The 144179-nt window shown below is 38.7% G+C and overlaps 1 protein-coding gene across 1 annotated transcript; it reads right to left on the bottom strand.

The window, feature by feature from the left end:
• Positions 1–41492: 41492 nt before the first annotated feature.
• Positions 41493–109733, bottom strand: LOC128659800 (gastrula zinc finger protein XlCGF26.1-like). Its single transcript, XM_053713372.1, has 3 exons — positions 109632–109733; positions 108091–109086; positions 41493–43210 (listed from the first exon to the last, which is right to left on the bottom strand). The coding sequence occupies exons 1-3, from the start codon at positions 109648–109650 to the stop codon at positions 42600–42602; spliced, it is 1626 nt and encodes a 541-aa protein (XP_053569347.1). The 5' UTR covers positions 109651–109733; the 3' UTR covers positions 41493–42599.
• Between the last annotated feature and the right edge of the window lie 34446 nt (positions 109734–144179).

The raw sequence follows: 144179 nt of genomic DNA, 5'->3' as shown, positions 1-144179 counted from the left end.
TCCTCATTACATCATCAAGCATTTTTAAGCTTCCACTTCCTAATCGTATAGCAGGAGCAGCAATGCACTACTGGGAGCTAGCTGCAAAAAAAACACTTTGACTTCTGACTTCAGCTCAGTGTTTAAGCTGCTGCCCTCAGAGCTCTGCGAGTTGCACTGACTACTGCCCATGCTGCAAACACACTGCTATCCCACTCACTGACTACACATGCAGTCACAAGCCGATTAAGTAGACTACACGTGCAGTCAGGAGCCAATGTGCCACCAAAGCATCCAATAAGAATAGCTTTAGTTCCCACTGAGCTGTGCCAATAGGTTAAGATGATCTGTGACCCACTAGGTATCAATCACGAGTCAACCATGTGACTTGTAGCAAGCAGATGGAAAGTTGGAAAACCTAAAAAAAAAATTAAAATGTAAAAAAAATTTGAGCTGAAGCAGGGACACACCTACAAACTGCTGCCGACACACTAATGTGTCACGACACACAGTTTGGAAAGCACTGCCCTAGAGACTGAAATAGGGATTTATTATAGGCTAGTCTTACATGTTTTCCAAGTAAAATACAAAAAAATAAGTATATGATCTATCTGAAATGTGCATAGTACAATACCTATCACAGTAAATAATAGTAACACTTTTCAGCCTTTAACATACAGCTTATCTTTCCAGAAGTAATATGTTCAGAAAGAGGCCCCTTTCTGGCAGTTTTTTAGTATTTTATGCCACTATTAATCAGGGGTAACAATACTAACCTAGTAAGGCTTCAATTTAACAGATTTAGAGAACACAGATACATGTTACCTGGATGGTATTCTCAAAAATTCTTACAACCTATGCCTCTTAATCTGTCTGCAGTATGCATGTCACAATACTTATCACAGTAAATACTAATAACACTTTTCAGCATTTAACATACAACCTTTTTCCACTTTTTATCACAGTATCAGCCAGACAATGTCAACAATAATAAACTGCTTTTTTTTCTTTTTTCCTTTTTCCCCTTTTTCCTCTGTGACCACTTTATCTGTTATTTACTGCCTTCATGGGGACCAGTAGAAACCTCAGGGGAAAGTTTACTGAGCTAATTGTCATGTCCTTCTGTCCAGAAGTAGTATATTCAAGGCAAAAAGACCCCCCTTTTTTTTCTTTCTAGCAGTTTTTTAGTGTTTTATGCCACCATTAGTAAGGGGTATTAATGTTAACCAAATAAGGCTTCAATTCAGCAGTTTTAAAAGTATAAAGATAAATGTTACCTGGGTGGTATTCTCAGGTTCCTTACCAACTGTGCTTCTTTGTAAAATGAAGTGTAGCCTTTTCCCCAGCCTCAATTTCGCTGTCTTGCGTCTGGGCCCTTGGGGTGTTCTATGCTGTCTGGTGAGGAAATCCTTCCCTGATGTAGTGCTGAAGGCAGCCGCTCTCTAATTGCAAAGGCTTTGGTCTCCTTATAAACTGCAATATTCTGGAGAGCAGCACTCCTCCTTAACAGCACCTCTATTTATGCATAACGTTCCCGGCTTGATGAAGGATTATAGGTTGATTACCTCCACTTTCCACGCCAAGCAGTGCTGGTACGTGTGATCCCTGCAGCCGACCTCTCACTCAGGCCTGCAACGTTACCTCCTTCCTGCTTGCCGGTCTTTAACCGTTTGCGGTATTACCCGCTTAGCTCACTCGCTTTGAACCTGTGAGGCATTCCCCTCTCCTTGTCCGTAGAGGCACGGTGATCTCTGGATCCTTGACCCGGTCTCCTGACTGAGTCCTAGGGTCACGTTAGGAGGGCTGGAACTGGCGTCTCTCCACACGAGGCAGACCCGCTCTGGAGCTGCGCGTAGCTGCTCCTCCCCCAACCGGCGTGTCGAGTTCTTTCATTCTTAATGTTGATAACTATTACCTACTATGATAATGAAGTACTATTCAGCGTTGCTTAACATTGTTCATGTTGTTATTAATGTTGATTTGACATAGTAATACAGTTTCCAATTGTGCTCTCAAACACGTTTGTAGTCCTCACAATGTTTAAATGTCAGGATTCTGAGGTTTTTGTATTTTATTTATCTTTTGTCTCATGCTATGCCATTCATTCGAGTATAAATACCCTTGTCCCCCTTTTTTCAATATACTTGAACCAGGTCACTAAACTTCCTTGGTGTACTATAACCTGTTTCCCCACCCAACTTTGTTACCATGCAATAATTCATATCCACCGGTGGTGGGTTTCAACATACCGTATCTAGCCCCCTTCTCTCCAGTCTTTCTCCTCACCTTCTTTAACTTTATTTTTTTTTTTTTTTTAAATTCTTTTTTATTGAGGACACAAGAAAAAGGACAAATATGGTTACAGTTTTACATCAAAGACGGCATAATCATGAGTAGATGAACATTTGTACAGTTAAGTAAAGGTGGGTACAGTATCAGATAATGCCATGGAGCATTCTCTCATGTCCCATTTTTTTGGTTTTCAGTTACAAAGGAAAAGGAACAGATGTGTTTACAGTTTTTACATCAAAACAGCATTATCCTGAGTAAGTGAACAATTGTACAGTTAAGTATAGGTAGGTACAGTAGCAGATAATACCATATAGCAATCTCTCATGTCCAATTTCTTGATTTACAGTTATTCTTTCTTATCCTTTAATTGTAATAACTTGCTTTAACTTTCCCTCTCCTATCCCCCCCCACTCCCCCCTCCCAGAATTCAAACATCACCTAACTACATTTAAACTCAATAACCATATGATGCCAAATCCATCATCTTATAATATTAAAACTGCTCTAGATCATACTTTTTGGTATATAGAGAAAGGAGGAGAAGAAAAAAAAAAAATAAAAAAAAAAATCTCTCCAACTCCCTAGATAGAGATGTTCTCTCTCTCCTCCCCCCCCACCCCCTCTTATTTGTTGCAGGAATCTCCATTCTCCTCTCAGAGAGGCTGTCAGCATGTATTCAGTATGGGCAAAGGGGAGCAATAACTGTTTTTGTGAGTCCATAGTTAGGGTTTCAATATATTTCCGCCATTTAGTTATAAAGTGTCTAAGTCGTCTGTCGGTGTCCATCTTAGTGTCTAGCTGTTCGGTAATCAGTTGTTTGTGGTATGCTGTGTTTAAATGCACTAAAGGTAGGAGCAGCATTCTCGGTCCAGACCCCAAGAATAGTCTTTCTGGCTATTAAAATTATGGTAGTTAGTATTGAGATGTGCCTAGCGTCTTGTTCCTCCCAATCCAAGAAGCAAATTTGCTCCACTTCTAACTTAACCCTGATTTTGATGACGTTTGTGATCCAGTAAGCTATCCTACCCCAGAACTGTCTAACTCGTGGGCAGGCATAGAAGTAATGAAGAAAATCTGGGTCGTTAATCCCGCACTTACTGCACTTATTTACCACCCCAAGCTTCCATTTAGCTAGCCTTCGTGGGATAATGTAGTCTTTATGCAGCATTCTGATCTGGGATTCTCTCAGTGTCAAGGATAGTGTTGGCCCTTTTAAACGTTCTCTATACTGTGTTGGATTAGTTCTAACATATTTTCCCTATCTAATTGTCCCCTCCATTTGTTTTCTAATAGTGTTAAATGCTTAGATTCAACCTGGTTCAGCAGTGTTTTATATATCCCCGAAATAGAAAAGTTTCCAAGCTTGAAAGAGGAGACCGACGCGCTAAATACGTGCGGTTCCCAGAATTGTGGTTCTTCCCTAATTAGTTGACCGATATAATGCCTCAACTGGAGATAGGCATAAAAGTGGGTCCGAGGTAGCCCATATTGAGTCTGCAGCTCCTCAAAAGACCTGACACATTTTCTAGGGATGTCTAAAGCATCCCCCACCGAACATAAACCCTTAGCTTCCCAAATGGTAAACGGGGAGGTATCCATTCCGGGGGGAAACAAGTGTTATTTTTCAACGGGGTTAGTCTGGGGGACACGTGCCATCGGCCAGTGTGACCCAGGGCTAGACGCCATGCTCTCAATACATCCCCATAGAGAAGGCTATCTCTGACCTCCATAGGGATGTCATTAAGTGGGGCCTATGGCAGGAATGAGGGATCAAATCCCCCCAAAGCATTTCTCTCTAGTTCATACGTATAAAAGTGTTCTGTTTTTAGTTGCCAGTCCAGCATGAGACGGCTTAGTGCTGCCCAGTTGTATAGCTTCAGGTCGGGAAGACCCAGTCCACCAGAGGAGGGTCGTGCATATAATTTCATTAGAGCTATCCTAGGTCTGCCTCCCTTCCATAGAAACTTAGATAGAGCCTTTGTGTATGTCGCCAGAATCTTTTTTGTAATCAAAAAAGGTAGCATCAAGAGGGGATACAGGATCCGTGGTAAGATAACCATTTTTACCAAGTTGATTCGTCCTGTGAGGGAGATCGGTAGGTTTTCTCCACCCTTCCAAGGTTTGGGCCAGTTCATGACACACCTGTGTAACATTATTATGGTATAAGACTTGTCTGTTGGTGGACAATTGAATGCCCAAGTAAGTCAAAGTGTCTTTAGCTTCCTGAAACGGATAGGAGCCTGTCTGTGCCTTACGCTTCCGAAGCCACAGGATTTCCGATTTTGTTTTATTTATCCTGTATCCTGAAAAGGACCCAAAGGTCTCAATTGTCGCCAGGATTTTTGGGATGTGCTTTGCTGGGTGCTCCACAAAGAGGAGCATGTCATCCGCATATAATGCTAGATGCATTTTCTCATTTCCCAGCCTCATACCTGGATATACCTTGCGTAGTTTAACAGCCAACGGTTCTAAGGCCAGGTTAAAAAGGAGGGGGGGATAAGGGACACCCTTGACGGGTGCCCCTTTGTAAGGTAATACGCGGTGAAAACAAGCCATTAGCCATGATGGAGATCCATGGGGCCCTGTAAATGTTGTTGACATATTGGAGAAAGGGTCCCGAGAAGCCAAAGCGTCGCATTACATCCAGCAAGTGGCTCCACTCCACCCTATCGAAGGCCTTCTCCGCATCCAGGGATAGCAGGAAGGCCTCCGGCTTATCTAGTGCTGTGGGAAGTTCCGAGTCCCTTTCATAATGCGCTATGGCATGCAACACCCTTCGCACATTAGTCACGGACGTTCTGCGGCACATAAATCCGGTCTGGTCCGAGTGAATAATGTCGGTCAAGATTACTTTCAGCCTGTCAGCCAGGATCTTCATCAGTATCTTGTAATCCGAATTGAGTAGGGAGATGGGACGATAGGACTCAGGGAGCCCCGGGTCCTTCCAGGCTTCGGAATCAATGACACATGCGCCATTGTAAATGTCTGAGAAGGAGGCGTCAGCTCTGTATAGTATAGATTGTACAAAGTAGTCAAGGTAGGTGTAATCTGGGTCTTCAGCATTTTGAAGAACTCAGCAGGGAGGCCGTCGGGGCCTGCTGCCTTCCCGTTGGACATGGAGGCTATAGATTTTAAAATTTCCTCAGGAGAGATAGGTGAGTTGAGGGTCGTCACCTGTTCTTCCTTGAGTTGTGGGAGATCAAGATCTCTCCAAAAGGATGTTACAAACCTCCTGGGGAGGCTTCGTTTGGCTAGCATATAGGGTGGTATAGTAGTCCGCCAAGGCCGCCACTATAGACTCTGGGGTCTTATGTGTCTTGTTGTGGTGGATGATCGCCGCAATAGGCCTACGAGCAGTCCGCTTTTTAATCAGTGAGGCCAATAGCCTACCCGATCTGTCTCCCTCTCTATAATACTTCGCCTGGGTTCTGAGGAGTTGTGTAACCGCTTGGTGACCCAAAAACACATCTAGCTCTCCCTTGCTCTCAAGGTACTTGTCCCTCAGGACTTGACATGGGTTGCCACAGTAGGCCTGGTAAGCTTCCGTTAAGGCCTCTTGTAGTTTTTGCAACTTGGTTTGGGTTTTTCTCCGTAGGGCGGCTACATAAGAGATAATGTCACCCGTTAACACCGCTTTCGCCGTATTCCAAAACAATTCTGGATTGTCTCGGTGAGCTTGGTTGTCTGTATAGAAGTCGTTCCATGCATGTGTTAGATGCTTGGAAAAAGCGTCAGAGGTGTAAAGGAAGCTTGGGAATCTAAGCGTCTGCTTATTTGCAATCATGGTACCGACCGCGAGGATAAGTTCAACTGGGGCATGGTCAGAGACCACCACGTTGTGGATTTTGGTTTTAGTAATCCTTGGAATCATGCTAGAGGATGTCATAAATAAATCTATGCGCGACAGTGTTGGGGTAGCTCTAGAGATACATGTGAAATCTCTACTTTCCGCATTCCTTAACCTCCAAACATCCACTAGCTGTAAGGAGTTAGAGATTCTAGAGAAGATTTTGCGTTCAAAAGTGCCATTGCACCCCGACCGACGCCCCTCCGCTATACGTTCCGGATCTCTCATTCTATCGCAGACGGGGTTTGGAGCTAAATTAAAGTCGCCTCCGAGGATAATCTCGGAGCCCGTGAAAGGCATAAGTGTTTGTATAAGTTGTGTCCAGAAGGCTGTAGATTTACAGTTTGGGGCGTATATGTTGCATATTACTAGCACCTTCTGATTTATTCTAACCTTAACTACTAGAATTCTGCCCTCCTTGTCCTTAAGTGTGTGCAAGATTTCAAAGTTCCCTCTCTTCCCAAACAGTATAGCGATGCCCCTACTCGAATTAGTGTAAGAGATATGTTTCACTTCCCCCACCCAATCCCTCTTCAGTTTCTCATGTTCTGCCTCAGATAGGTGTGTCTCCTGTAGTAGTGCAATGTCAGTTCCTAAGCGTCTTAAATGTGTCAGTATAGTACTTCTCTTAGCGGGAGAATTAATCCCCCCTACATTCCATGATATAAATCTTACCGCCATCTATGTGATGTCATGTGAGTTCGAATCGCACCAGTGCCCTGTGAGGGAGGAGGAGAGAGAAAAAAAAAACAAAAAAAAAAAACAAAAAAAAAAAAAAACTTCTCACCTTCCTACTTGTATCCACAATTGGTTCACACACATTGTGTAGTATCCTAGACCTAAGCACGCCTGTCATCTGCAGCTCTGAAAGGAAACCTGACAGATTACAAAGCATTCTAGAATGGAGTTTGCTTTCTACATCTTCTTTGTAACGAACATTTAAACTAATGCATACTGGATACGCCACATCCAGATATAGAGCCAGTGATCCATTCCTGAGAGAAAGTATTAATATTTTGGCTGCAGCATTTAAAAAGAGCAGCATATACAAATAGGTCCTACAAACAACAGTGAGCATACAAGGTGTGTGAGAGTGCTTACTTAAACTAAGTATCATGTTGCATATAGCCAGTGCAACATAGGAAAGTATAACATAACGAGTCAAACTGTTTTCCCTATTAAACATAGATATTAAACACATTGATATAACAATAAAATATAGCGGTTAGGGATAAAGTTAACCTTTACCCCTGGTATAAAATACACATTTACCATCCTCCCTCCCCCCCACCTCTCACCCTGGGTCAGAGCGGGATGATCTGGGTGAGTCTGTACCTTCCCTGTCTCCCACACTATTTAGATACACATTGGCTTCTTGTGGGGTATCAAAAAATTTAGGGCCGGCGGGGGTCAGAAGCTTCAGTCTAGCGGGGTAAAGGAGGTACACTTTTCTCCCTTTTCTATTTAATTCAGAACATATTGGGGAGAACTCTTTACGCTTTCTCATTAACTCAGAAGAAAAGTCTTGAAAGATTAATAGCTTAGAGCCGTCAAACAAAACAGGGGAAGCTTTCCTAAAGGCTCGCAGCATCTCCACTTTAAGCTGAAAGTGTAGCAACCTGATCATAACCTGTCTGGGTTGAGTATTACCCCTATCAGTTTGTCTCTCTGGGCCTATTCTGTGCGCCCTTTCTACGCTGCCTTTGAACACAGCTGGTGTTATTTTTAAGAGCCTAGGTAGGGTCTCCTCTATGAAGCAGATAAGATCTTTGGGTTTCACACTCTCAGGGATACCTAGTATGCGCAAGTTATTGCGGCGAGACCTGTTTTCCAGGTCTTCTAACCTTTGGTGCAGATTAATGTTTTGCTTCAGTAGGGCATCTAGCTGTGTGTCGTGTGTTACTGAGGTATCCTCTAGCCCTGACACCCTGTCCTCTATTTCGGTGAATCTGACAGAGAACTGCTTCATCTCTCCAGTCAGATGGTCCAGACCCCTCTGGAGGTTTTCCATTTTTGGGAGAAAGATAGAGGAGAGCTGCTGAACCACTGCATGGGTGTCTATGGAATTTGCAGCAATTTCCTGCCCTCCAGGGGTTGTTTCCTGCAGGTGGTCAGCAGCTCCCCTGTTCTTGTTTCCACCTTTATTTTTGCCTGACATTTTTCCCCCAGACAGGAATCTATCCATGTACCAATGCAGTGTGATCTAATGGCTTTTCAGTGAGCAAATAGCAAAAACAAAGCATACACATGAAAAAAAAAATAAAAAGAGAAAAACACTGTGTAGATAGACAAAACCATAAAGAAACAAAACATATAAACCCCTCTCAGCGTCCTGAAAAGTATAGGTTTCAGTGCGTTCTGATCTTCCAGGAGAGCCCAAAATCAGAAGTTATTCTCCTATGTGTTAAGTCCAAAGTCACAGCCTGATTAATTAAGGCTAGCAAAGTGGTTACCCAAGGTTGTGAAGAAGGTGGCTATTTTTCAGTCCCGGTGTATGGGTTTCACTTAAAGTTGTAGAGGGTAAGCTTTTCCCTCACATCCAGACTGTGGCCCTGTCTATCAGAGGCAATCCAAGAGTCTAGCCCCCACACCACTCGCTATCTGAATGATATTCCCCTCTATCAGATATGAGAAAGAACAGTGTATCTGGCCCGGTGTTGTACAGGCAGGGGCAGTTTAAACAAAATGGTGAGTCCTCCAGCTAAGGGGATGTAATGCTTCTAGTGATGGGGTGTTCTAGCCCTTGACAGAGACGTGCCTTAGGGAGATATGTAGCGGGCCTATGCTGGGGTGCATGTAAAGTACTTTACCCTGTCGTCGTTCCGTCTCAGGTGGTGAGCTGCTTCTCTTTATTCCAAATGCTGTCCGGAGGCAAGTAGGGGATCAGCCAGTTGTGCAGCAGTGAATGGATGTCTGTTCCTGTCCGCAGTGTGAGAACTGAAGCAGTCGGCTATGCGTGGGGTTAAGATGGCGCCTGGGGCTTTTCGCGCCAAATGAGGGTCGCTGCTGCAGAAAGAGTGAGCCTGCTCCTGTAATGCGATAGCCTCTCCCTCCACTTCTCTGCCCCTCTCAGGTCCCCACCGGCAGGTGGGTGCAGACGTTTTCTCACCCGGGTTCCGTCTCTCCTCCGCCTTTCAGTTAACCCCTGTATGGAGCATAGGTATGCGTGGGGTAGGGGGCCGGTCCCGTCACCGCTGTGATACCGGGTTGTTGCTCAGGGGGAAAAGGCGCTGCCCAGCTCTCTAGCTCTCTTCGGGTTATAGCAGGCTCCTTATCCAGATACTACCTTTGTGCCAAAGTGCGGTATTGCTGCGTATCTATTTACAAATGCACTTTATGTGCTGTTTGACTTGCGGCGGGGGTCTGTGGTGTTAGACCAGTGCTGAAGGTGCCGGATACCCCACGTATCAAGGCCAAAGTGCACCTGGGCTCCTAGGAGGGTATTATTCTGCTAGGGCAGATAGAAATGCCACGGGCAGGTTAGTTAGAATTGGTATTTTTGCTGAACAGCTCCGGAGCTCACACTCAGAGCTGCTTACTCCTTGGCCCGCCCACCGGAAGTCTCTCCTTTAACTTTATTTTAACACTTCTTCCCCTTACCCCTCCCTTCCCTTTAGCCAACTTCAATCTTTATCTGGTACATACTACACTTCTGTCTTGATAGAACCACACATATTAAGGTTTTGCTCTCTGGTCATATCTGATCCCCATAGTAATACCTCCCACACACGCAAATAAATGAGTAAACACGTAACACTTAAAACTTTTACAATAGCAACGCAAAATGTCAAAGGGTTCTTATTCCCAGAAAAGAGGTCAATTGCCTTCCATGACTTCTATAAAAGCTAATTGACCTCCTTTTAACCCAAGAAACACACTTTAGAAAAACCAATGAACCCAAACTGTCTACATATTATTATGACCAGCACTTTCTTAGCTCAGGCCCAAATAAAAAATAATGGTGTGGGTATCTTCATCAGAAAAGGCACCTCCTTTGAACTACTAAATAAATATTCTGACACTGACGGTAGAGTTCTAATAATCGTGGGCTTACTATATAGCTAATATATACGCCCCCAACCAACCCACACCCACCTTTTTTCGTACGGCACTTAACCAACTAATAGATAATGCTAAAGGCCCGACTATTATAGGAGGAGAATTTAACTTTCCACTCAACCCAGCAATAGATACATCCACAGGGAAATCTTATATGGGAAATATACGAACAAAGACTAAATGGCATGCTCTCCAAACCCTTCCACTATATGACACCTGGCAGATTACGCATCCCACTTCTTGGGACTACACATCCACAAAACTCATACTCCTGCCTTGACTACATACTTTGCGACCAAACCACACTATCTAACTTAAAAGATTCTAAGATAACACATACGGTATGGACAGCCCACAGCACAGTGATTAACACTTTCCCTTGGTCCTCTATACCACTTAGCCGTCCAAGCTGGAGGCTCAATGATCTTATATTTTCATACTCACTCATCCTTACTGACATCAAGGAGAGAACAGTTACATTTTTTTTTTTTATAATCCCCTAGACTTTTCTAACTCCAAATGGGAAGCATACAAATGCTATATATGGGGGGAACTCATCAAACACGCGAAGAGACAACGTCAACAAAGAACTGCACAATATAATACTCTTACCTCTAAACTTATGCAATCCAAACTGGCACATAAACTTAATCTGACTTCCCCTCCACAGCGGGCCATACTACAGAACTTTACTAAATACAACACATCAATATACAATTTAGAATCGTGCGATCCCAATTCTAAAACAAATCTGATTACAGATTATCTAGCCCATATTAACCTCCCATCCCTTACAGCAGAAGACTTCTCCACCTTGGACCAACCATTCCATATACAAGAAATTCGAATGGCTATAAAATCCCTCCCACCCGGGAAAGCCCCAGGCCCAGATGGCTTCACCCCCAAATTCTACTATCTACTTAAAACAGAATTAAGCCCACAACACTTTACTCTATTCCAATTGATAGACCAGACTGGTATTCTCTCCCAACACCTCTTGGAGGCCACCATATCGGTGATCCAAAAACCAGGCAAATGCCCGCTCAAGTAGGTAACTATAGACCAATATCCCTATTGAACATAGATATAAAACTATTTGCTAAGATTCTAGCCACTCGTATAAATAAAGTCCTACCATGCCTCATCCATACTGACCAGGTGGGCTTTATCCAGAGCAGAGAAGTCAAAGACAATTCCATTTGTGTACTTCAAACTCTACATTACTCCAATAATAGGAAAACTTAATTATTTTGCTCTCTACGGATGCTGAGAAGGCGTTTGACAGGGTGGACTGGGAGTTCATGTGGTCCATCTTGTTGAAATTCGGGTTCTCTACCAAATTAATTACAAGAATAAAGGCCCTATACACTAACCCTACTCCTGTAATCTGCTCTAATGACTAAACTTCGGATGAATTTTCCATTAAAAACGGTACCCGACAGCATTGCCCCCTATCACCCCTCCTATTTGCCCTTACAGTTGAGACTTTTGCTACACATATCTGATGTAATCAAAACATCAAAGGACTGAAATTTGTCCCCATAGAACAAAAATGCCTACTGTATGGAGATGAAAACTTCACCATAGGCTCCCCAAGCACATCCATCCCCACTCTCCTAAAAGAACTTGATACATATAAAGTGATCTCTAACTTTTCCATCAACATGGACAAATCATCCCTCCTACCCATTAACCTGACGACAGACAAAACCACATATATAACTTCAAACACCCTATTCTCAATCTCCAACTCCTATACGCTATCTAGGCATCAATATTACACCGGAGCTATTCAATTTAAATTATCTTCCATTACAAACTGATACCCAGAAGTCATGTAAATGCTGTAAAAATGACAATCCTCCCAATATACCTTTATCTATTTCAAGTACTCCCACTTGATCTACAGTCTCACTATTTGACAACACAACAGAAAAAAATAGAAACATTTATATGGTCATACCACCAACCAAGAGTAGCAAAACAGACCTTATACCTAAACAGGGAAGATGGCGGCCTAGGAATTCCCAACATGACTACTTTAGGGCTACCCATCTAGCACGTATTGCTGCATGGAATCATAACAACCCTTTTAAGTCATGGGTCCAACTAGAAGTAGTGCTCCCCAATGTTCCTTCTTTGGGGCGAGATGTGTTTTATCCCTAAAAGATACAGACCAACAACATGCACCACCGACTACTATGTAGCAAGCACACTCAAAACATGGGACAAAACCATCCAATTAAATCACGCAATCTCAAGCCAAATATCCCCTCTCACCCCACTCTAGGAACACCCATTGTTCCTCCAGCTTGAATTGACACAAACAATCTTTATAACTGATTAATTACAACAACTACCAATATCTTCACAGTTCAAAGACGGACATTTCAGAATGCAAAATGACTTACAACATATAGGAACACCTTTTCACAAATGGTTTGTATATCTTCAAATTTGTCACGCAATCCAAATAAATCCACATAAGCTAAATTTCGTGAGACCTAACACACCATTTGAATCCTTATGTATTAATTTTTAGTATGCTTAGAGGCTGCTTCCCAACACATAAACCCCTATATATAACTAAGTGGGAAAATGAACTGCAAGAAACATTTACGGAAGAGCAATGAAGCAAAGTCTTTAAATTGACTAAGAAAACATCCATCTCCCCAATCATTGTTGAACTTAACTGCAAAATTCTATCAAGATGGTACCTCACACCCCACCGACTCCACAGTATCTTCACTGGTGCCTCCTCACTGTGTTGGAGACATTGCAGTGAAATAGTCACTCTCCCATATCTGGTTGCATTACCCTCAGATAAAAACATTTTGGGAAAACATCCCCGTACACATTAACTCAATATTAGGCACAACACTCGAACTTCGCCCATCCATAATACTCCTCAATGACCTCCCCCAAATCCCCTGCCTGTATCATAGGAAATTGTTACAATGTATGATAAATTGCGGCAAGAGATTTAATATCTAGATTTTGGAAAAAAGCGACAACACCCACCTTACAAATGTGGCTAAAGGAAGTGATCATGTTCTCTCTTTGGAAAAACTCCACTACTGCTTTCAAGGTAAAGCTGATTTTATCTTAGACCTCATATTTATATGGGACCAGAAAACAACAATATAACCTAAAGTACCTGTGACACAAAACCTTCTTCTCATCTCCCCCACCTCCCCCTCCTCCCTTTCATTAACTTATTTCCTCTGCTACTTTTCCCCCTCTTTAGAAATATCCTTCATTTCTTTACGGTCACACGGCTACGCTGATTATAGTGCCTCTAATTTATGTTATCAACAGTGACTGTAATTTGTATTTATATTTTACTTTGACTACATTCCACAAATGTTATGTGGCAATGTTATTCATGTTGTGTTCATTTTTTGTAAAATTAAATAAAAAACAATTTTAATAAAAAAACCGTTTGCTGTTTAATTTATTTCCATTATTAAATTGTACACAGCCTTTTAAATGACCTGAGGTACCGGCTCCTACTTAGCATATGCAGGAGATCACATTATATAAAAATATGAGTCTGTTATTGGCTGATAGCTGTAACTGGAGTGAATAAGGGAACCTTCTTCCTGATCACAGACATTGGAGCCTGTTATCAGCATGAACTCATATGTGTTAGGTGAGTAAAATAGATATTATGCTGACTTTAATTACTTGGAAATTAGATCACGCATTAAACAAATATAAACTATTATATTTATATCTGCATCTTTAAGTACATTTGTGTCAGTGACGCTATAAAGATGGGCTGAGGAGGAGGGTAAAAAATACTACTCCCCCCTCTGTCCTTTTAGACAGACCATGTCCAACAACTGCCTAACCTCACCCCCTGACCTGGTTCATTACTCAATACACCGACAACTCCACCTTCCCCTGCCCTGACCTCGCTCATGGAACATCCATAACTGCACTTATGCCTACCTTATTCCCATGTGTGTAACACCCACAACTCAGTCATTTAGGTTACTATGATGTAGTAATGTTTACATTCTATGTCATCCTTTTTAATTAATAATACAAATGGTTGGCATTTTTGAGTATAAAAAATGTTTTTTTTTTATTGAGATGGATTATATTATAATGAATAAACAGTCTTATTTTTCTTTATTCCATTTCTTTTTATGTAGACAAACACGTGAATAGTTCATATGCATCCTTCACTACAGAAAGCATCAGAATGATACAACAAACTCCAAAAATCTTAGACACCAATGACTATACACAAACATTGGGGATATTACCGCAGATATTAACAGACAATGGTGAATTGGCAGGAACTTGGCAGCAATCATTATGTACAGAGAGTAATTTAGTCATCAAACAAGAGGACAACATTTATGCCTTATCTAGTGAAATTATTATCCCAGAGGATAAACCACAAACATTTACTGAGTTTTTAAAACATATTAAAGAAGGGAAAAGTCTTAAGTCTAACCAAATGATTCATACAAAGGAGAAACCTTTCAAATCTACAGAATGTGAGAAAAGCTTTAGATGGAAGTTTCCTCTACTAGAACACCACAAAATACACACAGGTGAGAAACCACTCACATCTACTGAGTGCGGCAAATGTTTTACACGAAAGAGTGAGCTGAAAACTCATGAAAGGATTCATACAGGGGAAAAGCCTTTCACATGTACAGAGTGTGGAAAATGTTTTACAGCACAGAGTCATCTGAAAAAGCATGAAAGGATTCACATAGGAGAAAATCCTTTCACATGTACAGAGTGTGGGAAATGTTTTACACAAATAAGTAGTCTGAAAACTCATGAAAGGATTCACACAGGAGAAAAGCCGTTCACATGTACAGAGTGTGGGAAATGTTTTACAGTAAAGAGTCATCTGAAAACTCATGAAAGGATTCACACAGGAGAAAAGCCGTTCACATGTACAGAGTGTGGGAAATGTTTTACACAAAAGAGTGAGCTGAAAACTCATGAAAGGAGTCACACAGGGGAAAAGCCTTTCACATGTACAGAGTGTGGGAAATGTTTTACACATAAGAGTGAGCTGAAAAAGCATGAATGGATTCACACAGGAGAAAATCCTTTCACATGTACAGAGTGTGGGAAATGTTTTACACAAATAAGTAGTCTGAAAACTCATGAAAGGAGTCACACAGGGGAAAAGCCTTTCACATGTACAGAGTGTGGGAAATGTTTTAAACAAAAGAGTGAGCTGAAAACTCATGAAAGGATTCACACAGGAGAAAAGCCGTTCACATGTACAGAGTGTGGGAAATGTTTTACACAAATGGATAATCTGAAAAAGCATGAATGGATTCACACAGGAGAAAAGCTGTTCACATGTACAGAGTGTGGAAAATGTTTTACAAAAATAAATAATCTGAAAAAGCATGAATGGATTCACACAGGAGAAAATCCTTTCACATGTACAGAGTGTGGGAAATGTTTTACACAAATAAGTAGTCTGAAAACTCATGAAAGGATTCACACAGGAGAAAAGCCATTCACATGTACAGAGTGTGGGAAATGTTTTACAGTAAAGAGTAGTCTGAATACTCATGAAAGGAGTCACACAGGAGAAAAGCCTTTCACATGTACAGAGTGTGGGAAATGTTTTACACAAAAGAGTGAGCTGAAAACTCATGAAAGGAGTCACACAGGAGAAAATCTTTTCACATGTACAGAGTGTGGGAAATGTTTTACACAAATAAGTAGTCTGAAAACTCATGAAAGGATTCACACAGGAGAAAAGCCATTCACATGTACAGAGTGTGGGAAATGTTTTACAGTAAAGGGTCATCTGAAAAGGCATGAAATGATTCACACAGGGGAAAAGCCTTTCACATGTAAAGAGTGTGGAAAATGTTTTACACATAAGAGTAATCTGAGAAAACATGAAAGGATTTACAAGGGAAGAAACCATTCTCATGTTTAGAAATTGGAAAAAAGGATTTTATTGAAATCAGGTATCACAAAACGCCAAATATTTACACACAAATAAACTTTATATACAGTGTGTACAAACCTTTTTTACAATTATCCTAAAGAGGACAAACTCTCTAAATAGAAGCATCAAAAAGGATCCTATTGTAAATAATACCTTCTAATCCCAGTTATAAAAGCCCCAGATTGGAAGAGCTTTCCTGCTGTCCTTTGTTCCTCTATATATGTGCACCTCAGTTTCTCTCATATCAATGAGATAGAATCCAAACACCACACAGGAATATACAGATCTGTCCTCATACTGACCAGTTTACACAACCATTCAACACCAAAGCACCCCCAGTTTTGTTTAATAATATGCTAGTGTTAGGAGTTGTAAGTTTGTTTTACATAGGGGAGAAAATGATTAGATTTACAGAATAAAGAGTCTTTATATGAATAGAGTGTTAGATAATTATATAAACAATAACATCAGTCTCATATGATTGACATCTGGGAGATATATTTAATGTGCACATCATGTGGATAAACCTTTTCTTATAGCAATAGATGCTTAGCATTGTACATGTTATATACCAGAGGAATTACTGAGGGGAAAATTATTTTATTTCATGAGACACAATATCAGTAACCGGTACATATGTGAACATAATCAGTTTAATTTAAATGGCTACTATAACCTACATATATACTGGGTATGTAATATGTGTGTCATGTTCTGTAACTTGATATTATGTCTGTTAGATGTTTTCATGTTAGTTAGAAGCCACAAGAACTGATAATAGCACATACTGTATATATAAAGGGAACATTATATGTCTGATAAATCCCTTTGTATCAAGAGCACAAGTGTTAGGTATATTTATACCATTGTGTGCATATATCATGTAATGCTGCTGTTTACTATATAATGATATACAATGTTTTTTCATGAAAATAAAAAGTGATTGGAATCCAGACCAGTATTTTGTGTTTTTTGTATAATTAAAAACACATTATCACATAATAATTTGAAAAACATCATCAAATACAGAAGAAAAATCTGACATTGAAAATTAAACGCCGATAATTCAGATAGAGCAGCAATTTCACCTAACTTTGCAATTCCCTTCTATTATCTGATTTGTTTTGTTCTTTTGGTATCCTTTGTTAAAGAGTAAACATAGGAGGCTGATATTATATGAGCTTAGGGGCGTAGAGTAGCTTTCATGCTATTGGCTGATTTAAATTGGAAGAATCAAATCAGCCAATAGGAATTCAAGGGACGCCATCTTTAATCGCGTACCTTGAATTCACTATTCAGTGTACGGCGGAGATCGAACGAAGAGGATCCTCCACGTTCCATGGCTCCGCGGTCGCCGGTCTTCAGTTCCAGGGTCACCGGTCTTCAGCTCCGAGCTCTTTAGCCATTTTGCGGTTTAGGAGTTAATACTAAATACTCGTGTAGGATTTTTTTTGTTATATTTCGTGCGGGCAGTGTTTTTTTTTTTAATTCTTGATGCGGGCGGTTCATTTTTTTTTTTTTTTTAATACTTGATGCGGGCAGTTAGTTTTTGTTTGTTTTTTTAAATACTTGGTGCAGGTTTTTTTTTTTTTTAAATACTTTAATATGGGTGATTAGGTGTTGCTTTCGTAATGCTCCGCTTGCCTTCCCTGCATCCCAGTGGATTCTGAAAATGGTAGGGTGGTGGATTCTTTCACCACCCTGCCATTTTCAGAATTCACCTTTTGTCCTCGCGCTGCCAACATTCCATTGAGGATGCGTGCGCAACTGCCGACGGCGACGGATATTACAAACGTAATTATAGTATAGATGTTTTATCTATGAAGGACATATTTAATGTGTAATTCTTCTTCGAAATAGTATATTTTAGTCTAATCATGATTTTATAACTCCACAACTTGTACTGTTCATGTGTAGACCATGTTAACCTGATGCTAATTTGCTTTATCGCCTGGGTAGCAAATTAAGTTATTTAATTTAAATCGTTTTCTTTATACAGCTAAGTTCATAATGAAACTTGCATTGCTCAGGTGAAGACCACGTTAATATGAAGTTAATTTGATTTATCCGCCCTGTGTGGCAAATTAATTTATTTAATGTGATTATCTTACTTATATCTGTATATTATCTATCTTTTTGTTGATATTGAAAATAAGAAAAGAGTAAAAAGAAAAACCAAGCGCCTGCATCAGATCAAAAGCTGCACATAAAAACAGGCAATCCCAAGGCCTGTAGGTTAAAATAATACAGTACAAAAAATAGAGGGTATATGTGAGCGCCAAAATAATGTTATAAAACACCAACAGGCAAATTGATCTTTTAAATGGCTTTTAAGGTATATTATTAGATTGTTTCATTTGTAATCACGTATTCTACAAACACATGGTCCAAGGGTATAATAATATGAGCAAATACAAAGAATGTGAAATTCTGACATATGCTTTTTATTAATTCAACAAAATAAGTTTAAAATAAATCTAAAACATACGCATAGATAGTATATACTAAAATAATATATATATTCCTAATTGGTACCAATATTAAAAACCTATCATAATTGTAAAGGAAGAAGTGACGTATTCTTTAAAAAGTAAAAAAGGAGAGAAAAAGATGAATAAAGGTAAAACTACTATTCACATATATAGCTGTATTTATCAAAAGCGGATATATATAATAATCCTATCTCGATTTATTTTAAAAAACACACTATAAAAATCTCATAAGCAATGTGATTTACACAATTCTTTAGGTGCACTATTGCAAAGTGTACCGCACAAATTTGCCACAGATATTTGAAAAAACTGTTTGCTGTCTTTAGTCTCCTTGTCCAGTTAAACAGTATAATTAGATACCAAATGTGTGTCTTTCAATTATCCGCTTTGCATGCAAAGTTAGAGAAAGATTACCTTTAAGATCCGGTAGGACTAAATATTTCAATAGTAAAATTCTTCCTCTGCTCCGTAATTCACTCTTTAGCCTGAGGCCCTTTATGCTGCTTTTCCGGCTTTTAGAAGTGAAAGATTTGAAAGATTTGTTTATTTTAAAAGTGCCACAAAAGCAAGTGTACAGCACCGTCCTGTGCTTTGTTGGACGCCAAACACTCCCATGTCCAAGACACGCCCACGTATGCGGGGGGTGACGTCAGAGGTTAAACTTCCCGGTCTGTTCAAACAGACATCCAGGTATCTCCGTGTATCGGCAACGCATTTCAGCTCTCCAGAGCCTTTGTCAAGCCATACCGGATGATACAATTAAGGCCCCTTATATACTTTTAATTGGCGCATATTATTGTGAATACATTTTTTTGTAAAAACGGCATATTCGTGCATACTTATAATGTTGACACAGAGGTAGTTTTTTCAAAATAGAAACTTCCTTGTTGCAATCGAAGTGTATAGTTTGTATTTTTTAAAAGAAACAATTATACATATTTGAGGCTTTCTATTTTACCCATAATTCAGTGTGACTAGTAAATAGAGAATAAACGATAAGGATAATTTAATACATAGAGGAAAGGGGCAAAATGACCATAATGTATAGATAAATAATATATGACTATATAGACACTTCTTTTTTTATTTATTTTGTTGAGCCAATAAGTTAGAAAATAAAGATATAAATATTTCTGAAACCATTCTTTTAGATGCACATATTTGTATATCAATCCTATGGACCCAATATACCTATTTTTCATTTGTCTAATACACTGACCGCAAATTAGTTGTGGGGTTTTTTTTAAAAAAGGGGGGGTATTAGTTATGTATTTTCTAGGACAATGTTTTAGAAATTATATAGTGGACCTAATAAAATACTAAGATATCTACGGTGCACTTTATATGTTGGTACAGTATGCTCTGTTATACTTTAAAATCATCCCTTTTTAACAATAGTGTACTGCCAAAATATTTTACTAAATTTATAATATATTTTTTAGATCTGACTCAGTTTAGTACCATGATGATATACATATACATGTATAATAATAATTATTCCATTTAATGCAGGTTTTAAAGTATAACAGAGCATACTTATTATTATTGGCTCAACAAAATAAATAAAAAAGAAGTGTCTATATAGTCATATATTATTTATCTATACATTGTCATTTTCACCTTTCCTCTATGTATTAACTTATCCATATCGTTTATTCTCTATTTACTAGTCACACTGAATTATGGGTAAAATAGAAAGCCTCAAATATGTATAATTGTTTCTTTTAAAAAATACAAACTATACACTTCGATTGCAACAAGGAAGTTTCTATTTTGAAAAAACTACCTCTGTGTCAACATTAAGTATGCATGAATATGCCGTTTTTACAAAAAAAATATATTCACAATAATATGCGGCAATTAAAAGTATATAAGGGACCTTAATTGTATCATCCGGTATGGCTTCACAAAGGCTCTGGAGAGCTGAAACGCGTTGCCGATACACGGAGATACCTGGATGTCTGAACAGACCGGGAAGTTTAACCTTTGACGTCACCCCCCGCATACGTGGGCGTGTCTTGGAAACAGACACGGGAGTGTTTGGCGTCCAACAATGCACAGGACGGTGCTGTACACTTGCTTTTGTGGCACTTTTAAAATAAACAAATCTTTCAAATCTTTCACTTCTAATAGCCGGAAAAGCAGCATAAAGGGCCTCAGCTAAAGAGTGAATTACGGAGCAGAGGAAGAATTTTACTATTGAAATATTTAGTCCTACCGGATCTTAAAGGTAATCTTTCTCTAACTTTGCATGCAAAGCGGATAATTGAAAGACACACATTTGGCATCTAATTATACTGTTTAACTGGACAAGGAGACTAAAGACAGCAAACAGTTTTTTCAAATATCTGTGGCAAATTTGTGCGGTACACTCTGCAATAATGCACCTAAAGAATTGTGTAAATCACATTGCTTATGAGATTTTTATAGTGTGTTTTTTAAAATAAATCGAGATAGGATTATTATATATATCCGCTTTTGATAAATACAGCTATATATGTGAATAGTAGTTTTACCTTTATTCATCTTTTTCTCTCCTTTTTTACTTTTTAAAGAATACGTCACTTATTCCTTCCTTTACAATTGATAGGTTTTTAATATTGGTACCAATTAGTATATACTAAAATAATATATATATTCCTATCTATGTGTATGATTTAGATTTATTTTAAACTTATTTTGTTGAATTAATAAAAAGCATATATCAGAATTTCACATTCTTTGTATTTGCTCATATTATTATACCCTTGGACCATGTGTTTGTAGAATACGTGATTACAAATGAAACAATCTAATAATATACCTTAAAAGCCATTTAAAAGATCAATTTGCCTGTTGGTGTTTTATAACATTATTTTGGCGCTCATGTATGATATTGAAAATAAACAATTTTTAAAAGAAGATGCGCATCTTAAAGTCACCTATAGTTTCATATTCAGGTGTCTTTCTATTAGTTTTTTAAGTATTTTCAGTATTTTGTCACAGCCTAGCCACCTTTTTATTTGTGAGAAAAACAGTGAGAGCTGAAGGGGTCGGAAATGTTTAGATAAATACGTTGGGATTTGAGAGACAATGTCATACACGCTCATGGAACGCCCATGTTCAGGTTATTTTACAAGAAAACACCACATCAATTACGTGTTGTATTTTGTATTTATAAGTACAATTTTTTTTTTTTTTATAAATAATTTTTATTGAGGTTTAATACATAGTAAGACAATCAAGTGATAATACAGAATGCAAATTCAAGAGAAAAACAAAAATCTCCGGCTGAAGACATGTCAAAATAGGAATACAAACATTGTCAAAGAATGCATGCAGAAGAAAAAAGCAAAGAAAAAAGGAAAAATTAACCTCATGTTTTCTATGAAGGTGTGTCCCCTTAAAATATGATAAAATAAAACATAAAGTGATCACCCCCGGACATATATAGGGCCTCTCTTGGACCCCCTGAAATAGCTTCATAACACGGTGGGGGTCTTTGGGGGGGAGGGTAGAAAAATAATAAAATGGGCCACTCTTGGGCCCGAGATAATCAACAGCAAGCTATGGTGTAAAATGACTTTAAAATGCATTTAGCCCCAGCTAGTAATTTGAAGTAGTACATATGGCAAGCTAGAAAATGGGGGATATGAAAACAGCCTCAATTCCAGCCCATTAACCTATGGTATTGAACAATCCTCTAGGGTTACCCAAATATTGTATAGCACCATTACATCTTTGGTAAAAACTTATTGAGTAATGGGGGTGCATTTACTTACATTGCTATGTCGCGGAGCTAGGATCAGTTATATAGCAATCTATGTGATAGAGGGCAGCCCCATTGTGAGTAGGCAGTATAAGAAAGACTAGAGGCAGGGAGGTAACTCTCTATACTACAGTTAGCATATTTGTGGACCCCTCATAGTATCATGCACAGGCAGTATTATATAACACCATGGACGAGGTCCCCCAGTATATTCGGGATATTTACATAATAGTAGAGAGTGAACTCACAACTGAACAAACATAATTATCTCCACAATTCACATTACTAACATATAGGAGTCACTGACCATATTATAGGTTCTGATAGAAAGGGAAGTTATAGCAGAATTGAAAAATAAAATGTACAACGGGATGGACATATAAACTTGGGCAATTATCTCAGTGTGGGACATAAGTGTCTCTCCAATTCAGAAGCAATCATCATAAGGAGAACATAGTAAGAGTCAATAATCAAGACCCAGAGCGTTCGTTAGTCTGGCACACGCTACCCCACTCCTGTCCTCAGAACAAGAGGAGCAATACACTTGAATGTTGACTGTACCGGGTCCCCGGTGGTTGCTGTGATCGCCAGTCCGGTCGCATGGCCCAACGAGTAGCCGGTTGTTGCCTCAAGACACTCAGGAGCGTAGCAGATGGAGCTCTTCTTAAGGGTGTAGAGGTAAAGAGCTGCAGAGATAACAATATCCGTAGACGCTAGTGGAGAGCTGTCATAATTCCCCCAAGCTTGTACTACAGACCGGAGCTTCACTACTTCTGGGCCTGGGGAGTATGTGGAGGCCAGTTGGGTGTAAGCGACTCCGGATTTTCCCCTTATAGCAGGTATCGGGTTATTGGGTGGATCCTCACTTTTATGGCTTACAATGCTGGGACTGGTTTGGAGTGATATAGGGGATAATCTGCTTGTATCTTCAGAACCATCGCAAACACTCCGCCGGACTGGCTTGATCAGAGATTGCTCCTCCCATGCTGCAGAAACCAGACTAGCTGGTCCGTTGGAAGGTATGAGGAGTGTACGCTGAGGATCTGTATCGGCTTTTCTCTTATTCACCGCGGCACCAGACTGAGGTAGGCTGGATGCCAGAGCAACAGGGCCGACATTTGTGCCCAGCGTGTCAGATATGATGTCCTCAAATGTCACAAGATAGTCAGAGAGTAGGCAGCGTAGTTCCTCAAGGAAGCCCCTATTAACAGACGGTGCCATGTTGAGAGGGTTAGGGGTTGAGGTATTGAGCAGCCGACAATGGGGGCTGCGCGACAGCGATTGCCCTTAGGAAAGTCACTGGGGGGGTTTTGAGAAGGCCTCAGCCTTTGAAAAGCTCCGGTAACCTTAAGCGCCACACAATCCTAGAGAGGGGGGCATCAAATGGGAGCTGAACCTATGATAATCCGGAATCCAGCAGTTTGAAGCCACAGAGATGACTTTTTCTGGCGATATTTAGTTATCACAGCAGGAAGGTGTGAGCAGCCGACAGTTTTGCGTCCAAAGATGGCCGCCGCCCGGAAGTCCCCCCTATAAGTACAAATTTTGATGCGTTTTTTTTGGCAGACCCCTCAGGTCTTTTGACAAACTTGCATTTAAGGCAATTAGTGCTGACCCTTAAAAAAAACTCCACATGCATGAGCACAATGTTATTTATATGAAACACATGAATTAACACCCTCTAGCTGTGAAAAACTGTCAAACACATTCAGATAAGAGGCAGCCTTTAAGGACTTATAAATTAGCATATGAGCCTCCCCAGGTTTACCTTTCAACCAAGAATACCAAGAGAACAAAGCACATTTGTTGATAAAAGTAAATTAGAAAGTTGTTTAAAACTACCTGCCCTATCTGAATCATGAAAGTTTAATTTGTTTTTTACAATCTCTTTAAATAATCTTGCCATCCCAGAGACCTTTAGATATTCGGCACCATAATGTCCATCCTCAGAGTGTTTGTTTATTTTACAATGACTTTGTTTTTGTCAGGGTGCCAGGAATCAGACTGAGACGAGAAGTGCAAAAATAATTACACCTTTATTAATAGCAAAAAATAATAAAAAGTCCATAAGTCAAATAACAAGCCAGGAGTCAAAACTAGAGCTGGTAGTCAGACAATCCGAGTCAGGAGCCAAAGCGAGTAGTCAGACAAGCCGGAATCAGGAACAAGGAGAACAGCAGAGTCAGGAACAAGCCAGGGATCAGGAACCAGGAGGGACGTCAGACAGCCAGGTAATACACATGAACTCTCACAAACAGGTCTGAGACAACGCAAGGGCAAAGCATACTGAACAAAGGCCCTTAAATAGTAAGTGATGACATCACAATTCTGAGACTGCATCCTGTCTCACATGGATGATGTAAACCAGTCTGGCCATAAAAGGAAGTGCAGGAAGTTAGCAGCATCTCCCAGAATGCACCAAAGTCAGCAAGAGAGGTGAGTAAAATGGCTGCCAGCAGCACATGGCAAACAAGTCAGGAAAAAACCCTGACAGTACCCTCCCCTCAACGACCCCTCCGCCGCGGAAGGACAAAAGGCTTATTGGGGAAACGGGCATGGAAGGCATGGAGGAGGGCGGGAGCATGAACATCAGAGGAGGGAACCCATGAACGCTCCTCTGGACCGTAGCCCCTCCAATTAACCAAATACTGTACGCGGCCCCTGGACATACGAGAGTCAATAATGCTGCTGACCTCATACTCCTCATGGTTGTCAACCAAAATAGGACGGGGACGAGGCAACACAGTGGTAAACCGATTACAAACCAATGGTTTCAAGAGGGAGACATGAAAAAAATTGGAGATGCGCATTGCAGGAGGAAGGTCAAGAGCGTAGGCCACAGGATTGACCCGTCTGAGTATTCGAAAAGGTCCAACATAACGGGGAGCCAGTTTATTGGAAGGCACAAGAAGGTTCAAGTTGCGGGAGGACAGCCAAACTCTCTCACCAACCTGGTAGGAAGGTGCAGGCAGACACCTACGATCAGCCTGGAACTTTTAGCGCTGCATAGAACGATGAAGGCAATCCTGAATCTGCACCCACGTGGAACGGAGTTGCCGGAAATGCTCCTCCAAAGCCGGAATACCCTGAGACATGAATGAATCGGGCAACAAGGATGGTTGAAACCCATAATTCGCCATGAACGGGGATAACTTGGAGGAAGCATTAATAGCACTATTACGAGCAAACTCTGCCCAAGGTAACAGTTCAGACCAATTATTGTGGTGATCTGAGACATAGCAATGGAGGAACTGTTCCAGAGCTTAATTAGACCGTTCCGCAGCCCCATTGGATTGAGGGTGATATGCCGAGGAGAAGGAGAGCTGGATCCCCATTTGAGCACAAAAGGAATGCCAAAATCTGGAGACAAACTGGCTACACCGGTCCAACACTATCTCCTTGGGTAACCCATGTAAACGGAAGACCTCACAGGCAAAAATTGAAGCAAGCTCCTGAGCGGTAGGCAACTTCTTCAAGGGAATGCAATGTGACATTTTAGAAAAACGGTCAACCACCATAAGGATAACAGTATTGCCATTGGAAACAGGGAGCTCGACAATGAAGTCCTTGGAAAGATTTGTCCAAGGACACTCACCATTAGCAATAGGTTGAAGAAGACCCACAGGAAGACGTCGAGGAGTCTTATTCTGTGCACAAACTGAGCAGGAGGCAACATACGCAGCAACATCAGAACAAAGACCTGGCCACCAGAATTGTCGAGTGACAGACCAAATCATTTGGTTCTTGCCTGGGTGACCTGCGGCTTTAGGATAGTGGTAAGTGTGCAAAAGTTTAGTTTGAAGATTCTCAGGAACAAAACACTTACCACTAGGTTTCTCAGGAGGTGCATCGGTTTATGCAGCCAGGATCTCCTCCCCCAAGGGAGAAGTCAAATTAGTATGTATGGTAGCCAAAATATGATCAGGAGGTATAACTGGAGTAGGTACAGACTCCTCCTTGGACAGAGGTGAAAATTGTCGAGAGAGGGCATCAGCCCTAACATTCTTACTACCAGGCAGGTAGGAGACCACATAATTAAACCGAGACAAAAATAGCGCCCATCTGGCCTGTCGGGGCGACAAACGTTTTGCTTCAGATAGATAAGCTAAATTGTGGTCAGTAAGAATGAGCACTGGCACACTAGTACCCTCGAGAAGATGCCTCCATTCCTTGAGTGCCAAAATTATGGCCAGTAATTCCCTGTCGCCAATTTCATAATTGCACTCCGCTGGAGACAATTTCTTAGAGAAGAAACCACACGGATGCAAGGAACCGTCAGGTGTAGGACGTTGAGACAAGAGAGCACCTACTCCAGTCTCAGACGCATCGACCTCAAGAATGAAAGGCAGGACAGGGTTAGGATGAGCCAGAACTGGAGCAGCAGCAAAGGCAGTCTTACGACTATCAAAGGCCTTAATGGCAGTAGGTAACCAATGGAGTGGATCATTCTCTTTACGGGTCATGTCTGTGATAGGTTTGACCAAGGAAGAAAAGTTTTTAATGAATTTTCTATAGTAATTGGCGAACCCCAAAAAACATTGAATAGACCGAAGACCAACTTGGCGAGGCCACTGCAGAACTGCAGATAACTTGTCAGGATCCATGGAGAACCCTGCAACGGAGATAACATAACCTAGGAAGGTTACTTGAGTCTGATGGAACTCACATTTCTCAAGTTTACAATACAGGCCGTTCTCACGTAGTCTCTGAAGAACCCGTGTAACATCAGAACGATGAGCCTCAAGTGTGGGTGAGTGTATGAGGATGTCGTCTAAGTACACCACAACACACTGTTGCAACATATCTCGTAGGACATCATTAATAAATTCCTGGACAACAGCAGGAGCATTACATAGGCTAAAGGGCATTACAAGATACTCATAATACCCGCTCCTGGTGTTAAATGCTGTTTTCCATTCATGGCCCTCCTTGTTCCTAACGAGATTGTACGCTCCTCTCAAATCAAGCTTAGTAAAGACCGTAGCTCCCTTGAGGCGGTCAAAGAGTTCCATAATGAGCGGAATAGGGTAAGTATTCTTAATGGTAAGACGATTAAGACCCCTATAATCGATGCATGGTCTTAACTCGTCACCCTTTTTCTTCACAAAGAAGAAGACAGCCCCTGCAGGAGAGCAGGATTTGCAGATGATCCCCCGCGACAGAGCATCGGAAACATACTCCTCCATAGCACAATTCTCTGCAAAAGACAGAGGGTAAACCCGGCCCCGAGGAGGAATGGCTCCGGGTTGCAGGTCTATGGCACAATCATAAGACCGGTGAGGAGGCAACGTACCGGCACGCACTTTGTCAAAAACGTCTAGGAACTCTCGGTACTCCTCTGGCAATTGAGATATTGAAGAAGTGCACAAGACTTTAACTACTTTCTGAAGACAAGTGGAAATACATTGCGGAGACCACAACAAAATTTAGGACCTGCACCAGTTCAGACTGGGATTGTGCTTTTGGAGCCAGGAATAACCCAGAACAACCGGAAAATGCGGAGAGTTTATCACCTGGAACTGGAGGGTTTCAAAATGGAGAGCCCCAACAGCCATGGACAATGAAGCGGTTTCGTGAGTAATGAGTGCGGGCTGAAGGGGCCTGCCATCAATGGCCTCAATAGCAAGCGGAACGGACCGAGGCAAAACAGGAATGGAGTGCTTCAATACAAAAGCACTGTCAATGAAATAGCCCGCAGACCGGAGTCAACAAGAGCCTGAGTGACTATGGAGGAGTCCACCGAGGAAAGGACAGCCGTGACCAAAGGTTTCTCCTTTAGCGGTTCCGGTGACAAGGATAAACCACCTAAGGTCTGCCCCCGACAGGACCTTAGGTGTGAGCGTTTCCCGGCCGTGTAGGACAAGACTTCAAAAGGTGGCCCTGTAACCCACAATAGAGGCAGAGCCCCTCCCTCCTCCTAAAGGCCCTCTCCGACGCAGAGAGATGTGTGACTCCCAACTGCATCGGCTCAGCAGTACCTGGTGACTCGGGACCAGGAGGCATGGGAGGAGAGGGAGGCATGGATAGAAACAAACACGTAGGAGACAACGGTACAGGAGGCTTCCGCAAGCGCTCCTTGAAAGAAGGACTCTCACTTAGTCTGATGTCAATTAGGATCAAAAAAGACACCAATGCCTCGAGATCTTCTGGTAAATCTCTGGCAGCAACTTCGTCTTTAATCGCATCAGAGAGCCTATGAAAGAAGGCGGCAACAAGGGCTTCATTGTTCCAGCCTACCTCTGCTGCAAGCGTACGGAACTCAATGGCATACTGAGCAACAGATCTTGTACCTTGCTGAATGGACATGAGTCGTTTAGCAGCAGAGGAGGAGCGAGCTGGAACATCAAATACCCTTCGAAAGGAGGCCACAAATTCAGGGTAATTTGAAATCACAAGTTCATTAGTCTCCCACAAGGGTTTAGCCCAGGCAAGAGCTGTGTCAGAGAGTAACGAGATGAGAAATCTCACCTTAGCTCTGTCAGAGAGAAACACCTGAGGTAACATCTCAAAGTAAATGACCACCTGGTTCAAAAACCCTCTGCACTGATTAGGATCGCCTCCATATCACTGAGGTAGAGGTGCAGAACCGGACAAGCTCCTGGTAGGACTAGGTGCATCAGTGGAAACTGGAGCAGCCATAACTTGCGGGACACTTTGGTCCAAATGTGCAGTGCGAGTCAGCAGGGTTTGCAGGGCTAGTGCAAATTGATCCAAGCGGTGATCCTGTTCATCCATCCTGGAAATTATGGCAGGTAAAGGTGGATTATTAGCACCATCAGGATTCATGGCCCTTGCGTAATGTCAGGGTGCCAGGAATCAGACTGAGACGAGAAGTGCAAAAATAATCACACCTTTATTAATAGCAAAAAATAATAAAAAGTCCATAAGTCAAATAACAAGCCAGGAGTCAAAACTAGAGCTGGTAGTCAGACAAGCCGAGTCAGGAGCCAAAGCGAATAGTCAGACGAGCCGGAATCAGGAACAAGGAGAACAGTAGTCAGGAACAAGCAAGGGATCAGGAACCAGGAGAGACGTCAGACAGCCAGGTAATACACAGGAGCTCTCACAAACAAAGCATACTGAACAAAGGCCCTTTAAATAATAAGTGATGATATCACAATTCTGAGACTGCATCCTGTCTCACATGGATGATGTAAACCAGTCTGGCCATAAAAGGAAGTGCAAGAAGTGAGCAGCATCTCCCAGAATGCACCAAAGTCAGCAAGAGAGGTGAGTAAAATGGCTGCTAGTGGCTGTACCACTGAAGCGTTGGCGTGCAGCTGCCGGAGGAAACCTTAAGCTACACAGGAAACTCGCCATGACCGGAAGTGACCAGTAGCACAAGCGAGTGGGACGCTCTTTCTCCATATGGGCCAATAATTCAGTGAGTGAAGTTATCTCTATGTGTTTATTGCATTATTAGTCACTGTTCGTTTGTGACACACAGATAATATCTGGCACACAGCTGATATAACAATACTATGAGACATTAACCTCTTAAGGACATATGACGGAATTTTTCCGTCATAAAACAATTGAGCAAATTGAAAGCTGTGTCCTTAAAGGGTTAAATAGTGAGTGAGTGAAGTTATTTCTATGTGTTTATTGCATTATTAGTCACTGTACGTCTGTGACACACAGATAATATCCCGGCACACAGCTGATATAACAATACTATTAGACATTAAATAATGAGTGAGTGAAGTTATTTCTATGTGTTTATTGCATTATTAGTCACTGTACGTCTGTGACACACAGATAATATCCCGGCACACAGCTGATATAACAATACTATTAGACATTAAATAGTGAGTCAGTGAAGTTACCTCTATGTGTTTATTGCATTATTAGTCACTGTACGTCTGTGACACACAGATAATATCCCGGCACACAGCTGATATAACAATACTATTAGACATTAAATAGTGAGTCAGTGAAGTTATTTCTATGTGTTTATTGCATTATTAGTCACTGTACGTTTGTGACACACAAATAATATCCTGGCACACAGATGATATAACAATACTATTAGACATTAAATAGTGAGTCAGTGAAGTTACCTCTATGTGTTTATTGCATTATTAGTCACTGTACGTCTGTGACACACAGATAATATCCTGGCACACAGCTGATATAACAATACTATTAGACATTAAATAGTGAGTCAGTGAAGTTACCTCTATGTGTTTATTGCATTATTAGTCACTGTACGTTTGTGACACACAGATAATATCCCGGCACACAGCTGATATAACAATACTATTAGACATTAAATAGTGAGTCAGTGACGTTACCTCTATGTGTTTATTGCATTATTAGTCACTGTATGTCTGTGACACACAGATAATATCCCGGCACACAGCTGATATAACAATACTATTAGACATTAAATAGTGAGTGAGTGAAGTTATTTCTATGTGTTTATTGCATTATTAGTCACTGTACGTCTGTGACACACAGATAATATCCCGGCACACAGCTGATATAACAATACTATTAGACAATGAAAGTATACGGTAAAGTTGTTTTCCTAGGAATAATTAGTCCGTTTATATTACAGTCTCAAGCTGTTTACTGTTCCTTTAGTCAGATCTAGCTTTGTGCTATCTTGTGAATCCTTGTTTAATGAAGATAAGATTGCGACAAATTTACAAAGATATTGATTATCAAGAATATAATTTGTAGGTGTGGGTTCGTAGGGGGCGCCTAAGGCAATCAGGTAGTGGAAAATTAATTGAATTGATGAATAAAAATAAATGATTAACTTAAATATGTATAAATATAATAGTGCAATAATTACTTTAATAAGAAATACTTGATCAACTACTCAATTAATGTGAAAATGGAAAAATGAAAAAATCAGATGTGCACTGATCAGTGTAAATACTTCCCAAAACTCTCATATATATCTCCTATACTTGAAAATTAAGATATTTGTCAAAAAAAATTATTATAAAAATTAATTAATATAAGTGATTGCAAATAACTAGTGAAATGAAAAATAAGTGATTCAAATTATTAAAACATATATGTGTATGTAAGTGAAGAAAAAAAAAAATACAAATAGTCGTGAGTGTAAAAAATAAATAAAACAATCGTTAGTATATAAAAAGGCCAATCTAGGTCAGTACGGTGTATGGTCCTATAAGTAAAAAACGTAATCCTATCGGCTAAAATATCTTTTAAATCCTAAGCAGATACTCAGTATATTATCCAATAAATGTATATTTAGAATTAAGACTACTTCAAAATGCAGGTCAAGAAATTTAATTATATTGAATTCAATAGGATGATAAAGAACACATCTTTTAAAAAGAATAATGACACCGGTGTCTACAATTAAGAGATACTACACATTAGTTATTAACAATCAATTCTAAAACAATTCATTCAATGTACCACTCATACAAAAAGAAACTATATAAAAATAAGCACTCTAAAAGCTTGGCAATGGATATCATCTGTGTTGTGTCTATTAGATCAGTCTCTGACCAAAAGTTCAACAATCTGGAAGGATGCTGACATTTTTTAAAAAAGCACAGACTTCGATGTGTGAGACTATTTCTGAGTCTATTGCCCCAATGAGCTCAATTATAGGGACAATAGTTGCCTTCTCAGTGGTTGAAACAATTAAGTTGGTGGGCTTTAATGTTATAATTTATCCGTTGTTAAGGCAATTATGTTCACTTCACCTTAGAATGTTTCTTTCGGCAATAGAGTTAGTTTTGCAGCCATTACTTTGTTTCCAAACTGGACGTTAGATCACATGGGTCCAAGTGACCAATTAGCGACATCCAAAATCTCTGTAGGTGCGCCTACTTCTTGAATAAGACTCTGACAGTTTATTTATCACTCCTCTCTTTCATACACCAAAGTCCCTCCGTAAATGCTGTATATTACGGCAGGTGTTATGGTGATAACAGTCCTGGGAGCTGACTTAGACTTTCTTTAGATATAGTAATCTTCTTTTGGGTTGGACTATAAGACAGTATCCACGCATATCGGCTCTTGCAAGTCTTTTTCAAGATATAATTTGTATAAATTATTTCTGTGTAATTAAAGGGATATAAAGGTGCAATAATGTTTGCTATGTTAGATCAGTTTATTATTGTACCACTGATTGTATATAACTATGTATTTATCACAAACATAGCAAGAGAGTGGATTCCCCAAATTGAGGGGTTTCCAAAAGTCTAGGCTTAATCAGCACAACCGTTAGTAATAACAACTCAAGAGACATAAGTGTCAAAAATATAAAAATATCCTTTAATAAATCACACAATTCACAGACATACCACATTCATGCATGGGATCCCAGTAATAAAAAGTCAAAAGACTGAGAGCAAACTTCTGGTGCACCAGGGTGAACTGGATACGTATATATATTTTAACCAGTGGTATTAGATATTTGTAATCCCCAAAAGAGAGAGTTCCATATCTTTAGAGTCCCCAAAGTGCCGCTCTTCTGAACTAGCCAGACCAAACCCTTGACCCAAAAATAGTGATCGAATCACCTTTCAAAGCATACTTTTTCAAGCCGTGTGTGTTATTCACAGGTGCATCAATTGGTATTTCCTTCTTGACCACATTTGGTAAATAGTACTACCTGTGTTTGTAGTGCCAACGGCAGGATCTTCAATGCTTACATGGAGCGCGGTCTTACAGGGCAGGTCGGGGCTAGTCGGGATCCAATGCTGTGGAAACAAAAAAGAGAGGCTGCAAAGCACCGACGAGTCTGGACGCTCGTTTCACTCCTTCACATAGTGCAGCGTGGAGCTTCTTCCGGGTGCTGACGTCACCTAAATTAGAGTGTCCTTTTATTGGTGCATGGTATTTACCGGTCATTGATTGATTCGTTGCTCTTCTTGTCAATCATGCTTTAGTTATTTACAAAGTAGCAAGACTCATCCGATAAATGTAGCACTTCAAAACGTAATGTTTGTTGCAAATATTTTTTGTCCAATTTCTTACGTGAAGTATAGCCAGCTTAATACCATAAAGGAAAAGCAAAAAAGCCAAACATTCATACAGCCATTCACAATACACACGAACAACCATAATTAAAAACAAAACATTAATCTTTATTTATTTCATAAGTGTTTCTCTTAATTCTTTCAAATCTTGCTTTATTTCTTACATATAGTATAACTTTGTGCGTGTATATATACGATTTTTTAATCATGAAAAAAGAGCTATCCTCGATTTACTTTAGCGCTTGTGCTGCTTTTTCAAAAAGGATATATATAAAAGCTACATTCAAATAGATTCCAAATTATTTAACTGGTCGATGTACAAACAGAGGGGGTTTCAGACCAAAAAGGAAGCAAATTCCAGCTTCTCATTAAGTCCATTTGGTGATAATGTATTCAATCTATACATCCATCTTGTCTCTTTTTGTAATAAAATTGTGTCAATATCACCTCCACGGTTACTTAACTTAACAGACTCTATGCCAATAAATTGGAGACCATCAGTTTTAGATCCATGAAATTGTGCAAAATGCCTTGCAACTGGGCTGTCTATATCACAATGCTTAATGTCGTCTCTATGTTCAGTAATGCGAGATCGTAGCTCTCTAAAAGTTTTTCCTACATAAAACTTTTTACACGAACAAAAGAGAAGATATATTACTCCTTTAGTAGAGCAATTGATAAAGGAATTGATCTTATACGTAATCCCTGTATTAGTACAGAATGTCTTGGTTCTACACATAAATTGGCAACATACACAGTGGCTACAAGGTGAACTTCCAACCATTTTATGGGCAGCTTGTTCTAGCCAATTGCCTGTAGGGACTTTATTAAATTGACTCTTAACAAGAATGTCTTTTAAGTTATTAGGCCTTCTCGCAGTCATAAGTGGGTAATCACCCACATATTCATGGAGTGTGTTATCATTAGTCAAAAGGTGCCAGTTTTTCCCTAGGATAGATCTTACCTTACCCCAGTGTGTGTTATACTTAGTGATAAATCTGATCTTATTCTCTTCTTTTTTATTTTGTTTGTTTTGGTAAAGACGATCTTTTCTATTCTGCTGTGATGCTCTGAATAGTGCTCTTTTTACACACCTCTTTGAGTATCCTCTTTCGAGGAAACGAGTCATCTCTTTCGCCTGTTTTCTGAAAACATGATCCTCAGAGCAAATTTGGAAACCCCTCAATTTGGGGAATCCACTCTCTTGCTATGTTTGTGAAAAATATTATTTTCTAGGCAGCACCTGTTTCTTTTATAATAAGTATTTGAGTGCAGCTACTCTGTTTTGTTTTGTTTTGTATACTATTTTTAGCCAGCTCCGAATAAGAGTTTTTACTACCTTGGAGTTTCTAAGCTAGCACCTTACTGAAATAAAAAATATATTTAAATACTCTGATTGTTTATGTATTTAATTAAAAATTGTTACTCATTTTTCGAATACATTTGTGTCTATTAGATTCCATTTTGTTTGTTGTTCATAAAAATGGCATTTAAATTATCAGATGAACGCTGGTCTACTGATATTAATGAAGCGTTTACATTGACGGGGGATGTACAAATAGAGGGGGAAGATGATTTTATACATGATGTTGTCTCTGCTTTTAAATTGTACAAAAAAAGACTTACTAAATATGTAAAAATTAAATGGGAACATCAGAGTCTCACCAATTATCTTAAAATGGAGATAATTCCAAGAGGCCTAAGAATCCGTTTGGACCCTGGCATTAATCTCCGAGGTGTTGACGCAGACAATGATTTTGTGGTTAAATGGAACGAAATATTATCAAAATGTTCGCTTGACTTAATTGCATTAATCATTGAGGAAGATGGGAAAAAGTTGGAGAACTGTAAAAAAGATGTTGATGATATATATGTCTACAGAAATTTGAAAGTGACTCTTCTTTTGAAAAACTCAATAAAGAGACACAAAAACTTATAGAAAAGTTACAGAGCGAGTTAAAATCACGAAAAAGGAGAAAACTGATAAGGGATCAGGAAGATTACAGGAAAAAGAAAGTATACATATATAGGAATAGGATCAATACTAGGAATTTTTACGATTCAGGTACTGACAATTCTGACATAGATTCAGATGGTGAAAATAAGAACGGTAATGATAATTCACAGATGCACCCTTTAGGCGTAGGACCAGACGAGGTGGGAGGAGGAGACACGGGTGGACAAACTCAAAACAGGAGAGGAGGGAGAGGGAGGGAGAACAGACGCAATCAAGGTCAATATATGATGACCAGAAACAGGATGAGATTCAACTAAATGGAATGACTAGTTCACTCCTCGCCCCCCCCCCCCTTCCCCACAAAAAATGGGTATTGTCAACCTTTCCTCGTTCCCTTTGAATAATGCACATGTTAAGGTATTGGAAAAAGGCCTAAGTTTCTGTCCATCTAATAATTTAGATTTGTTTGAAGTAACCAAAGATCTTCACTTGTTTGCGAGAAAATTAGCCTTGAAAAAGATCATGACACCGAAAGTTCAAATTAATCTAACATGTAATAAAGAAAGAGATGCTCTTGATAGTTTAGAAACTCTGCTTTATGAGCAGAGTACACAAAATATCGATATCCTTCCAAAAACTGACTTAAAGAAAAAATCAACCTACATGCCCTCTTTTTCCTCCATTCCCAATATTTCAATCTTTGTACAAAATGTATCTCGAGAGCTAGCACAAATTAAGAACACAAAGGTTGTGAATGACAACCTTACTAGGGCTGAACGCAAGGCTTTAAAAGAACTGACCAATCATCAGGAACTGGTCATAAAGCCTGCGGATAAGGGCGGCAACGTCGTTATCCTAAGCCAAGAGTATTATATTAAGGAAGCAAGACGACAATTATTAGACACAACTCAGTATGAAAAATCTTCAATTGAAGATTTTCATAAATCACATAATGAATTACTATTTATGTTGAATGATGCTCGAAGGAATAACCTGATTACAGGTCAGGAATTCACTTTTCTTTTCAACCATAAACTAAAAGTACCAGTATATTACTGGATTCCAAAGTTACATAAGTCGATCCAAAAACCTCCAGGCCGCCCAATCATCTCTGGGATTGGGGGCCCCACAGAGGGTATTAGTAATTATGTTGATACATTTTTGCAACCATTTGTGAAAGATTTGCGCACATTTGTGCAAGACTCAACTGATGTAATAAAAAAATTGGATGGGATTAATGTTACTGATGAGACCTTGCTGGTGTCTTTGGACGTCGAATCCTCTATTCCCCACTCTATTGGACTTGAGACATGTGAACATTTCCTGAGTACAAGAGGAATGGGGTACAAAAAACACACTGATTTTGTAATACAATTATTGAAATTTATTCTGGAAAACAATAGATTTTTGTTTGATGGAAAATGTTACAGACAAAAACGAGGAACAGCCATGGGGGCTACATGTGCACCAACTTACGCATGCCTACATCTTGGTGGATGGGAAGATCAGACTGTCTTTAGTGAACATGCTGAGATAGTTGGTGCACATGTAGCCCTGTGGATAAGATATGTGGACGATATCCTCCTATTATGGGATGGTAGTGAATCTGACTTGCTTCAGTTTGTCACTCTGCTTAACTCAAACGACAAAAATATTTTTCTTACATGTAATTATAATTACAATTCAATTGATTTTTTAGATTTGAAAATAAGTAAAAAGGAAGGGATATTGGTAACTGAAGTTTTTCGTAAGCCAACTGCAACTAACAATTTACTTTTAGGAACGAGCCATCATCCTGAAAATTTGAAGCGAGGTATACCCTATGGGCAATTTCTGCGCTTGCGCCGAATTTGCTCTGAGGATCATGTTTTCAGAAAACAGGCGAAAGAGATGATGACTCGTTTCCTCGAAAGAGGATACTCAAAGAGGTGTGTAAAAAGAGCACTATTCAGAGCATCACAGCAGAATAGAAAAGATCTTCTTTACCAAAACAAACAAAATAAAAAAGAAGAGAATAAGATCAGATTTATCACTAAGTATAACACACACTGGGGTAAGGTAAGATCTATCCTAGGGAAAAACTGGCACCTTTTGACTAATGATAACACACTCCATGAATATGTGGGTGATTACCAACTTATGACTGCGAGAAGGCCTAATAACTTAAAAGACATTCTTGTTAAGAGTGAATTTAATAAAGTCCCTACAGGCAATTGGCTAGAACAAGCTGCCCATAAAATGGTTGGAAGTTCACCTTGTAGCCACTGTGTATGTTGCCAATTTATGTGTAGAACCAAGACATTCTGTACTAATACAGGGATTACGTATAAGATCAATTCCTTTATCAATTGCTCTACTAAAGGAGTAATAAATCTTCTCTTTTGTTCATGTAAAAAGTTTTATGTAGGAAAAACTTTTAGAGAGCTACGATCTCGCATTACTGAACATAGAGACGACATTAAGCATTGTGATATAGACAGCCCAGTTGCAAGGCATTTTGCACAATTTCATGGATCTAAAACTGATGGTCTCCAATTTATTGGCATAGAGTCTGTTAAGTTAAGTAACCGTGGAGGTGATATTGACACAATTTTATTACAAAAAGAGACAAGATGGATGTATAGATTGAATACATTATCACCAAATGGACTTAATGAGAAGCTGGAATTTGCTTCCTTTTTGGTCTGAAACCCCCTCTGTTTGTACATCGACCAGTTAAATAATTTGGAATCTATTTGAATGTAGCTTTTATATATATCCTTTTTAAAAAAGCAGCACAAGCGCTAAAGTAAATCGAGGATAGCTCTTTTTTCATGATTAAAAAATCGTATATATACACGCACAAAGTTATACTATATGTAAGAAATAAAGCAAGATTTGAAAGAATTAAGAGAAACACTTATGAAATAAATAAAGATTAATGTTTTGTTTTTAATTATGGTTGTTTGTGTGTATTGTGAATGGCTGTATGAATGTTTGGCTTTTTTGCTTTTCCTTTATGGTATTAAGCTGGCTATACTTCACGTAAGAAATTGGACAAAAAATATTTGCAACAAACATTACGTTTTGAAGTGCTACATTTATCGGATGAGTCTTGCTACTTTGTAAATAACTAAAGCATGATTGACAAGAAGAGCAACGAATCAATCAACGACCGGTAAATACCATGCACCAATAAAAGGACACTCTAATTTAGGTGACGTCAGCACCCGGAAGAAGCTCCACGCTGCACTATGTGAAGGAGTGAAACGAGCGTCCAGACTCGTCGGTGCTTTGCAGCCTCTCTTTTTTGTTTCCACAGCATTGGATCCCGACTAGCCCCGACCTGCCCTGTAAGACCGCGCTCCATGTAAGCATTGAAGATCCTGCCGTTGGCACTACAAACACAGGTAGTACTATTTACCAAATGTGGTCAAGAAGGAAATACCAATTGATGCACCTGTGAATAACACACACGGCTTGAAAAAGTATGCTTTGAAAGGTGATTCGATCACTGTTTTTGGGTCAAGGGTTTGGTCTGGCTAGTTCAGCAGAGCGGCACTTTGGGGACTCTAAAGATATGGAACTATCTCTTTTGGGGATTACAAATATCTAATACCACTGGTTAAAATATATATACGTATCCAGTTCACCCTGGTGCACCAGAAGTTTGCTCTCAGTCTTTTGACTTTTTATTACTGGGATCCCATGCATGAATGTGGTATGTCTGTGAATTGTGTGATTTATTAAAGGATATTTTTATATTTTTGACACTTATGTCTCTTGAGTTGTTATTACTAACGGTTGTGCTGATTAAGCCTAGACTTTTGGAAACCCCTCAATTTGGGGAATCCACTCTCTTGCTATGTTTGTGAAAAATATTATTTTCTAGGCAGCACCTGTTTCTTTTATAATAAGTATTTGAGTGCAGCTACTCTGTTTTGTTTTGTTTTGTAACTATGTATTTACCTTAGATTAAGCTGCAAATAGACTCCTGCACCTTTTCTATATCATGCAGCAGGAACAGTAAAAACATTATTGTTTCTGGTCACTTTGAAATGTCTGCCAAGCTCAGCCCACTGATGACATCATGATCTGGGCTGCATATGGCATCCAATCACAAAAGGCTCACTAGTTGGATTCAACAGACTGTCATTGCTATTCTAGGAAGAAGGAGACACAGAGGCGCCAATATGGCCTAGTAACGTCTGCACAATAATAAAAAAATGTGAAGTAAAATAATATTTACAAAAATAGAGCACCCAAATGAATTATGTATATGTGTATTGATTGTTAAATACTCATGTGGGTTGTAGACAAATCTTATGTATAATCTATGTAAAATCTTTTTGCTATGAGATCATTATGTAGGAAGGTTTGTTTACATTGGTTACCATCCCAACTAATTACCTACTAATGGCACACACAGGTGTTTGTTATCAATGTATCATTTAGTAGAGTTTTTTTTATCCCTTTATATAGCAAGTGTATTTCATTTAATTTTTGTATAGCCTGTGGAAACAGCCCTTTGAGCACTGAGAAACGCGTTGCTTTGTTTTTAATAAATATATGCTTTTTGATACACTTGCTGCTTCTATTTTGGAGTTTTCTTTATATCATCTGTTGGACCTATACCATGTGGCTGGTGAACGGACGCTTTCTTTACCTGAGTACTGTCTACTGGGCGACTGAGAGGTTCCAGCTTGCCTTGATTGCACCTGGAGGGGCGCTGTTTTTTCTAAGTCTGACCAGTAATCGTGAATTCTGTATATCAAAACTGTACTGGGCTATGGATATTGTCTTATGTCACTCACAGGAATAGGAATTCTGGTTGCTGCTTGCTGATTTCTATCTGAGTGTTTCCCCTTTCGGCATACAGTGAGCTGGACCACTGCTAATTGATTCAGCCTGCGTCATTTGCACCTTTGGGTGCTCTATTTTTGTGAGTATTATTTTACTTCACATTGTTTTTTTATTGTGCAGACGTTACTAGGCCATTTTGGTGCCTCTGTGTCTCCTTCTTCCTAGATTCATCATCACCAGGGACTGACCATCCTTTTGACAGAGTGCTGCCTTCCATTGGATGATGGTTAATAAGGATTTCTTATCTTATTTTATTTTGTTTGTCTTATCTATTTTGAGTTCCTGCTGTAGCTTGCATTAATGTGTTATATGTATTATAGCTAATATATGGGTTCTAGTTATTTTTAAGATTTGGGTTTCAGGAAGTGCCCCCTATGGGATTAGTGCTATCTGTATGTCCCATTTTTATATTGTCATTGCTATTCAGCAGAGTGCCTAGATGCAGCCCAGATCACGATGTCATCAGTGGGTGGAGCTTGGCAGCCATTTCAAAGTGGCCAGAGACAATATTAATTTTAAAATAACCGTTTTACTGTTCCTGCTGCATGATATAGAAAAGGTGCAGGAGGCTGTTTGCAGCTTAATCTAAGGTAAGACTTTAAGATGACTAAGGTGTAGACTGTCCCTTTAACTCCTGCAAAGTCAGCTATGGAGCAGCAATGTACTACTGGGAGCTAGCTGAGCATATCTGGTGAACCAATGACAAAAGACACGTGTGTAGTCACCAGTCAGCTCTCAGTTGTATATAAGTTTGATAACAGAAGTGAAATTAAGTGTCATAAAATGACACATTCTATCTGAATCATGAAAGTGTAGTTTCCTATCCCTTTAAGTATGATTTAAGTAACAGAAAATGTCTGTGTCTAAAGTCTTGCTGGTGATTAATAATCTGGGTTGGTGTAGGTCAGGGGGTTAATTTGATATTGTTTTATGTACTGTTAAAGGGACAGAAAAGGCAAAAATACACTTAAAGGATTGGACAGAACATGACATTTCAAACAACTTTCCAATTTTCTTATATTATCCATTGTGCTTAGTTCTCTGAGTATTCTTTGTTAAAGAGTAATCCTAGGTGATCTCAGGAGCGTGCACGTATCTTCAGACAGCAGAGGTTGCAAGAACATTTATAGCAATGTTATACATAGTTACAAACACTGCTGCACAGAGTGGTAAATACACGTGCACGCCACTAAGCTCATATAATAGCAGCCTCCTAGGTTTACTCTAAAAAAAAAAAAAAAAGAATAAAGCAAATTGCTGCTATATCTAAAATCAGCGTTTAACTTTTAATGATGTTTTCCTAATTATTCTGTGATATTGTGTTTTTAATTATACAAAAAACACAAAATACTGGTCTGGATTACAATCACTTTTTATTTGCATGAAAAAACATTGTATATCATTATATAGTAAAAAGCAGCATTACATGATATATGCATCATGCACACAATGGTATAAATATACCTAACACTTGTGCTCTTGATACAAAGGGATTTATCAGACATATAATGTTCCCTTTATATATACAGTATGTGCTATTATCAGTTCTTGTGGCTTCTAACTAACATGAAAACAGACATAATATCAAGTTACAGAACATGACACACATATTACATACCCAGTATACATGTAGGTTATAGTAGCCATTTAAATTAAACTGATTATGATCACGTGACACACATATTACCTACCCAGTATACATGTAGGTTATAGTAGCCATTTAAATTATACTGATTATGATCACATGACACACATATTACCTACCCAGTATACATGTAGGTTATAGTAGCCATTTAAATTAAACTGATTATGATCACGTATGTACCGGTTACTGATATTGTGTCTCATGAAATAAAATCAGTTTCCCCTCAGTAATTCCTCTGGTATATAACATGTACAATGCTAAGCTTCTATTGCTATAAGAAAAGGTTTATCCACATGATGTGCACAATAAATATATCTCCCAGATGTCAATCATTTGAGACTAATGTTCTTGTTTATATAATTCTCTAACACTCTATTCATATAAAGACTCTTTATTCTGTAAATATAATTATTTACTCCCCTATGTAAAACAAACGTACAACTCCTAACACTGGCATATTAATAAACAACACCGGGGTGCTTTGGTGGTGAATGGTTGTGTAAACTGGTCAGTATAAGGACAGATCTGTATATTCCTGTGTGGTGTTTGTATTCTATCACTTTGATATGAGAGAAACTGAGGTGCACATATATAGAAGAACAAAGGACAGCAGGAGAGCACTTCCAATCTGGGTCTTTTATAACTGGGATTTAAAAAGTATTATTTACAATAACATCTCTTTTTATGCTTCTATTTAGAGAGTTTATCCTATTTAGGATAATTGTAAAAAGGTTTGTACACTGTGTATATAAAGTTTGTGTGTAAATATTTGGTGTTTTGTTATACCCAATTTCAATAAAAACCTTTGTATCTACTTTCTAAACATGTGAAAGGTTTTTTCCTTTGTGACTCTTTTCATGAGTTTTCAGATTACTGATATGCGTAAAACGTTTTCCACACTCTGTACATGTGAAAGGCTTTTCTCCTGTGTGAATCCTTTCATGAGTTTCCAGATGACTCTTTTCTGTAAAACTTTTTCCACACTCTGTACATGTGAAAGGCTTTTCCCCTGTGTGAATCCGTTCATGAATTTTCAGATTACTCTTATGTGTAAAACCTTTTCCACACTCTGTACATGTGAATGGCTTTTTTCCTGAGTGAGTCCTTTCATGAGTTTTCAGATGATCCATTCGTGCAAAAAGTTTTCCACACTCTGTACATGTGAAAGGCTTTCTTCCTGTGTGAATCCTTTCATGACTTTTCAGATTACTCTTATGTGTAAAACCTTTTTCACACTCTGTACATGAGAAAGGCTTTTTTCCAGAGTGAATCCTTTCATGATTTTTCAGACATTCCATACGTGTAAAACCTTTTCCACACTCTGTACACGTGAAAGGCTTTTCTCCTGTGTGAATCCTTTCATGACTTTTCAGATTATTCTTTTGTGTAAAACGTTTTCCACACGCTGTACATGTGAACGGCTTTTCTCCTGTGTGAATCCTTTCATGATTTTTCAGCTCAATCTTTTGTGTAAAACTTTTTCCACACTCTGTACATGTGAACGGCTTTTCTCCTGAGTGAATCTTTTTATGAGTTTTCAGACGATCCATTTGTGTAAAACTTTTGCCGCACTCAGTACATGTGTGTGGTTTCTCACCTGTGTGAATTTTGTGGTGTTCTAGTAGACGAGACTTCCATCTAAAGCTTTTCTCACATTCTGTACACTGGAAAGGTTTCTCCTTTGTTTGAATCATTTGGCTAGACTTAAGACATTTCCCTTCTTTAATATGTTTTGAAAACTCAGTAAATGTGTGTGGTTTATCCTCTGGGATAATAATTTCACTAGATAAGGCATAAATGTTTTCCTCTTGTTTGATGACTAAATTACTCTCTGTACTTAATGATTGCTGCCCAGTTCCTGCCAATTCACCATATTTTTTAAATATCTGCTGTGATATCCCCAATGTTTGTGAATAGTCATTGGTGTCTAAGACTTTTGGAGTTTGCGGTATCATTCTGATGCTTTCTGTAGTGAAGGATGGATCTGAACTATTCACGTGTTTGTCTACATAAAAAGAAATGGAATAAAGAAAAATAATAATGTTTATTCATTTATAATATAATCCATCTCAATCAAAAAACATTTTTTATACTCAAAAAGCAAATTATGCTTACCTGATAATTTCATTTCCATCTGTGGGAGGAGAGTCCACTGCTTCATCCATTACTTGTGGGAATTAAGAACCTGGCCACCAGGAGGATGCAAAGACACCCCAGCCAAAAACTTAAATACCTCCCCCACTCCACTCATCCCCCAGTCATTCTGCCGAGGGAACAAGGAACAGTAGGAGAAATATCAGGGTATAAATGGTGCCAGAAGAATAAAAGTAAATTTAGCTCCGCCCACCAGAGAAATGGGCGGGGGCAGTGGACTCTCCTCCCACAAATGGAAATTAAATTTTCAGGTAAGCATAATTTATGTTTTCAATCTTAATGGGAGGAGAGTCCACTGCTTCATGCATTACTTGTGGGAACAAATACCCAAGATCTAGAGGACACTGAATGAAAAAAATGGGACGGCAAAAGGAGGCAGACCCTAAACTGAGGGCACCACAGCCTGCAGAACCTTTCTCCAAAAAACTGCTTACAGGAGCTGCCTTACAAATCTGCTCCATAGAGGCCTAATTTTTAAGGCCCAAGAAGAGGCCACAGCTCTAGTTGAGTGGGCCGTAATCCTCTAAGGAGGCTTGTATCCCACTGTCTCATATGCCAGACGGATCACACTCCTCAACCAAAAGGATAGAGAAGTAGCAGAGGCCCTTTGCCCCCTGCATTTCCCTGAATACACATCCAATAGAGACTAAGTCTGTCTGAACTCTTTTGGGGGCCTGAATATAAAACTTCAAAGCCTGAACCACGTCCAAATTATGAAGTAACCTCTTCTTTGAGGAGGAAGGGCTATGACACAAAGAAGAAACTACTATTTCCTGATTGATGTTATGACTCGACACCACCTTGGGAAGGAATCCCAAACCAGTGTGAAAAACAGCCTTATCAGCATGAAAAACTAAGTAGGGAGGCTCACATTGCAAGGCCGCCAACTCAGAGACTCTGCATGCCGATGCAATAGTCAGTAGGAATAGAACCTTCCTTGAAAGAATCTTAATGTCAAGTGCATGCATAGGCTCAAACGGAGCCCTCTGCAAAACCTTAAGAACCAAGTTTAAGCTCCAAGGAGGAGCCGAATTCCTAAAGACAGGCCTGATCCTAACCAGAGCCTGAACAAAAGGACTGAATGTCAGGAAGCTCCGCAAGCTTCTTATGCAACAGTACAGATAAAGCCGAGATCTGTCCCCTAAGGAAACTAGCGGCAAGACCCTTATCCAGGCCATCCTGGAGAAAAGTCAAAATCCTGGGTAGCCTCATTCCTCACAGCAGGACAAGTAGGTCTTCCACACCTTGTGGTAGATGCGTCGAGTAACTGACTACCTGGCCTGAACAAGAGTGTCAATCACTCTTTCTGAAAATCCTCTCTTGGCTAAGACTAGACATTCAATCTCCACGTAGTCAGCCTCAGAGAATCGAGATTTTGATGTAGAAAAAGGACCTTGAACTAGCAGATCCCTGCAGCAAGGTAACCTCCATGGCGGAGATGACGACATCCCCACCAGATCCGCAAACCACATCCTCCGCGGCCACAACGGAGCAATCAGAATTGCGGAAGCTTGCTCCTGCTTGAGGTGGGCCACTACATGAGGTAGAAGAGGCAACAGTGGAAATATGTAAATTAGGTTGAAATTCCAGGGCACCGCCAAGGCATCTATCAGTGCCACCTGGGGATCCCTGGATTGTGACCCATATATGGGTAGCTTGTAATTGAGTCTGGATGCCATGAGATCTATCTTCAGCGTCCCCCAGCAGTTGCAGATCTCCTCAAACACTTTGGGGTGGAGGAACTATTTTCCTGGATGAAACGTTTGTCTACTCAGAAAATCCGCTTCTCAGTTGTCCACACCCGGAATGTGGATCGCTGAGAGCAAACAACTGTGAGTCTCTGCCCACTCCAGAATCTGAGAAAATTCCCTCACAGCTAGGGAACTTCTCGTCCCCCCCCCCTCAATGGTTTATGTAAGCCACCGAGGCAATGTTGTCTGACTGGAATCTGATGAATCGGGATGAATGCACAAGAGGCCAAGCCCTCAGAGTGTTGAATATTGCTCGAAGTTCCAGAATATTTATAGGTAGACTTGATTCCTCTCAAGTCCATCTGCCCTGTGCCTTTCTAGCACCCCAAACAGCTCCCCATCCTGATAGACTTGCATCCATAATTACAATCTCCCAGGATGGTCTCAAGAAGGATTTCCCCTGTGACAGCTGACCCGGTTGGGCCCACCAAGATAGGGACTCCCTCACCTGTCTGTCAAAGAGATATCTGTTGGGACAGATCTAAATGATCGCCGTTCCATTGTCTCAACATGCACAGCTGAAGAGGTCTGAGATGGAACCTGGCGAATGGAATGACATCTATGCTGGATACCATAAGCCCAATCCCCTCCATCCACCTGGGCACAGATGTCCTGGAGGATTACTGAAGAGCTAGACAGTTGGTCGCAAGTTTGCAATGCCTCTGGCCTGTCAAGAATATCTTCATGACTGAAGAATCTATTATCATACCTAGGAATTCCACCCTGTTGCTGGGGACCAAGTAACTCTTTCCTTTGTTTATCTTCCACCTGTGGGACCGAAGGAAAAGAGCTCTTGAGTGCTCCTCCGCAAGACTGTAGGATGGAGTCTGGACCAGGATATTGTCCAGATAAGGAGCCACTGCAATCCCTCTGGCTCTCACTACCGCAAGTAGAGCTCCCAAAACCTTTGTGAAGACTCTTGGGGCAGTCACCAAATGGAAGGGCAACAAACAAAGTGCTGGTCCAGGAAAGCGAATCTTAGATACTTGAAGTGGTCCCTGTGGATTGGAATGTGAAGGTAAGCATCCTTCAGGTCAGTCGTTATGAATTGCCCCTCTTGAACCAGAGGCAAAATTGACCTAATCGTCTCTATCTTGAACAATGGGACTGACAAAAACATGTTTAGGGCCTTTAGGTCCAGAATTGGACTAAACATGCCCTCCTTTTTTGGAAACACAAAAAGTTTTTAATAATACCCCAGACCTCTTTCTGCTGCAGGGACTGGGCCGATTACTAAGAGAGATGAGAAATCCCTCACACACCCCAGATAGGGGTCTCTCTTCTCTGGGCTTGAAGATATGTTTGACAGGAGGAACCTGCCTCTGGGCTGATATGACTTGAAATCTATCCTGTAACCCTGAGCTATGACCTCCAGACTGCTCAGAATTTGCAGCTGGCTGCTGGCACTGAGACTTGTCCACACGAAAGGGACGAAAAGTAGACCCCTTAGGTTTAGCCTTCGTATCCGGAGGCAAGAAAGCACCCTTGCCACCCGTGACCGTAAATATGAAGGAATTCAGACCCGGGCCAAACAAAACTTTTCCCTTAAAAAGGAAAGCAAGCAAGACTTTGAAGTCATATCTGCAGACCACGACTTTAACCACAGAGCCCTGTGGGCTCAAACAGAAAAACCTGATGTCTTAGCATTCAGGAAAATAATCTGCATGTTAGCATCACAAATGAACGAATGCACTACCCTTAAGTCTTTAAATCATTCTTTAATCCAGTGCTTGACAAATCTGTTTAAAAATTAGGAGCCAGTGAGAATATTTAGGAGCCAGACATACTTTTAGGAGGTAAACAGTAGTATTTGTATATAGATATATATTGAAAATAATCCAAAAAGTTTGGAGCCAGAGGTAGAATTCTAGGAGCCAGTGACTCCCTGGCTTCTGGGTTTGTCGAGCCCTGCTTTAATATCTTCATAGGGAGCCTCAACCTCGACCATTGTTGATTGAGCGTCACACCAGCCAAACCAGCCACCGCCACTTGAAAAATGAACCCTGTAAGTTGAAACATCTTCCGCAACATGGTTTCCATCTTTCTATCCATGGGTTCCTTGAAAGAGGAGCTATCCAGTAGCGGAATAGTTGTTCTCTTAGCGAGCGTGGAGATAGCACCATCCACCTTAGGGACGTTTCCCAACAGTTCAAGCTGCGTGTCCGGCATGGGGAATAGCTTTTTAAAAGAAGTAGAGGGAGAAAAGGACGAGCCAAGTTTCTTCCATTCATTCTTAATAATGTTAGCAATCTTGATGGGAAATGGGAAGGCCTGGGGCACTACCCTGTCCTCATAAACCCTTTCAAATTAAGGTTTTGAAGGTTCCTCCGGTAGTTTCGGTTCCGGAACCTCCAATGTAGCCAGCCCTTCATTCAGCAGAAAGCGCAAATGCTCCATTTTAAATTTAAAGTCTGGTTTCTCCGCAGATGGAGGCCTAGAAGTAACCGATACCGACCCAGAAGTGACATCCTCCGATAAATCGTAGTTGTCCTTCTCAGCGAATAACATAAATTTCCTCTAGGGGGCGCTCTTCGCAAATATACAATGTCAAAAATAAAAGGAAAAAATATATATATAAAAACAACAAAAATTCACCAAACTAGCCAAAATATGCTACCAATAGAAGACACACTACCACCAGCTCTGCTTCCTCTAACGCCTCACCATAATGAACTTCATATTCCTCACTTTCTGTGCTGTAACAATAGGACTTGATTACTGAGCGATGTCTTCTCTTTGAGATGGGCAAGTAACTTTAGCGTTTATATAAACCTTGTCATAGTATATCTCACAAACCCATGTTACCCCCAGGTATGGAGGCCCGCATACCATATTATACCTCCCTACATTTCACACCACCTTTCCCTCCCTTAACATATACTCACCATTCCCCTCCCTTCCTCATCCTCTCCCTCCCTACCCCCCCCCCAATTCCCCCCTCCCTCCCAGGAGCCAGATCAGGATTCACAATTACGTAAAATTAATACATTTCTAGTATTCATAGGTCGTATTGTGGTTACTCCCCTGAAATATATGCCCTATAATAAGAAGAGACACTTTTTGTTTTATTTTAATGTATTCACGTTTGTTACTGTTTATAATGTTATAATGTTAGTTAAGATTCAACTACTGTTTTGTTGCTATGTGTTTGTCTTTTTGCAGATATGTACCCATTTTGTGCTTCCATATTCTAAGCAGTACCAGAAGGTATATACTATGCCTAATCTCATACCAACACCATCCACACTGTCATGCACCCCCATAAAGTGACTTCCCCCAAGCAATTGATCTTGCTCACACAGAATGCGAAAGGCTTGAACTCCCCCCATAAAAGGTCCAAAGCACTTGCAGACCTAGCAAAGAGACAAATAGATATAATTTTCTTACAAGAAACACACTTTAAATGAAATAAAGAACCAAAATACTTAGGGAAAACTTACACCGCACACTACCACAGTTCAGGCCTAGAAAAGAAAAACGGGGTGAGCATACTGTTTAAAAAATCTCTCCTTTTTACCTTGATACAACTTTCCAGAGATGGAAAGGGGCGTTTTTTAGGTTTGATGGGCCTTCTGTACGGCAGACCCATCACCTTAATTAATTTTAATGCTCCGCACACAAATCAAACCACTTTCTTTAAAAACATATTCAAGAGAACACTGGATATCACTAAAGGCCCATTGTATCTAGCTGGAGACTTAAACACCCTACTGCAACCCCTAAAAGATAGTTCCAACCCTAACATACAAATATCCAAAAAAGTCACCACCACTTTGTGGAACAGTCTGAAGGACCTTAACCTATATGACACATGGAGATTCATTCACCATGATAAAAGAGACTACAGCTTTTTCTCGAATCCAAATAAATCTTATAGTAGACTGGATTATGTACTTACAAACCAAAAAGGCCTAACACACTTACATTGCAGTGATATCTCACCCACATCGTGGTCAGACCACTCAGCTGTTAAAATAAAATTTTCCTGGCCCGAAACACCTTCAGAACCATATTCCTGGAAACTAGACGAGTCTCTCCTAAATAATCCTGACAAACTAACCACGTTATCCAAAACCATCTCTGAATACTTTACAAACAACTCCAACTCTATCACTGACAATTTAAAAATTTGGGAAGCACACAAATGTGTGTTAAAGGGAGAATTAATTAAAATGAAGGCTCAAAATCCACGAGCAAATCATACACAATAAAAAGAACTAACAGATACCTTTTTTAAACTAGACTTAGCGCTAAAAAAAAAAGATCCCACTAATTCTAATATAGAGAAAGATCTACAGGCCACTAGAACAGCCCTAGACAATTTTCTAGACATTGAGTACCAAACTCTACGAACCAAAACTAATAGCATGTTCTATTACGAAAGTAATAGAGCTGGTAAACTGCTAGCTCGTGCCTTAAAAAAAAAAAAAAAAAAAAAAAAAAAAAAGATTTAAATCCTATATCTATGAAATCACTATTCCACAAAAAAAGTCACTTAAGACTACGCCGGAAATCTTACTGGCCTTTCAAGAATATTATACAAAACTCTACAATATACATGAAGACCCCCCCACACCTGAACATCTCCGCGACCTCTCAACATACATAGCGAATTGTCCACTACCTTCAATCACTGATGAACAAAAATCACATTTAAATAGGCCAATAACCATCCAAGAAACCATATCTGCCATAACTACCCTTAAACATGGAAAAAGTCCAGGCCCAGATGGCTTCTCCTCCAAATATTACCAAGCATTTTCTTCTATCTTAGCCCCACATCTTACATTAATTTTCAACGAGGCCACTGACGAACACCCCTTTCCACCTTCTATGCTAGAGGCCCACGTAACAGTAATACCTATGCAAACAAGCCACCTACAAATCCAGCAAATTTTCACCCTCTTTACTGATTACGCACTAACTGAAACTTTGTTTCAGTAATTTACAGCACCCATTTACCTATATCATGATATTTCCCTGTCGTAACACCCCACGGAATAGATTGTCTCGCATTAGTACCAACTAGCTGTTCACTAAATGTTTCAATAAAGCTCTTTTGAAAAAAAAATTCACCAAACCATTAAAAAACAAGTATTTATAACAAAGTCCAAAAAGTGCTCCAAGGGGAGTCAGGGCAGCTCTCTGTCATAGGAAGGTCAAGGTCCTGGTTATGCAAGCGATCTAAAAAGAGAAGAAAACACAGAGGCGCCCAATGGCCTAGTACCATCAACACAATCAGGATATGTATGAGAATAAGGGCTACTCACAAAGAATAGCACCAGATCGGTGCAAGCAGGCAGACTGGAACCTCAGTTATCCAGCTAACTGTATTGGAACAACAAGGTATCAGCAGTGGAGTCCCAGCAAAAGACATCAGTGTGTTTCTAGATGAATACAAAACAAAACCAACATGGTCCAGCACAGTATGGTGCAAAGGGGCAAGTAATGTGAAAAAAACTCACTCACTTATTCCAAAGCACCCCCAGGTGCAATACAAGTAGACTGCAGCTTCTCAGTCGCCCAGCTGACTGGTCCCAGGTGGTAAGCAGGTTACACAGCAATAACAGGATGTAAATTATAAAGTGCAATCCAAACAGCAGCAAGTGTATAGTATAAAATAAACACAAATAAAAGCAACGCATTTCTCAGCCACATGAGGGCTGTTTCTTCAGGCTATTGTACAAAAAATAAAAATACACTTGCTATTTAAAACACATTGTGAGCTATGATTGGAGGTGTGGTGATTTGATACCAGGTGTATGGAATCCTTATTAGCTTGGTTCCCATAGAGACCATAGCATATACAAATAATAAAAGCTGTTGATGTTTAACACAGCACAATGTATAGATTTTAATATATATATATATATATATATATATATATATATATATATATATATATATATATATATATATACACACTGTATATACACACATATTAATTATGCTGAGTATAGATCCAGCACACATCACCTTTATTTTTTCCTGTTGTTGTCTTTCACTGGGTCACATGATTCTCCTATAAAATACCACATACATTCATATTTTTTAACCATCTCATTAGTTATTGCTATATTAATGTTATTTATTCAATCAATTTTAACTTTGTAGTCTATTTCCCACAATTTTTGGACCACACTTTATTATTTTATGATCGTGTGGGTATAAATAATATGGCCAATCTTAATATGCGTATTGTTATAGCGGGCATGTACGCGATCCATATTGTTCAATCTGAAGGACCCTTTTGATAATACCATATCATTACGCTGGTAATAGGACATACTTGCTTTGTGGTTTGTAGGCTCCGTATCCACAGAATAGCCTGTGAGTCATATGACACTAGCGCTATCTTGCGCCGTGATTGATTGACCTAGATGACATGCTTCATGGGCGGTCCGACAACGTCTGAGTTTGTGGGTTATGGCAGTGTTTTGGACCGGAACTGATATTACAAATTCAACATAGGTTTATTCATTAATTTTTGCATCTCACATTCATCTATCTAAAGATTTGTTTTTCTCATATAGACGGCCAATAGGTAAAATAACAATTGTGTGAATTAGAACAGCAATAACAAATAAGAGATTTCCTAAATATCTATTGTGTAGTTAACGATTTTGTTTCTATACATAGGCGGCCAACAGGTAACATTAGTAACTATGCTCTTTTTCCATGCTTAGGGAGGTATTGATTAATTACATTATCTCAATAGGAATCCCTAAAATATATATATATATATATATATTAATTATTGGGACTAGGATGTGTTTGGATGAATGTGTGTTCCCATATAGGGACTGTGTCATTAATTAATTTGTTTGTATATTATGTATTATGTATCATACAATACACATGTAGATGTGTATGTCTGTCACATTGTGCTATGTTAAACATCAACAGCTTTTATTTTTTGTATATGCTATGGTCTCTATGGGAACCAAGCTAATAAGGATTCCACACACCTGGTATCAAATCACCACACCTCCAATCATAGCTCACAATGTGTTTTAAATAGCAGGTGTATTTTTATTTTTTGTATAATACCCTGAAGAAACAGCCCACATGTGGCTAAGAAACGCGTTGCTTTTATTTATGTTTATTTTATACTATGCACTTGCTGCTGTTTGGATTGCACTTTATAATTTACATCCTGTTATTGCTGTGTAACCTGCTTACCACCTGGGACCAGTCAGCTGGGCGACTGAGAAGCTCCAGTCTGCTTGTATTGCACCTGGAGCTGCTTTGGAATAAGTGAGTGAGTTTTTTTCACATTACTTGCCCCTTTGAAGCATACTGTGCTGGGCCATGTTGGTTTCATTTTGTATTCATATAGGAACACACTGATATCTTTTGCTGGGACTCCACTGCTGATACCTTGTTGTTCCAATACAGTTAGCTGGATAACTGAGGTTCCAGTCTGCCTGCTTGCACCGATCTGGTGCTATTCATTTGTGAGTAGCCCTTATTCTCATACATATCCTGATTGTGTTGATGGTACTAGGCCATTGGGCGCCTCTGTGTTTTCTTCTCTTTTTTTTTTCTCCTCAGTGGATAGTCTGTCTGAGACATGCAGCGGAGTCAAAGACCCCTGAGACAGATAGCATTGCCGTACCTTCCACTTGCGCTTAGTAGGGTGAGGCATCGCTTTAATGGCCGCAGAAACCGCCGTCTGAAAGTAGATTTAGATAAAGAGGGGAGTATCCTCTAACATATCAGAGTCAAAGCTTGCACCTTTATTGCGGACTTGATAAAAAACTTAAATGGCACCATTATATTCCAATGGCCAGGGCACTCACCACCTCCTATGACCCCGACTACAAGAAACAGCTTTCATCTCCGAACGCAGGTCGAAAAGAGGAAGTTACAGAGGCCACACCCGGTGACATGGAGCGCCATGCAGGACCGCCCCTGCACTCGAAAGAGAAACATGCCAAAAAGCCTGCCTCAATCTTGCTAAGTGAACAGACGGTTCCACACTGACAGAGCCTCATCTCACACAAATGCAGTAGAAACACAATAAACCATATTATGTACAATAACCCCCTTCCGAGGGTATTACCCTAGATTCTATAAAGATAAAGGAGCCACACTGTGACCCTGTATTCTTACGTTATCAAATATATAAATTGAATTGATCTTACAAGAATCAATGCCGTGGAACAGAAACACGGCCTTTCAAGTGTGACAGGGTAGTAGCAGCGCTCCAGGCATGGACTTGAGAGAAGAAAAGCAGGCAGCGAAACTTGTCAACGCTGATTGCTAATGGAGCTGTTAAGCTGAGTCGGGATGGGTTTGCAGAAAGACTCTAACATTCACCCATGCTCTCACTGAGAGGCTGACAAGGCTACTTAAAACTCTAGTCCCATTTCGAAGACTACTACCCTCCATAAGAGAATACTCCAAATCTTCCGACATTTCTCTGCCAACCTCCTGTGACGAAAGGCAAAGAATGACTGGGGGATGAGGGGAGTGATTTAAGCCTTTGGCTGGGGTGTCTTTGCCTCCTCCTGGTGGCTAGGTTCTTAATTCCCATAAGTAATGAATGAAGCAGTGGGCTCTCCTCCGATTAAGATGGAAATGTGTTCCGTTTTGTATTTTTAATTTTTTTACCTGTAAATCACAAATTAAAAAGAATGACATAGAATGTAACCATTACTACATCATAGTAACCTAAATTACTGATGAAAACAAGTTATAGGGACACATTAAACAAGGTCCGTGTGGATAATGTTCTCAGCCAGGGAACATGTACATCTCTATTCTGGGCAAGAGAGGCGGCATCCACCATCCTCATTTAACATTGCACAAGCAAATGCACATACATCACTGCCCGGCCCATGCTCAAAGAAGTTGGGTGAGAACATGATGTCTTAATCATAACAGACCAATCATCAGTGTGAGCTGTTTTGAGAGGGTAAGATGCAGTAACCTTATGATAATCTTTAGCTTTTGGCTGTGGTTGTTCTATTTATATAAACAGCCAAAAACGTTATTAGTTTCATAATACTCACTGTAAAATTAAAAAGGACAGTCAAGACCAAAAAAAACTTTTATTTTTCAAATAGGGCATGTAATTTAAAACAACTTTCCAATTTACTTTTAACAACAATTTGGCTTTGTTCTCTTGGTATTCTAGTTGAGAGCAAACCTAGGAAGGCTCATATGACAATTTCTAAGCCCTTGAAGGCCGTCTCTAATCACATGCTTTTGTATTTGCTTTTCACAACAGGGGAGAGTAGTTCAGGTAAACCATATAGATAGCATTGTGATCACGCCCGTGGGTTGTGGCAGACACTGCACTAATTGGCTAAACTGCAAGTCAATAGATAATAACTAAAGGTCATGTGATTAGGGGCGGTCAGAAGATGCGTAGATACAAGTTAGTCACAGCAGTAAAAAGTGTATTAATATAAAAGTGTTGGTTATGCAAAACTGGGGAATGGGTAATAAAGGGATTATATAGCTTTTTAAACAACAAAAATTCTGGTGTTGACTGTCCCTTTAAGCCCACAAATCAGTTGTGGTTCTGGGGTAGGGAACACTGTTGGAGTTGTGGGTGTTCCATGAGCGAGGTCAAGGCAGGGGAAGATGGATTTGCAAGTGTTCTGAGTAATGAACCAGGTCAGGGCGTGAGGTTAGGCAGTTGTTGGACATGATCTGTCTAAAAGGACACAGAGGGGGGAGTAGTATTTTTTACCCTACTCCTCGGCCCAGTGGGGGTTTGGGGGTTGCTCCTTCTTTATAACGGTCACTGACACAAATGTTCTTAAAGATGCAGATATAAATATAATAGTTTATATTTGTTTAATGATTGATCTATTCTATTTTCCCAGTAATTAAAGTCAGCATAATATCTATTTTACTCACCTAACACATATGAGTTCATGCTGATAACAGGCTCCAATGTCTGTGCTCAGGAAGAAGGTTCCCTTATTCACTCCAGTTACATCAATACCTGATATCTCTCAGTGCTCTGGCTGTGTCTGTAAAAAGTATATTAAATGGTTTAGACAGATAATAATAAATAATGGTCCTGATTAACTGTACGTATGGTATAATTAAAGGCACACATAACAATTCATGTGATACAGATCAGCTGATTAGGTTATTACATATGTGCTATTGATTCACCACAAGCATTTAGTACAGTTAGCTCTGTGGGTGTTATAATTGCCCCTTAAATATGAATCTTCCCAGATCTATACAACATAATGGTAGAAAATCTATTTAAGTGGGGCCATAGCACAACTTTACAAATATATTATAATCTTTGTTTTCTGTCATTTATATGAAACAATGTTTTTTCCTGAAAGAAATTGTAAATACAATTTGTTTAAATATAAGTTACATTGTATACTGCAGTATTGGTATTGTATTTCCTACTAATTCTCACAGTCAGACATTTTGTGATGTGATCCACCCCCCAATCCTTTAACTTCTCTTGGTCAAGTTTACTTAAATCACACTGCAATGGGGTGTGGGAGAGATAGGCACTAAAATGTTCATTTCAATTGTTTTCTTGGATAGAGTTAAGAAAATAAAGAATTTGTGTTTACATAGAGTGGTAATGCTGCTTTTAAAGAATTATTAAAGATGAACTTTTTAACTGATTCTGGGATCCTTTTGTGCCTTTGTTCCTGGATTATTGATATTCACCAGAAAATCCCAGACACCAGTTTCATCATTGATTGTACCTGGCTGCTGTCATAACAGGGGAAAGTGAATAGGAGATGCGGATCAACGCTACAGCGGCGACATCATCAGTCTGGGGCTGAAGGCTGGGAGCGCGACGCAAGTGGAGCAACGCAAGGACGCCATGGACAACATATCCCTTAGAGAACTGGACAGACCAGATAGGAGGAACCATACAGTGTGAAGGAGAAGAGCGACCGTTTCGCTGGGTGAGTCCCCCGCTCTCCCAGAGTGGGGCTGTATTTTGTTTGCCCATAAGTATACAAAGACTGTATTAACACTGCCCTGAAAAAGGGGCTGTAGAAAAAGGTACTAGGGATATATGAACTTTCCAAACTCCATGCTTCTGGTTGACAAGTGTTTCAATGCGCATACAAGTACCGGTATAAGTCTGCTCGCCACTTTAAGTGCCCTTATTACGACTGTCTTATCCCCTGGCCTCATTATATATATTTTCTGTCTTTTTGGGGGTAATTTAGTGTTATAAATACATAATGATAATATAATGAGACATGTTCTTTTGGAAAATTCAGTCCATTTAAAAGGACCATAACATATAGAATTACAAAATCAACAGATGCATAATAAAAATACAATGCAATAAAACTTACTATGAATTTAAAAGAGCAGTAGATTGTTTTCTAATAAATGTACCATGTGACAGCTATCAGCCAATAACAGACTCCTGTACCATGTGACAGTATCAGCCAATAACAGACTCATATGTTTATATAATGTGATCTCCTGCATATCCTAAGTAGGAGCCGGAGCCTCAGGTCATTTAAAGGCTGTGTACAATTTAATAATGAAAATAAATTACAAATAGGGGCGTGTCTCTGGGCAGCACCTTGAATGGTTGCAATATTGGTTGCTCTGAGTGGATTACAGATAATCTGCCTATTATCAGTAAACTGAGTGATCACCCAGCAATTTCATCCTGATATTTGGAATCTACAGAGCTAGCTGATGCGAAAGACATACTCTCGCTGAGAATTCCACCTCTGCAACCGATCCGGAGCGTTGAGGCCTAAGGCAGGCTCTTCACCGAGTGGTTTTCAACACCCCCCGCCCGGTAAACCTACAGGCCGGGTAAAAGTACATAGACACCAGAAAAAACCTCTAAACCATGGCAACCCTAGAGAATTGGGAATCTGAGATTTTACATGTTTTACAGGAACATTTTAGAGAGCTTGAGCTAAGTCTACATGAAGCCTTTAAAAAGGTACCTAAGGGTATGAGCACGCTATCTCATGCTGATATGGAACAAGGAGGTGCACAACAAACCACAGCGAACACAAGCGTCTTTACTCCAGAAACGGAAAATTATTTTACAGAGTCTCAAGTCGGGACAAAACACATTACATCAGAAGAAGCCGCAGATTCACCTGCAGATATTGATAACGCACCACCCCCAATTAGTAAAGAGGGCAACTCCGTCAATCGGTTCATACAGATCCAAGACCGGATAACCCACGAGGTGACTAATAACCTGATGTATACCTTGATAAACAATGGAGATGCTTACTCGCTGAAAACGCCTTGTTACATGCGTACCTCGTGGAAGCTGCAGGGCCAGATTGATGCAGCGCCTCTCACTGCTGGAGGTAAGGTAGTCAACTCTGCACAGTCAAGAGCGAAGGAAATATTGCGCCTTGAGGAGAAAATTTTCCACATTGCCTACCAGCCTTTTGACCCAGGTGGCTTTTCATGGGGACTATGCGATAAGATTGGGGCTTGCAAAAGTCTATGAGTAGACTGCGATAACGGTTCTCCTGCGGCAGTATAGTCACCAGACTGGTAATAGAATATGACTACTGCAAGGACATGAACGCTGGGGTCAGCTGATGATTATTGTTCAGGGGTATTACATACAATGATCGCTTATCATTTATTTTTTCTTTTGTGACGTCTATAACTAAATATATGTACTAACAATCTATATGTTTATTTGCTGAGACACACTGTATAAGGACATCTGTTCACACTACTTACAATGATCATAGACAGCTGTCCCCATAGAAATGGTTCTCCTACTACGTAAACCTTTAAACAGCGACCTTCTTGCTCAATACACTGTACTTCCTATGATGGTTGCCCCCATTTCCACCTTTTTCATAATAAGTTCATGCAATTACATGCATAATTTTATTTAGTTACTGGCCCCCTGGTTTGAGCTCATCTCTCAAAGGTACAGATTTTGCGGCATCAGCGTGGGATAGGAGGAGGTAGTCTGATAACAATTAATTATTGTAAATGCCAGCTAATAGTCTGTTACATCATCCTTATCCATATGCTGAATTTGTTACTGTACTCCCTTAGCCTTACCTGACACTCTTTTCCTCAATGACAATTTATATTTAATATAGTCTATAGCTCTATTATTATGTTACTGATTTATGGCTTTATATTAACCGACATGCTATTGCTAAGCACCTAACAGGTCCAGAAACCAATGAGGTTTACACAGGCACCTTGAGAAAAGTTTCCTAAGGAGACTATTATGCTCTATATCTAAGAGTCTTTTAATGTAGATTTCATATAGGCTAAGGTAGTTTTATATTCAGATATATTGTCCTCTAAATATACTAAAAGAGGATTTGTCTGTGCGCCCTAGGGAGTCTAGGTACTTGATATCTACCCATAGTCAGCTTTTAGGTCATAGATAGTTTATTTAGACAGTCAAATTGTTAAGCTTTATAATAATGCCTGAGACTTTCACTTTGTACTTTGACTCTCCTTGCTTTGTGGATTGAGGGTATACATTACAGTCTATTGCATCAGCCATATTTCATATATCACATGTACCTGCTCTAAGAGATCAGTGAGACTGCAAATTCACCTACGGTTACCTATACACTGTGCCTGTATATTATTTTCTGCCTATTAGCTCCCATGTTGTTATCCTTTTTCTCCTTTCCTCCTGTATAACTATAGATATATATATATATACTCTTTAAACATGTAGTAGTCACATGATCCCACATGAAGATATTTTGATTTAAAATCAATAACATAATACTGCTCTTATACTTTGTAATACTTGCTGGTTGTGCTACATCGTTATGCCTGACTTATTATCCTCAGTATAATTATTGGGGTCATTTTTTTTTTTTTTTAGCTAAGCCGCTATGAATCTTTATGCATTATTTTCAGTGTACAGAGTTGTTTTAGTTGTTTAATTGTATGTGCTGAGCGCTATATTTTAAAACTCAACCACTTGAAGTCACAATAATTAACCCTCGGGTATTAAGCTCATTACCTCATTGTCTATTCTAATAAGCTCCCTGACCTTTTGCAATCCCATATGTAGTTCCACTACTACTGGTTTATATTGTTTTGTTCCATTTCTATCTAGCTTGATACACATATATTATGTTTGTCATATATAACATAAGTGAACACAAAAAATAGAGAAAAGGGGAAAAAAATTAGATTAACCATTTGAGATCCAAAAGTGGTCTCATATTGTGCATGGCTGCCCCCTGCTCCAGTACATTTCTAATAGAACTAGGAGGTCCAAGAGTGGTCTCATATTGTGCATGGCTGCCCCCTGCTCCAGTATGTTTCTAATAGAACTAGGAGGTCCAAGAGTGGTCTCATATTGTGCATGGCTGCCCCCTGCTCCAGTACGTTTCTAATAGAACTAGGAGGTCCAAGAGTGGTCTCATATTGTGCATGGCTGCCCCCTGCTCCAGTACGTTTCTAATAGAACTAGGAGGTCCAAGAGTGGTCTCATATTGTGCATGGCTGCCCCCTGCTCCAGTACGTTTCTAATAGAACTAGGAGGTCCAAGAGTGGTCTCATATTGTGCATGGCTGCCCCCTGCTCCAGTACGTTTCTAATAGAACTAGGAGGTCCAAGAGTGGTCTCATATTGTGCATGGCTGCCCCCTGCTCCAGTACGTTTCTAATAGAACTAGGAGGTCCAAGAGTGGTCTCAGCGGCTAATTAGAGGGCCTATGGTTTGCGTGGCAAGCACTAGGTTTATTATCAATACTGAATATGGCCGTATTAATGTACTTTGTTAATTATCTTTTGATTATACCTGTCATAAATCTGATAACTGTTTCTTTGTATAGACTCTATGGCTATGTAATGTTTGAAAACAGTTATTTTATATAAAAATAAAGCTAAAGGTAAAATTTCCCATACACTTTATTCTATTTTATACACCGGTAAAACAAGTCATTAGAAAAACACATTAAAGGGACAGCAAAGTCACAATTACACTTTTATTATTCAAATTCAAACAACTTTCCAATTTCCTTCTATTATCAAAACTGCTTTATTCCTTTGGGGACCTTTGTGACAAAGCAAATAATGCACTATGGTGCGCTAGCTGCTGATTAGTGGCACATAAAAGCCTCTTGTCATTGGCTCACCTTATGTGCTCAGCTAGCTCCCAGTAGTGCATTGCTGCTGCTTCAATAAAGGATATCTAGAGAATGAAGCAAATATCACAATAGAAGTCAGTTGGAAATTGTTGAAAATTATATGTTCTATTTAAATGATGAAAAACATTTGGGTTTCTTGTTATTTTAAGGGAAAACCAAATTTACAGGACACTGTCCCTTTAAGTCTGTGATCATGTGACATAAACAGCAGCAGCTGAAGGTGCAGAATACACTTACTAAGGTCTTTACTAACAACAAGAATCAGTCACAGATCAGTGGGATAAACGTTCTGATGATAAACAGGTGCAGCTAATAGCAATAAGAAATGTATTATAAAATAGCCTCATTAGAAATAAAATAATATGCAGATCACAAGATATTTATCATTAGATCAGTATATGTGATGAGACTGATACAACAGGGCCATAAGCTGAGTGATATTTATTACTGGAGCAAATAGCAGCTTCAGACTAATATTAAATGAAAATGGTTTATCTGGGCTCTACAGTTATTTATAAACCTATAGGGAAATACAGGATTCTAATTGACTGATACTTAAGAACCTATTGCTCATTGAATAACAGGAACAACCCACACAAATGTATTATTGGACAGACCTCCTCAAGCTTGAACATATGGTTTGGTTCTGCTACAAACATTCATTTTACAAACTGCAGTAAATCATTATCTATTAAATTAGCCTTTTTAATAAAATAACTAAACATTAAATTCATTAACATACCATGAAATATATACTAAACAAATTAAATAAGTTAAATATTTTATCTTTATCATAACAAAACACAGAACAATATTTTCTCCTCATTATATAAAACACAACAGTGTGAGGCTGTTAATAAAGATTTATGTCAGGTTTTGCATATTACCGTTTAGCAGAAGCTCTGTAAGTATGAAGTCTCTCTGGTTCATCCTGTGATATCACTGAGTGTTACACAGATATTTATACTAATGTGGGAGGGTCACCTTTCTCTGTGTGACTCACATGAGTACAACTTGTCAGTTGGGAGACAATGAGAGGGTCACACCTGGACTTTTGTTCTCATATAGATGTCTATTGTCCCCTCTGGTGTCACATGAATACAGAGTCCCCTGTCTCCCCCTCAGGGTGTGATTATCATATGGATAAGTAAGGAGGAAACAAACTGTTTATTTAAATGTGAGAAATTTTTCTGTTGTGTCCCAAAATATCTCAGGATAAAGCATTATATTATGTTTTTATTGATGGACATTGTTATTTTAACAGAACTTAGTTGCAAACAGATGTATAATATTAACATTTTATTAGATACATATGAGATACAATGCTGAGTATTTCAATACTAATATTTTGACTCGTATTATTTGTTCACTAACTATTTATCTAATCTTTCTTTTTTTAATCTTTCTAGCATGAATTATATTTTTCTGACTATATTTTATTCTACACATATAAATTGCTGTACCCTGCAACTAACTGTGAGATTTTGTTTTCATTGTGCTATATTTTATATGTAACATTTATTTCCATACACATGCATATAATATATACATGTACACAAACCATATTGCTCTTAAAAAATTAAATCTAAATCCATACTTTGTATTAGCCTAAAATCTAAAACTTAAGTTTCATATAAAATGTTAAAGGGACAGTCTACACCAGAATTTTTATTGTTTTAAAAGATAGATAATTCCTTTATTACCCATTCCCCAGTTTTGCATAACCAACACAGTTATAATAATATACTTTTAACCTCTGTGATTATCTTGTATCTAAGCCTCTGCAAACTGCCCCTTTACTTCAGTTCATTTGACAGACTTGCAGTTTAGCCAATCACTGCCTGCTCCCAGATAACTTCACGTGCACGAGCACAGTGTTATCTATATGAAATACGTGAACTAACACCCTCTAGTGGTGAAAAAAACTGTTCAAATGCTTTCTGAAAAGAGGTGGCCTTCAAGGTCTAAGAAATTAGCATATGAACCTCCTAGATTAAGTTTACAACTAAGAATACCAAGAGAACAAAGCAAAATTGGTGATAAAAGTAAATTTGAAAATTGTTTAAAATTACATGCTCTATCTGAATCATGAAAGTTTATTTTGGCCTAGACTGTCCCTTTAAGGGATAGATTACAAGTGGAGCTATTTTGCATTTTAGCTACAGTAAAAACACTGCTAGAATTGTTTTTTCTCTAGCAGTAACCCGACTAGAGTGGAAAATCTGAAGTTAGAATATCACGTGCACGTTCATGTATTGCCCTATAGAAGTCAATGGAGAAAACAATGAAAAAAATATGAAAAACAAACCTAACACCCCAGTATCACGCAGACACAATCACATATTCGCATTCCCTATAGACGCCAATGGAGAGAAAAAAAAGCTGAAAAAACACCTATCTTGAAAAGAACATAGCATATTCTCATTAGCGATAACCAGACAAGAATATAGGCATATTTTATATTCCAATGTACTTTACATAAAGGAATATGTTCTATTTATACATAAATATTTATACATATATCTGATGGTTTATTAAACACATATATATTTATACCAATATATATAGATGAGTAAGTTAAAGATGTATATAGGAATATCTATTTACAAATACATAGAATATATTCTGATATGTACAGAACATTGGAATGTGAAATATTTACAGAAAAAACATAGTTAAAACCTTTATTTGTGTGTATATATTTATATATAGTTTACATGAATGATTGGCACCAGAATTAATTAGAGCCAGTTAATACGCAAGTGTGCAGTGCAACAGAGGTAAAAATATTAATATTTACCAATAAAGAAGAACGGTTAAACCAACAGTAAGAGGCAATAAAGATAATATTCCCTCCACTGGAGGTTTAAAAGTATACCCTTGCCTGGCACAAACTATTGATGCCACACCACTGTGCTGAATGAAATTTTGCTTGCTGTTGCCACTTCCGTGGTTCCAACAAGGATGCTAAGAGCATTCTGTGGAGGTAAATTAATGTACCGATGCCCGCAGAAAAAGTCCGGTAAGCAAGGCTGTTGAGCTAGTGGGGATATTTGTACGCTTTTCTATGGAAAGTCTGGGTATATGATTATTCGACCTTTGTGCACTACACTCCGGCACGACAAGTATCAGTTTATTTACCCTTAGTCTGTATCGTACGGACTGACAACTTCCAGGGTTTGCTCTGATTTATATGAGCAAACTATTGATGGTCATATAAAAAGGGACAGTCTAGTCCAAAAAAAACTTTCATGATTCAGATAGGGCATGTGATTTTAAACAATTTTCCAATTTACTTTTATCACCAATTTTTCTTTGTTCTCTTGGTATTCTTAGTTGAAAGCTTAACCTAGGAGGTTCATATGCTAATTTCTTAGACCTTGAAGGCCGCCTCTTAAGAATGCATTTTAAAAGGTTTTTCACCACTAGAGGGTGTTAGTTCATGTTTTTCATATAGATAACACTGTGCTTGTGCACGTGAAGTTACCTGGGAGCCATCACTGATTGGCTAAACTGCAAGTCTGTCAAAAGAACTGAAATAAAGGGGCAGTCTGCAGAGGCTTAGATACAAGATAATCACAGAGGTAAAAAATATATAAATATAACTGTGTTGGTTATGCAAAACTAGGGAATGGGTAAACAAGGGATTATCTATCTTTTAAAACAATAACAATTCTGGTGTAGACTGTCCCTTTAATAAAATTAGTGAAAATACCATAGTAAATACATTAAACACCATTTAATAGTATAGCAAATACATAATTGCTTATCATAATTATTCCAATATTTGCATTAAAAATATGGTAATATAAGCCACTTCAGCGGTATCAAAGAAATAACAAAGTTCACAGCAGAAAATAAAGGGTACCCTTTAAGAAAAAAAAATATATATAGGGAGCTCCCTATCAGTTGTCTGCACCCATTCACCGGATTCGGGTTATGTAAACCCACAGTTATTCCATCATTATTAAACTGCACACCCATAGGTGTCGAGGAAAATCCTTGATGCAGCTGAAAACCCAATTAGTAAGCAAGCAGGTAAGGTAGAGGTTAAAGCAGTGACATGCACTCATAGGAGGCAGGTGAGGCAGTGCCTCCCCTGGCCAATCCAGGTATTACAGCCTTTTTTTATATAAAAATAAAAAAAGAAATCTTTTTTTTTCATTTTTTTTTTTTTTTTAATAAAAAGGTGACCCTCCCTACCCTCCACAAAATCAGTACTTTATTATTTTGTTATTGTGTTGACTAACTTGTAATAAAAAGAAACGTAATAGTAATACATTGAGATTCATATTGCGCAACTAGAGTCCAGCCAGCTATCCTTCTATTGCGCAATATGAATGCAATGTATTTACTGTTGAAGTGTATGGGCCGCTGAGAGACTGCCACCAGGAGGAGAATAAGTGCCATTGCAGTGCTCTCTTGCGGCCCATACTGCTCCCACCGGAGGCTTGAGTCTGAAAGCCTCAGGAGCTGTGGCCGCCTCTCAGCCAATCAGAGACATCAGCTCTGAGTCTATGTTGTGCTGTGTGCCGGGCGGGAAGTAATAGAGGCGCGCATCAGCGTCTGTCACGTGCTCTGCGGTACAGCCATCAGATTAGTCTCAGACATCAGTCAGTGTGGTGATGGTCATCGTGACGGTGATGGGGGAACTTTGAAGAAGAGTCTGCAAACTCTGCCTGCCATTATCGTGCAGGAGGAGGTGGTGAGCACTAAATAGTATTTTATTGACGTTGCTGTGCTAGTGTGCTGAAGCTTCGTATTTTTCCTAACAGCTTCATAATTAAGATGTTAACTATGTGCACAGTTCCGTATAAATAAATGGGCAGTTGTTGTCACCTTATGTATACAATACAGTATGGTTATTTGTTAAAAGGTATTCAGCTGACTCGCTGAGCTGTATAAGATCACTGGAAAATATATATATGGGATCACCGAAATTTCGGCCAAATGAGGTGCAAACCAGCTTTATTTTCAAAAATGGGCTGGCATCTAAACTTACATTCTTGCTTTTCAAATAAAGATACCAAGAGAATGAAAAAAATGTGATATTAGGAGTAAATTAGAAAGTAGCTTAAAATTGCATGCTCTATCTGAATCATGAAAGAAAACATTTGGGTTCAGTGTCCCTTTAAGTTAACATTTATAAGTAAGACACAAAGAATTATACAAGAATTAAGTGAACATCTATAAGTGAGGCACTAAGAAATATACAAGAATTAAGTGAACATCTATAAGTGAGGCACAAGGAATTATACAAGAATTAAGTGAACATCTATAAGTGAGGCACAAAGAATTATACAAGAATTAAGTGAACATCTATAAGTGAGGCACTAAGAATTATACAAGAATTAAGTGAACATCTATAAGTGAGGCACTAAGAATTATACAAGAATTAAGTGAACATCTATAAGTGAGGCACTAAGAATTATACAGGAATTAAGTTAACATCTATAAGTGAGGCACTAAGAATTATACAAGAATTAAGTGAACATCTATAAGTGAGACACTAAGAATTATACAAGAATTAAGTGAACATCTATAAGTGAGGCACTAAGAATTATACAAGAATTAAGTGAACATCTATAAGTGAGACACTAAGAATTATACAAGAATTAAGTGAACATCTATAAGTGAGGCACTAAGAATTATACAAGAATTAAGTGAACATCTATAAGTGAGACACTAACAGGCCCATTTATCAAAGGGCTTGCGGACCTGATCCGACACTGCGGATCAGGTCCGCAAGACCTCGCTAAATGCGGAGAGCAATACGCTCTCCGCATTTAACATTGCACCAGCAGCTCACAAGAGCTGCTGGTGCAACGCCGCCCCCTGCTGACTCGCGGCCAATCGGCCGCCAGCAGGGAGCTGTCAATCAACCCGATCGTATTCGATCGGGTTGATGTCCGGCGATTCCTGTCCGCCTGTTCAGAGCAGGCGGACAGGGTTATGGAGCAGCGGTCTTTAGACCGCTGCTTCATAAGTTGTGTTTCTGGCGAGTCTGAAGACTCGCCAGAAACACGGCCCTTCAAGCTCCATACGGAGCTTGATAAATGGGCCTGTAAGAATTATACAAGAATTAAGTGAACATCTATAAGTGAGGCACTAAGAATTATACAAAAATTAAGTGAACATCTATAAGTGAGGCACTAATAATTATACAAGAATTAAGAGAATATTTATAAGTGTGGCACTAAGAATTATACAAAAATTAAGTGAACATCTATAAGTGAGGCACAAAGAATTATACAAGAATTAACTGAACATCTATAAGTGAGGCACAAAGAATTATACAAGAATTAAGTGAACATCTATAAATGAGGCACAAAGAATTATACAAGAATTAAGTGAACATCTATAAGTGAGGCACTAAGAATTGTACAAGAATTAAGTGAACATCTATAAGTGAGGCACTAAGAATTGTACAAGAATTAAGTGAACATCTATAAGTGAGGCACTAAGAATTATACAAGAATTAAGTGAACATTTATAAGTGAGGCACACAGAATTATACAAGAATTAAGTGACTATTTATAAGTGAGGCACAAAGCATTATACAAGAATTAAGTGAACATTTATAAGTGAGACACAAAGCATTATGCACTTTTTATTGGTTGGTTAAATTAATCCACCAATCAGCAATAACAACCCAGGTTGTTCACCAAAAATGGGCTGGCATCTAAACTTACATTCTTGCTTTTCAAATAAAGATATCAAGAGAATGAAGAAAATGTGATATTAGGAGTAAATTAGAAAGTAGCTTAAAATTGCATGCTCTATCTGAATCATGAAAGAAAACATTTGGGTTCAGTGTCCCTTTAAGTTAACATTTATAAGTAAGACACAAAGAATTATACAAGAATTAAGTGAACATCTATAAGTGAGGCACTAAGAAATATACAAGAATTAAGTTAACATCTATAAGTGAGGCACAAAGAATTATACAAGAATTAAGTGAACATCTATAAGTGAGGCACTAAGAATTATACAAGAATTAAGTTAACATCTATAAGTGAGGCACTAAGAATTATACAAGAATTAAGTTAACATCTATAAGTGAGGCACTAAGAATTATACAAGAATTAAGTGAACATCTATAAGTGAGGCACTAAGAATTATACAAGAATTAAGTGAACATCTATAAGTGAGGCACTAAGAATTATACAAGAATTAAGTGAACATCTATAAGTGAGACACTAAGAATTATACAAGAATTAAGTGAACATCTATAAGTGAGGCACTAAGAATTATACAAGAATTAAGTGAACATCTATAAGTGAGACACTAAGAATTATACAAGAATTAAGTGAACATCTATAAGTGAGGCACTAAGAATTATACAAGAATTAAGTGAACATCTATAAGTGAGGCACTAAGAATTATACAAGAATTAAGAGAATATTTATAAGTGAGGCACAAAGCATTATACAAGAATTAAGTGAACATCTATAAGTGAGGCACAAAGAATTATACAAGAATTAAGTGAACATCTATAAGTGAGGCACAAAGAATTATACAAGAATTAAGTGAACATCTATAAGTGAGGCACTAAGAATTATACAAGAATTAAGTGAACATCTATAAGTGAGGCACAAAGAATTATACAAGAATTAAGTGAACATCTATAAGTGAGGCACAAAGAATTATACAAGAATTAAGTGAACATCTATAAGTGAGGCACAAAGAATTATACAAGAATTAAGTGAACATCTATAAGTGAGGCACTAAGAATTATACAAGAATTAAGTGAACATCTATAAGTGAGGCACTAAGAATTATACAAGAATTAAGTGAACATCTATAAGTGAGGCACTAAGAATTATACAAGAATTAAGTGTAACAGGCTTTCATTAACCCTGTGATATACCTGTGCTTGTAAATGTAATTTTTAGTTAACAATGCATAACTTTGCAAATAAACTTTGTTTATAGCATGCTTGTCTCAATAAAAGCTGCTATGTAATGTTAGATTGCAAATTAATATTGCTATTCACTTGATAAATATGCCAACAGTAAGAAATACATTCTTTCAGCAAGACACTTATAACTAACTATAAATGATAGATTTCTTTTAAATCTATCATGTACAGCTTCTATACATAAAGACTGTACCTTGTTATAAGAGCCTGTTCACATAAATTGTGAGAAATATAATCTTTAATATGCTTATTTTGCAATATATGTATGATTATATTCAAATATATGTTTAAATGATGTACAATGTGTACAATGTATAACTGAATACTTTTATATGTTTAAACAAAAGTCTTTTACAATATAAAAGGTTTTTATTATCTGTATGCAAACATACTAACCAGCTAACTAGTCTTAACATAAGATGCTATGTGATTTGAAATGGAGGTTTATTCAACCTTGAATTTATAGCTCTAAAATGGATGCTCCTTGCAATTTAAAGTACGTATGTCTAAACTCTTGTATAACAGATTATCGGGGCCACATAGTTGAAGATAGAAAAAGCTAGACAAGTTTTGTTGATGTTAAAATGATGCTAAAAATACATATAAAAAGAAAACAATAAATGATGACGTCATCCAAATAAAAAACTATAAAAACACCTTGTTGTAAACATGAGGCAGGTGACTCTGACAGGATATTATAGAGCATTTCTAAGGATAAGATTTGGTTGCAAAGAAGTCATTTCGAGTGGTATGTAACAATTGTTATTGAAAGCAAGTTTAACTAAGTCTTTTAACTCTGTGTGTATATTTGATTTAAATTAATTTAATTTTATATTACTTCTGTAAGCTGATTTTTCTGTATAATAAATTTTTTTATTTTTAAACAATGTTATCTTCTCAAGTACCATTTCTTTATTGTACTCAAAACTTTATTTGTAAGAAATGAGACCTGTTTCACTGATATAATATTTAAAGTTCAGTGCTTGGAATTTATATTTCAATTTAACTGTGCTTTAAGACCTTATAAGTGAATTAGGTGTGAACCACTACAATTGGCGTCCCTGGGTGTTTTGAGAGATAATATATGTTTTATAATAATTATTATAATTTTACCTGGGTCCCCTCACACGTGAGGGAAGGTACTGAAATATCATGGCCAATCAGGATTTGCAGAATCTTTTAAAACTCAATTATGTGTTTAAAATGCAGAATGGTAGAGTCATTGGAAATTATGAGGTTATTGCTTTGGAGATACAGTTATGGTTTAATTCATTTAAACTTTGCTAATGCTGCTGGAGTAGTTTTGCAACAACCTATATATCACACTATAGATGCAGATTTTGATCCTGCAACAAATAGAAATACAAATGTTTTTTATGATGGTATAGTAGAGATTTTAGGCAGACCTCCTGTTATTGCTACAGGAATACAAAAACATTGCCCTAAAAGCTTTAGCCTGAATTGAGATGTGGGGTGCTCCTAGATCTAGTTAGTACAGTCCAGTAAAGGGAAAATAAATAATACCAGCTGCAGAATATGAGCAAGCTGAGAGGGAAAACCTTTTTAATGTGATACAATTTTTAGGTTATATGTAAGCTCAGGTTTTAAATAGTGAAAATGTCTGGAGTGTCCGGCATATAGCAAGTTTTTTTTTTTTTTTGCTGAAGCTGCAAAATCCGAAGGACATAGCTTTGTGGTTAAATGACAGAGTTCATGCATTACCTGGAGTTTATCCAACTTATTATCTTCCACAAAATAGAACATTAGTTAATGCTATTTTATTCTCTGGTTTGTGTGTTTTTATATTTGAGGCAAGGAAGTGGAATTCGGTGATTTATGCATATCATATAAAGACACAAGGTAAAGATACTTTGGCTTCACTTGCTGATATTTTAGGAATGATGAATATAAATAGTGGCATTGTAGCAGCATATTTATTAGAGCTGAGATTTACAATTAAAATAATCACGACATGGTTGTTTAAAGCCAAATGTTAAAGGACAAGGCTTAATTTTGGATATAGAGAGACAAATACTCTCTGTACCTATAGCAGAGAGACCTAAATAAATACCTGATATATATTAAGACTTACTTATACACTTGTAGGTAAGGACCTGACTGGAGATGCACTAGTAACTTCAAATAGCAGAGAAAAGGAAAGGAGAAAAGATTTTCCAGCAAAGGAAAAACAGAGCTCAGTTTGTAAAAAAAAAAAGAATGCAAGAGAACAATATCCACAAAAACAAACTAAATTTAACCCTCCACTACCTTACTCCCAAGCACCTCCATCTTACACCAATGAAAATCAGTTTATTACTATTTAGAGCAAATCTTCAGATTTGCCTTATGAGGAATTTCCTCGCAGGACATTGAAACCATTTTTAAAAATAAAAAAAACTCCAGATCGGTATGGATTTGGAGATGGTAGTGTAAGATATAGAGGAAAGGTACAGGGGTCAGGATAGATATCAGGAGCGTGTGATTCGTTCTACTGAAAGGGGTGAAATTTCAGTTGCCCCAGCTAATACTAAAAAAGTAGGGCAAATAGAGAAATCACTACCAGACATCCCAGAAGAGTCTGAAGGTGAATGAAGTAAATTAACAGTAGAATATGGGGGAGAGACTTGTGAGGGGTATTTAGATACACAAGCATAAATATCTTTGGTACAATCAGATATGTTAAAAGAAGATGTATTAGCAAATATAACTATACAGACTTTGAAAGTTGAAGGTACTTATCCCTCATGTAATACACAGGTAAAAATAAATGGTAAAAGAGTGCACTTAGAATTAGTTCAGCATCCTAAGCTTGATTCTGATTTTCTTATAGCTTATAAGGATGTAGCACATTTATTTCATTGCAGCTGGAAGATGAACTTCCTTTAACTACTAGAGTTGATGTAGCAGCATTTATGAAAATGCATTGGATAATCCTGCAGTATCTGATGTTAGAAACTTAGATTTTTGCTTAAAGAAAAATGTTAAAATATTTCAGAAGTGGGAAAATCAGGTTGGACATCGTAAAGGAATCAGTCATCATATTGCCACAGGCACAGTAGTTCCTAACAAACAGGCACAGTATAAAATCAATGGTGTAGCCATTCCCTATATACAGAAAGTCATTGATGATTTACTTAAACAAGGAGTACTAAAAGAACAGTACAGTCAAATGAACTCAGCAGTCTACCCTGTTCCCAAACCGGATGGTTCTTGGTTAATGGTATTAGACTATAGAGAAGCTAACAGGGTTACACCACGGGTGGCAACACAAAATACACATGCACCTTCTATTTTACACAATTTGTGAAGGAAAACTTTTAAGACAAAGTCAGACTTGGCAAATGGTTTTTGGAGTCATCCTATTACTCCAGATAGTTACTGGATAACAGGTTTTACTTGGAGAGGCAAAATTTTGGTATTTACCCGATTACCTCAGGGATTTTTGAATTTGAGTGCGTTATTTACTTCAGATGTAGTACATTTATTATCTAAATTTCCAGAAGTGGAGGTGTATGTGGATGAGATATTTTTCACATGATAGTGAGGAAGAACACATAGCAGTGTTGGATCAGGTTTTGACTATATTATATGCTGCAGGTTATGTAGTGTTACAAACTGCTGTTTGTAACTGGCCCTTTAAATGGAAAATTGCCCTGCTTCCCTGGATTTTGGAGAAGCCTATTTGCCAGCCTCCTTCCACATGACTATGGCCCCTGGAAGATTGTGCCCCTGAAGACATATTGACTTTTGTTGGGTGTGTGTGGCCCTTTAAGAACCGTCTGGGGACATATTGTGACTTTGGTGAACAATGCCCCTTTAAGACTATGTCCCCAGACCTGTGAAATGACTTGTCCCTGGCTTTCTCCCACTTGGTTCAGTTTCATTGTGTGCCATTAAGTGCTATGTGACAGACCCTTCGGTCAGAACTACAGAGATAACTTTGTTCAGCTTCAAGAAGCATTCTAAATACAAGTTTGCTGGGATCAGCTCTAATTAAGTTTAGTGATAAAACATTCCCATTGTCTAATCAGACCTATTTCTGTCCCTCTAACTTGCAGCTTTGACTCATGTTTGTAGGGGACAGCTTCAGCTATAATCACTACAGGGATTGCTATGCTTTTCATACTCCTTTAGCTACGGGGATTGCTACAGAAGGAAGAGGTTCACCTACTGGAGCCTGGTCGTAGGTCCAGGGCGCAGAGCAGACGGCGAGATACCAGCCCAGCAGCGGTGGTTCATAGAGTCTGCGTTACTTATGGTGGCTACGCAGCAGTTAGAGTGACTACGGTGCTGCTGCTCCTTTGGGGAGCGCTAGGAGCATCCTTTTCTACGGTCCAACTTCCAGCCAGCCTGGAGGCAACCGTAACATGTAGTATCTCTTAAGAAATCTCAAATTGCAAGACATACTGTTACTTTCTTGGGATTTGAAATTTCTGAAAGGGGGAGAGGATTATCTGATAATTATAAAGAAATAATAGCAGCTTTAACACATCCACATTCTCTAAAACAATTACGTAGTATAATTTGTTTACTTAATTATGCAATATTTTTCATACCTGATTTTAATGTGTTAATTTCACCTCTGCATGCTGCAGTCTAAAGGGAGATAAAAATCTAAAACAAAAAGACCAAGGATACTTTTTAAGTGGACGACTCAGGAAGAGGCACTAAATGCATTATTAAATGCATTATTAGAGGCAGTAAATAGAACAGAGTATTTAGCTCAAAGAGATAGTACTAAGGATCTATTAGATTACATAAATATATCGCCGAATGCAAGCTATATAAGGTTATATAACGTAAATGAGACAATTCCAATAGCACTTCTATCTTATGTATATTCAAAAACAGAGATAAAGTTTACTATGATAGAGAAGCTTTTGGTAGCTGTTAATATAACACTGTTAAAAAGACAGATTGCACAGGGTAAAGATATATATGTACATACATCAGTAGCCTCACTTGATAACTTACAAAAGCAAACTATACCAGACAAGGAAGCACTAAAGAGCAGATGGATAAAATGGTTTTCTATTTTGGAAGACCCATAGATACATTTTATTCATGATAAGAATCTGACACCTCTAGATGATTTACCAGCTCCAAAGCAACCCTCAAGTTGGGATTTACAAACTTATCCAAATAATCGTTATTCTGCTATTTTTTATACTGATGGTTCTGCAGTAATTTCTAGTAAAGAAAAAGTAAATAAATCTGCTGGGGCAGGAATTGCAAAATATTCTCCCACTCTGACTTTGATGCGTTCATGGCAAATCCCTTTAAGGGATCATTCAGCTTAATTTGCAGAAATTTCTGCATTAGCATTTGCTATGAAGGAAGCATTGTTAGATAAAAGTCCGGTGTTGACTGTAACTGATTCTGCATACCTGGCAAGATCTGTATTCCAGGATTTACGAATCTGGAAATCTAATGGTTTTTTAACTGCAAAGAAAAAGCCATTACAGCATATTGTCAAATGGAAAGCAATTGCTGCTTATTTAGATCTAAAGCCTGATATTGAAGTAGTACATGAACCAGCTCATAGAAAGCTAGGTTCTTCTTTGCATACAGAAGGCAATACATTTGCAGATACGCTTGCACAAAGTGTAAGTCAAAAATATGCAGTAAATGCAGTTAAAACTCGAATGACAGCAACCAGTAATCTTGACACAGAGTTAAATGCTTGCTTGGATAAAACCAGACCTAATCCACCTGGTTATCCTAAAACATATCTTTATGAATTAAAAGACAAACATTGTATGGTTAAGATTGGAGACTAACAATTGATTATTCCCCCTGTCATAGACAGATGGAACATAACAGAGATGGCCTATTCTAGTATTAGACATCCTCATTTAGGGCGAGATAAAGTCTTATTTACCCTAAAGTCAAAATATTGGTGGCCTAATATGAAGGAAACGGTCATAAGAGTTATAGGGAGTTGTAAAGCATGTCTCCTTGTTAATAATCCAAATCACCAGAAACAACCATACATTGTTAAAGAAATTCATAATAAGCCATTTGATCTGATTTATTTAGATCACATAGGGCCTTTACCTACTTCACATGGGTATAAATATGTGTTAGTATATGTTGATGCTTGTACAAGGTTCATATGGTTATACCCTGTTAAAAGTGCCACGGCTAGTACCACGCTTGATAGTCTCAATTCCTTAGTAAGTATTGGTAAACCTAAAGCCCTACACTCAGATGCTGGACCAGCTTTAACATCTACTCAAGCACAAGAGTGGGCTAAGTCTTTTGATATAAAATGGGAAATCAGTGCACCTTATCATCCCCAAAGTAGTGGGGTTGTTGAAAGGAAAAATGCTGAGGTAAAACGATTGTTAACCGCCCAAAAACAGTGGTATCCCCTGTTAACTTATGTACAAGTAGGTTTAAACAATATACCTTCTGTTATTTCTGGGAAAACACCTTATGAATTGTTATATGGTATACCTATGAATACAATGTTTAATACTGAGTACCTTTCTGCACCAGGGAGATTAGAGCAATTATCTATTTTACAAGAAATACGTGATTGTTTTGCACAACCTGCTTTTACACCTAACCTTTTATGAGCTTGGACACCACAGGTTGGTCAGTTTGTCCAGGAAAGAGTTCAAGCAGTGAAACCTTTATGGCCAAGGTGGAAACCTACAAAGGTAAAAAATGTCATTAACCTAAGGACTTTGATTATAGAAGACAAACAAGGCAAAGACAGAATTGTCAGCATTGATAACTTAAAACCAGCTTCTAAATTTGAGTTAGAAGATGACAAACCCTCTGACTTACTCTCAGTGGGTTACTCTGAATGAAGCAAACCGGATTAATAATCAATTTCAAATGATGCCATTTTCTTCAAATCCAGAGACTATAACACCTTTTTTTATTATGATGTTGAAGAAGGTGATCAAATAACTGAAGTAGATTCATTTGATACACCAACACCAGTTACAAGATCTAATCCTGTTTTACCTATCATAAATACTATGCTATCAGCACGAACACTGATACAACAACAAGGACTGAAAATGTTAAAGAACTTGTTCAATTATAAAAACCTTAAAATATTGAGATATACAGTACTGATACTTTTTATACTTCTCCTTATCTTGATATCAACCTGCATGATAGTTTTTTCGTCTACAGTGGAATAATCTTGCAAAGAGACCTGGAGCTGTTCTGGCATGGAATCAAACAAAAGCTCGAGATGATGCTGTAACAACGATATCAAGACTAAAAAGAGCTGTACATTACAATCTGCAACCTGTAGAAATAAAGATGAATGAGCTACTGCAAGGAATTTATTGGAAACCATTTCCAAAACCTATAATACAAAAACAAAAGGTATTAGGAATATCTCAAGTCGTATTGATAGATTCAACAGTAATATCAAAGAAAGCAAAGATCACAACTCAAATGGGAAGAAAATTGGTAAAAGATCACATAAATGGGCAAATGGAAATGATACAAGCAAAGACTTTGGAATATGATTTGCCTTTGCAAGAATACTGGAAACAAAAGACATACAGAGAAAAAATGTGTTTTTCAACATTTACACATTGCTATTATGTGGACTTTCAAGGGACAAGGAGATGGCCTGCAAATGAAATAAAAGCAGATCAATGTCCACGTCCTGGGATTACAATTGACAAAGTCAAGTATAAAGAATATCCTATTTTTTATCTAAACACAGGACAATTAACTCAAAAAGGCTTCTTTCCTGAAAATCACACAGATCCTCACATTGCATTCTGGGAAAACGCAGAGGAGGAGGAATACAGGTTTCCTGGAGGAGTAAAATCATATAATGGAGCAGTGTTTTGTACTAACACACTTTATTCAGAATGGTGGACACCATAGTTACATACAGATGAAGGATACCTGCAACTATTTGAGAAACTTCAGCTTGAAGTAGTGGATCAACAGACAGGAAGACTGCGAGAGCAAGCATTACCTACAGAATGGAACGAGAAAGGAAAAGATGAAATGTTTTTGAATCTAAAAGAATGGGATACATGTACAAAGCCAAGATATGCAGCTTTCCTGAATACAACATATTACAGTCACTCATGCAAAGAAAAGGACAATCTTTGTAATATAACAGTTGAAGATCTAATTGAAAAAGGCATTTGTGTCTTGGAAACAGACTATAGATGTACATCCTGCTGTTTTTACCTCAAGATGTCAGGAAAGTATTTTCGCTTTCAACCTAAAGATATAGATAAGGGGTTCCTACATTATGCTGGCATGCCAGGGTTTTGGTGCATGACAAAACATCACATTATTAACAAAAATTATGTAATATATTCCCTGTTTCAGAAATGTCTAATAGATAAAATATCCAGTAAATGTAGTAATTGCAAGTATGAAACTACAAATGGATGTAAATATATCAGTTGATGACATACCATGTAAATATGCTAAATGTTATAAGCAAAATGTGACAGATATGACTTATGATGAAGCTGTTTGGGGAACAAATAATATATTTGATAATGTAACATATATTACAATAGAGAATATAATTCCAGATGATTGTAATACAGAAGAAAAAACAAATAAAAGGCAGTTAATGTCTAATGCTGAAGTTCAGATATTGACAGTGCATTTATTAAGTGATGCAGTATTAATTGTCAGTGAAATTTCAGATATTAATGATGAAGACGTAAAGAGAGGATTGATGATCTTAACAGATCACATGATAACTATGCTAACTGCAGTGATGTCTGATTTTACAACGGTAGATGAAGAAATGAAAGCAGTAGCAATACTAAATTATTTGACAGCTATAAGGTTAACCTTACAAGAAGGACACATTGATATTACACTATTAAATGTTACAGAAATTTCTACACAATTAAGTTTAACGGTAAAACAAACAGAAATTATGCTGGATATTTCAAAATCAATGATTTATAATATAAGAGAATTGAAGCGTAGAATAACAAATAACCCAGAAGATTGTGTATGGGATATATATATATATTATGAGATGATAATACCTGGAAATGTATACACAACAAATTGGGAGATTGTTAATTTTGGGCATTTAATTAGTACTCCGGATCGTATGGCATTGTTACAAATTCAACATCCATATCAATATATTTCACAGTATTGTGATAGCTGGGAATATATTGAAACAGAAAATTGTGTTGATCTAGGATATTTAGTATGTGAAAATGTCTACAAACGAAAACCATGTGGTGTTGATAAACAAGACTCTGTACTGTTAAAATTACGCCTGTAAAATCACCATACACTCGCATAGAACCAATTCATAATGGGTCATATGTTGTGATTACTAGTCAAAATGATTGTAAAATCCCAATGCTGCAAGCTATAATGGTAACTGTTAATGAATCAGTAGAGTGTTATAATACAATTTTAACACCACCAGTGATTAAGAATATACATGCTAGATCACATTCAACAATGCAGGTACCCCATATTACATTGCAAATTCCATACATGACAGCATTCTGGGCTCATTTACATAACATGCAAGTGAGATTGGGCTCCTCCCATAAAGCAATTGAGAATTTGATTAAAAGGGCACATGCAGACCTCTTAAGAATTGACTTGCATAAAGGGGACTTTCCTACCTGGATTAGAACTTTAGGTAAATCATTGATTCCAATAATGCCAGCATTGGGTAATGTTATTTCAAAAAATTGGAGAAGGTTTAGCTACAGTGGGGAATGGTATTTTGGAGACATACTGGGAATATGTACTATGTATTAATACCCATAGTATTGTGTATTATTTTATTTAGAATTTTTGTCCTTTCTTCCTAGGAGAAAATCTAAGTAAAAAAATAAATAATAATAAGCAATTATTTGTCAACCTGTTTTCTTTTGAATGAAATAGCAGAAAAGAAACGGCAAGCTTATTATCATGTTATGCTATAATTCATATATGCTATATGTATAAATCTTGTTAAGCTATAATTTATATGCCAATAACATCTGTAGAAGTAAAGATTTATTATTTTTAAATGTATTTTTATTGTAAATGTAACCAGTATAAACTTATTGGTTAGAAACATTAATAATCCTTTATTTTCACGAAGAAAACCTGTGGATTACAATTTATTATCTACTTGTCTTAAAAGACCTTGAATTACAAATTGTTATCAGTGTCTTTGCATAAAGCAGAATCAAGAATGAGGAATGTGCACTTTTTTTGTTTCTTTTTCTCATTTAAAAGGAAAGTAATAAAAGTACTCCTACGACACATTTTTATGAGGATATTTCTCCAAGCAAGAATTACCAAGCTAACTGGACATCTATAACTCATCCACTAATGAATCATACACCAATTAACCAATTTCTATCAAATGGATATTTTGGAGAATTTATTTACGACGTGTTCCTAAATGGCAAGTCATCTTCCAATTAGGAGGATATAACCTTTGTTACTTAAGGATTTACAATTATTTAACGTTATAATCTTGTAACTTATAAAAGAAATACTAATATGCTTCAACAAAGCTTTATGGAGATTTCTTATTTGTATGAATCCGTCATACTTACATTGGCTGGGATCCAACTGTTTTTCTTACTGGCGCAGGAGTAAAACGTTTCTGTTCAACCAACAGTTTGCTTCAAACTTCCCATAATGGATTACAAACGAAATGTTGATTATCTTGTTCAGTGAAAGTTTGCTGCAATAATTTCCATAATGGAATACAAACAAGATGTTCTATCTGGCTCAACGCTTCATGAATTAATTACAGATATACTCCTACTTGAAGAAGATTATGAAAAAGTTCAGTTTAAATTCCTGGATCATTAATGTCTGACTTTATTTTGTTTGCATTATTAAGGACACTTTGATTTCATGTCCGTTACTCTGCTGAATCCCGGACATTAATGACGCATTTCTTTTTCTATGGGAACGAAGGGCTGGACACTTTCTTATCTTTTCCTCAAGAATGTATTGGAGGGGCTGTAACAGGCTTTCATTAACCCTGTGATATACCTGTGATTGTAAATGTAATTTTTAGTTAACAATGCATAACTTTGCAAATAAACTTTGTTTATAGCATGCTTGTCTCAATAAAAGCTGCTATGTAATGTTAGATTGCAAATTAATATTGCTATTCACTTGATAAATATGCCAACAGTAAGAAATACATTCTTTCTGCAAGACACTTATAACTAACTATAAATGATAGATTTCTTTTAAATCTATCATGTACAGCTTCTATACATAAAGACTGTACCTTGTTATAAGAGCCTGTTCACATAAATTGTGAGAAATATAATCTTTAATATGCTTATTTTGCAATATATGTATGATTATATTCAAATATATGTTTAAATGATGTACAATGTGTACAATGTATAACTGAATACTTTTATATGTTTAAACAAAAGTCTTTTACAATATAAAAGGTTTTTATTATCTGTCTGCTAACATACTAACCAGCTAACTAGTCTTAACACAAGATGCTATGTGATTTGAAATGGAGGTTTATTCAACCTTGAATTTATAGCTCTAAAATGGATGTTCCTTGCAATTTAAAGTGCGTATGTCTAAACTCTTGTATAACAGATTATCAAGGCCACATTGTTGAAGATAGAAAAAGCTAGACAAGTTTTGTTGATGTTAAAATGATGCTAAAAATACATATAAAAAGAAAACAATAAATGATGACGTCATCCAAATAAAAAACTATAAAAACACCTTGTTGTAAACATGAGGCAGGTGACTCTGACAGGATATTATAGAGCATCACTAAGGATAAGATTTGGTTGCAAAGAAGTCATTTCGAGTGGTATGTAACGATTGTTATTGAAAGCAAGTTTAACTAATAGTCTTTTAACTCTGTGTGTATATTGTATTTAAATTAATTTAATTTTATATTACTTCTGTAAGCTGATTTTTCTGTATAATAAAAATTTATTTTTAAACAATGTTATCTTCTCAAGTACCATTTCTTTATTGTACTCAAAACTTTATTTGTAAGAAATGAGACCTGTTTCACTGATATAACATTTAAAGTTCAGTGCTTGGAATTTATATTTCAATATAACTGTGCTTTAAGACCTTATAAGTGAATTAGGTGTGAACATTTATTTGTAAGTGAGGCACAAAGAATTATACAAGAATTAAGTGAACATTTATAAGTGAGGCACAAATAATTATACAAGAATTAAGTGAATATTTATAAGTGAGGCACTAAGTATTGGACAAAATAATTATACAATATCTGAACAAGGATTAGACAAGTTCTGTTTAATACTCAGTTTTATCCACTATTTGTCTATTTTGTAAAAATGCTCAATATCTTCATATTTCTTTTTGCTACCTTTTGTCTCTATAACAAAACTACTTTATTCAAATACTCCTCCCCCTCACCACCTGCTCTGTTCATTAGCCCATCTCTCTTAACCTCACCTTACTTTTGTATTCACAAACTTTACACATTCCTAAATACTCCCCCCCCCCCCCTTGCACCTCATCCCAAAAACATTACTGTAAATCAGCATCTCATCTCACTCTCCCTTTTGCTTATTCTAGCTGCTGGTGACATCTCCCCCAATCCTGCCCCCCACAACTTCCTAGCCTTGCACCCCCATGTGTGCCTTTCAATAGACTTCAACAACAAAATTCTGGTAACTTTAAAGGAACACTGAACCCAATGTTTTTCTTTTGTGATTCAGATAGAGCATGCAATTTTAAACAACTTTCTAATTTACTCCTACTATCAAATTTTCTTCATTCTCTTGGTATCTTTATTTGCAAAGCAAGAATGTAAGTTTAGATGCCGGCCCATTTTTGGTGAACAACCTGGGAGAGGTGTAGTGTATATTAACCCTTCACTGGCACAGAGAGCAGCACAGTGTATATTAACCCTTCATTAGCACAGAGAGCAGCACAGTATGTATTAACCCTTCACTAGCACAGAGAGCAGCACAGTGTGTATTAACCCTTCACTAGCACAGAGAGCAGCACAGTGTGTATTAACCCTTCACTAGCACAGAGAGCAGCACAGTGTGTATTAACCCCTCACTAGCACAGAGAGCAGCACAGTGTGTATTAACCCCTCACTAGCACAGAGAGCAGCACAGTGTGTATTAACCCTTCACTAGCACCGAGAGCAGCACAGTGTGTATTAACCCTTCACTAGCACCGAGAGCAGCACAGTGTGTATTAACCCTTCACTAGCACCGAGAGCAGCACAGTGTGTATTAACCCTTCACTAGCGCAGAGAGCAGCACAGTGTGTATTAACCCTTCACTATCACAGAGAGCAGCACAGTGTGTATTAACCCTTCACTAGCACAGAGAGCAGCACAGTGTGTATTAACCCCTCACTAGCACCGAGAGCAGCACAGTGTGTATTAACCCTTCACTAGCACCGAGAGCAGCACAGTGTGTATTAACCCTTCACTAGCACCGAGAGCAGCACAGTGTGTATTAACCCTTCACTAGCACCGAGAGCAGCACAGTATGTATTAACCCTTCACTAGCACAGAGAGCAGCACAGTATGTATTAACCCTTCACTAGCACAGAGAGCAGCACAGTATGTATTAACCCTTCACTAGCACAGAGTGTAGCACAGTGTGTATTAACCCTTCACTAGCACAGAGAGCAGCACAGTGTGTATTAACCCTTCACTAGCACAGAGAGCAGCACAGTGTGTATTAACCCTTCACTAGCACAGAGAGCAGCACAGTGTGTATTAACCCTTCACTAGCACAGAGAGCAGCACAGTGTGTATTAACCCTTAGCTAGCACATAAAGCTGCACAGTATGTATTAACCCTTCACTAGCACTGAGAGCTGCACATTGTGTATTAACCCTTCACTAGTAGAGAGCAGCACTGTGTATTAACCCTTCACTAGCACAGAGAGCAGCACAGACTGTATTAACCCCTTTACAAGGAAAGAGAGCCGCAGAGAGTGTATAACCCTTTCACTAGCACTAACATTTAAACAGCAGTTACTATCTCATTGCCTGGCACAAGCAGGTAAATAACATGCACTAAAAAAAACTGATAATTTTTCAGCAGTTCAGAACTAAACACAAACTTATAATCACACAATACACACAGCCTGACTCACTCACCCAGCTGCAGCCGTCTGTGCAGGAAGTAAGGGGAGGAGAGATAGAAAACTACAGTTCCCAGAAACACCCTGAGAAGTCACATGTCAATCAGCAACCAATCAGGCAAACAGAAAATGTGCCACTATTTCAAAGACAGGTTGGATGTTTATTAAAATGTAAAGCTGCAAATTCATAAGAATGACAGAAACTGAGCACATTGTCCCTGTTATATTCTTCATTAGCAGATAACAGTTACACAATATATATTATTAACACTAGTACATAACAGCTACACAATATATATTATTAACACTAGCACATAACAGCTACACACTATATATTATTAACACTAGCACATAACTGTTACACAATATATATTATTAACACTAGCACATAACAATTACACAATATATATTATTAACACTAGCACATAACAGCTACACAATATATATTATTAACACTAGCACATAACAGCTACACAATATATATTATTAACACTAGCACATAACAGCTACACAATATATATTATTAACACTAGCACATAACAGCTACACAATATATATTATTAACACTGGCACATAACAGCTACACAATATATATTATTAACACTAGCACATAACAGCTACACAATATATATTATTAACACTAGCACATAACAGTTACACAATATATATTATTAACACTAGCACATAACAGCTACACAATATATATTAACACTAGCACATAACAGCTATACAATATATATTATTAACACTAGCACATAACAGATACACAATATATATTATTAACACTAGCACATAACAGTTATACAATATATATTATTAACACTAGCACATAACAGTTACACAATATATATTATTAACACTAGCACATAACAGATACACAGAATATATTATTAACACTTGCACATAACAGCTACACAATATATATTATTAACAATAGCACATAACAGCTACACAATATATATTATTAACAATAGCACATAACAGCTACACAATATATATTATTAACACTAGCACATATAGGGTTGCCACCTTTTGCCCCAAAAAATCCTGGACACTTTTTAAGTGGGCGTGGAGAGGGCGTGGTTTGGGGCGTGGCTTGGGGGCGTGGCTTGTCGCGACCTTAAATTTATTATAATATATATATATAAAAAATAATTTCATATTATATATATTATATATATATATATATATATATATATATATATTTATTTATATATTATATATATATATACAGGGAGTGCAGAATTATTAGGCAAATGAGTATTTTGACCACATCATCCTCTTTATGCATGTTGTCGTACTCCAAGCTGTATAGGCTCAAAAGCCTACTATCAATTAAGCATATTAGGTGATGTGCATCTCTGTAATGAGAAGGGGTGTGGTCTAATGACATCAACACCCTATATCAGGTGTGAATAATTATTAGGCAACTTCCTTTCCTTTGGCAAAATGGGTCAAAAGAAGGACTTGACAGGCTCAGAAAAGTCAAAAATAGTGAGATATCTTGCAGAGGGATGCAGGACTCTTAAAATTGCAAAGCTTCTGAAGCGTGATCATCGAACAATCAAGCGTTTCATTCAAAATAGTCAACAGGGTCGCAAGAAGCGTGTGGAAAAACCAAGGCGCAAAATAACTGCCCATGAACTGAGAAAAGTCAAGCGTGCAGCTGCCAAGATGCCACTTGCCACCAGTTTGGCCATATTTCAGAGCTGCAACATCACTGGAGTGCCCAAAAGCACAAGGTGTGCAATACTCAGAGACATGGCCAAGGTAAGAAAGGCTGAAAGATGACCACCACTGAACAAGACACACAAGCTGAAACGTCAAGACTGGGCCAAGAAATATCTCAAGACTGATTTTTCTAAGGTTTTATGGACTGATGAAATGAGAGTGAGTCTTGATGGGCCAGATGGATGGGCCCGTGGCTGGATTGGTAAAGGGCAGAGAGCTCCAGTCCGACTCAGAAGCCAGCAAGGTGGAGGTGGAGTACTGGTTTGGGCTGGTATCATCAAAGATGAGCTTGTGGGGCCTTTTCGGGTTGAGGATGGAGTCAAGCTCAACTCCCAGTCCTACTGCCAGTTTCTGGAAGACACCTTCTTCAAGCAGTGGTACAGGAAGAAGTCTGCATCCTTCAAGAAAAACATGATTTTCATGCAGGACAATGCTCCATCACACGCGTCCAAGTACTCCACAGCGTGGCTGGCAAGAAAGGGTATAAAAGAAGAAAATCTAATGACATGGCCTCCTTGTTCACCTGATCTAAACCCCATTGAGAACCTGTGGTCCATCATCAAATGTGAGATTTACAAGGAGGGAAAACAGTACACCTCTCTGAACACTGTCTGGGAGGCTGTGGTTGCTGCTGCACGCAATGTTGATGGTGAACAGATCAAAACACTGACAGAATCCATGGATGGCAGGCTTTTTTTTTTTTTTTTAAATAGTTTTTTATTGAAGTCATAAACAAGTATAACAATAATGAAACGTCCAACAATAGTAACAAAGGAGAATAGTACAGTACTAATACCATGATCTTGCCAGATAAACAACACAAATTATGCCAACATTGTATACATTCAAAGATTTAAAGAGTAGTACTCCATGGTGAGTGGTAAAAAAAAAAAAAAAAAATGGAGAAGCTATAGCTGGTTAGTGTTATGAAGAAGCATGGAGGTCTACTAGGCCATAAATCTAAATAGAGGGGGCATATAAATCCCGTTTATTAAAGGTATTAGTAAAGAGTTTGGACTATCCAGATTGAGACCTCAGTTTTTATTTTTTATATGACATGTAGACTAGAAATGACCCTACCTTGTGATGGATAAATACACCATAAAATATTAATTTAAAAAATATAAAAGCCAGGAAGGGTTGGTTTTATGGGGGTAGAGGGAGGGGGGAGATAGAGTATATTCTCCACATTATCATGAAAAGTATTTATGATACAAGTAATTTTGTCCACAGCACTATAATATCAATTATTTTTTATTTTCTGTTAAACATACAGATATATGAAAAGTATTTATAGCGTTATATAATCTAGTAAAAGTAAGATAAACATGGATTGGCTTGTGTTTGGCCACTTATGGACCAATTTTGCGGGGAGAGGGATAAGGGGATGCAGCGGGCAGGAGCCGCTCAAAGTGGAGTGGGGAGGGGAATGAGGGGGCGGAGCCAAATAAGACATGAGAGCAAGTATGGGAAGACTTATTGGATGGATAAAAGGGTGGACTTCACAGGGGGGACCTGTTATTTACATGACTGCTGGGCTGGGCTTGGCTCCATCAGAGTGAAGTAATTATCTAAATATAGTGTTATGCTTATATAATGAGAAAGTAATGACAAATGCGTAGAATATGCGACCAGGATAGAACCAAAGCTCAATTATGGGAAGTAAGGGACCTACTAATCACTCTGTGGCATTATGTGGAGAGAGGGGCTGTAGAATGTTCGGGATATAGGGAATCTCCGGATGAGCCCCTCTCCTAGGGAAGTGTCATCTATAGACAAAGCTGGAAAAAGGAGTGGGGATATGACCCGCTGGCAATAAGCTCCGGCGGGAAAGGGAGGAGAGAGGCTTATCATGGACAAGAGCTCCCTTTTTTAATAAAATGAGCTATAACGAGAAGAGGTGAGAACTAGAACATATAAACACAAACATATATATCCTCAAAACTAACATATAAATGCAATCATTACAACAGGTAGGCAATGTTTTAGGTATAAAGCTGGAGGTTGTCAAAGGCCCCAGAATACAGCTGTTAGGTAGGAGGATGCCATGACTGTGGAGCATGTGCTGGTGATGTATCTTACTTATGCATCTAATGTGCCTAGTATCACTATGTATCCTGGTATGGAGCTGGGGGCCCAGGAGACTGAAAGAGAGTAGCCCTTAAGCCTATGGGAATCAAATGTCATGAGAGATATATAAAACAAGCTAGGTAGTGCATTGTGTTCTGTTCAAAAGGCCGTCTCTTAAGGCAACCTAGGGCCCAATAGCCGACTACTCATAGAAAACAACTATACAAGTAACAGACACAAGAACCACCCAGCTGCAAAACTAGCGACTCTCAGCATATACCATAAACATATTATGTGGCTGCATAGGAAGAACATTTGGATATAATATGTAGATGCGCACGTTTAAAGCTAGTCGCCAAGGTAGTACCGCTCTAGGCAGCCAGGGTTAAATCCTCTGGTTAAAATATAGTGCATGAGACTAGTGGGCACATTTATAAAACCAAGACTCACTAGTATTAGTATAGACATAAAAGGCTTAATTCCTGCCTAATCCCACCTAGATAGGGCATATTCCAGTATAGCAGCCAAAGCACTTTTCCCCTCTTGTATATATAGGTTATCTAAACAGAGCTCTACGGAGTAAGATTAGTTAGCTAAGGTAACACATAACGATCTATTATACACATGCGCAATGAGAGCAAGGGAAAACATTTTTAACATTAACTTAAGCATCTATATTGTTATCTTTATTAAACCATCTGTTGGAAATCAGATCTTATAAATTGTGTTAGCTTTTCAATTTAGATGGGGAGGGGACTATGTCAAGAATAGTTGCTTAAGATTAAAGGGGGATGGTGTGGAGAGTAGGCAGTAAAATTATGACAATATGTGTTAGGGTAGTACATTAGTACTATATAGTATCTAAAGTAGCAGTAATCAGGCCAATAACCTTAACGTTTAGCTAATATCATACTTATAAGATTACCCAATGCTAATCTTAGAGCTGCGCAAATACAATGGATAAAAGTATTATAAAATAGGGTTTTGTAAACATAATAGCTTCTTTGTATGTAATTTTAACTGGTTAATGTTGTAGTGCCATATCTTCCAGAGTGAACGTGTGGGATAGAATGTCTATATAAAAAGAAAAGAAAAGAAAAAAAACTTAAAAATATTTACTTAAAATTAGCATCGAATCTAAGTTGTTGGCTAGTGTATACATATTTTCCCGCATCTAATCAAGTAGTTATCCTCAACACTTGTTATTTGGAAGAGATATATGAGTGCCATTTCTGAATTTATGCCTGCATGTGTAGTCTATAGGAAGATACAGCAGGAATTACTATACAGCAGGAATTCTTTAAAGAAGTACAAGATATTCAGGAAGTTAACCTATTAAAGAAAATGGGAGACATGGGGATATGTCAAGTTAACCAGCTACTCAACTGTTATCACAGTATGACTTAGTATTATAACATTATGACCCACTAAATAAGAGCAGGGGGCACCACAGAGGTCCCAAAAAAATAGGTAAAAAAAAAAAGAATAAAATACACGTCGGTATTTCTAAAAGTACGGCATCACAGTGACAATGAAAAGTCTCCCATAGGAATTAAGTACAAGTCACACAAGGAGCGACTTAGGTGCAGCAAGTTCAACCAGAAACCAGCGGGAGTTGGGCGCTTGAGATATCGGGCAGTCATTACAAGTTTAGCCACCCGGATCGAAAGGGCTCAAAAGTACTGCAGTATGAAGTAGGAAGTCTCTCCTGTATGGCTCAGATAGTAACACACTCTGTGCATCTGTCCCTGATACAGTATGGGAAGCGGTCCGGTCGTAACCCGGTAGAGAAAGGTAATCCGACAGATCTTTATTATAAATTATATGGCTGTACCTCTTTAAAGTCTCTGCAGTGGTAAAAGGCTCAGAGAAGGCTCCTCTTTCATGCTTGCATGCGAAGTCGCAATCTAGGTGGCTGTGGTCGAGCGGCAATAAAGGGAATTGTCGGCTCCGATCTTCAAAAGGTATATTTACCTGCCCAGTATTTACACGGAGCTCCCTCTGCACTAACAAGTGGACGGAGTTCTGTTCCAAGGTGCTTGCCGCATCTCTCTGAGCCGGGCTAATGCAGGGCTGGGGATGGTCTATAGCGATACTAGGAGACCAAGAAACGTCTGGCATAGAGCCCGGTAGCCACTTCCTTTGTATACAGGGACGATCTGTGTAAGTCGGTGTAGAAACGCTTTCCACTTTTTCCCGCTCCGTCTGTAGACACTGTGTTACAGTCAATCTTAGGTGGGTAGACATGTCTGCAAATCTATGCGACATCTGTGCACTCAAATCCTGTAAAGCTGCGTATATGTCTGACCAGGTTTCCTTAACTTTTGGCGCCATGACCTGTGTGGGCCGCAAAAGCTTAGCCCTTTCCTAGCTGATACGGGCGATAAAGTACTGTGTCCACCGTGATTCGCTGGGGTCTTCAAATAGAGAATAAAATATCCTGCAGAGGTTAAGATAGTTTTTGGGGTAAATTGCAGAGGATTAGCCCTAATCCACCTCAAAATTAGATAAATTGCAGCAGGAGCTCTCTTAGACACGTCTCTCTTGTTTGGTTGCTGGCTCCGCCCCCCGGATGGCAGGCTTTTGAGTGTCCTTGCAAAGAAAGGTGGCTATATTGGTCACTGATTTGTTTTTGTTTTGTTTTTGAATGTCAGAAATGTATATTTGTGAATGTTGAGATCTTATATTGGTTTCACTGGTAAAAATAAATAATTGAAATGGGTATATATTTGTTTTTTGTTAAGTTGCCTAATAATTATGCACAGTAATAGTCACCTGCACACACAGATATCACCCTAAAATAGCTATAACTAAAAACAAACTAAAAACTACTTCTAAAACTATTCAGCTTTGATATTAATGAGTTTTTTGGGTTCATTGAGAACATGGTTGTTCAATAATAAAATTAATCCTCAAAAATACAACTTGCCTAATAATTCTGCACTCCCTGTAAATATATATATGATCCCTTCTTCTCCTGCTTCAGTGTTTGTCAAAAGCCCAGGCTGCCTATCCACCCCCAGATCTTTGTTTAGCCTGCTCCCTCAGCTGTACCTGGAAGTCGGCCAGGATCATCTCTCTGTCGATGTAGGAGGCTGGGCTGAGCTCAGGGATCTGGGCCAGGGGGGGCCTGTGATGTGTGTGCTGAGTCAGGAAACTGGCTCTTTCTGCTGTCCCACTTCCAGCCACTGGCTGTACTCTCTGCCTCAGCCGCATGGCACGGCGCTGTGTCACTCACACATCCTCAAGGTCGCAATGAGAAGCGGTTTGCGGCTGTCACCCGGCATAGCCTTATCACCATGGCAACATGGAGCTGCCTGTCAGTAAGGCTAATACTGAGGGTGAATGTCAGGGGATAATACTGAGAGCTGTATGGTCCCCTCCTACCCGGTGCTGGTTAGTAACCCTGGGTAAGCGCTCCTCTGGCCAGCTTATTGTTTGCAAAGTCTGTGCTTGAGTCATTGCTGCGCCAGGGGAGCGCTCAGCCCGGGGCATTTGAGGCTAGTTCCGGGACACGGGACACAGAGCCTCAGACCGGGATTGTCCCGGTGAAACGGGGGCGGGTGGCAACCCTAAGCACATAACAGCTACACAATATATATTATTAACACTAGCACATAACAGCTACACAGTATATATATTATTAACACTAGCACATAACAGCTACACAGTATATCTTATTAACACTACCACATAACAGCTACACAATATATATTTTTAACACTAGCACATAACAGTTACATGCTATATATTATTAACAATAGCACATAATAGTTATACATAATATATTATTAACACTAGCACATAACAGTTACACAATATATATTATTAACACTAGCACATAACAGCTACACAATATATATTATTAACACTAGCACATAACTACTACACAATATTAGTGATGTCGCAAACTCTTCGCCGGAGAACAGTTCCCGGCGATCTTAGCTTGTTCGCGTTCGCCGCTGCGGGCGAACATATGCGATGTTCGATCCGCCCCCTATTTGTCATCATTGAGGAAACTTTGACCCTGTATCTCACAGTCTGCAGACACATTTCAGCCAATCAGCAGCAGACACTCCCTCCCAGCTCCTGGGCAGCAGCCATTTTAGATTAATTACGATCCTGCATTCTTAGTGAGAGGAGGTTTAGTGCTGCTGCTGTTGATTTTATAGGGAAATAGATAGCTAGGCTAGTGTATTCAGTGTCCACTACAGTCCTGAAGGACTCATCCAATCTCTGCTGTAAGGACAGCACCCCAAAAAGTCCTTTTTAGGGCTAGAACTTCAGCCCAAAAAGCCCTTTTTAGGGCTAGAACTTCAGGTTTTTTTTTTTTGTAATTTTATTTGCATTTGCCTGCCTGTCAGCCTGTGTGAGAGGCTTACAGCATATACTGTGATTAGTGCCACCACTGATATCTGCTTAACATTAGTGTAAATTGAAAAAAAAAAAACTTTTACATCAGTTTGCTAGTATAATCTAATTTCATTTTCCATCAGGCCTGTGTGTCAGGCCCACAGCATATACTGTGATTAATAGCTCTGTTTTCCACCACTTATATCTGGTGTAACATTAGTGTAAATTTAAAAAAAAAAAACTTTTACATCAGTTTGCTATTGTTATTTAATTTTAGTTGCCAGGCCAGCGTGCCACTAGTGCCAGCCTGTGTAAGGGCCTAAGAGAACATTAGTGTAAATTTAAAAAAAAAATACTTTTACATCATTTTGCTAGTGTAATCTAATTTAATTTTCCATCAGGCCTGTGTGTCAGGCCCACAGCATATACTGTGCCTAATTGCTCTGTTTTCCACCACTTTTTATGTGGTGTAACATTAGTGTAAATTTAAAAAAAAAAAAACTTTTACATCATTTTGCTAGTGTAATCTAATTTCATTTTCCATCAGGCCTGTGTGTCAAGCCCACAACTGTGCCTAATTGCTCTGTTTTCCACCACTTATATCTGGTGTAACATTAGTGTAAATTTTTATAAAAAAAAACTTTTACATCAGTCTGCTATTGTTATTTAATTTTAGTTGCCAGGCCAGCGTGCCACTAGTACCAGCCTGTGTGTCAGGCTCCCAGCATATACTGTGCCTACTTCCATCCTCAGTGCCACCACTCCTATCTGGTGTAACATTAGTTTAAATTTTGTAAAAAAAAAACTTTTACATCAGTCTGCTAGTGTTATTTAATTGCCGTTGCCAGGCCAGCCTGCCACTAGTGCCAGCCTGTGTGTCAGGCTCCCAGCATATACTGTGCCTACTTCCATCCTCAGTGCCACCACTCCTATCTGGTGTAACATTAGTGTATCTTTTTTTAAAAAAAACTTTTCAATCAGTCTGCTAGTGTTATTTAATTGCAGTTGCCTGCCTGCCAGCGTGTGTGCCAGCCCACTTTCCAACTAGTGCCACCAATCATATTTGTTATAACAGTAGTGTAAATATTTTTTTAAAAAAATTTTTTGACTGTGAAACATCAGTCTGCTAGTGTAATCTAATTGAAGTTGCCTGCCTGCCAGCGTGTTTACCAGGCCCACTTGCCAAGTTAGTGGCACCACTCATATTTGTTGTAACAGTAGTGTAAATATTTAAAAAAAAAACTTTTTTGACTGTGAAACATCAGTCTGCTATTGTAATCTAATTGAAGTTGCCTGCCTGCCTGCCAGCATGTGTGCCAGGCCCACTTGCCAAGTTAGTGGCACCACTCATATTTGTTGTAACAGTAGTTTAAATATTTAAAAAATAAACATTTTTGACTGTGAAACATCAGTCTGCTTTTTTGTGTCAGGCTCACAGCGTATACTGTGCCCACTTGCCCAGTGCCACCACTCATATCTTGTTTAATAGTAGTGTAAGTGTACATTTAAAAAAAATAAACTTTTTGGATTGTGAAACATCAGTCTGCTTTTTTGTGTCAGGCTCACAGCGTATACTGTGCCCACTTGCCCTGTGGCACCACTCATATTTTGTTTAATAGTAGTGTAAGTGGACATTAAAAAAAAATGACAGGCAGAGGAAGGGCAACCTGCAAGTGCCGTCGTGGTGCTGTGATTCCCTTTGACCCTACAACTATGCACAGTGTTCAGAGGCCACGTGCCATGAACGTGAAAAGTTCTGAAGAGGACCTAGTTGAATGGCTAACACAGGACACCCAATCTTCTACAGCTTCCGCTCCTAACCTTGACGCACCATCCACCTCCAGCTTAGCTTGGGGGCACCTCTCAAGTGACCAGTGCCACTCGCCCGCCTTCCGCCACCACCAAAACTAGCACCACAGCACTTCACTTGATCTGTCAGAGGAGTTATTGACACATCATTTGGAAGAAATGAGTGATGCGCAACCATCATTGACAGAGGATGTAGATAACAGTGATATGTCTCAAACAGGCAGCATTACAGACATGGACATACGGTGTGATGATGATGATGATGTTGTACCCGCTGCTGCTTCCTTTGTTGATTTGTCAGACACAAGTGAAGCAGTTGATGATGATGCGTCTGTGGATGTCACGTGGGTGCCCGCTAGAAAAGAAGAAGAAGAGGGGGAAAGTTCAGATGGGGAGACAGAGAGGAGGAGACGAGTTGGAAGCAGGGGTAGGTCGTCGCAAGGAGCTAGTGGCACAGTCAGACAGCATGCATCGGCACCTGGGGTCAGCCAGACAGCACGCCAATCAACGCATGCTGTTGCCACCACCAGAATGCCGTCATCGCAGAGCTCAGCAGTGTGGCATTTTTTTTGTGTGTCTGCCTCTGACAACAGCGATGCCATTTGCAACCTGTGCCAAAAGAAACTGAGTCGTGGGAAGTCCAACACCCACCTAGGTACAACTGCTTTGCGAAGGCACATGGTCTCACATCACAAACGCCGATGGGATGAACACATGAGTAGAAGCAGCACACAAACTCAAAGCCGCCATCCTCCTCCTGGTCCAGCATCTTCAGCCACGTCAACCACTACTGTCCTCCTTGCCCCCTCTCAACCATCCGCCACTCAGTCTCTCTTACGTAGCAGTTCCTGGTCATCTGCCCACAGTCAGGTGTCTGTCAAGGACATGTTTGAGTGTAAGAAGCCAATTTCCCAAAGTCACCCCCTTGCCCGGCATCTGACAGCTGGCTTGTCTGAACTCTTAGCCCGCCAGCTTTTACCATACAAGCTGGTGGAGTCTGAGGCGTTCAAAAAATTTGTAGCTATTGGGACACCGCAGTGGAAGGTACCCGGCCGAAATTTCTTTTCACAAAAGGCAATCTCAACCTGTACTCGATTTTGCGAAAGGAAGTAATGGCATGTCTGGCACACAGCTTTGGGTCAAGGGTCCATCTGACCACTGATAGCTGGTCTGCAAAGCATGGTCAGGGCAGGTATATCACCTACACTGCGCATTGGGTAAATCTGCTGACGGCTGACAAGCATGGAATGTGTGGCTCTGCAGAGGAGTTGGTGACACCGCCACGACTTGCAGGCAGGCCTGCTGCTACCTCCTCTACTCCTCCTACTCCATCCTCTTCCATAACCTCTTCCTCGGCTGAGTCCTCTTCTGCTGCTGCATCTTGCTTCACATCAACGACACCCCCCCAGCTCCCCAGGTACTATTCAACATCCCGGATACGGCAGTGTCACGCCGTCTTGGGGTTGACTTGCCTGAAAGCCGAGAGTCACACCGCACCAGCACTCCTGTCTGCCCTGAACGCACAGGTGGATCAGTGGCTGACTCCGCACCAACTGGAGATTGGCAAAGTTGTTTCTGACAACGGAAGTAATTTGGTGGCGGCATTGAAATTGGGCAAGTTGACACATGTGCCGTGCATGGCACATGTATGTAATTTGATTGTACAACGCTTTGTGCATAAGTACCGAGGCTTACAGGACGTCCTGAAGCAGGTCAGGAAGGTGTGTGGCCATTTCAGGCATTCCTACACGGCCAAGGCGCACTTGTCAGATATCCAGCGGCGAAACATCCTGCCAGTGAGGCGCTTGATTTGCGACAGCCCGACCACCTGCTACAACAAGAAAAAGCTGTTAATGAGTATTTGTATGACCGGGGTGCTAGGACAGCCTCTGGGGAGCTGAGGATTTTTTTGCCACATTACTGGACGCTCATGTGCAATGCCTGTAGGCTTATGCGTCCTTTTGAGGTGACAAACCTAGTCAGTCGCACCGAAGGCACCATCAGTGACATCATACCATTTTTTTTCTTCCTGGAGCGTGCCCTGCGAAGAGTGCTGGATCAGGCTGTAGATGAGTGTGAAGAGGAAGAGTTGTGGTCTCCATCACCACCAGAAACAGCCTTATCAGCATCGCTTGCTGGACCAGCGGCAACGCAGGAAGAGGATTGTGAGGAAGAGGAGTCAGAGGAGGAATGTGGCTTTGAGGAGGAAGACCAAGCACAACAGGCATCCCAGGATGCTCGTTGTTGTCACCTATCTGGTACCCGTGGTGTTGTATGTGGCTGGGGAGAAGAAGATACCTTCAGTGAGATCAGTGAGGACAAGGAACGGGACATGATTAGCTCGGCATCCAACCTTGTGCAAATGGGGACTTTCATGCGGTCGTGCCTGTTGAGGGACCCTCGTATAAAAAAGCTGAAGGAGAACGACCTGTACTGGGTGTCCACACTACTAGACCCCCGGTATAAGCATAAAGTGACTGAAATGTTTCAGAATTCCCGCAAGTCGGAAAGGATGGAGCAGTTAAAAAATAAATTAAAAAGTATGCTTTACACAGCGTATAAGGGTGATGTCTCAGCACAACGGGAATCTAACAGGGGAAGAGATGAAAGTAATCCTCCTCCTCCCACGACCATGCCGGCAAGGACAGGACGCTTTCCAGACGTGTTGTTGATGGAGGACATGCGGACCTTTTTAACTCCTATGCAAAGCCACAGCCCTTCGGGATCCAGCCTCAGAGACTCAACCGACAGGTAGCAGACTACCTCGCATTAACTGCGGATCTCGACACTCTGAGGAGCGATGGACCCCTTGACTACTGGGTGTGCTGGCTTGACCTGTGACCTGAGCTATCCCAATTTGCAATTGAACTTCTGGCCTGCCCCGCTTCAAGTGTCCTGTCAGAAAGGACCTTCAGTGCAGTAGGAGGTATTGTCACTGAGAAGAGAAGTCGCCTAGGTCAAAAAAGTCTTGATTATCTCACCTTTATTAAAATGAATGAGGGATGGATCCAGAAGGGACTGACATTGTGCGATACATTAGAGTAAAAAAGGCCTGATGAGATGAGCTGCCTTGGGCTACAAATGGTACACACGCTGCTGTATTTTATCTTCGAATGCCGGATGACTTGCGTGACTTATCCGCCAACAACTAGGGTTCAAGCCGCAATGTTTTAGGGCACTTTCTAACTGTCAAACAAACATCAAATTTTCTGGCCGCTGCTACAGCAGTTGCTGCAACAATACCTTATTTTTCAGTCATTTCTACATGCCTAATTTTTCTGGCCTCTGGTGCTGCACTGTGGCTACAAAACCCAAACCAAAAAAAAAAGGCACATAACAGTGATTAAACTGTTAAGAATAGTACTACTTAACACACCACTCATATCTGGTGGCACAGTAGATTGCATGCGCAGTGCCCCAAATTTGAAGTAGGAGGACCGACCAAGCATCTTTTTCCATCTCCCGGTTCCTAAAAATTATCTCCGGGTTCCTAAAATCGATGCCATACCTGTACTCGATTGTGCAAAAGGATGGCATATGTGGTGTTTCATGCTGTTGTGCCTGTTGAGGGTCGGGGACCCTCGTATAAAAAGGCTGAAGGAGAACAACCTGTACTGGGTGTCCAAGCATGTTTTTCCATCTCCTGGTTCCTAAAAATTATCTCCGGGTTCCTAAAATCAATGCCATACCTGTACTCTATTGTGCAAAAGGATGGCACATGTGGAGTTTCATGCTGTTGTGCCTGTTGAGGGTCGTGGACCCTTGTATAAAAAGGCTCAAAGAGAACGACCTGTACTGGGTGTCCAAGCATCTTTTTCCATCTCCCGGTTCCTTCCTAAAATCGATGCCATACCTGTACTCGATTGTGCAAAAGGATGGCATATGTGGTATTTCATGCTGTTGTGCCTGTTGAGGGTCGTGCACCCTCGTATAAAAAGGCTGAAGGAGAACGACCTGTACTGGGTGTCCAAGCATCTTTTTCCATCTCCCGGTTCCTTCCTAAAAATCGTCTCCGGGTTCCTAAAATCGATGCCATACCTGTACTCGTTCGTGCAAAAGGATGGCATATGTGGTGTTTCATGCTGTTGTTTCTGTTGAGGGTCGGGGACCCTCGTATAAAAAGGCTGAAGGAGAACGACCTGTACTGGGTGTCCAAGCATCTTTTTCCATCTCCCGGTTCCTAAAAATGATCTCCGGGTTCCTAAAATCGATGCCATACCTGTACTCGATAGTGCAAAAAGATGGCATATGTGGTGTTTCATGCTGTTGTGCCTGTTGAGGGTCAGGGAACCTCGTATAAAAAGGCTGAAGGAGAACGACCTGTACTGGGTGTCCAAGCATCTTTTTCCATCTCCCGGTTCCTAAAAATGATCTCCGGGTTCCTAAAATCGATGCCATACCTGTACTCTATTGTGCAAAAGGATGGCATATGTGGTGTTTCATGCTGTTGTTTCTGTTGAGGGTCGGGGACACTCATATAAAAAGGCTGAAGGAGAACGACCTGTACTGGGTGTTAAAGCATCTTTTTCCATCTCCCGGTTCCTAAAATCAATGCCATACCTGTACTCTATTGTGCAAAAGGATGGCATATGTGGTGTTTCATGCTGTTGTGCCTGTTGAGGGTCGGGGACAATCGTATAAAAATGCTGAAGGAGAACGATCTGTACTGGGTGTCCAAGCATCTTTTTCCATCTCCCGGTTCCTAAAATCGATGCCATACCTGTACTCTATTGTGCAAAAGGATGGCATATGTGGTATTTCATGCTGTTGTGCCTGTTAAGGGTCGGGGACACTCGTATAAAAAGGCTGAAGGAGAACGACCTGTACTGGGTGTCCAAACATCTTTTTGCATCTCCAGGATGTAGCGGTACTCCACTAGGGGGTCTCCCTTCCTCTGTCAAAACCCAGGGGTGGCCACTGGATAGGTGGACCAGAGATATAGTTGCTGAGACCGAGTTCAAGCCAGCGGCTGTATCTCCCCCAGCTGGGCTGGTCTTAGTGGACTCCCAGTCAGATAGCATCCTCTCTGCCCTGCAGCTCTTTCTTGGCTGGTATCGTCCCCTCTGCCTGTCTGCTTCTAGGCAGGAATAAATCCCCCTGCCATTCTGCTTCTTGGCAGGAATAGATCCCTCTGCCTCCAAATAGTGGGACAAGGGCTATCGTGGCTGAGTCTGGGGTCAAGCCAGCGACTGTATCTCCCCCAGCTGTGCTGGTCTCAGTGGGCTCCCAGGCAGGTAGCGTCCCCTCTGCCTGTCTGCTTCTAGGCAGGAATCGATCCCTCTGCCTTGCTGCACCTTTCAGGCAGGCCAGCTCTTTGCATACAGGCCCACAGACTCTGGAACAGATCTCTCTAGCAGGGAGAGGTGCAGCCAGAATGCAGGGTCAGAACCTCTGCAACTGGTATACCTGAAAGAATCAGACAGCACAAAAAGGCAATCCCGGACCCCAACCTGTACTCGATTGTGCGAAAGGAAGTAACCTTACCATGGGTCACAGACCACATGTCTAATTGTTATACTCTGTCAGGGAAATTATATAACTATCAATCGTATCAATCAAATATATATTTCATCTATTGATCTCTGTAATTCGTATCTATCAAATGTATATTGCATCTTTTGATACATGTAATTCGTATCTATCAAATGTATATTGCATCTTTTGATCTATGTAATTCGTATCTATCAAATGTATATTGCATTTTTTGATCTATGTAATTCGTACCTATCAAATGTATATTGCATCTTTTGATCTGCCTTGCTGCTCCTTTCAGGCAGGCCAGCTCTTTGCATACAGGCCCACAGACTCTGTAACAGATCTCTCTTGCAGGGAGAGGTGCAGCCAGAATGCAGGGTCAGAACCTCTGCAACTGGTATACTTGATTGTGTGAAAGGAAGTAACCTTACCATGGGTCTCAGACCACATGTCTAATTATTATACTCTGTCAGGGAAATTATATAACTATCAATCGTATCAATCAAATATATATTGCATCTTTTGATCTATGTTATTCGTATCTATCAAATGTATATTGCATCTTTTGATCTATGTTATTCGTATCTATAAAATGTATATTGCATCTTTTGATACATGTAATTCGTATCTATCAAATGTATATTGCATCTTTTGATCTATGTAATTCGTATCTATCAAATGTATATTGCATCTTTTGATCTATGTTATTTGTATCTATAAAATGTATATTGCATCTTTTGATACATGTAATTCGTATCTATCAAATGTATATTGCATCTTTTGATCTATGTAATTCGTATCTATCAAATGTATATTGCATCTTTTGATCTGTTATTCGTATCTATAAAATGTATATTGCATCTTTTGATACATGTAATTCGTATCTATCAAATGTATATTGCATCTTCTGATCTATGTAATTCGTATCTATCAAATGTATATTGCATCTATTGATCTATGTTATTTGTATCTATCAAATGTATATTGCATCTTTTGATCTGCCTTGCTGCTCCTTTCAGGCAGGCCAGCTCTTTGCATACAGGCCCACAGACTCTGTAACAGATCTCTCTTGCAGGGAGAGGTGCAGCCAGAATGGAGGGTCAGAACCTCTGCAACTGGTATACTCGATTGTGCAAAAGGAAGTAATGTTACCATGGGTCCCAGGCTGCACGTCTTTGTAATTCTCTGTCTGGGAAATTATATATCTTTCAAATTAGCTATTTATCTATCAAATCTATCTAACTATCAATAGTATCTATCAAATGTATATTGCATCTATTGATCTATGCAATTCGTATCTATCAAATGTATATTGCATCTATTGATCTATGCAATTCGTATCTATCAAATGTATATTGCATCTATTGATCTATGCAATTCGTATCTATCAAATGTATATTGCATCTGTTGATCTATGTAATTCATATCTATCAAATGTATATTGCATCTATTGATCTATGCAATTCGTATCTATCAAATGTATATTGCATCTATTGATCTATGCAATTCGTATCTATCAAATGTATATTGCATCTATTGATCTATGCAATTCGTATCTATCAAATGTATATTGCATCTATTGATCTATGTAATTCGTATCTATCAAATGTATATTGCATCTATTGATCTATGTAATTCGTATCTATAAAATGTATATTGCATCTTTTGATCTATGTAATTTGTATCTATCAAATGTATATTGCATCTATTGATCTATGTAATCTATGTATCTATCTATCAAATCTATCGATCTCGTGGTTGTGCAAATGGACTGTTTGCGGTTGTTTGCAGTGCGTTAAACGGGGAGTTTGGTCTGTCACTGTGAAGCGGGCGTAACCCTTACACTACCTGATCGATACAACATCATACCTGATGTTTTAAAGCACGTTATTCCAAACAATTTAGGAATGTTAGGTGATTTAGGCCCTTTATGGCTTAAAACCAGACACTGCATCAACTATTTAATTTTCCATGGGAGTTTTGCCAGGGATCCCCCTCCGGCATGCCACAGTCCAGGTGTTAGTCCCCTTGAAACCACTTTTCCATCACTATTGTGGCCAGAAAGAGTCCCTGTGGGTTTTAAAATTCGCCTGCCCATTGAAGTCAATGGCAGTTCGCCCAGTTCGCGGAAGTTCGCGTTCACCGTTCACGAACGCAAAATTTTAGGTTCGCGACATCACTACACAATATATATTATTAACACTAGCACATAACAGTTACACAATATATATTATTAACACTAGCACATAACAGTTACACAATATATATTATTAACACTAGCACATAACAGCTACACAATATATATTATTAACACTAGCACATAATAGCTACACAATATATATTATTAAAGCTAGCACATAACAGCTACACAAAATATATATTATTAACACTAGCACATAACAGTTACACAATATCTATTATTAACACTAGCACATACCAGTTACACAATACATATTATTAACACTAGCACATAACAGCTACACAATATATATTATTAACACTAGCACATAACAGCTACACAAAATATATATTATTAACACTAGCACATAACAGCTACACAAAATATATCGCCTAGATTTAGAGTTCTGCGTTAGCCCGCTGGTATTTAGAGTCAGTCAGGAAAGGGTCTAACGCTCACTTTCCAGCCGTGACTTTTCCATACCGCAGATCCCCTTACGTCAATTGCGTATCCTATCTTTCAATGGGATCTTTCTAACACCGGTATTTAGAGTCTTGGCTGAAGTCAGCGTTAGAACTCTAGCGACAAAACTCCAGCCGCAGAAAAAAGCCAGGAGTTAAGAGCTTTCTGGGCTAACGCCGGTTCATAAAGCTCTTAACTACTGTGCTCTAAAGTACCTATGTACCCCTAAACCGAGGTCCCCCCACATCGCCGCCACTCTAATAAAATTATTTAACCCCTAATCTGCCGACCGCACACCGCCGCAACCTACATTATCCCTATGTACCCCTAATCTGCTGCCCCTAACACTGCCGACCCCTATATTTATTAACCCCTAATCTGCCCCCCCCCCCAACGTCGCCGCTACCTACAATTATTAACCCCTAATCTGCCGACCGGACCGCGCCGCTACTATAATAAATGTATTAACCCCTAAAGCTAAGTCTAACCCTAACCCTAACACCCCCCTAAGTTAAAGGACCAGTCAACACATTAGCTTTGCATAATCAACAAATGCAAGATAACAAGACAATGCAATAGCACTTAGTCTGAACTTCAAATAAGTAATAGATTTTTTTATAACAAATTTCAAAGTTATGTATATTTCCACTCCCCTTGTACCATGTGATGGCAATCAGCCAATCACAAATGCATATACGTATAGTCTGTGAATTCTTGCACATGCTCAGTAGGATCTGGTGACTCAAAAATTGTAAATATAAAAGACTGTGTACATTTTTTTTAATGGAAGTAAATTGGAAAGTTAAAATTACATGCTGTATCTGAATCATGAAAATTTAATTTAACCTGAGTGTCCCTTTAAATATAATTTTTATCTAACGAAAAAAATTAACTCTTATTAAATAAATTAATCCTATTTAAAGCTAAATACTTACCTGTAAAATAAACCCTTATATAGCTACAATATAACGAATAATTATATTGTAGCTATTTTAGGATTTATATTTATTTTCCAGGCAACTTTGTATTTATTTTAACTAGGTACAATAGCTATTAAATAGTTAATAACTATTTAATAGCTACCTAGTTAAAATAATTACAAAATTGCCTGTAAAATAAATCCTAACCTAAGTTACAATTAAACCTAACACTACACTATCAATAAATTAATTAAATAAACTACCTACAATTATCTACAATTAAATCAAATAAACTAAATTACAAAAAAAAACCCACTAAATTACAAAAAAAACCCCACTAAATTACAAAAAATAAAAAAAGATTACAAGAATTTTAAACTTATTACACCTACTCTAAGCCCCCTAAAAAAATAACAAAGCCCCCCAAAATAAAAAAATGCCCTACCCTATTCTAAAATAAATAGTTTACAGCTCTTTTAACCTTGCCAGCCCTTAAAAGGGCCTTTTGCGGGGTATGCCCCAAAGAATTCTGCTCTTTTGCCTGTAAAAAAAACATACAATACCCCCCCAACATTACAACCCACCACCCACATACCCCTAATCTAACCCAAACCCCCCTTAAAAAACCTAACACTAAGCCCCTGAAGATCTCCCTACTTTATCTTCACCACGCCGGGTATCACCGATCCGTCCAGAAGAGGCTCCGAAAGTCTTCCTCCTATCCGGCAAGAAGAGGTCCAGAAGAGGCTCCGACGTCTTCCTCCTATCCGGCAAGAAGAGGTCCAGAAGAGGCTCCGAAGTTTTCCTCCTATCCGGCAAGAAGAGGACAACCGGACCGGCAAACATCTTCATCCAAGCGGCATCTTCTATCTTCATCCATCCGACGAGGAGCGGCTCCATCTTAAAGACCTCCGGCGCGGAACATCCTCTTCTACCGACAGCTAGACGATGAATGAAGGTTCCTTTAAGGGACGTCATCCAAGATGGTGTCCCTCGAATTCCGATTGGCTGATAGGATTCTATCAGCCAATCGGAATTAAGGTAGGAAAAATCTGATTAAATAGTGAGTGAGTGAAGTTATTTCTATGTGTTTATTGCATTATTAGTCACTGTACGTCTGTGACACACAGATAATATCCCGGCCCACAGCTGATATAACAATACTATTAGACATTAAATAGTGAGTGAGTGAAGTTATTTCTATGTGTTTATTGCACTATTAGTCACTGTATGTTTGTGACACATAGATAATATCCCGGTACACAACTGATATAACAATACTATTAGACATTAAATAGTGAGTTAGTGAAGTTATTTCTTTGTGTTGCATTATTAGTCACTGTACGTTTGTGACACACAGATAATGTCCCGGCACACAGCTGATATAACAATACTATTAGACATTAAATAGTGAGTCAGTGAAGTTACCTCTATGTGTTTATTGCATTATTAGTCACTGTACGTCTGTGACACACAGATAATATCCCAGCACACAGCTGATATAACAATACTATTAGACAATAAATAGTGAGTCAGTGAAGTTATTTCTATGTGTTTATTGCACTATTAGTCACTGTACGTCTGTGACACACAGATAATATCCCGGCACACAGCTGATATAACAATACTATTAGACAATGAAAGTATACGGTAAAGTTGTTTTCCTAGGAATAATTAGTCAGTTTATATTACAGTCTCAAGCTGTTTACTGTCCCTTTAGTCAGATCTAGCTTTGTGCTATCTTGGTGTAAATCCTTGTTTAATGAAGATAACATTGTGACAAATTTACCAAGATATTGATTATCTAGAAATAATTGTTATCGTCTCTGCTGTTAATTAAAGGGATATAAAGGGGCAAAATTATTTTAATATGTTAGATTGGTTTATTATTGTACCACTGATGGTTTATAACTATGTATTTAACTCCTGCAAAGTCAGCTATAGAGCAGCAATATAATACTGGGAGCTAGCTGAGCATATATGATGAGCCAATGACAAGAGGCACATGTGTGTAACCACCAGTCACCTCTCAGTAGTAAATACACTTGATAACAGAAGTGAAATTAAAATGACACATTCTATCTGAATCATGAAAGTGTAATTTTCTATCGCTTTAAGTTACATAAAATGTCTGTGTATAAAAAGTCTTGCTGGTGATTACTAATCTGGGTTTGTGTAGGTCGGGGGTTAATTTGATATTGAAAAGTGAAGGTGATGAAACACCCAGGAGGTGGGGCACTAAAAATAACTAATGGGGGAAAAAAAGAGAATTGGTAGAAATGTTTATAATGTGAAAAAATGATACAAAAAAAAATTGGTTTTAAAAGGTGTATGAATGATAAGTGGACTCTAAGGAATGAGTAAAAATTAGTGAAATGGTAAAATATTATTTAATATGATAAAGTAAAAAATTAATAAATTCTTGTGACAAATGTGAAATTGGTTAACCTTAATACATGACAGATATAGTGTTCATGTTAAAGAAACAAAAGTTCAATCGCTGAAATTTTTTTCCAATCCAAGTAAAAAAAAGGAGTGTATCAGGCAGCTCCACTTGGGGGAATGATCTCCGTTCACCTCAATGATCAAGGTTAGAAAGAAAATGGGCGCCTCATAGTGAAATCCATATGTTATATATAATAAAGAAGGTAAATGGTAAAACTCACAATTTATGAAGGCACTAGATAGTGCAAACAGGCAGGCTTACACTTGCAGTAGTCAGCTAACTGGATACTGACCATGTATCAAGGTTGAGACCAGTTCTGAGGCCACAGGTAAGATCCCAGGGAAGTTTGAATCCAAGTATCAAACAACAGGCTGAAGATGTGGTGCAGGCAAACCAATTGTGATGTAATGGTTTGAAAGTTCTCTGTGCAGATAGAGCAAATTCAATCTGAATAATCAGACAGAAAGACTCCTCCGTATATAAATGTTAAAAGACAAGTTTAATGTTGCTGCAACGCGTTTCTCGACCACACAACACAGTCGTTTCATCAGGCATAAAAATAAGATAAAAAAACAAATAAAAAAGCACTTTTTAAAGCTGCCACAGTGTGTTTCATTGGTTATCCAGCACTTTCAAATCATCCAATGGACAACGGAGGGTTAAGGTGTCAAGTGTGGAATCAATTATTCACTAATATGTGTATTTGCAAACAAGCAAAGAAATCTGTGATGAGACTTTTTTTAGGAAAAAATATCTAGAAAAATGCATATAATGTTTTAAAAGATAAAAAAGGAGGGTTTTGTTGTGAAAGGAATAGGAGTAATAAATATGTAATTAAGGATATTTGTAAATTCATAAGATATACTATGAAACACATGTGTTACAATGAAATAGGTAAAATAGGATAGTATACACTTTGTTGCATCAATAAAAAATATATACATTTGTTGTTATTTCAAAAACAACTGGGAGAGTCAATATATATAACAAAATATATACCATTTTTTGTGACAATGTTTGGGATAAATCATTGTCTCCAATAAAAAAAATAATGAAACAGCAGTTTGTGTAATGAACCCAGTAACTTGGATAACAGTAAATAAGTGTAACAACTGTCTAAGATAACGTGTGTAGAACAATATATGTGGTGTCATGATGAACAAGAAAAGGACAACAGCAGCAGAAATCCCTGATCAACATCATATATATGAATAAATATTCTAAACAAGATTTTTTTGTAAAATTAATTCTTTAAAAAAACTTTCTGCATGAGTTAGTGGGAGCTAGCTGAGTTAGCCCAAAAATTAGTGTGTTATACTCAAAGTAAATTTCTGTTTGACTAATGTCACAAGACATAGAAGACATATAATTGTGACCTAAATGCAATCGACAAAAAATATGAATGAAAAATCTTTTTTTAAAATGTTTTGGTATGTAAAGAACAAAATTTCCATCTAAACAATGAGATGAGTAGTTAAATAAACGGATGTGCCCAGCTGTATATAAATCAACAGCTGACTATATGGACAATCTATATATGATCTTGTAAAAAAAATGAAAAAAAAAATATATATATTTTTTAAAACAATTAGTGGGAGCTAGCTGAAACATGGCCCAAAATATTAATATTTAGTAATAATTTTTTTTAATAATAACCTAAAATGCGAAGAGACCAGATAATTGTATGAGAGATAACTGTATAAAAAAAATCTATTTTAATGAAATCAAATATATATAACAAAATGACTGTGTTCTCGTCTGGGCAATAAAATAGATACATATATAGACTAATAAACCTAAGTGTGAATGAATGGCTTGGTGTATAAAATAAATTAAGGATAGTTTTTTTTATAAAAATATATAATTATGCTCAAATGTTAGTGGGAGCTAGCTGAGTGGCCCTAAAAAGTAAATGTTTGAACAATTTTTTTTAGTTAACCTATGTTGATAAATGTATAAAAAACATGGAATGAAATAAAAAAGTGACATGACATGAAATTGCTGAAACTATATTAAATATAAAAGAGGTAATCTTTGTCAAAAAGGTGAATATATATATAAAACATCTGTGTTTTCATCTAAACAGAAGATATGAACTAATGAACCTAAATGTGTGTAGATGATAATGATGTACATGGTGATCAGACTGTTTGATGTGAATATGAAGGTGGTAGGGAGAATGAGTGAAAAAAGTGTTAATGCAGAAGAAATAGTAAGGAATAAGTGAGACTGATGTTAATGTTAGAAGAAAGTGAATCAGAAATGGTATTCAATTGAACGCTGCTAAATCTACATTAGAATTTAAACCAAGAGGGAACAAGGTCTGCAATTTATGAATCCAAAAGGTTTCTCTCTGACGAAGTCTGACTAATCGATTATAATCAGAAGATTTAGATATATGATCTATGGGCATAAATTTTTATTTTTGTATATATATATATATATATATATATATATATATATATATATATATATATATATATATATATATATATATATATATATATATATATATATATATATATATATACTGTATATATATATAAGGATTATTAGAATGATGGGTATTGCAATGATTAGGAATGCTATGTTTAATTTTTTTGTTTTTACAATTTCTGAAATGTTCACCCCATCTAGTTCTCATAGCTCTTGAGGTGCGCCCCACATATTGCTGGCCACATAAACAATCTATACGATAAGCTACATTACTGGAGTCACAATTAGAAATTTGTGTGATTTCGAAAGTTTCCCCTGACTTATTGGACTTGAAGCTTTTTGCTCCTGCTTTAATGTATTTGCAAGTTTTTTTGGGGGGATGTTACCTGAGTTGCATGACTTATTGAAATTAGTGTGTTTAACCCTTTTACTGGGTGCCAATATATTCCGAAGGGTAGGAGCTCTTTTATATATGGTCATCGGTCAATTGTTTACAATACTCTTCAAGATGGGATCTCTTTGAAAAAAGGGCCAATGTTTGTTGATAGAGTGATGTATTTTTTTGTGATTTATATTATATTGGGTAATAAACATGGTTTCATCACTGAGGTTATATTTACTACATTTGGGTTGAGTATCAAGAATACTGTCTCTATCTAGATCAATGTTTTTTTTGCAGGGCAAAACTAATTTCAATAAGTCATGCAACTCAGGTAAGAACCCCCCCCCAAAAAAACATTTGGTTTGAGGGGTATCTACAACACAAGTATTGGCGCACATACAAACACTTAAGTCCACATATTTATAAAATATTTATATATACTTCAAAAAATATATTTGCTAAATATTCTTTAAATTGTTAAAATAAAATTGGGATCATTGTCTCACAATATTATTAACATATTTATGCTGCAAAAAGTTTTGCCTATTAAATATGCTTTTAAATAAAAATGGGATCTTAGTCACACAATATGGCCATATTCTGCTAAGCCAGTCACCACTTACAAGGTGTCCCAAAATAGACTGGTGCTAACATCCGAAAACCCCTAGCTTTATATCTATCTATCTATCTATCTATATATATATATATATCTATCTAGGGATTTTCATTCTGTGCAGACATGGTTTGAGACATAGTACTGCAGTGTTGGAATTCTGAATATTAGAATCCAATGACTCAGCCCAGCAAAGCTAAACTGATTGTATTTACAAGAGTTTGTCCTCTTTAGGATAATTGTAAAAAGGTTTGTACACTGTGTATATAAAGTTTATTTGTGTGTAAATATTTGGTGTTTTGTGATACCTGATTTCAATAAAAACCTTTTGTTTCAATTTCTAAACATGTGAAAGGTTTCTTCCCTTGTGAATCCTCCCATGAGTATTTAGATGACTCTTTTTTGTAAAACATTTCCCACACTCTGTACATGTGAAAGAGTTTTCACCTGTGTGGCTTCTTTCATGATATTTTAGACTACTTATTTGTTTAAAACATTTTCCACACTCTGTACATGTGAAAGGCTTTTCCCCTGTGTGACTCCTTTCATGAGTTTTCAGACAATCAATTCGTGTAAAACATTTACCACACTCTGTACATGTGAAAGGCTTTTCTCCTGTGTGAATCCTTTCATGCTTTTTCAGATTACTCTCTACTGTAAAACTTTTTCCACACTCTGTACATGTGAAAGGCTTTTCTCCTGTGTGAATCCTTTCATGCTCTTTCAGATTACTCTCTACTGTAAAACTTTTTCCACACTCTGTACATGTGAAAGGCTTTTCCCCTGTGTGAATCATTTCATGAGTTTTCAGATGATCCATTTGTGTAAAACATTTTCCACACTCTGTACACGTGAAAGGCTTTTCCCCTGTGTGAATCCTTTCATGAATTTTCAGATGACCCTTTTGTGTAAAACTTTTTCCACACTCTGTACATGTAAACGGCTTTTCTCCTGTGTGAATCCTTTCATGATTTTTCAGCTCACTCTTTCGTGTAAAACATTTGCCGCACTCAGTACATGTGTGTGGTTTCTCACCTGTGTAAATGTTGTGGTGTTCTAGTAGATGAGACTTCCATCTAAATCTTTTCTTACATTCTGTAGATTTGAAAGGTTTCTCCTTTGTTTGAATCATTTGGCTAGACTGTAGACTTTTCCCTTCTTTAATATATTTTGAAAACTCAGTAAATGTGTGTGGTTTATCTTCTGGGATAATCATTTCACTAGATAAGGCATAAATGTTGTCTTCTTGTTTGATAACTAAATTACTCTCTGTACATAATGATTTCTGCACAGTTCCTGCCAATTCACCATCGTCTGTTAATATCTTTTGTGATATCCCCAATGTTTGTGAATAGTCATTGGTGTCTAAGACTACTGGAGTTTGTGGAATCATTCTGATGCTTTCTGTAGTGAAGGATGGATATGAACTATTCACGTGTTTGTCTACATAAAAAGAAATGTAATAAAGAAAAATAAGACTGTTTATTCATTATAATATAATCCATCTCAATTAAAAAAAACTTTTTTATACTCAAAATGCCAACCAATTGTATTATTAAATGTATTTACTTGTAAATCACAAATTAAAAAAGGATGACATAGAATGTAAACATTACTACAGCATAGTAAACTAAATGACTGAGTTGTGGGTGTTACACACATGGGAACAATGTAGGCATAAGTGCAGTTATAGATGTTCCATGAGCGAGGTCAGGGCAGGGTAAGGTGGAGTTGCAGGTGTTCTGAGTAATGAACCAGGTCAGGGGGTGAGGTTAGGCAGTTGTTAGACATGGTCTGTCTAAAAGGACAGAGGGGGGAGTAGTATTTTTTACCCTCCTCCTCAGTCCAATGGAGGTTGCTCCATCTTTATAACGTCACTGACACAAATGTTCTTAAAGATGCAGATATAAATATAATAGTTTATATTTGTTTAATGCGTGATCTATTTTGCCAGTAATTAAAGTCAGCATAATATCTATTTTGCTCACCTAACACATATGAGTTCATGCTGATAACAGGCTCCAATGTCTGTGCTCAGGAAGAAGGTTCCCTTATTCACTCCAGTTACATCAATACCTGATATCTCTCAGTATTCTGGCTGTGTCTGTAAAAAGTATATTAAATGGTTTAGACAGATTATAATAAATAATGGTTCTGATTAACTGTATGCATGGTATAATTAAAGGCACACATAACAATTCATGTGATACAGATCAGCTGATTAGGTTATTACATATGTGCTATTGATTCAGCACAAGTATTTAGTACAGTTAACTATGTGGGTGTTATAATTGCCCCTTAAATATGAATCTTCCCAGATCTATACAACATAATGGTAGAAAATCAATTTAAGTGGGACCATATCACAACTTTACAAATATATTATAATCTTTGTTTTATATCATTTATATGAAACAATATTTTCTCCTGAAAGAAATGTTTAAAATCAGTTGTATAAATATAAGTTAAATTGGATACTGCAGTATTGGTATTGTACTTCCTACTAATTCTCACTGTCAGACATTTTGTCATGTGCTCCACCCCCAGTCCTTTAACTTCTCTTGGTCAATACTGAGTTGTCTTAAATCACACTGCAAGATAGGCACTAAAATGTTCATTTCAATTGTTATCTTGGATAGAGTTAAGAAAAGAAAGATGTTTTGTTTACAAGGAGTGATAATATAATGAGATATGTTCTTTTGGCAAATTCAGTCCATTTAAAAGGACCATAACATATAGAATTATAAAATCAACAGATGCATAATAAAACTACAATGCAATAAAACCTACTTCTCTTTTTAAAGTCATAGTAAATTGTTTTCCGATAAATGTAGTTCTGCACCTGTACCATGTGACAGCTATAAGCAAATAACAGACACATATTTTTTATATAATGTGAACTCCTGCATATGCTAAGTAGGAGCCAGAGCCTCAGGTCATTTAAAAGGTTGTGTACAATTTAATGATGAAAATAAATCACAAACAGCAAACAGTTATTTTTTTAATTAAATAGGGGGAGGGGGGGTGAGAAGAAGGTTTTGTGTCACAGGTACTTTAGGTTATATTGTTGTTTTCTGGTCCCATATAAATATGAGGTCTAAGATAAAATCAGCTTTACCTTGAAAGCAGTAGTGGAGTTTTTCCAAAGAGAGAACATGATCACTTCCTTTAGCCACATTTGTAAGGTGGGTGTTGTCGCTTTTTTCCAAAATCTAGGTATTAAATCTCTTGGCGCAATTTATCATACATTGTAACAATTTCCTATAATACAGACAGGGGATTTGGGGGAGGTCATTGAGGAGTATTATGGAAGGGCGAAGTTTGAGTGTTGTGCCTAATATTGAGTTAATGTGTAAGGTGATGTTTTCCAAAAATGTTTTTATCTGAGGGCAATGCCACCAGATATGGGAGAGTGCCTATTTCACCACAATGTCGCCAACCCAGTGAGGAGGCACCAGTGAAGATACTGTGGAGTCAGTGGGGTGTGAGGTACCATCTTGATAGGATTTTGTAGTTAAGTTCTACAATGATTGGGGAGATGGATGCTTTCTTATTCAATTTAAAGAATTTGCTTCATTATTCTTCCGTAAATGTTTCTTGCAGTTAATTTTCCCACTTATTTATGTATAGGGGTTTATGTGTTGGAAAGCAGCCTCTAAGCATAGTATAAATTAATACATAAGGATTTAAATTGTGTGTTAGGTCTAACAAAATTTAGCTTATGTGGATTTATTTGAATTGTGTGACGAATTTGAATATATACAAACCATTTGTGAAAAGGTGTTCCTATATGTTGTAAGTCATTTTGCATTCTGAAATGTCCATCTTTAAACAGTGAAGATATTGGTAGTTGTTGTAATTAATCAGTTATAGAGATTGTTTGTTTGTGTCAATTCGGGCTGGAGGAACAATGGGAGTCCCTAGAGTGGGGTGAAAGGGGATATTTGGCTTGTGATTCTGTGATTTAATTGGATTGTTTTGTCCCATGTTTTGAGTGTGCTTGCTACATAGTAGTCGGTGGTGCATGTTGTTGGTCTGTATCTTTTAGGGATCCAACACATCTCGCCCAAAGAAAGAACATTGGGGAGCACTGCTTCTAGTTGGACCAATGACTTAAAAGGGTTGTTATGATTCCATGCAGCAATACGTGCTAGATGGGTAGCCCTAAAGTAGTCAGGTTGGGAATTCCTAGGCCGCCATCTTCCCTGTTTAGGTATAAGGTCTGTTTTGCTACTCTTGGTCGGTGGTATGACTAAATAAATGTTTCTATTTGTTTCTGTTGCGTTGTCAAATAGTGAGAGTGTAGATCAAGTGGGAGTACTTGAAATAGATAAAGGTATTTTGGGAGGATTGTCAATTTTTTTTTTTTATAATATTTATTTTGATTAAGGTATCAAATACATACAATATATGCCATAATAAAAAAACCCCATCAATATACAGATAAACAGGAGTACATCAAATAAGGCAAGCTGTGAACTACATGCAATGTGCCACTCATTACAACCTGCCCTGTTCTGTATCCATGTACATATCTGAACCTGTTTTTATTAACTCAAAATACAACGTTAAATAATATGGTTGGGGGGCGGGCAGTCGTACATTGTGGTAGCTCCTGCTATATTTTATATAAACATCAAATTGGGGGATCATTTAGCCTCTGATATATTATAAATACTGAGTTTAATGACCCAGGAGACCTAGGAGCACAAAACTACAGGAAACGATTTCTGAAGGCAAGAATATCAAAGCTCAGATGCTTCTTGTTTAAGACGGAATCCATGAGAACAACCATTTCCCTACCCACGAGGAGACAAGGGAGAGATATCAGATGGGCTGAGAACCCCTCATTGGTTTTACCACTGATTGCAGCTACATAGGGGCAGTATGTTATCGGGGGCTCACATCCTCAGGGAGATGAATAACCTCCTAAACGACTTTCAGGCTGCTTTCGAATACGCGCTAAAGGAAGCTCTTCAGAGTGATGCAGCAGACTCTGCTGAACTTGATTTTTCTACAGCCATCTTTATTGAAATCTCCAATAGCGGTATCGCTCAGGAACCCCAATGCCCATCATCCATCCCACATGCCAAATTTGAAGCTATAGACCCCAGAGTGAGCACTAACCTGCTTGAAGGAAAGGATGCCAGGATTATAAGGAGCGATGCAGTGTGTCTAACTGTGCTACCTACTGTCACTATTGCAGACAATGGCGGCTACGCAGCTGCACTTACCACACAGAGTATGTCTGGCCATACTATTCACCTCGGACAGGTGGATCACCTGGCCTTCAGCAGGGATAGACCATCGCAGGACATGCTGTGCAATTTTACCGTGGCGGAGAAGCAGCATTACCCTGGTGAGAAATGTGCATCACTGCAGCTTACAATGGTGGCCTACACCACCTTCGATTACCTTAGAGGTGATAGGAAATCGAGGTGGCAGCAAACTTGTTATGTAGGGGATAAAGAGCTCTTATCCCTAGAAACGGAAGCAGGACTTCCTAGAGGTATTGGCTAAAGGGACTATACCATGGCTCATCAAATCCATTATGCTCTGTGCGGACTTATGGACTGCTTTGGAGAACTGTTCTGTTATCCCTAAAATGTGTTATGTATGGTAGGTGGATACTCGTGTATGCTTAAAGTCCCTGAGTTCTACACAGTTTTATATTTATGACACCCTGGCCTGTTTATTATGCACAATGACGTCCCTGTTAAGTCCTAACTTTTCCCAGGTAAAAAACAAGTGAGGGGAGCTGTGAGTATTTCAATACATAAATAATATGTGTTACCGTGACCTTTAACCCCTTAATGACAACTGACGTACCAGGTACGTCATGCAAAAACGAACAGTTAATGACAATAGATGTACCTGGTACGTCAGTTGTCTAACAGAGTGCTGGAAGCGATCACAATCGCTTCCAGCAGCTCTCAGGGTATTGCAGTGATGCCTCGATATGGAGGCATCCTGCAATACCTTTTTAGAAGACACTGATGCAGAGAGAGCCACTCTGTGGCCCTCTCTGCACCGGTAGCGATGGTGCCGTTCGTTGGTGGGTGGGAGCGTAACAGGGAGGCGGGTGGGCGGCCCATCGCTACCCGGCACCCGGTTCCTGTAAGTGCAATGTGCACGCCGGGTGCCGGGAGCGTGCGGGGGGGCCTGCAGGGGAGCGCAGATTAGCCACTGATACCAATGAGGAGGGAGAGGGGGGAAAAAAGATTAAAAAAAATAAATATAAAAGGATCTGGGAGGGGGATGGGGGTATTGTGGGGGGGCTGCTACACTACAGAAAAAAATAAAAAGTGCAAAAGAAAAAAAAATACTTTTGTTTTTGGGGGCAAACTGGGTACTGGCAGGCAGCTGCCAGTACCCAAGATGGCGGCAATTAGGTAGGGGAGAGGGTTAGAGAGCTGGGGGGGGGGGGTCAGGGAGATTGGGGGCTAACGCAGGGGTCCATCACAGCTAAAATATTTTATTATTTTTATTTAAAAAAAAACAAAAAACTCCTTTTATTTAGTACTGGCAGACTTTATGCCAGTACTTAAGATGGCGGGGACATTTGTGGGGTGGGGGAGGGAAGAGAGCTGTTTGGGAGGGATCAGGGGGTGGGATGTGTCAGGTGGGAGGCTGATCTCTACCCTAATGCTAAAATTAACTCTGCAAGCTCCCTAAAAGCTACCTAATTAACCCCTTCACTGCTGGACATAATTCACGTGTGGTGCACAGCAGCATTTAGCGGCCTTCTATTTACCAAAAAGCAACGCCAAAGCCATATAAGTCTGCTAGTTCTGAACAAAGGGGATCCCAGAGAAGCATTTACAACCATTTGTGCCATAATAGCACAAGCTGTTTGTAAATAATTTCAGTGAGAAACCTAAAATTGTGAAAAATGTAAAGTTTTGTTTTTTATTTGCTCGCATTTGGCGGTGAAATGGTGGCATGAAATATACCAAAATGGGCCAAGATCAATACTTGGGGTTGTCCACTACACTAAAGCTAAAATTAACCCTACAAGCTCCCTAATTAACACCTTCACTGCTGGGCATAAAACACGTGTGGTGCGCAGCAGCATTTAGCGGCCTTCTAATTACCAAAAAGCAACCCCAAAGCCATATAAGTCTGCTATTTCTGAACAAAGGGGATCCCAGAGAAGCATTTACAACCATTTGTGTCATAATTGCAGAAGCTGTTTGTAAATAATTTCAGTGGGAAACCTAAAGTTTGTGACAAAATTTGTGAAAAAGTGAACTTTTTTTTTTATTTGATCGTATTTGGCGGTGAAATGGTGGCATGAAATATACCAAAATGGACCTAGATCAATACTTTGTCAAGGGATATTCAGGTATTCCAATGTAACTAGCGCTAATTTTGAAAAAAAGTGGTTTGGAAATAGCAAAGTGCTACTTGTACTTATTGCCCTATAACTTGCAAAAAAAGCAAAGAACATGTAAACATTGGGTATTTCTAAACTCAGGACAAAATTTAGAAACTATTTAGCATGGGTGTTTTTTGGTGATTGTAGATGTGTAACAGATTTTGGGGGTCAAAGTTAGAAAAAGTGGTTTTTTTTCAATTTTTCCCCTCATATTTTATAATTTTTTTATAGTAAATTATATAATATGATGAAAATAATAGTATCTTTAGAAAGTCCATTTAATGGTGAGAAAAATTGTATATAATATGTGTGGGGTACAGTAAATGAGTAAGAGGAAAATTATAGCTAAACACAGACACAGCAGAAATGTAAAAATAGCCTTTGTCCTTAAAGGGACAGTATACACTCATTTTCATATAACTTCATGTAATGGACACTACTATAAAGAATAAGATGCACAGATACTGATATAAAAATCCAGTATAAAATGGTTTAAAAACGTACTTAGAAGCTTTCAGTTTAGCTCTGTTGAAAAGGCAGTTGGACAGCCCACTGCAAGTGGGAAATAAGACACTCCCCCCCTCCCCCTCCTTTTGCATATGAAAAGACCCTTTATACAAACAGGAGCAAGCTGGAGTAGGTAGCTGACGGTATTCAAATAAAACTTTGGGGCTTGGTTAGGAGTCTCAAAATCAGAGCAATGTAATTTAAAAATAAGCAAAATTATACATTTTTTTAAAAAAAAACAACTTTATGGGCTTTATAAATAGATCATCTACAAAACATGTATGCAAAGAAAAAATGAGTGTATAATGGCCCTTTAAGGGTAAGAAAATTGAAAAATGGTCTTGTCATTAAGGGGTTAAATGAGCTTCTCGTATTGGTTTCAAAATTCAATCATAATATATATTGCGCTGCGATAAGGTAAACAAATAGGTGAAAATTGGGTGAAAAATAGTGAAAATATGACTACAAGAGGTTAAAAAACTAAATATTTAATTGTTGCCATACAAAACAATATTGGACTAGATAATATATTCTGATAGGATAATAAGTGGTAAAGAGTTCTATTACCTTGCGTATATTATATATTAAAATTCCTTAATCACAAGTTAAAATTGACAATAAATTCACAATAAATTCATGCTATAGTGTTCAAGCATATGATAAAAACAGATTAAGTTAAAATAATTAACGTAGGAGGTGGAAATAAATGTTCATCTGATGAATTGCAAGTATCTTTTGATGTGACTTTAAATGTGACTTTTAGTTGGAAATGAAATTACTCACAGTTTGCATGAAATAATTTTTCCAGGTGTCTGATTGGTTGAAACAGACAAGCCTTTATGTGAATAAAATAATTTTTCCGCTGTAGTTAAAACTTGTAGATCGAAATTGTAGATGAAGATAACAACTACTGGATGGTAAAGATGCTGAAACTGTTTACCTAAACTGGGTTTGCAGGAGTTTCAGTTGTTGATAAAACTTGGTTCTGTATATTTAAACTGTTATCTAAGACTTGGTTTGCAGGAGTTTCAGTTGTTGGTATGACTTAATTATAGAAACTGTTTACCTTGTATTTATTTGCTGGAGTTTCTATTTTTCTGGTTGCGTGAGGTGTTTGAACGCTTCTCTTTGTAGGTGTCTGTTTGTAGCTGAAACTATATACCCTCCCAGGGTTTGCTGGAGTTTCAGTGATTGATGGTTGATCTGTAGTGAAACTGTTTACCTTGGAAAGGTTTGCAGGAGTTTCAGACCACCTGTTGGTTATAAAAATCTTTTCTTAAGAGTTGCTGGAGCTGTATACCTTTTTCAAGGTTTGCTGGAGCTTCAGGTCTGGTGAGTGTCCACTTTAAGTCTTGTGGTGCTCGGTGTATAGCAATCACCGGTGACGGATTTTTTCGTGTTCAATCCTGGGTAGTCTCAGATGCAGACTTGAGTTGTTGGAGTGCACACTAGGGGCAAATCTACGCGTTTCGGCTTCAGCCTTTATCAACGCGTAGATTTGCCCCTAGTGTGCACTCCAACAACTCAAGTCTGCATCTGAGACTACCCAGGATTGAACACGAAAAAAAATCCGTCACCGGTGATTGCTATACACCGAGCACCACAAGACTTAAAGTGGACACTCACCAGACCTGAAGCTCCAGCAAACCTTGAAAAAGGTATACAGCTCCAGCAACTCTTAAGAAAAGATTTTTATAACCAACAGGTGGTCTGAAACTCCTGCAAACCTTTCCAAGGTAAACAGTTTCACTACAGATCAACCATCAATCACTGAAGCTCCAGCAAACCCTGGGAGGGTATATAGTTTCAGCTACAAACAGACACCTACAAAGAGAAGCGTTCAAACACCTCACGCAACCAGAAAAATAGAAACTCCAGCAAATAAATACAAGGTAAACAGTTTCTATAATTAAGTCATACCAACAACTGAAACTCCTGCAAACCAAGTCTTAGATAACAGTTTAAATATACAGAACCAAGTTTTATCAACAACTGAAACTCCTGCAAACCCAGTTTAGGTAAACAGATTCAGCATCTTTACCATCCAGTAGTTGTTATCTTCATCTACAATTTCGATCTACAAGTTTTAACTACAGCGGAAAAATTATTTTATTCACATAAAGGCTTGTCTGTTTCAACCAATCAGACACCTGGAAAAATTATTTCAAGCAAACTGTGAGTAATTTCATTTCCAACTAAAAGTCACATTTAAAGTCACATCAAAAGATACTTGCAATTCATCAGATGAACATTTATTTCCACCTCCTACGTTAATTATTTTAACTTAATCTGTTTTTATCATATGCTTTGAACACTATAGCATGAATTTATTGTGAATTTATTATCAATTTTAACTTGTGATTAAGGAATTTTAATATATAATATACGCAAGGTAATAGAGCTCTTTACCACTTATTATCCTATCAGAATATATTATCTAGTCCAATATTGTTTTGTATGGCAACAATTAAATATTTTGTTTTTTAACCTCTTGTAGTCATATTTTCACTATTTTTCACCCAATTTTCACCTAGAATGGCTCCCATACTTTGTATTGAACCCTGACCGATTGGTAGGCAATTCTCTTTATCTACCCTAGCCATCAGCCAATAATAAGTGAAAAACTATGTTGTTCTATGGGTGAGTAAATCAATGTTTGAGCCACTCTATGACACAAGGGGAGCTAGGTCTGGGGCATACCAATAGTTGTTTACCCGTTTTGCTGGGCTACCTGCGGCCGGGGTGGCCTAGTAAAGATAACACATACTGTATGTACTGACATAGTTGTATTATAGGGTATACCATATGCACAACTTCACTATAGTCTCATAGACCTGTTACATTAAGGTAAATAATAGCAGGATACAGATAGTTTTATCTATTTAAATAATAACATAGCTGTATACTTCCCCAGCTAGGGAAGCCATATTATCTATTCTAGGCTACCATATAAGGGTAATCTAACACCATATATATCTAGGTAATAAGCTGCATACCACAGTGTGTTTCCTATGTGCATAGGTAGGCCATGTATAACTTAAATGCTGATGGTGGTACGAGTGGAAGTATCCTTACATGTTTGTAGAGCTTTAACTATGTTATTCTTACTAGTATTAGACTCCCTCTCTTCCCAGTTCAAGCTGAAGCCTGATAACTCAACACTACCACCTCCCTCATAATAGTAGCTCCACCCTCCCTTAGTTGTGGCAGGAACCCTACAGATGTGCTGCACATTCCCTCTCTTAAAAATGACTAGGTGTCAGGACAGATTTACTGCAGGGGAATTGGCTAATGACCTTCTATATAGTCAAACTAGCCCACATAGCCTTTTACTTGTAAAAGATTATATTTGCAATTACTCTGGACATAGGCGTTACATGAAGGTTTGCCAACCAGATCCTAGAGCCTATAAGAATGCTTGTTTAAAATTTCATAGACAGGGGTTCAGGTTATTATCCAAACTCTCTGGGCTGGATATGTATGGTCTCAACCTTATTGCTGGTATTATTTGTTCTCTGCTTATTTTTATTTGAAACCTACCGTTATAATAGAATGACCCATAATTTACATTGAGATGCCTTACTTTATGTTTGTGTTACGCTAACTTGCCCAAGTTCTTTATTACTTAGTTCAGCTGTGTTATACTGCCTAACAGGGAGTTTCTTGTTTTAGGAGGCTATTAGATCCTGTTCCTTTATTGTAATGTTGCATTAATCTACAGTCAGGATGTTCCTTACAGTATCTATAACACCGTAACACTACATCGGTTCTGCTGGATTTCTATGTTTATTGTATACACAAATGTTTGACTCCACTCTAACTAACCCTACACAACACTTTTACCTGATCATCTCCATCCCCCTCACCCACCCACCCCCCTTTTTTCTCCATTGGGCTTACGTCGTGAGCAGAGGAAACTAAATCCGATAGAAATTCCATCTTCTATTACTTATAATATTGATACATATATTGCAGTCTATATATATATATATATATATATATATATATATATATATATATATATATATATAATTTTATGTGACACATTTACCGTTCTGTGTTTAAAAATGAAAAACTGAGATTCATCAGTTGAGGTTCAAGAGTGGCCTCCTTTTGTCCGTGAATACCCTTTGTAACGCCACAATGTTGTACTGGGAGACCCAAGAGTGGCCTCATAGAACATTCAGAGGGTAGATAGTTTGGTTGGCACAATAATTGTTAAATTCTACTCATACGCATTATTACTCAAATAGGTTTAGGTTATTTTGTGCAACTCCCCATTTGTTCCCTATTTGAGATTGTTTTTGTGGAAAATTTGTATTTGAGTTGATTTCACTGTCATACACGGTATTCGTGCCTCAAATTGATTCTCAATAAAAAATATTTTAAAAAAATAAAAATAATATGGCTAGCAACTCAAAGTCATATTATTTCATTATAACTGTCAAAAAGTGATATATTTATGACATCCAAACATTTATGTTTATATAAGTTTAAAACTCTAGATGTATGTCAAGAAATATTTTGGAATAGCGGATCAGAGCCGCTCTCTAAATATCCCTGCCTTACCGCTGGGAATATAGAATCACCCCCTGCATAGTGTAAATATATATATATAAATATGAAATAACTAAATAGGTTTTACAACCTCGGAGTACTGTATTTAACAGCGGATATGCGCCACTTAAAGTTGAAATAAGGAGGGGGGGAGGGGTGTAAATTAGAGTAAGACCCATTATACCTAGAAACAACACATAGGAGTCTCTTTTAACTATACTGCGGTAACCAACTCAAACCTAATTAAAGGCTAAGTAGCAACAGTCAGACCTGTATTATACGGGCATACAATAATATAGCATAAACACACCAATAGCGTGGGATGTTTATAAAAATTGATGTTACCCTCTAGGTATGGGCCCTATACCCAAGGGTAGGTGTGTTATATTAATAGAGAGGCAATCCCTAGTGATAAATTTAACTTTCATAGTAGGCTACCGCCAACTTTCATTATAGTATGTCTGCAAGATAAGAACAGCAATGCACCTAGTAAACAATACAAGTAGCTGTTTCCCAGTTGTGAAATAACATAAGAACAAGGATAGTAATATATAAGGATACCGCGATACCATTAGTGCTAGTGTTTCTATGTATACACTAAATTACAATATTATATGTGCAGGAGCAGACTAAATTGTAAAATGTACAACTACGGTACTTTGACTATATGTAATATTTAGGACTCTCAAAAAGATTAAGCATTACAATAAATATAACAATATGGTGTTAAACAGAACATTCTATACTAAAACATTGAGCATAGTCCCCTAAAATGCTGCATATTATAGAGGACAGCTGTCTTGTTAAATGGGGTTATGTATGCCACCAAAAGAGCATACCGCAGTAAAGATAATCTAAATCTCTCCTAGTACTACAATATCTCCAGGTGATAGCCATGTGACACTAGGGGGTTAAGTTAGTGAGGGCAAAATAGCTATGTATATAGATGGACACAAACATCTTTAACTAACCCTTTGTACTTGGATAGAGAAGGCCTCAAAACATACGTGAACATACTAAAATAACAAGTAGTGTCAGACTAATGCAAAGTATAACAAACAAAACAAGAGAGAACTGGTGACGCACAAGAAACATAATATAGTTCCCTAATTCTCAGAGTAGTTAAGCTACTGCGGAGCTACAAAGATATGTTACTGCTCTCGTTGCCTGCTTGCTCCGCCCCCCGAGGATTGTCATTTTTACAGCATTTACATGACTTCTGTGTATCAGTTTGTAATGGAAGATAATTTAAATTGAATAGCTCTGTTATGTCTGGTGTAATATTGATGCCTAGATAGCGTATAGGAGTTGAAGATTAAGAATAGGGTGTTTGAAGTTATATATGTGGTTTTGTCTGTCGTCAGGTTAATGGGTAGGAGGGATGATTTGTCCATGTTGATGAAAAAAGTTAGAGATCACTTTATGAGAGTGGGGATGGATGTGCTTGGGGAGCCTATGGTGAAGATGATGTCATCTGCGTACAGTAGGCATTTTTTGTTCTATGGGGCCAAATTTCAGTCCTTTGATGTTTCGATTACATCGGATATATGTAGCAAAAGTCTCAACCGTAAGGGCAAATAGGAGGGGTGATAGGAGAAACACTGTCGGGTACCGTTTTTAATGGAAGAATTGTCCGAAGTTGAGTCATTAGCGTGGATTATAGCAGTAGGGTTAGGGTATAGGGCCTTTATTCTTGTAATTAATTTGGTAGAGAACCCGAATTTCGACAATATGGACCACGTGAACTCCCAGTCCACCTTGTCTAATGCCTTCTCAGCTTCCTTAAAGAGCAAAATAATTGAGGTTTTCCTATTATTGGAGTAATGTAGAGTTTGAAGTACACGAATGGAATTGTCTTTGCCTTCTCTGCCGGGGATAAAGCCCACCTAGTCAGTATGGATCAGGTATGGTAGGACTTTATTTGTATGAGTGGCTAGAATCTTAGCAAATAGTTTTACATCTATGTTCAATAGGGATATTGGCCTATAGTTACCTACTTGATCGGGGCATTTGCCTGGTTTTGGGATCACCAATATGGTGGCCTCCAAGAGGTGTTGGGAGAGAATACCAGTCTGGTCTATCGATTGGAATAGAGTAAAGCATTGTGGGCCTAATTCTGTTTTAAGTAGATGGTAGAATTTGGGGGTGAAGCCATCTGTATACATTTCTTGTATATGGAATGGTTGGTCCAAGGTGGAGAAGTCTTCTGCTGTAAGGGATGGGAGGTTAATATGGGCTAGATAATGTGTAATCAGATTTGTTTTAGAATTGGGATCGCACAATTCTAAATTGTATATTGACGTCTAGTATTTAGTAAAGTTCTGTAGTATGGCTCTACTATAGAAAGAGGTGCATCCCGTAGGGTGCGTCCCGTATGGCTTTTAATGTTTTTAATAAATGTTTTGTATTTCTATTTTTTTTTGAGGGCTCTAGCTAGCATTGGACCTGTTTTATTGCTTTCAACAAAAAACTTTGCTTTCATTGTGAGGGAGCACAAATGTGCATTTTTAATTATATAATTATTTAAAGTGTCTCTGTCCCGCTGTTGAGGGGAAGTCAGATTAAGTTTATGTGCCAGTTTGGATTGCATAAATTTAGAGGTAAGAGTATTATATTGTGCAGTTCTTTGTTGACGTTGTCTCTTCGTGTGTTTGATGAGTTCCCCCCATATATAACATTTGTATGCTTCCCAATTGTTGGAGTTAGAAATGTCTAGGGGATTATTAAAAGAAAAGAATTCAACTGTTCTCTCCTTGATGTCAGTAAGGATGAGTGGGTCTGAAAATATAAGATCATTGAGCCTCCACCTTAGACGGCTAAGTGGTATAGAGGACCAAGTGAAAGTGTTAATCACAGTGCTGTGGTCTGACCATACCGTATGTGTTATCTTAGAAGTTAGATAGTGTGGTTTGGTCCCAAAGTATGTAGTCAAGGCGGGAGTAGGATTTATGTAGATGTGAGAAGGTGTAGTCCCAAGAAGTGGGATGCTTAATCTGCCAGGTGTCATATAGTGGAAGGGATGAAGAGCAAGCCAGTTAGCCTTTGTTCGTCTATTTCCCATATAAGATTTCCCTGTGGATGTATCTATTGCTGGGTTGAGTGGAAAGTTCAAGTATTCTCCTATAATAGTCGGGCCTTTAGCATTATCTATTAGTTGGTTAAGTGCCTTACGAAAAAAGGTGGGTGTGGGTCTGTTGGGGGCGTATATATTAGCTATTGTGAGGGGTCTTCCATATAGTAAGCCCACGATTATTAGAACTCTACCATCAGTGTCAGAATATTTATTTAGTAGTTCAAAGGAGGTGCCTTTTCTGATGAAGATACCCACACCATTATTTTTTATTTGGGCCTGAGCTAAGAAAGTGCTGGTCATAATAATATGTAGACAGTTTGGGTTCATTTTGGTTTTTCTAAAGTGTTTACAACCTCGGAGTACTGTATTTAACAGCGGATATGCGCCACTTAAAGTTGAAATAAGGAGGGGGGGAGGGGTGTAAATTAGAGTAAGACCCATTATACCTAGAAACAACACATAGGAGTCTCTTTTAACTATACTGCGGTAACCAACTCAAACCTAATTAAAGGCTAAGTAGCAACAGTCAGACCTGTATTATACGGGCATACAATAATATAGCATAAACACACCAATAGCGTGGGATGTTTATAAAAATTGATGTTACCCTCTAGGTATGGGCCCTATACCCAAGGGTAGGTGTGTTATATTAATAGAGAGGCAATCCCTAGTGATAAATTTAACTTTCATAGTAGGCTACCGCCAACTTTCATTATAGTATGTCTGCAAGATAAGAACAGCAATGCACCTAGTAAACAATACAAGTAGCTGTTTCCCAGTTGTGAAATAACATAAGAACAAGGATAGTAATATATAAGGATACCGCGATACCATTAGTGCTAGTGTTTCTATGTATACACTAAATTACAATATTATATGTGCAGGAGCAGACTAAATTGTAAAATGTACAACTACGGTACTTTGACTATATGTAATATTTAGGACTCTCAAAAAGATTAAGCATTACAATAAATATAACAATATGGTGTTAAACAGAACATTCTATACTAAAACATTGAGCATAGTCCCCTAAAATGCTGCATATTATAGAGGACAGCTGTCTTGTTAAATGGGGTTATGTATGCCACCAAAAGAGCATACCGCAGTAAAGATAATCTAAATCTCTCCTAGTACTACAATATCTCCAGGTGATAGCCATGTGACACTAGGGGGTTAAGTTAGTGAGGGCAAAATAGCTATGTATATAGATGGACACAAACATCTTTAACTAACCCTTTGTACTTGGATAGAGAAGGCCTCAAAACATACGTGAACATACTAAAATAACAAGTAGTGTCAGACTAATGCAAAGTATAACAAACAAAACAAGAGAGAACTGGTGACGCACAAGAAACATAATATAGTTCCCTAATTCTCAGAGTAGTTAAGCTACTGCGGAGCTACAAAGATATGTTACTGCTCTCGTTGCCTGCTTGCTCCGCCCCACGAGGATTGTCATTTTTACAGCATTTACATGACTTCTGTGTATCAGTTTGTAATGGAAGATAATTTAAATTGAATAGCTCTGTTATGTCTGGTGTAATATTGATGCCTAGATAGCGTATAGGAGTTGAAGATTAAGAATAGGGTGTTTGAAGTTATATATGTGGTTTTGTCTGTCGTCAGGTTAATGGGTAGGAGGGATGATTTGTCCATGTTGATGAAAAAAGTTAGAGATCACTTTATGAGAGTGGGGATGGATGTGCTTGGGGAGCCTATGGTGAAGATGATGTCATCTGCGTACAGTAGGCATTTTTTGTTCTATGGGGCCAAATTTCAGTCCTTTGATGTTTCGATTACATCGGATATATGTAGCAAAAGTCTCAACCGTAAGGGCAAATAGGAGGGGTGATAGGAGAAACACTGTCGGGTACCGTTTTTAATGGAAGAATTGTCCGAAGTTGAGTCATTAGCGTGGATTACAGCAGTAGGGTTAGGGTATAGGGCCTTTATTCTTGTAATTAATTTGGTAGAGAACCCGAATTTCGACAATATGGACCACGTGAACTCCCAGTCCACCTTGTCTAATGCCTTCTCAGCTTCCTTAAAGAGCAAAATAATTGAGGTTTTCCTATTATTGGAGTAATGTAGAGTTTGAAGTACACGAATGGAATTGTCTTTGCCTTCTCTGCCGGGGATAAAGCCCACCTAGTCAGTATGGATCAGGTATGGTAGGACTTTATTTGTATGAGTGGCTAGAATCTTAGCAAATAGTTTTACATCTATGTTCAATAGGGATATTGGCCTATAGTTACCTACTTGATCGGGGCATTTGCCTGGTTTTGGGATCACCAATATGGTGGCCTCCAAGAGGTGTTGGGAGAGAATACCAGTCTGGTCTATCGATTGGAATAGAGTAAAGCATTGTGGGCCTAATTCTGTTTTAAGTAGATGGTAGAATTTGGGGGTGAATCCATCTGTATACATTTCTTGTATATGGAATGGTTGGTCCAAGGTGGAGAAGTCTTCTGCTGTAAGGGATGGGAGGTTAATATGGGCTAGATAATGTGTAATCAGATTTGTTTTAGAATTGGGATCGCACAATTCTAAATTGTATATTGACGTCTAGTATTTAGTAAAGTTCTGTAGTATGGCTCTACTATAGAAAGAGGTGCATCCCGTAGGGTGCGTCCCGTATGGCTTTTAATGTTTTTAATAAATGTTTTGTATTTCTATTTTTTTTTTGAGGGCTCTAGCTAGCATTGGACCTGTTTTATTGCTTTCAACAAAAAACTTTGCTTTCATTGTGAGGGAGCACAAATGTGCATTTTTAATTATATAATTATTTAAAGTGTCTCTGTCCCGCTGTTGAGGGGAAGTCAGATTAAGTTTATGTGCCAGTTTGGATTGCATAAATTTAGAGGTAAGAGTATTATATTGTGCAGTTCTTTGTTGACGTTGTCTCTTCGTGTGTTTGATGAGTTCCCCCCATATATAACATTTGTATGCTTCCCAATTGTTGGAGTTAGAAATGTCTAGGGGATTATTAAAAGAAAAGAATTCAACTGTTCTCTCCTTGATGTCAGTAAGGATGAGTGGGTCTGAAAATATAAGATCATTGAGCCTCCACCTTGGACGGCTAAGTGGTATAGAGGACCAAGTGAAAGTGTTAATCACAGTGCTGTGGTCTGATCATACCGTATGTGTTATCTTAGAAGTTAGATAGTGTGGTTTGGTCCCAAAGTATGTAGTCAAGGCGGGAGTAGGATTTATGTAGATGTGAGAAGGTGTAGTCCCAAGAAGTGGGATGCTTAATCTGCCAGGTGTCATATAGTGGAAGGGATGAAGAGCAAGCCAGTTAGCCTTTGTTCGTCTATTTCCCATATAAGATTTCCCTGTGGATGTATCTATTGCTGGGTTGAGTGGAAAGTTCAAGTATTCTCCTATAATAGTCGGGCCTTTAGCATTATCTATTAGTTGGTTAAGTGCCTTACGAAAAAAGGTGGGTGTGGGTCTGTTGGGGGCGTATATATTAGCTATTGTGAGGGGTCTTCCATATAGTAAGCCCACGATTATTAGAACTCTACCATCAGTGTCAGAATATTTATTTAGTAGTTCAAAGGAGGTGCCTTTTCTGATGAAGATACCCACACCATTATTTTTTATTTGGGCCTGAGCTAAGAAAGTGCTGGTCATAATAATATGTAGACAGTTTGGGTTCATTTTGGTTTTTCTAAAGTGTGTTCTTTGGGTTAAAAGGAGGTTAACTCGCTTTTTATAGAAGTCATGGAAGGCAATTGACCTCTTTTCTGGGAATAAGAACACATTGACATTTTGCGCAGCTATTGTAAAAGTTTTAAGTGTTACATGTTTACTCATTTATTTGCGTGTGTGGGAAGTATTACTATGGGGATCAGATATGACCAGAGATCGAAACAGGAATATGTGTGGTTCTATCAAAGCAGAAGTGTAGTATGTACCAGATAAAGATTGAAGTTGGCTAAAGGGAAGGGAGGGAGAAGGGAAAGAAGTTTTAGAATAAAGTTAAAGAAGATGAGGAGAAAGAGAATAGAATTAGGTTTAGTAGTCTACTTTACTGTAGAGAAGGGGGCTAGATACGGTATGTTGAAACCCACCACCGGTGGATATGAATTATTGCATGGTAACAAAGTTGGGTGGGGAAACAGGTTAAAGGAAGTTTAGTGACCTGGTTCAAGTATATTGAAAAAAGGGGGAAAAGGGTATTTATACTCGAATGAATGTCATAGCATGATACAAAAGATAAATGAAATTCAAAAACCTCAGAAATGCTGACATAACATTGTAAGGACTACAAACGTGTCTAAGAGCACAATTGGAAACTGTATTGTTATGTCAAATCAACATTAATAACAACAAGAACAATGTTAATCAACTCTAAATAATTAAACATACTTCATTATCATAGTAGGTAATAGTTGTCAACGTTAAGAATGAAAGAACTCACAAACTCCTAGAGTCATAGATGGTGATTAATGTTAGAATGTCTTTCTGTTTAGTAGCAGAATTTCAGGTAACCTCTGATGCGGTGTTGGTTTCTGATGTAAGTTTCTTCTTGCTGAGTTTACTAGCTACTTCTGACCAGGTGCTTCTTTGAGGTTTGGGTCAAACTCCAACAACTGATTTGGAAGCTTGAGATGACATTGTAGGAACATCTGGAGCTGCTATTCCCAGTGCAGTGAAGAAGGAAGCTGTGTCAGATGTGTCTGTACATTCAATTTGTTGATTACTGAGCTGATTACTTTGGGGCAATGACCCGCAAAAGGCCCTTTTAACGGCTATTTGCAATTTAGTGTAGGGTGGGGCTTTTTTATTTTGGGGGGCTTTTTTATTTTGTTAGGGAGATTAGAGTAGGTGTAATTAGCTTAAAAATCTTGTAATTATTTTATTATTTTCTGTAATTTAGTGGGGGGGGTTGTACTTTAGATAATTTTATTTAATTGTAATTAATTGTATTTAATTTAGTTAATTTATTTATTTTAGTGTTAGGTGTAATTGTAGCTTAGGTTAGGTTTTATTTTAAATTTGTCTTTATTTTAGCTAGGCAGTTATTAAATAGTTAATAACTATTTAATAACTATTGTACCTAGTTAAAATAAATAAACTTACCTGTGAAATAAAAAAAAAACCTAAGATAGATACAATGTAACTATTGGTTATATTGTAGCTATCTTAGGGTTTATTTTACAGGTAAGTATTTAGTTTTATATAGGAATTATTTAGGTAATGATAGTAAGTTTTATTTAGATTTATTTTAATTATATTTAAGTTATGGGGTGTTAGGGTTAGATTTAGGGGTTAATAAATTTAGTATAGTGGCGGCGGCAGATTAGGGGTTCTTAAATGTAGGTAGGTGGCGGCGATGTTAGGGAAGGAAGATTAGGGGTTAATAAGTGTAAGTAGGTTGTGGCAACATTGAGGGCAGGAGATTAGGGGTTAATAAATATAATGTAGGTGTGGGCGATGTTGGGGGCGGCAGATTAGGGGTTAATATAATGTAGGTGTCAGCGATGTTGGGGGTGGCAGATTGGGGGTTAATAAGTGTAAGATTAGGGGTGTTTAGACTCAGGGTTCATGTTAGGGTGTTAGGTGTAAACATAAAATATGTTTCCCCATAGGAATCAATGGGGTTGCGTTACAGAGCTTTACGCTCCTTTATTGCAGGTGTTAGGCTTTTTTTCAGCCGGCTCTCCCCATTGATGTCTATGGGGAAATCGTGCACGAGCACGTAAAACCAGCTTACCACAGCTCTCAGCAGCGCTGGTATTGGAGTGCGGTATGGAGCTCGATTTTGCTCTACGCTCACTTCTTGCCTGCTAACGCCGAGTTTTTGTAAACCTGTAATACCAGCGCTGTAGGTAAGTGAGCTGTGACAATAACTTGCAAGTTAGTACCGAGCAGCTCTTACTGCAAAACTCGTAATCTAGCCGTGTATTATCTAATGTTTGAGATGGTTTGAGAGGGTAAGAAGCAGTTGATGATAATTTAAGGATTGTGGTTGCAGTTGTTTGGTTTATTTATACAGCCAAAAAAAAAAAAAAAAAATGGGTTACATGTCCCTATAAGAAAAATCAGCTGAGACAATAAACTAAGAAATTTCAACAGTTTGTCCCTAATACATTCTATTAAAGCAGGAATCTTTTGTAATTAAAATACTGGTTCATATTAAACAAACTGCAACACGTACCCAGGCTTTATAGTGTGATTTAATAAGTACCTCTGTGTGTAAAAGTACCCAGGCTTTATAGTGTGATTTAATAAGTACATCTGTGTGTAAATGTACCCAGGCTTTATAGTGTGATTTAATAAGTACATATCTGTGTGTAAATGTACCCAGGCTTTATAGTGTGATTTAATAAGTACATATCTGTGTGTAAATGTACCCAGGCTTTATAGTGTGATTTAATAAGTACATATCTGTGTGTAAATGTACCCAGGCTTTATAGTGTGATTTAATAAGTACATATCTGTGTGTAAATGTACCCAGGCTTTATAGTGTGATTTAATAAGTACATATCTGTGTGTAAATGTACCCAGGCTTTATAGTGTGATTTAATAAGTACATCTGTGTGTAAATGTATTCAGGCTTTATAGTGTGATTTAATAAGTACATCTGTGTGTAAATGTACCGAGGCTTTACAGTGTGATTTAATAAGTACATCTGTGTGTAAATGTACCCAGGCTTTACAGTGTAATTTAATAAGTACATCTGTGTGTAAATGTACCCAGGCTTTATAGTGTGATTTAATAAGTACATCTGTGTGTAAATGTACCCAGGCTTTATAGTGTGATTTAATAAGTGCATCTGTGTGTAAATGTATCCAAGCTTTATAGTGTGATTTATTCAGTACATATCTGTGTGTAAATGTACAGAGGCTTTATAGTGTGATTTAATAAGTGCATCTGTGTGTAAATGTATCCAGGCTTTATAGTGTGATTTATTCAGTACATATCTGTGTGTAAATGTACAGAGGCTTTATAGTGTGATTTAATAAGTACATCTGTGTGTAATTTTAACCAGGCTTTATAGTGTGATTTAATAAGTACATCTGTGTGTAATTTTAACCAGGCATTATAGTGTGATTTAATAAGTACATCTGTGTGTAAATGTACCCAGGCTTTATAGTGTGATTTAATAAGTACACATCTGTGTATAAATGTACCCAGGCTTTATAGTGTGATTTAATAAGTACACATCTGTGTATAAATGTACCCAGGCTTTATAGTGTGATTTAATAAGTACATCTGTGTGTAAATGTACCCAGGCTTTATAGTGTGCTTTAATAAGTACATCTGTGTGTAAATGTACCCAGGCTTTATAGTGTGATTTAATAAGTACATCTGTGTGTAAATGTACCCAGGCTTTATAGTGTGATTTAATAAGTACATCTGTGTGTAAATGTACTCAGGCTTTATAGTGTGATTTAATAAGTACATCTGTGTGTAAATATACCCAGGCTTTATAGTGTGATTTAATAAGTACATCTGTGTGTAAATGTATACAGGCATTATAGTGTGCTTTAATAAGTACATATCTGTGTGTAAATTACAAAACATAATCAATAAATGTGGCCACTCTCTGGTAAAACAAAAAGGGTTAATTTAAACAAAAATGGTTTCCAGTGAGGACCCTTTGTGCCAGCTAAAGGGCTAAAGCTGGAATGTTTCACGTGTCCCTTATATACATCATCTGCTGCTCTGTATATAAGTGGATGGTAGTGATGCACCAAAATAGAAATTCTGGACTGAACCCGAACCCAAAAATCTAGGATGCACTTTGTTGAAAACCGAAAATTTATTTTTTTAAATTATTTTTAAGGTTTTTTTGCATAATTAGACTATTTAATGAATGAATCTGAATTGAAAAACTGCAAGCAAATAAAATAACCACACTTTTATTGAAAGTAACACACTACAATTGTACAAAACATAAATTATGCTTAACAGATCATTCCCTTTCCTTCTGTATAGGGAGAGTCCACAGCTGCATACCTTACTTGTGGACAATAATGAACCTGGGCACCAGAAGGAGGCAAAGACACCCCAGCCAAAGGCTTAAATACCTCCCCCACTTCCCTCATCCCCCAGTCATTCTGCAGAGGGAACAAGGAACAGTAGGAGAAATATCAGGGTGAAAAAGGTGTCAGAAGAATTAATCAAAATTTAGGCCCCCCCATCGGAGAACACGGGTGGGAGCTGTGGACTCTCCCTATACAGAAGGAAAGGAAATCTGGTAAGCATAATTTATGTTTTCCTTCTTAATATAGGGAAAGTCCACAGCTGCGGGAAATAATACCCAAGCTCCAGAGGACACTGAATGCTAATGGGAGTGTAAAAGGAGAGGCAGACCCTAATCTGAGGGTACCACACTCTGCAAAAGCTTTCTCACGAAGGTTGCTTCAGTAGAAGCAAAAACCTCAAACTTGTAAAATTTTGAAAAAGTATGTACGGAAGACCAGGTAGCCGCCTAATCTGATCCATAGAGGCCTCATCTTTGAAGGCCCAAGAGGAAGCAATTGCTCTTGTAGAATGATCCGTAATCCTCTGAGGAGGGCTATGTCCCGCTGTGTCACATGCTAAGCGGATACAACTCCCAAACAAAAGAACAAGGTAGACGAAGAGGCCCTCTGACCCTACGTTTCCCAGAAACAATGACAAACAGATAAAAGTTTGTTTAAATTCCATTGTAGCCTGAAGAACTTCAAGACATGACTACATCCATATTATGTAGAAAACGTTCCTTCGATGAAGAAGGATTAGAACATAAGGAAGAAACCATCTCTTCCTGATGATGGTGCGATCACAACCTTAGGAAGAAATCCTAACTAGGACATTGAATGGCCTTATCAGCAAGAAACACCAGATATGGAGGGATGCATTGCAAGGCAGCAATCACAGAGACTCTGTGCGCAGAGCAATAATCAAAAGAAAAGAACCTTCCAAAATACAACGTAATGTTAAAAACATTAAGGACAAGATTTAAGCTCCCAGAAGGAGCATCAGGTTTAAAACCAGCCTAATACTAGTCAGAGCCTTAACCAAAGACTATGTATCCAGAAGCTCAGCAAGCCTCTTGTGCAGTAAAACAGACAGGGCCAATACTGTCCCATCAAGGAACTAGCTAAGAGGCCTTTCTGAAGACTGACCTGGAGAAAGGAAAAATGCCTGGCAACATTGAATCCTGTGCCAGGACAAACCACTCTCTTCCAGATATAAGTAGGTCTTCCACACCTTATGATAGGTGTGACGAGTAACCGACATACATGAATGAGAGTATCATAACACTCTCAGGGAACCCTCTCTGAATAAGACTAAATGTCAAACTCCCGCAGTCTTCAGTGAATCAGGTATGATGAAGAAAAGGCCATGTACTTGCAGGTCCCTGCAACAAAAAACCCTCCTGGAGGATAAGATAAAATCCCCACTAAATCCAGGAAACACCTTCTTCGCAGCAGCGATGGAGCAAGCAGTGTCATTGACACCTGATCCCGCTAGATTGAGCCACCACTCGAGGACGGAGTGGCCATTTGCGGACAGGGAAAAATAAATTGAACCTCCAAGACACTGCTAATGCCTCCATTAGCTCTGTCTGAGGATCCCTGCACCTCAACCAAACTGAGTACTTGTATCAAGTCGAGACACCATGAGATCTCTATCCGGCATCCCCCTTAAACTTCAACATCTGAAATCCCTCAGATGAAGAAACCATATCCCCAAACAGTGAATGTCTGCAGATAACATCCATCCTGGATGATCACACCCTGAGTGTGGATTGTTAACAACGAGCAATAGTGGACCTCCACCCATCCCAGACTTGGGACACTACCCTCATTGCTAGGGAGTCTCCCACCCCTCAGATGGATATCTGAACCACTGGGGAAAAATTTGTCTGGGGGGGGGGGGGGAATATATATATATATATATACACACACATATATATATATATATATATATATATATATATATATATATATATATATATATATATATATATATATATATATATATATATATATATATATATATATATATATATATATATATATACACACACACACATACACACATACTGGGACTAACCCAGTAAGATAAGACTTCAGAGCAAAAAAAAAAATTGCCCAAAGATCCATAGGTAATCGCGAAGGAGCATTCCTCCTGAGCCCACAGGCACACCTTCTCCATCCTGATGGACTAGTGACCGTAGTCAACATCACCCGGGATGCTCCTAAGAAAGATTTACCTTGGAAAAAGAGATCTGGAACAAGCCTAAAAGAGAAAGAAATCTTGACCGAAGGTCCAAGGAAAACTGTTGAAACAGATTCAAAACCATGCCACTCTGCTGCCTCAGCATTTACAGAGCATAGGTCAGAGATGAGATCTAGCAAAAGAAAGAAGGAGGTCTGGAGGGAATGACATGGCAAAGCTATGATTGCCACCATCTAGTCAGAAAAATAGTTCTCATGTCTATGAAGGTTCATATAGTACCCAGGGATCCACCCTGGTTTCCTTCCATCCCTGAGGATCGAGGAAGACAGGTGAAACACCCAAATGGTCTTCTTACAGACAAGACGATGGTGGTTGAACCAGAATTGTCCAGAAAGGAAAATTGCCGCATTATCTAGATACTTGCATTGCCAAGAATCCCTAGATCGTTAAAATATCTGGATGCGGTAGCTAGACCGAACAAAGGAGCAATGAACTGGAAGTGCATTGTCCAGAATGTCAACCTCAGGAACCAAAATGTTCCCTGCGAAGGAAAGCAAAGGAATGATATCCTTCATCAATAGTGGTCATACCCCGAGCTAGAACACGGGGGGGGGGGGATTTTTAGCATCTCTGGAATGAGGAGATGCTAGAACTAGCTTTAAGTAGTAAAGATCCCAATTAGGATGAAGTTCCCACCTTCTATGGGACCATGAAGAAAAGGATTTGTTTCCCAAACCCCCTTCTGCAATATACATCAGGACAATTACTCTAAAAGAGTAAAACCCACACGCACTCCAGAAAGGCTTCCTTCTCTCTGTCTGTGAAAACAAGAAAAAGACAAGAAATCTGCCCCAGGGTGGCTGAGACTTGAAGTCTCTAGGACCCAAAAATCCTAAACGTCCCTGAGTCAAGCGTCTGAAGGAGCTATAGTCAGTCCTCACATAATATATAAGACTAGGAACTAGCCCTCATGCCAACCTAGGTTCAGCAAGATGCTTGCTCTGCTGGACGAGTCCAGGACTGAGCCGGTCTCCAAACACACTTGGATTAAACTGATGTAGCGGAGGCCTCTGATGCTGAGCTTTATCAGTAGAATAAGACAAATTAAAAAAAAAAAAATTCTAAACGGTAAAAAACATGGAAAACAGAAACCAGATCAAGTTGTTCCCTTAAAGGGACAGTCTAGTCAAAATTAAACTTTCATGATTCAGATAGGGCATGCAATTTTAAACAACTTTCCAATTTACTTCTATTGTCTAATTTGCTCAATTCTTTAGATATCCTTTGTTGAAGAAATAGCAATGCACATGGGGAGCCAATCACACAAGGCCTCTAGGTGCAGCAACCAATCAGCAGCTACTGAGCATATCTAGATATGCTTTTCAGCAAGTGATATCAAGAGAATGAAGCAAATTAGATAATAGAAGTAAATTAGAAAGTTGTTTGAAATGGCATGCTCTTTCTAAATCACGAAAGAAAAAAATTGGCTCTCATGTCCCTTTAAGCAGAAGAAAAAGATTAGGTTCAAAAAGTCATATCTGTCAGAGCGAACCAAGACCTGAACAGAACAAAAAACCTGAAGCCCCAGTTTTGGGCTAGTAATCTGCAAAGTGTTACAGATAAACAAATTATCAGCTCCAAGGTCTTGATTCTTTCTCAAAGATATCGAATGAGTAACCACCTCAAGTCGAGCAAAAGACGCCTCATTAGAAAAGCGCTCCAGCAAGTGAAACAACAAACGTCAATAAATATCTCATGTAACATACTTATAACTAAAGTGTTTCCTTTGTGTATTAAAGGGCTCTAGGCACAAACTATCCTTAAATAGAATAGAAAAACCATTGGCAAGCGCACAAATAGTGCTAGCCAAGAAAAGGTGAGAATAACAACCCCCTATAGAGCCTGGAACCAGGAATCTTAAAAGGAATTAGACAATGGGGAAGAGGATCTTCATCCTGCCCCACCCGTCTTAATCAACTTCACTATCTTATTTAGGACTCTGAGACTCGACCAAGAGATCAGCCCTAGAAGTCTCCAAAACCTCCAAAACCTCCCTTAGAAGAAGGCGCAGGCAAGCCACTTTAAATCTAAAAGCGAGATTTTCCTCTGCCGAAGGAAAAGAATCAGCAGGTTCCAACCCAGAAGGTCCATACTCTGAAGCCTCAGAGGGATCCGCATCCCCAGATGACTGATCGGGTGCAACCAACAGTTTACATGATGATCCCTAGGCAGGAGCGCATGGATTAACCCTTTGTTTGCGCGTAGCAGTACTAGGTAAAGGGCAGAAGGCTTCAGATAGCACCATACAGAACTGCACAGTAACGTCTGGTGGAATAAGGCCCCCTCCAGGTGGAGGATTAGTGGTGCAAGGGGAAGCTGCATGTGTAGGATCAGATGAATGTAGGGGACACATCTCACTGGACGAAGATAGAAAAGGCCGTCTGGTTGAAGACTTCTGCCCGCCTGGAGGACCACTTCTTGCCGCCTGGATGAAGACTTCTCCGGGCTTCGTTGAGGACTTCTGCCTGCTTGGATGAAAACTTCTCCCGGCTTGACGAGGATGGCTGTCCAGTCTTCAAAAACTGTAAGTGGATCTTCGGGGGTTAGTGTGAGGTTTTTTAAGGGTTTATTGGGTGGGTTTTATTTTTAGATTAGGGACTTTGGGCAATGTAAAAGAGATAAATGCCCTTTTTTTTTACAGGTAAAAGAGCTGATTTCTTTGGGGCAATGCCCCGCAAAAGGTCCTTTTAAGGGCTATTGGCAGTTTAGTTTAGGCTAGGTTTTTTTTTTTGGCGGGGGGGGGGATTTTTTATTTTGATAGGGCTATTAGATTAGGTGTAATTAGTTTAAATATTTGATAATTTTTTTTATTTTGTGGAATTTAGTGTTTATTTTTTTGTAATTTAGTTAATTGTATTTAATTAATGTAATTTATTTAATTGTAGTGTAATGAGGTTTAACTGTAAGACAAGTTAGGTTTTATTTTACAGGTAAATTTGTATTTATTTTAACTAGGTAGTTAACTATATACTAACTAGTCTACCTAGTTAAAATAAATACAAACTTACCTGTAAAATAAAAATAACACCTAAGATAGCTACAATGTAACTATTAGTTATATTGTAGCTAGCTTAGGGTTTATTTTACAGGTAAGTTGTTAGTTTTAAATAGGTATTATTTAGGTATTAATTGTATTTTTTACTTAGATTTATTTTAATTATGTTAAAGTTAGTGGGTGAAAGGGTTAGACTTAGGGTTAGGTTTAGAGGTTAATAACTTTAGTATAGTGGTGGCGACATTGGGGGCGGAAGATTAGGGGTAAATAAGTGTAATGTAGGTGGCGGCGATGCCGGGGGCGGCAGATTAGGGGTGTTTAGACTCAGGGTTTATGTTCTGGTGTTAGGTTTAAACATAACTTTTTCTTTTCCCATAGGAATCAATGGGGGTTTTTTTTTTAGCTGGCTCTCCCCATTGATGTCTATGGGGAAATTGTGCACCAGCACGTAAAAGCAGCTCACAGCAGCGCTGGTATTTGGGTGCGGTATGGAGATCAAAGGAGCTCAGCTGTGCCATATTGCCTGCTAACGCCGGGTTTTTGAAAACCTGAAATACCAGCGCTGTTAAAGGTGAGCGGTGGAAATAACTTGCAAGTTAGCAGCAAGGCAGCCATAATGCAAAACTCGTCATCTGGACGTATGTGGGCGGGTGGGTTTGGCCATTGGAAAACTAAGTGTTAATCTGTTGGGAAAGTGTATTCACTAGTCCTGTGTGTTAGATTAAAGCAACACCACACACAAGTCTCATGAAAATAAATTGTTCTATATCCTTTTAAGCCAGAGCTGTCCTCTGCGCTAGTTACTGTGTGCCCTTCTGCGCTAGTTACCGTGCGCCCTTCTGCGCTAGTTACCGTGCGCCCCTCTGCACTAGTTACCACGCGCCCCTCTGTGCCCCTCTGCGCTAGTTACCATGTGCCCCTCTGCGCTAGTTACCGTGCGCCCCTCTTCGCTAGTTACCGTGCGCCCCTAGATAAAGCAGAACTGATAATATGCACTTTGGGGGCTTCTGGTAGGTTGGCAAATAAGAGCCCTAGAACTTGCCCTGTGCAACTGAACATTTGTTGTAAATATATTATTATTTGTCTTTATATGCAGCCCATAAAGATCCTTAATACTGACCTGCGGCCCCTGTGAGTTAGGGCCCATCACTGGCAAATCTGACCATAATGCAGCTAATCATTCCCATACATTCATAGCTACACATATATTTATTTATAATATAACACTTTAGCTGTTGTCTGCTTTACAAATGAATAAACTACACCTGTGTGATGACGCGTGAGCTGCACATTATACACATTACATGATACTCAGTGTCTAATACTGATTTATATAGCGTTTTATCTTATTCCCCTGCCCTGTGTGTAGCTGCTGTAAATGACTAACTCATAAACATAACTTGTGCTACAGTTGTGCTTCTGTGTGTATTAACCCTTCACTGGCACAGAGAGTAGCACAGTGTGTATTAACCCTTCACTAGCACAGAGAGCTGCACAGTGTGTATTAACCCTTCACTAGCACAGAGAGCTGCACAGTGTGTATTAACCCTTCACTAGCACAGAGAGCTGCACAGTGTGTATTAACCCTTCACTAGCACAGAGAGCTGCACAGTGTGTATTAACCCTTCACTAGCACAGAGAGCTGCACAGTGTGTATTAACCCTTCACTAGCACAGAGAGCAGCACAGTGTGTATTAACCCTTCACTAGCACAGAGAGCTGCACAGTGTGTATTAACCCTTCACTAGCACAGAGAACAGCACAGTGTGTATTAACCCTTCACTAGCACAGAGGGCTGCACAGTGTGTATTAACCCTTCACTAGCACAGAGGGCTGCACAGTGTGTATTAACCCCTTTACTAGCACAGAGAGCAGCACAGTGTGTATTAACCCTTCACTGGCACAGAGAGCTGCACAGTGTGTATTAACCCTTCACTAGCACAGAGAGCAACACAGTGTGTATTAACCCTTCACTAGCAAAGAGAGCAGCACAGTGTGTATTAACCCTTCACTAGCACAGAGAGCAGCACAGTGTGTATTAACCCTTCACTGGCACAGAGAGCAGCACAGTCTGTATTAACCCTTCACTGGCACAGAGAGCTGCACAGTGTGTATTAACCCTTCACTAGCACAGAGAGCAGCACAGTGTGTATTAACCCTTCACTAGCACAGAGAGCAGTACAGTTTGTATTAACCCTTCACTGGCACAGAGAGCAGCACAGTGTGTATTAACCCTTCACTGGCACAGAGAGCAGCACAGTGTGTATTAACCCTTCACTGGCACAGAGAGCAGTAAAGTTTGTATTAACCCTTCACTGGCACAGAGAGCAGCACAGTGTGTATTAACCCTTCACTGGCACAGAGAGCAAAACAGTGTGTATTAACCCTTCAATTGCACAAATGGCAGGACAATGTGTATTAACCCTTCACTGGCACAGAGAGCAGCACAGTGTGTATTAACCCTTCACTAGCGCAGAGAGCTGCACAGTCTGTATTAACCCTTCACTAGCACAGAGAGCAGCACAGCTTGTATTAACCCTTCACCGGCACAGAGAGCAGCACAGTTTGTATTAACCCTTCACCGGCACAGAGAGCAGCAGTGTTTGTATTAACCCTTCACCGGCACAGAGAGCAGCACAGTGTGTATTAACCCTTCACTGGCACAGAGAGCAGCACAGTGTGTATTAACCCTTCACCGGCACAGAGAGCAGCACAGTGTGTATTAACCCTTCATTGGCACAGAGAGCAGCACAGTGTGTATTAACCCTTCACTAGCACAGAGAGCAGCACAGTGTGTATTAACCCTTCACTGGCACAGAGAGCAGCACAGTGTGTATTAACCCTTCACTGGCACAGAGAGCAGCACAGTGTGTATTAACCCTTCACTGGCACAGAGAGCAGCACAGTGTGTATTAACCCTTCACTAGCACAGAGAGCAGCACTGTGTGTATTAACCCTTCACTAGCACAGAGAGCAGCACTGTGTGTATTAACCCTTCACTAGCACAGAGAGCAGCACAGTATGTATTAACCCCTCACTAGCACAGAGAGCAGCACAGTGTGTATTAACCCTTCACTGGCACTGAGAGCAGCACAGTGTGTATTAACCCTTCACTAGCACAGAGAGCAGCACAGTGTGTATTAACCCTTCACTGGCACAGAGAGCAGCACAGTGTGTATTAACCCTTCACTGGCACAGAGAGCAGCACAGTGTGTATTAACCATTTCACTAGCACAGAGTGTAACACAGTGTGTATTAAACCTTCACTGGCAATGAGAGCAGCACAGTGTGTATTAACCCTTCACTGGCAATGAGAGCAGCACAGTGTGTATTAACCATTTCACTAGCACAGAGTGTAACACAGTGTGTATTAACCCTTCACTGGCAATGAGAACTGCACAGTGTGTATTAACCCTTCACTGGCAATGAGAGCAGCACAGTGTGTATTAACCCTTCACTAGCACAGAGAGCAGAACAGTGTGTATTAACCCTTCACTAGCACAGAGAGCAGTATAGTGTGTATTAACCCTTCACAAGCACAGAGAGCTACAAACTGTAAATTGAACAGCACTTACTTTCCCATTCCCTGGCACAAGCAGATGAATAACAAGCATTAACATAACAATAACATTTATAACAATTATAAACTATTTAAGAAGCCCAGAAAGTGACTAAAACGTTTTATCACACAATACTCACAGCCTGACTCACTCACCCAGCAGCAGCTGCACAGGAAGTAAATGGGAGGGGAACAAAGGTCAGTTCAATATTGAACTACATCTCCCAGAATATACACAGTAAAGTCACATGTTAAGCAACAGCCAATCAGACAAAAGAAAAAATGCAATCATTTCAAATACAAATTGGATGCTTTTTAACATGTTTATTAAATGCTGCAAATTCATTAAATTAGTAACTGAGCCCATTGTCACTGTCATATCCTCTACTAGTACATTACAGCTACACTATATACATAAAGCTACACAATATATATTAGCACTTTCACTAGCACTGAGCACATTGTCACTGTCATATCCTCTACTAGTGCATTACAGCTACACTATATACATAAAGCTACACTATATATATTAGCACTTTCACTAGCACTGAGCACATTGTCACTGTCATATCCTCTACTAGTGCATTACAGCTACACTATATACATAAAGCTACACAATATATATTAGCACTTTCACTAGCACTGAGCCCATTGTCACTGTCATATCCTCTACTAGTGCATTACAGCTACACTATATACATAAAGCTACACAATATATATTAGCACTTTCACTAGCACTGAGAACATTGTCACTGTCATATCCTCTACTAGTGCATTACAGCTACACTATATACATAAAGCTGCACTATATACATAAAGCTACACAATATATATTAGCACTTTCACTAGCACTGAGCACATTGTCACTGTCATATCCTCTACTAGTGCATTACAGCTACACTATATACATAAAGCTACACAATATATATTAGCACTTTCACTAGCACTGAGCACATTGTCACTGTCATATCCTCTACTAGTGCATTACAGCTACACTATATACATAAAGCTACACAATATATATTAGCACTTTCACTAGCACTGAGCACATTGTCACTGTCATATCCTCTACTAGTGCATTACAGCTACACTATATACATAAAGCTACACAATATATATTAGCACTTTCACTAGCACTGAGCACATTGTCACTGTCATATCCTCTACTAGTGCATTACAGCTACACTATATACATAAAGCTACACAATATATATTAGCACTTTCACTAGCACTGAGCCCATTGTCACTGTCATATCCTCTACTAGTGCATTACAGCTACACTATATACAAAGCTACACAATATATATTAGCACTTTCACTAGCACTGAGCACATTGTCACTGTCATATCCTATACTAGTGCATTACAGCTACACTATATACATAAAGCTACACAATATATATTAGCACTTTCACTAGCACTGAGCACATTGTCACTGTCATATCCTCTACTAGTGCATTACAGCTACACTATATACATAAAGCTACACAATATATATTAGCACTTTCACTAGCACTGAGCCCATTGTCACTGTCATATCCTATACTAGTGCATTACAGCTACACTATATACATAAAGCTACACAATATATATTAGCACTTTCACTAGCACTGAGCCCATTGTCACTGTCATATCCTCTACTAGTGCATTACAGCCACACTATATACATAAAGCTACACTATATACATAAAGCTACACAATATATATTAGCACTTTCACTAGCACTGAGCACATTGCCACTGTCATATCCTCTACTAGTGCATTACAGCCACACTATATACATAAAGCTACACAATATATATTAGCACTTTCACTAGCACTGAGCACATTGTCACTGTCATATCCTCTACTAGTGCATTACAGCTACACTATATACATAAAGCTACACGATATATATTAGCACTTTCACTAGCACTGAGCACATTGTCACTGTCATATCCTCTACTAGTACATTACAGCTACACTATATACATAAAGCTACACACTATATATTAGCACTTTCACTAGCACTGAGCACATTGTCACTGTCATATCCTCTACTAGTGCATTACAGCTACACTATATACATAAAGCTACACAATATATATTAGCACTTTCACTAGCACTGAGCACATTGTCACTGTCATATCCTCTACTAGTGCATTACAGCTACACTATATACATAAAGCTACACAATATATATTAGCACTTTCACTAGCACTGAGCACATTGTCACTGTCATATCCTCTACTAGTGCATTACAGCTACACTATATACATAAAGCTACACACTATATATTAGCACTTTCACTAGCACTGAGCACATTGTCACTGTCATATTCTCTACTACTGCATTACAGCCACACTATATACAAAAAGCTACACAATATATATTAGCACTTTCACTAGCACTGAGAAGAGCTGCACTTTGTATTAACCCCTTCACTAGCACTGTAGTACAGAGAGCTGTGCAGCTTGTATTAACCCCTTCATGAACAGGGTGTTAACTCCTTGAAGGGATACTAAACCCACATTTTTTCTTTAAAGTGAGTGTATATCCTATTAACCTTAATCTAGTCGCTAGGTTATTTAATGAATTAATCCAATATTTTATCAATTTTTTTGGTACCTAACTCCTCCCAAGCCCTTCTTCCGTGTTAAATTTGTGAATGCGCATTTGAGAGACGTGGAGAGCGTTACTCTAGTGGGTTATGCGCTCCTCGAGTTTGTTCTTTCCACTGTGCATGCGATATTTGGCGAGCCTGCTTCAAGTGTGAAACGGGAGCGTGTTTGTTCTTTCCACTGCGCATGCGATAATCGGCGTGCCTGCTTCCAGTGTGAAACGGAAGCGTGCATTGTTCTCAATGTGCGGATGACGTCGGCTGACGGCCGCCTAACGGCCAGAATATTAATTGGCCAAAAAAAAAAACGTGACCTACTGTGATGGTTTTTTTTTTTTTTTCGGGCTGAATTTAGGGAACGCGTGTAACGAAGTTTAGAAAGGTAATAACTGTATTTTTAATCAAAAATATAAAAAATGATGAATGAAACTTATATTTAATTTGCACACATAATGCTATAGTTTATAGAGATTAGGCTAACTTTACCTTCACTTTAGTGATTCAGACAGAGCAGAAATGTTAATGGAAGTGGAGGGCCCTCTAGTGGGGCTGTAACAAAATTAAGGGATAACTGTGTTGAAGTCTGGAGGGTACTAGGCAGTTACATTGTTGCAAGTGTAGGGGCGGGTGTTTCTGCTTACCTTTATAGGTCCTGGCTGCAGTGGATCCGGCCCTCTTTGTTCCTGGCTCCAGACTTCAAAGGAGGTTTCCTGTGTGTTCATGATCCAGTGATCCAGTGATCCGGAGATCTAGGAGAAAGTCTGTGCCACCTAGGCGGTATTGTGAGGTCATGCAGGAGGTGCCAGGCATGCAGGGATCTGCAAGAGGAAGCAGAGCATCAGGAACTGAAGATGTGGTAGCCCCTACTCCCCCAGCCAGGCCCCGGGTAGCCACCCTCCTTTTGACTAGCAGTGCAATGAGGAGGGGATTGGGCCTCCAGGACCTGCAAGCAAGCCCTGGACCCAAGTCACTTCTGATGGACTTTGCTTCAGGCCATGCCCAAGGTGATCTAGGGGTCCCCCAGGTCTCCCCTGCTATGCTCACTAACCATGTGGCTGGGGACCATGCTGCCCTGGTGCCCACTACCGGTTCTCAGCATGCCCCCAGCCTTTCTAGGGTACCCCAGCCCTCCTTACAAAATTTAGCCCCCCATGCTCCACATGCCGGGCCACCATCTACTGCAGCTGCTGCAGAGGACACATCAGGGCAGCAGCTGCAGGCCTTACCCCCGCCAGCCGTCCGGTCGGTGCTTGTTCTGGCTCAGGCATTCATGGGGACCTTTTCCCCGGTGTGCCTGGCCAGTTCGGGTGCGTCTGGAGCTGTTGGCAGTGAGGGTGTGGGCCTGTTGTCCTCCGGCAGCTCAGGCCTACACCGATGTTAAGCCCCACCCCTTCAAGTCTCTGTGCGCGCACTTCCTCCCCTGATGACTCATCTGGGGGGAGGAGCGTGGCGGAGTCACTCGCAGCAGGTCACAGAGCAGGAGCCGGTCCGCACAGAGAGTCATCCCTGGTAAGTCGGGGAGACTCCGCACAGGTGACCTGGCTCCTGATGGGAGGGGTGTGAGAGGGAGAGGTCAAGGAAGGAAGGAATCATGTAAGACTCCAGGGGGTAGGAGGAGGGCTTCA

This window comes from Bombina bombina, chromosome 5, assembly GCF_027579735.1.
Source record: "Bombina bombina isolate aBomBom1 chromosome 5, aBomBom1.pri, whole genome shotgun sequence".
NCBI lineage: Eukaryota > Metazoa > Chordata > Amphibia > Anura > Bombinatoridae > Bombina > Bombina bombina.
This window is presented reverse-complemented; position numbering and strand designations above follow the sequence as displayed.

Coding starts and splice junctions, on each gene's coding strand:
- LOC128659800 (XM_053713372.1), bottom strand. Junction 43,211..108,090: donor TCATGAAAGAAGCCACACAG/GTGAAAACTCTT, acceptor GGATTCACACAG/GAGAAAAGCCGTTCACATGT.